Source organism: Hydra vulgaris, chromosome 15, assembly GCF_038396675.1.
Source record: "Hydra vulgaris chromosome 15, alternate assembly HydraT2T_AEP".
Lineage (NCBI taxonomy): Eukaryota > Metazoa > Cnidaria > Hydrozoa > Anthoathecata > Hydridae > Hydra > Hydra vulgaris.
Window position 1 is genome coordinate 56232501 of NC_088934.1, and position 127500 is coordinate 56360000.

The following is a 127500-nucleotide window of genomic DNA, read 5'->3' on the forward strand; positions in this document are numbered from 1 at the left end:
AGGACTTGTGATGTGGAAGGTATTGCTGTTCCAGACTGGACTTTCCTTCTCTTGGAAGGGTGAATGGTTTCTTTACTTGCCACTTGTCCTGTTGAGTACCCCACCTGTCCTTTACTTTCTTTTTGTAGGTGGTATAGACGTTTATCTTCCGAGGATAACCACTGGCCATTCACTTTCGTGATGTCAAATAATGCATTGAGAACATCATATTTTCCACGCTTGACACATTCATCATAGAACCTTCAGCACCTTCATAAGCTTTGCTCTTATCACTTGATCGGACACACGTGGAAAATTCAGTTTATTGTCCCACAATTTTGTAATTTCCTTAGAAATTTGGTCTATTCGTTCTTTTCTTCCTTTAACATATGCTCCGAGAAACTGGTATCTTCCTACGATCTGCAATTGAAGTGGTATTCTGGATTTTTCATCGAGTGAATGTTCTTCTACAGCCACGCTTCCTCTTCTTCTGTGTGACTCTTGAAATCTCACCAAATTTTTAGTCCAAGTCTTCTTGTTCTTTGTTACTGTGGTATGACTTTTCTTGTGAGACATCATATAATATTGTTACGACTTTACGGATAGCTGAGCGTAAATTATCCATTTAATAAAGTCGTTTAATTAATAAAATACTTTAACTGTATAGTAATCCAATTATAGTTCGATAATCCAGTCAATGTTGATAACAGTTCGATAATCCAGTCCGTATCCTAACGATAATGCTACAATTACTTATACTTCGTACACTTACAGCGTCTTTAGTTCGCTACAGTAGTTCCTTATTAGCTCAGTTACACGCAGAGTACTTCATAGAACTATTCACATTATCAACACTGAGCTCTGACAGCAGCTCGCTTATATAATTATTTAGAGCTTCCAGAATGTTCTACTAAGTTCTATAATCTTCTACAGTCTGTTACAGTCGTCTATATCACCGTGGTAACACAATGACGTCATCACATAACAATTCCAAGTATTTGCCGGCACACGGCCGTTTCGTTGCCATGGTAACGTGTGGCGTTATATTTATAAATTCATAACAAAATAATGAAATAAATAGAATTAAGCTGAGAATTAAGCTTAAGATTAAAACATCGGTCAAAAATGAATGTATAAAAATGGTAAATCAAATTTTTATTTTGGGGGTGACCTTTTTTTGTTGCAGAAAGCTATTTGGGCCTTTTTTCATGATTTTAGGTAAAAGTTCATCGGTTTATGATACAGGAAACATTTTATTTGAAAAAAAATTAAAAAGTCATATCCCTAATATACATATGTATATATATATATATAATTATTAAGAGATAATAAGATAAAAAAGGTCAAGAATAAATTTATTTTAGTGTGTTATATAATATATATATAATACATTTATGTGTATTTTATGTATAAAGTATATATAAAATACACACTTTGTATTATATATACTATTTATATATATATATATATATATATATATATAATATATATATATATATATTTATATATATATATATATATTTAATATGTATATTTTACATATATATTTATATATATATATATATATATATATATATTATGTATTTAAATATATATATATATATATATATATATGTAATTATATATATGTATATATATGTTATATATATTTGTTTATATATATATAATATACATATATGTATATATATATATATATATCATATATATATATATATATATATATATATATATATATATATATATATATATATATATATATATATATATATTTATATATATATATATATATATATATATATTATATATTATATATATGCATATTGTGTGTTAAATTTTAATGTTTTTGGTCCTTACTTGTTTTAATTATTGTCTCAATAACACTGATTGGAATATTCATTTTAATCTAAATCAATTTATTTTATTACATTATTATACAGTTTGTGAAAAAGTTTAAAAAGAAAACATATTACAATAATAATTAATGTGTAGTCTACATTGAATAACAAAAAACATTTTGCATTTTTTAAAATCGTCGCCCCCCTTTGTCCCTCGGAAGCAAGTTGAAAAAATGGATTTGAGGTAGCAAATTTGGGGGGAAAAATAGGAATAGCAGGCATGTTTATTTTCAAATAACATTTGGCAGGTGCATAGAAAATGTGTAAACTTAGGTAAAAGATATGGAAAGAAAAAAGAAAGAACATAATTGCCATGTTTGCAGAATGCTTGAAATAAAACAATATTTTTAACATCAATAAATCCATTTATAAAGTTAATTATTGTAATCAAAAGACAAAAATTATTGAAGTTTAACCTTTATAATTTTTAAAAAACATCTATGTTAATAATAAATTTAAAATATTGTGGCAACAATTCGTTTCTACCTCACTATCAAAAAGCAAACTTTAACGTGGCGCAGAATTTTAGCACATTTATCGGTTCCGTAAACCGCGATTTCCGCATACCTAATATCATGTCTTATGAAACTGTGCAGACTATGTGTAAACTATATCGGCAAAGACCCAATTAGCACAAAAAATATAAAGATTAGAAATGATCGGGCATTTTTCACTGAGGTAGAAGAAAACAGAGTGGACACCCACCCACCTAAAATTTGCATGAAATGCTACCCAAACTTGAGAAATATCGAACAGCGAGGAATAACCTCTAATTTCAGTTTAAATCAATGGCCACAAACTTGTTTCATTGAAAGATGTATATGTTTTTTGAAAAAATCTGATAGGAAGAAAAAAAAGCCGTGTGGAGACCACCGTTGAATGACAAAGCTGTTTGGACAAGGGAGTCAATTTTTAAAATAATGGAATGTTTTACTGGACTGTCTCGTTTATGCCATGACTCTATTGATGTAGCTGATAATCCACACAAAGATTTATGTGGATGCAACATTTGTAAAAGATTGTTACATAAACCTGTATTACTTAATATTTGTTAACATTTGTTTTGTGCAACATGCATTTTTCCAAACATAATTGGAAAATTAGAAACAGAAACTAAATACACAATATGTTGCTCTAATATAACTCTTGGCAGTATCTTGAAAGTAACGTCAATTCAAACTATACTTGACAATTTAGTAATAAAGTATTGTAATAATACATGCAACGAAAAATTTACTGCATAAAATATAAGCAATAAAGAAGAACATGAACAAACTTGCAAATTTTAGAAACAAATCACAATATAGTTCCCCATCGTCTAGCTCTTCATTGACCGTTACAGAGATATATAAATAAATGAGAATTGTGAAATTCCAAAAGAGCTAGACTATGCATTTGCTCAATTTGCTAAATTGAAAATGGCAAAAAACAAATCATATTCCCTTGAACTCCCTTCAGGTCGTCCGCGAGTAAGCTATTTTTAATTTTAAGTTAAAATATTCGGTATAAATAAATAATAGTTTAAAGAATAGTTTATAGCTGAATAATTGGTCTTTAATAGGCTATGCAGTTTAAAGTGACTCCAAAGATCTATAAAACTTCAAATAGTATAAGCCAGAAAACTGTTAGAAAGCGTCGAAATCAAATACAACAATCATTTATTGAAAATGCAGGACCAGCAAAAAAAGCAAAACTAAATCAAGCAGCACTTATGCTTAATTCTTTAAATAAAAATGATAAAATTAATATACTGAAAAAAGCAAACATCCCCCAAGTTCAGATAGGGTCAGAAGATATTATATCACTAAATGAAGATTGTGGTTTACCTTGGGAAAAGCTAAAAAAAAATGATTAGGAAAGTACTTTGAGACCCGAGGATGTTAATCCGGCCCTGCACACGCACATATATGTTTATTTATAGTTATCTTTATTTCAGATTTTTCCACACAAAAAATGTCAAACTACCATCACTTTCTCATCAGCAAATAGTTTCAAAATATTGGTCAGGTGATGATTTGATTATTGAAAACAAAGAATTTCTGTTTGAATTCAAAAATAAAGAAGGAACTTTTGAAATAAAAGATACTCCTTCAGCATATATTAATTTTGAAATAAAAGATACTCCTACAGCATATATTAATTACCATCGCATTTAATCAAGTTACTGGATGAATTAGAAAGGTAAGTTCAAAATAAATTTAAGTTTTCCTTAAACAGTTTGTATAAATTCTATCCTTTGTTTTATAAATAAACAATTTCCTTTTTATTATTGTAGATATAACCAACTAACATATGAAAACATAAATCCTAGTAAAATACATGTAAAGGTTGGTGGAGACCACAGAGGTGGTTCATTCAAAATGAGCTATCAGATGGCTAATGTTTCTAAACCTAATTCAAAGAATAATACAACAGTTTTCAATATATTTGAGGCCAAAGACTAGAGAGCAAACCTTAAAATTGGACTCTCAAGATGCATGTAATAATTAAATATTTCCAAAAATTATTTGCTCTTCGATTTATAAAAAAATTGTTTGAAGTAAAAAACATTTTAAATCAATTTTAATAAATTGTAATTTAAGGGAAAAAAGTTTGCGTGTGTTTATATTTGGTGATTATGTATTTCTGTGCGCTATCTATGGCATCACAGGAGCAACTGGTCAGCCTTAAGTTTTGTATTGACTAAGCTTGTATTCTAAATTAAATTATAAAAATGAAATTGCAAAAATTCTAAAAATTAATTAACTTATTTGTAATAAGAACATAAAAATTATGTAAAAACTATTTTATTTAACAGGTCGTCATTGCTGCTTATTATGTTAGATTACATCAAGTGAAATGCAATTGAATACTGAAGATCGGAATCGACAAATCAATTTAAGAACTTTTCAATCAATTTAAGAATGCTTCAAACTTTGAAATCAGATTATGAACAATTCAAAAATGACGGAGGCAACATTAAAAATGCAGAGAGATTCAATAATGTAATTGATGAGCCATTGTTTGATATACCAATGGAACAGGTGTGTATAAATTGTTGCCAAACTTTTAATGCATATAATATATATATATATATATATATATATATATATATATATATATATATATATATATGTATATATATATATATTTATTATATATATATATATATATATATAGATATATATATATATATACATATATATATATATATATATATATATATATATATATATATATATATATACATATATAAGTTATTAGAAATCACTTATTAATTTCAATTTTTTATACCATGTTTCGTCAATAAAGACTCTTAAAAAAAAAAAAAAAAAAAATTAAGTTCTAAATATATATATATATATATATATATATATATATATATATATATATATATATATATATATATATATATATATATATATATATATATATATATATATATATATATATATATATATATATATATATATATATATGGGTAGAATTCAATAAATACGGCTGCGTATAAACTTTTTTTAAAATATATATATATATTTTAATAATATATAATTATTTCGATATTTCGCTGATCTATCGTGATCAGCGTCATCAGGTAAACACAGCTTAAAAGAAAAATGGTCCAGTTCGGATGCAACTGAACATTCCAAAACATGCCATGGTAAGTTTGATTGGTTGCACCCCAAAACATTATCTGTAGCCCCAGAATATCGAACTCGGAAAATCAGAGAGTCACTCGAAATAAGCAAAACTAGGGTTCAACAGGAGTTGAGAAATGGTAATGTGGTTCTCAATCAGGATGACGGTGAGAACGTGACAACTAAAACCTGGGGGCCATTTTTTAATAACATCTGCTGACGTCAGTTATTTGAGAAAATTTTTTGTATTATATTTTGGCTATTTAGTGTTATCTTTTTAACGGTTTGTTTTTACTATAACGATTTTTTTGTAACTATTTTATTTATTATACCTGATGACGCTGATCACAATAGATCAGCGAAATATCGAAATAATTATACATTATTAAAAAAAATGAATATACTTTTAAAAAAGTTTATACGCAGCCGTATTTATTGAATTCTACCCATGTTTTAACGTATAACAAGAAAATGACTTTCAAAGATTATATATATATATATATATATATATATATATATATATATATATATATATATATATATATATATATATATATATATATATATATATTATATATATATATATATATATAAGGCCTTGTTACGAGATTTGGCTGGGTAACGAAAACGCGTAACGCATTTCTGAGGAACTCAACTTGGCAAATAATACAAAAATATATTCATATTCCAAAATATGCATGGAATAACAAAAACTTCATCGAAATATATAACCATAATCTCTCTATAGCTTTCAATAACTACACCTTCAACGAGGAAAGAATTGAATTAGAGGTAATAGAAACATGCAAAAAGATCAAAAATCCAGCTTTATTAGCAGTTAAGCAGTGCTTTGGAAAACACGAAACCGGTAAGTATTTAAAACCGTGGTAGACAACAAAACTTAAAAAAATGCAAAGAAAATCTTTTATTTAACTTTAAACAATAGCAAAAATCTTTATAAAATAAGTCACCCGAATGCATGGCATACAAAAGATACATCCTTGCACGTAAAAATTTTCAAAAAGCTGTTAATGCAGCCCATAACAAAAAGATCCATGAAAAAACGATAAATATTGGAAATATACGAACTACAAGTCCTCAGAAGTTCTGGGACATCATTCGCAAAATCAAAACTTAAGTAACAACTCCTTTATATACAATTAATAAATCGCAAAACATAAAATATATTGTTAAAGAGTTTAGAAAACATTTTCACTCTATACTTAATACACCGCTTATTACAAATAATGACCATAATCCTCATCAAATTCCATCTTTAAATAACGAGCCTAATTCATTAGTTATTACAGCAGCTGATATCATAAACTGCATATCACAACTAAATAGTAATACGTCCCCAGATAGCTGTGGGGTAAGTGCTGAACACCTTATACACTCTCATAATAACAATCTTTTTTTGTGGCTCGCTAGTTTTTATAATACCATTCTAACGTATGGAAAGGTTCCAAAATATATATCAACTTTAACTTGTTAACTTCCACTTGTTAAGTCATATAAAAAATCTTTACCAAACTACTAGAATATCTAATCTTGCATTTATGTCCTAATATAATATGTAGCCACTCCCATCAATTTAGTTTTAAAAAAAACAGTTCTACACTCCACGCAGAATTTTTATTGAGCGAAACCATTAAGCACTATAATAACAATAGCACGCCACTATATATGTGCAGTTTAGATGCAAATAAAGCGTTTGATACTTGCAACTGGGATTTGCTATTTGAGAAGCCCTACTTCCAAAAAAAATTACCTTTTATCTGTAGTACACACAATCTCATTGCTATATCTCTCTGGTACTGCTATGTATCCTATCAGGGAACTACCTTAAATCAATTTAGTCTGTCACAAGGGGTGCGTCAAGGGTCTATTGTATCGCCAAAATTATATAGCATTTATACTGAAAATATCTTAAATGAAATCGTCTCAGAAGGTAAAGTAGGTTCAACATTAAATGGTATTTATACTGGTGTCATTGCATACGCAGATGATGGAATTTTGCCAAGTCTTACAATCTCTGGTCTGCAAGAACTTATTGACAGGTTTCAAACATATGGAATATCGAACTTTACTAAGCTAAACACTGAAAAAACGGAATTTCTGATATTTGGTAAAAGTTCAATTCCGAACAACGTTGTTCAAGTTAACGAAAGCCATATATGTTTTTAAAATAAATTAAAACATTTGGGTTTCCAATGGGATAATGGTAAAAACAACTCGAAAATTGCAACATCTCAAAAAACAAATCTAAATCAACGTATAACTCAGTTTCAATTGGTTGCAATAGCTCTAATTGACAGTGGAATTCGTTTTTGCCAGCCGTCAACAATAGTTCATTTATACAACACTTTAGCAGTGCCAAAGCTTATATATGGCCTTGAACTTGAAACCGGTTTCGGTTCTTTCAACTTTTTCAAAATTATTGGAAAGACTAATTTTCTAGAATTTTTAAATATTTTGACCAATATAATATACTATATTCCAAACAGTTTGGCTTTTCTAAAATATTTTAATTGAGCACGCAGTTATTCAACTTGATAGGGAAATTTCAGAATCTTTCCAAAAAAAACAATATACGCTAGGAGTCTTTATTGATCTTTCGAAGGCTTTCGATACCGTTGACCATAAAATATTGCTTAAAAAGCTCGAATACTATTTAATCAAGAATAATATGCTAAAATGGTTTCGTAGTTACTTATTAAATAGATAGCAATTTGTTACCTATAATGATGGCCTTCAAAGTGACTATATCGAAATAACCTATGGTGTTCCACAAGGTTGTTTTCGAGGTCCTCTTATGTTTTTAATTTATATTAATGATTTAAGCAAAGCAGCTAATCTTTGGAGTATTATATTTGCTGATGATACGAATTTGTTCTTATCAAACAGTAATATTAATGAGCTGTTTTCTGATATGAACAAAGAACTTAAATGCGTATCTGAGTGGTTTAAATGTAACGAATTAACCTTAAACCTTGCTTATCGTGCACCTATTCTCTGGAACAAAATCATTTTACCTAATTTTGATTTATCAATTACCTTCCCAGTCTTTAAAAAGAAATTTAAAAAATTCACTCTTTTTAATGACAATATTTTGAAAAACTTGAAGACCTGAGATCAAGAACGTCCTAAGTCCAAAATAATTGAAAATTGAGATAATGTGCAATAATGTTGATGGACATGTTACGCATATTGTCTTATAATAACTTTTTATAAAATTAATGTCGGAAGCAGTGAAATTAGCTCTTTAAGAACAATAACGTCCTGAGATCAAAAACGTCCTTAGTCCAAAATAATCGAAAATGGAGATAATGTGCAATAATGTTGATTGACAAGTTAAGCATATTGCCTTATGATAAAAATTCATAAATAATAACTATTTAACTAGCCTAATATAATTTAATATAATTATTTATTGCCTAATAGTTAATAATTATTATTAATGTTGGAAGCAGTGAAATTAGCACTTTAAGAACGATAACGTCCAATGTGCACGAAACACTAACATAAACAAAACATCTAAAAAACGCATTCATTAGCTCAGATAAAAATATAACAAAGCGTTATACAAAAACCTAATGAAACTCCTCATTGCCAACCGTCTCGATGTACACTGCCAGTTTGCCAATTAAATCTTTCAAATGCAAATATTTGCAAAAACTAAACAAGTTTATTAGTGATGAGGCTAAATCGTTTTATCAGTCGTTACTTTCCATCCAAAATAGTGACAGTAATGACTTCAATGATGAGATTATTGAGTTGGATGAATAAACATTTTGATAGCCTAAACATTGTGAACAATAGTTTCTTAGCTGATATTGTGTTAATATTCTACCAGCTTTTATTACATTTTTTTATTCTACTTTATGTTACATTGCTATTGAGCTGATTAATATGTTTGTAGACATTTATTTCTTATTTTTCGTTCCCCCTTGACATATGAGATCAAGAACGTCCTAAGTACCGCATTGTTTATTAGCCTTCACTGAACAAGCTACAATGGTTTATCTTCTAAAAATACTTATCTTTTATCTCTCTAGACTCACTTAATTTAAATTAGTAATTTCCATTTGTATATTATTTTTGAATAACTTATAAAAATAAATTATTTTTTGTTTTTTTAATCTCCTGAAAAATGTTTATTTTTTGACTTGGGACGTTCTTGATCCCAGGTCTTTACTTTTAAAAATAAGAAATTTATATAAGCGCACTCTTTTGTTTTTTGTATTTTGTTATTTTTATTTGTTTATATTTATTAACGGCTTAAGTTAGATTTTATCATAATGTTTTATGGTTCTGGCGACAAGATCATTAAAACTTCTATCAGATACCAAGTTTTTATTTAAATTAGTCTATATATCACAGATTTTATTGTATTCCGAAAGCACATATCTCGGATTTTGTTGTATTACGAGAACATATGTCATGGATTTTATCGTATTACGAAAGTATATATCTCGGTTTTTATTGGACCACGAGAGCATATATTACGGATTTTATTATACTACGAAAGCATAAATCTCGGATTTTATTGTATTACGAGAACTTATATCACGGATTTTATTGTATTACGAAAGCATATATCTCGAATTTTATTGCACTACGAGAGCATATATCTCGGATTTTATTGTATTACGAAAGCATATATCACGGATTTTATTGTATTACGACTAATTAAATGTAAAACTGAAAAAAAAAAATTATGTATATATTAAAGCTAACAAGTTATTAAATGTAAGTTTGATACTAAAAAAACATGGTCAGTAATAAATGATATAATAGGGAAAAATAAAAATAAAACCTCTCTGCTACAAAAAAGAATCAATATCAAAAATACTGATATATTATGCCCTAAACAAATATCTGAGGAGTTTAATAAATATTTTACAAATGTAGGACTTAATCTTGCTAATAAAATTATACCAAACTCATCACCAACCTATAATTCTTTTAAAAATCTAAAACCATGAGACGAAAAAACATTGCATGACTTTGACTTAAAATTAAAAGAATTTGAAACCGCTTTAAAAAAGATTAAACCACCGGATTTGATGATATACTCAGTAATATACTTATTGCAAATAAAAAAAGTATTAGTAAACCGTTATTTTATATAGTAAAACTTTCTTTAGATCAAGGGGTATTTCCTGATACACTAAAATTAGCAAAAGAATTTCCGATTTATAAAAATGACGATCATTCACGTTTCCAACAACAGGCCTAAATCAGTGCTTTCCCTATTTTCGAAAATATTTGAACTTGTAATTTACAATAGAATCTTGGTCAATTTACTAAAATTTTTTTTATTCAAAATAATTTGGATTTTAGGAAAATTATTCAACTGAACATGCTTATATTTAATTAGTTGATCAAATAAATAATAACTTTAACGAAAACAAATTTACTTAAGGTATATTTATCGATCTGTCAAATGCTTTTGACACTGTTGATTATTGCATATTGTTAGAAAGTTGAAGCATTATGGAGTTTCTAATAAGGTCTACTATTGGATTAAAAGTTACCCCACGGATATAAAACAATATGTTCTTAATCAAAAATACGGAGTACTTAATATCCCGGGTGGAGTACCGCAAGGATCAATACTAGATCCTCCCTTATTCTTAGTTTATGTAAATGACTTAAATAATGCATCGGTAAAGTTAAACCCAATTATGTTTGCGGATGATACAAACGTGTTTCATTCCAACAATAGTATCAAACAACTTTATGCAGACATGAATTTTGAATTAAATAAAATAAATGACTGATTTATGGCAAATAAACTCTGATTAAATGTTGAAAAAACAAAGTATACCTTAATTCATAAAAAAATGCAAAAAACTTAGCAACGCTTTTAAATTAAAACCCTTTTTAAGAGTTTTATTACTTCTAATTAAAAGTAAAATTTAATTTACTATAAGACTTGAAAGTATAAATATTTTATGAAAAGATCAACAGTCAGTATTCACAGACCGAAGATTCTTTTTTTTTCAAAAATATCTTCTAAAAACCACCATTCTTTAATTATAAGCTCTTTCTTGGTCGGAATTCTAATAATTTTTGTAAAAATCGGTAGAAATGTTGTGTGTTGATAATTGTATTTAATTAACATATACTAGAACAGATAAGCTAGGATCTTTAGTAGAATAAGGTACTTTTTTAAAAAAAATTTATTAACATTAAGTTAACGCTGTTGAGCTGATATGATCTAAAGACTCAAAGATGGTTTTCTTGAGATTCACAATGAGGGGTAACAAAAAAGTTTTGAAAACTATATAAAAAAGAGAAAAGTTTCTTTAAACATTATGAATAATTGAAGCAAAAAATTATTATAACATCTAAAAAAAAAAAAAACAAGTTAACGCTGTTGAACGGATCTGATCTAAAAAACTCAAATATAATGTTATAACATCCAAAGTTATTGTTTGGACTTAATACGCTTACAAAATCTCACTAATTCTGAATAAAAAAATTCGAATAATTTTTAAACTGCCTTAACTACACTGATTATAGTAGAAATAAACGTAGTAAACGTAAAAATATTTCAGTCTACACCTCAATGCAACAAAGGCATGGTACACGTTTTTCCAAACAAAAATATAAGTTTTTTCAATTCCAATATATGTAAGTTTTTTTATCAAAAAGTATAAAATATTTGGTATGTATGGAAAGATTATTTTAACCACCATTATAATCATGTAAAATTAATGCGACTATAACAAATCGTCAAGCGTAGCTTTATTTAGAAAAGATGTAATTTTCAACATAAAGTACCTTAAGGCTTGGCTATAGATAAGTCTATCGATCTGATTTTTTCATAAAAGCACGTATTGGTGTTTGTTTTCCATGAATGTATCTTGACATTTATAATCAGACATTATTTGGGAGAATTATCCATGAAAAACCATTTTTTTATAAAAACTTAAGTTATTATTTTTAATACCACACCTAAATGAGAATGTTTAACAATAATGTCACGTTAGATTCAGATAAACTATTTTTCTACAAAAATCGTTTTTGCATAAATAATCTTAACTTTTAGCCCCATTCAAAAAACTGTTTTCTGTAATTTTGTATCATTTTTTGAAATACTCGGGACTTATTCGGCCATCTTTAAAAAATAATTACTTCCATTCGGAATTCGTAAACAATTAAAAATAGAGGCGGTAAACTTTAAAAACATATTACTTTCATTTTCAAACTCGTTTCGTTTTTACACCAGTAATTGACATTTGGTTTCTTTTATTTTTATAACAATAATTTTAAAGTACCGTGAACCCGGGTAACTTTGGCCAGCGGGGTAACTTTTACCATTTTCAAAAATTTTAATTAAACATCTGTAACTTTTAAACAGTTATGTTACGTTTTGCTATTTTTTTTTTTATTTGAAAATGCAATCTTTCTTGCTTAAATTTTGATCTGAAGATTGTTGCAAATACTCTTTACTATAAGTGAAAAAGAATGAAAACTACATCTTGGTAAAACACAATCAAAAACTGTAAAACAGTATGTTGTCTCGGCGAAGATAAAAATGTTAGCAAACAACTCAGTTTTTCTTTTGTTTTAAAGACAAACGTTCAAATAAAGTTAAGCTACGAGTTTTTGGCTCAAGTAAAAACATCCTGGTTTTTTTACAGGGTGGTCAAAGTTAGTTTATACTCTTTTAAGGTAACTTTGGCCAAGTAAATAATATTCATTTTAAAGCAGTATGATGATTACTTATTATAACTAGAATATTCTTTTGAAGCATGTTAAAATAATTTATTTTGAAAAACAGTTTTTAAAATTAATTATAATTTTATTAACTTTATAACAAAATTAAAATTTATAGACTCTTATTTTTAAATCAAATTGCAATTTAATAAAATTATATAATAGTCTAATAAATTATTACAATTCAGTTTGCTTGTGTTGTTTATATTTACTTTTGTTTAAAGCAAAATGCCTCTTAAATATAACAACCATAGTGTGTGGGTTCTTAAGTTTTATGAAAGTTAACAGTTAAACCATAGAATTCCATCAAAATTAAAAAAAAAGAATTGTGCAGCTATAAACAAACAACAATTAAAAATTTACTTTGACAATATTAGACTTGAACTTGAAGGAATTCCACCCTGTAACTTTTGGAATTATGATGAAACAACTTTGCGTGATGACCCTGGAAATAAAAAAGTTGTTATGAAACGTGGAACTAAGTACCCTGAGAGAATAATGAATAGCAGTAAAGCTTGTTTCTCTGTAATATTCTGTGGAAATGGTGTTGGAGAAATTCTTCCACCATACACAGTTTTTAAAAGCACACATATCATTTATGAATAAAACATGGTCCAAAAAATTCTCGCTTTTATAGAACCCAATCTGGCTGGTTTGATGAAGTTATTTTTGAGGACTGATGTTTTCGAACATTATTGCCATGCGTTAAGAAACAAACTGGGAAAAAAGTATTAATAGGTGACAATCTCTCTTCTCATTTAAGTCAAAAAGTTATTCCTTCTTGTGAAAAACATTACATTTGATTCATATGCCTTCTACTCAATTTAATGCTCAATTTATGATAAATTACTAAAGAGATGCCTATATTTAAAAAAAAAAAACAAACAGAGTTTAGGTTTAAAATTGTTTGTTTATTCTTTGGTTAAAAAATAATTATAAAAAAAATCAAATTACTTTAGCTAATATGTTTCTTTAATACTGTTTACATTTGTTTTTATTGTCCCATTTCTAATTTCTTGACATATTTTAGGTAACCTTTTTTAAATAAATGCTAACTGTAAGTTTAAATTACATTAAAAGTGTTTAATGATGTTTAATTTACCTCTAGTGTTAAAAAAACAATTTACTATGACAAAGTTACCCCGTTGCCGGGTAACTTTGACCACCTCATTATTTTCATTAAATCTTGAATTTGGTGAATACAATGAATACACCATTTTACTAATTAAATGACATTAGTAATGCACAACTTTGATCAAAATAATTTTAGGAAAATGTTCCTTTTTTTCAAAAAGTTAACTACTTTATCAAAATTGGTTAAAAGTTACCCTGGTTTATGGTAACATAAGTTACTTTTAACTTATTGTTATAAAAACAATTATATTTTTGAAGTCGATACAAATAGCTATTATGGCTTCAGTATTAAGATAAATACTTTTTGTTGTTAGCACAGCGCAAAATGAAACGTATATTAGGGGAGACTGGGGCTAGTTGGCTCAGTTTTTACTCTATGAGCTTTGTAGCCCTTACGGTACATTTTTTTGGAAATATTAAAGTGTAGTATTAAAGAGTATGAATTAGGGTTACTTATAAAATTTGCATTCATTTACAAAAAAAGGTCTTTCCGGGCCCTCAAAAAAAAAAATTTGCGTTAACTTACCCCACCACGGAGTAAGTTGGCGCAAACTATAAAAATGATTATTAATGTATTATTAAGTGCAAAATTAATAGAAATTTTTTTACTAATAATCTTTGCAACAATTTTATCCTAAAATTTAATAATACTTTTAGCTGGTACCAAATATTAGTCCGTATAAAAGCCAAAACAGTATCCCACTTTTTATCTGTGAAAAAAAAACTAAAACAAATTTTTTTTAAACTTTTTTGTAAGAATAAATTTTTTTAATATTGCTAAAAATTAAAAAAAAAAATAATAATAATTTTATAAAAATATATTTTTTTTTCCATAGTAAATGCTATGAGCCAACTTACCCCGTGAGAATTTTGCCAACTTACCCCGAAAGCTTTTTTTTCAATTAACAGTCTATAGATCCTGAAAAACGGCAACTTTGATAAAAAAAGTCTGACTGGATATAGTAAACCAATTGTGACTGGAACTTTTACAATAACTTTTTTTTCATACGAATAATTATTTTCTTTGTAAAGTAAAAAGGACGCAATGCTCTAAAAGTTACGTTTTTGTCCAAAAAATACATAAATCTCAATATCTCCCATGCGCATACGCGAATCCTGACAATACTTCAGTGAATGATGAAATTGTCAATAAGGAAGTTTCTGTCTAATTTTTTTCACTCTCTGATGAAAGGCTCTGAAGATAAACGCAGTTTGTCAACTTACCCCTGCAGCCAACTAACCTCGGTCTTCCCTACATAATTCATTTCAACTGCTTTTGAAAGTAGCATATTTTTTTAAATTATATACCAACACAAATGTATTAAAATGTAATTAGGTTTATAAATTTTATTTAATAAACTCTTCAAGATATCTTTATAGTTATACTGATATATCTCCTGCAAAATTGTTATAACAGACACTTCGGTTGTTTATAATATTTTGCCCTTATTTACTAAATCTTTGTTTGCATAAATTAAGTACCTATAAAAAAATTGTTCGGTTTGCCACAAACAACCAACCGGATTTGTTTAAAATTATCGGCTTTTTTTTACGAGTTTGTTTGTTCTATGCCTTAGTTGCTTTGAGACAACACTTAGTTTTAACTGTCGCGCGAAATTTCGCGTTGGAAGTTTTTGTCGTTGTATTGTTTGCAAACGCAACTGCCATTTAGCTTCTTTCTGATTTTTTTTAAAACCACAGCGACACTTGCAGAAGTTTTCTCTCCCTTTTTTTCTACAATTCCTTATGGCGGGTCAGGATATATATTATAATTATATTTTTTTACATGAAGCGAAAAACAAAGTTGAGCATAGTAAATAATTTACAAAAAATGCACAAATCACTAAGAACTATACCAGACAATAGAAAATAAAGACATTGTTAGTAACCAAAGTTTCCAAAGTTTACAATATTGAAAAAGTTTATTATGATTGGGCCCTGGTTTTGGTTTTATCTCACTTCTATTGTTTTTCGTAAAACAAGTTGAAGCCAATTTTGGCCTACCAAGATTGCGCCGGTTAGAACTGTTAGCGGTTTGAATCGTACAAAAATTCTGACCAAATAAAAAAAGTAAACTATTTTTAAGGAAAATAAGATGGCAAAATAAGGTTATTTGATTCCTAATTATGAAAATATTCTGCTGGTTTAAACTTTATAAATGCATTTTATAATTTATGTACCTTTTAGTTCTTAATTACCCAATGCTGAGTGCTAGAAGGTAATTAACACAATTGTATAGTTAGCAGCAACGTTGTCTACCTACAATCTTTAAAGAATCTTACTATCATAAATTTTGAAGGTAGAAACAATATTTTACAAATGCTGTATGAAGAATTAGCTGATGACTAAGAGTACACACAACTCAGAGGTTCCTTCTAGAATTATAAAGTCATTTTTTTATTTAACACATAAACTTTTAACTACTATATTTTTTTTGTTAACGCGAAGTTATTTTTTACAAATGCTGTATGAAGTATTAGCTGATGACTGTGAGTACACACAACTCAGAGGTTCCTTCTAGAATTATAAAGTCATTTTATTATTTAACACATAAACTTTCTAGACTCATTAATTAGTAAAAATATAAAACAAAAGTTATATTCCAAAGTAAAATATAACCTCTCAATGACTAAGATTCAAAGTCATTGTCTAACTCATAATTATTCATATAGTAATATAGTATAGTACACATATAGTGCATAATTAATCCTCAAAAGTTGAAGGATAGTTATTGACAGTTTATAACAACATATGTAAAAGTTTATTTTTGAATAACATACTTTATGCATATGTAAAAGTTTATTTTTAAATAACATTTTCATTTGGGTGAAATTTATTACATTTTATTAAAAATAAAATCTATAAAGGTTTGGTTAAGCCAAGCAAAAGTGTTATTTTCGTATGCAAAAAAACTAAAAGATGTTTCCAAAGGTTTCTTGCATCAAAACACAGTAACATGCCTAATAAAATAGGAATGAAAAGTGCAATTGCAAGTGCTGTTTTGAGATAAGTTGAATTATTAAAAGTATTCACTGAACTCATAATATGTTTGATTCGGCTATAACTGATAACCATTTATTTTCACTGATTAAAGTCATTTCAGAAAATTACTTAAAAATACTCTTACATCACCTACGCAAAGAAGTAACTAACAAATTGACTTGAAAAAAGTTAAGGAAGCAGTTGACTAAACTTATTTTATTCAAAAATTAATGAAAACATTTATTTTTATTTTACCATATATATATACAATAAACTTCCGATAACTCAAACCTTAAAAAAGTTACACTTACAGTATTTACTCGGACACTTAAAGGTTACGAGTTATCAGGAGTTATATATGCATACATATAATATACATACATATATATTAGTATATATATATATATATATATATATATATATATATATATATATATATATATATATATATATATATATATATACATATGCGTATATATATATATATATATATATATATATATACATATGCATATTATATATATATATATATATATATATATATATATATATATATATATATATATATATAAATTAGTAAAAATCATTTATCTAACTTTGATCTTCTACTTTAAGTTTCACCATTGCTGGATCATTAGGAAGAGTTACAAAATCTCAAAAAAATTTCAATTTATAGAAAAAAATGATTTACAGGAAGTTATAAATTATTATGAAAAAATTTTTAATTACTATATTTTTTTTGTTAACGCGAAGTTACAGAAAGTAATTATTAAATAATTTTCTTTGGAATGGGAATAGTTTAATTTGGTCATTTGTTTTTATAATTTTTTGAGAGGTGTTTATTTTTGTGCCTACATTTAGAAAATAATTCAAACTTTTTATTTAATAAATTTTCTTGATGTTGCTTGCTTTGTTGGCAAAAGCCAAAATATTAGGGTTCACGTTTATATTATTAATGTCTAGTTTTAATTGTTTTTGGAATTCATTATCGCGACGACGGTTTAATAATAATGCATAAAAAATCAGGGCCACAACTCGATAAAATTAGAGAAGATATTAATAAAGTTTTTAAAAATATTGGCTTCCAAATTAAAATAAACATAAATTTAAAAATAGTGAATTTTTTTGATGTCACATTTAACCTCTCAGAAAGTTCCTATAAGCCCTATAAAAAACCTAATGACGAATTATTGTATATTAATGCGAATTCGAACCATCCCCCTCAAATTCTAAAACAAATTCCAATTTCAATTAACAATAGGCTAAACCAGAACTCTTCTAATGAAAATATTTTTAACTCCTCTGAACGCGTTTACGAAGATGCCCTTAAAAAAAGTGGCTTTCAAAATTTCGAGCTAAAATTTGAAAAGAAAATTGCAAAAAAGCGTAATAGAAATAGAAACATAATTTGGTTCAACCCCTCGAACAGCAAAAATTTTTCAACAAATATAGGTAAAATTTTTCTAAAATTAGTAGACAAACATTTTCCTCCCTCTACTAAATTACATAAGATTTTTAACAGAAATACTATTAAAGTAAGTTATAGTCGTACAAAAAATGTAGAAAGAATTATAAAAGGCCACAACAACGCTTTAGTTAATAAAAATAAACATATAAAAGAAAAAAACACTGATTATTGTAATTGTAAACAAAAAATAGATTGCCCTTTAAATAAAAAATGCCTTACGAAAAATATAATTTACAAGTGCATTGTTTCCTCACAAAATAACCCTGATAAACAATATATTGGTTTAACCGAGAGGGAATGGAAAAAACGTTATGCCAACCACAAACAATCGTTTAAACACAAAAAGTATTCAAAAGAGACTTTGCTGTTAAAATATATTTGGGGTTTACAAGAAAAGAATAAAAACTTTAACTTACAATGGTGTATTCTAAAATCTGCCCCTGGCTATAATAACATTTCCAAAAAATGTATGCTATGTTTGCAAGAAAAATTTGAAATAATTACTCATTTAAATCAAGAAAATTTATTAAATAAAAAGTTTGAATTATTTTCTAAATGTAGGCACAAAAATAAATACCTCTCAAAAAATTATAAAAACAAATGACCAAATTAAACTATTCCCATTCCAAAGAAAATTATTTAATAATTACTTTCTGTAACTTCGCGTTAACAAAAAAAATATAGTAATTAAAAATTTTTTCATAATAATTTATAACAACCTGTAAAATATTTTTTTCTATAAATTGAAATTTTTTTGAGATTTTGTAACTCTTCCTGATGATCCAGCAATGGTGAAACTTAAAGTAGAAGATCAAAGTTAGATAAATGATTTTTAATAATTTATATATATATATATATATATATATATATATATATATATATATGTATATATATATATATATATATATATATATATATATATATATATATATATATATATATATATATATATGCATATGTATATATATATATATATATATATATATATATATATACGCATATGTATATATATATATATATATATATATATATATATATATATATACAAATATATATGTATGTATATTATATGTATGCATATATAACACCTGATAACTCGTAACCTTTAAGTGTCCGAGTAAATACTGTAAGTGTAACTTTTTTAAGGTTTGAGTTATCGGAAGTTTATTGTATATATATGGTAAAATAAAAATAAATGTTTTCATTAATTTTTGAATAAAATAAGTTTAGTCAACTGCTTCCTTAACTTTTTTCAAGTCAATTTGTTAGTTACTTCTTTGCGTAGGTGATGTAAGAGTATTTTTAAGTAATTTTCTGAAATGACTTTAATCAGTGAAAATAAATGGTTATCAGTTATAGCCGAATCAAACATATTATGAGTTCAGTGAATACTTTTAATAATTCAACTTATCTCAAAACAGCACTTGCAATTGCACTTTTCATTCCTATTTTATTAGGCATGTTACTGTGTTTTGATGCAAGAAACCTTTGGAAACATCTTTTAGTTTTTTTGCATACGAAAATAACACTTTTGCTTGGCTTAACCAAACCTCTATAGATTTTATTTTTAATAAAATGTAATAAATTTCACCCAAATGAAAATGTTATTTAAAAATAAACTTTTACATATGCATAAAGTATGTTATTTAAAAATAAACTTTTACATATGTTGTTATAAACTGTCAATAACTATCCTTCAACTTTTGAGGATTAATTATGCACTATATGTGTACTATACTATATTACTATATGAATAATTATGAGTTAGACAATGACTTTGAATCTTAGTCATTGAGAGGTTATATTTTACTTTGGAATATAACTTTTGTTTTATATTTTTACTAATTAATGAGTCTAGAAAGTTTATGTGTTAAATAATAAAATGACTTTATAATTCTAGAAGGAACCTCTGAGTTGTGTGTACTCACAGTCATCAGCTAATACTTCATACAGCATTTGTAAAAAATAACTTCGCGTTAACAAAAAAAATATAGTAGTTAAAAATTTTTTCATAATAATTTATAACTTCCTGTAAAATATTTTTTTCTATAAATTGAATTTTTTTTGAGATTTAGTAACTCTTCCTGATGATCCAGCAATGGTGAAACTTAAAGTAGAAGATAAAAGTTAGATAAGTGCTTTTTACTAATTTAATATTGCTCTGTTCTTTAAGAACATTGATCACTCTTTTTGCAAATACACTAATATAATTTACATATATATATATATATATATATATATATATATATATATATATATATATATATATATATATATATATATATATATATATATATACATATATATATATATATATATATATATATATATATATATATATATATATATATATATATATATATATATATATATATTTATATATATATATATGTATATATATATATATATGTGTGTGTATATATATATATATATATATATATATATATATATATATATGTATATATATATATATATATATATATATATATATAATATATATATATATATATATATATATATATATATATATATATTTATATATATATATATATATAGTAAAAATAAAAATAATTGATTTTCACAACTTTAAGTTTTATGCTGTTGCAATCATCAGGTGAAATCAAAACTAAAGATATTAGAGCCTATGAGAGTAAAAGTGAACCAAGTCCAATTTTTTTCAAATGACCCTTATGTATGTAAAACTGCTAAAAATTTGCTATATTTTTAGAGCAAAAATGGACCTAGTCCGTAACACATTTATTTCTTATTCAACAGAGGGCAGCACATTTTTACTCTAACAATAAATCACTAGGTATGGAGAGTAATAGTGGACCAAGTTCATTGATAGTGCTTTAATGTAAGAAATCAAGATTCAAGACCACATAAACTACACATTTTCTTAGAATTATTATTATTATATTAGAACAAGAATAACATTTGTACAGGTAAGATGCTTTAAATGAATATCTGATTATGGTTTTATATTAATATAGTGAAGTATACAGCACTTTCACACTTTATAAAGTGACAAAACTGAAATAGTTTGGTGAGCGATAATGTAAGATTGATTTAATTGCTCTCAGCAGGAATATAAATATTGATTTGTTAGACAGTAGATATAATGGTCTGTCACTACCAAAGTTACAGCCTTTTTAGAAAGGTCTATTTTGAGGCTTTAATAACATCTAGCTAGGGGAGCACTTGCACGCATGTTGTGTACATGTACATTATTCTTTCTAATAATATTCTGAATGTATGTAATATTTAAAAAATATTTATTGTAGAATAGTGTAAACATGCATTAACGAGCCGCACACATGGTGTCACTGGCATTGATAAAGTGCAAGAAGGTTCAGAGATCTCTAGCTACAGATATAACAATTGCAGATCCTAACTTAGCAGCAGATATACAGACAGAACGTTCTACATTATTAGCTGAACCTCCGATTGTAGCCGATAATTCACCGGTTGTAGCAGTTGAATCTCCGATTGTAACAACTGAATCTCCGATTGTAACAACTGAATCTCCGATTGTAACCGATCAACGCCCTCGAAAACGAAAACGTTGTGTAACGAACTGGAAGAAATATGTGATTAAGCGCTTACGAAATACAGGTAGCAAATATGTAAAGCATGGCGGAACGTTACAAAAAGCTAAGAAATTAAACGAACATTATTAAATAAATCACAGTTGCAAAAACAAATGTGCTGAAAATTTGACTTTAGAGCAGACTAAAACTCTGTTTGAAAATTTCTGGAAATTGGGAGATTTTGATGCACAAAATCTGTTTCTTGCTGGCTGCGTGAAACAATCAACAGTAGAACGTAGACGACCACGAGTAAGAAAAAACAAAATTACGAAAAATGAAAAAAAACATGCAAAGGATTTTGCACGAGTATACTCTGTGTTTGCAGATAATAAGCCCGTTACTGTTTGTAAACCATACTTCTTGGCGATATTTGACATAAGCAGCGGTCGACTAAATCGTGCGTTAGTCAACCAACGGGAGAATGGTGGTGTGTCAAGATGAACGAGGAAAATATAATCACAAGACACAACGCATTCATGAGGAACACATCACTCGCATTAAAGATCATATTTGCATGTTTCCCACATACGAAAGTCACTATACTAGAAAATCACTATACCAGTCACAGTGCATCTCGCCGCTTTCTACCTGCTCATTTGACGGTATCTACTATGTACGACATGTATAGAGAAAAATGCCTACAGGATTCAGTCGAACCCCAAAAAGAGTGGAAATTTCGGGACATTTTTAATCATGAATTTAACTTGACGTTCCATCAGCCACTAAAAGATACGTGCAAGATATGTGACATTTTTAAAACAGATGTTGAAATAGAAAAAACTGAACACAAAAAATCTCAACTAAAAGCAGCGCACGAGATTCATTTGCGCAAAGCAGAGAAGGCGCGTCAATCCTTAAAACTAGAAAAGGAAAATGAAGACAATAAACATGCATCTTTTTGTTTTGACCTGCAAAAGGTCATGTCATTGCCTTGCCTTACAACCAATGAAGTTTATTATTGCCGGCAATTATCAGTGTATAATCTAGGCATTCATGACCTTAAAAATGACAATGCAGTGATGAATGTATGGCATGAGGGAACAGCCTCACGAGGTGCAGGTGAGATCGTTTCATGCTTATTGGCATATTGTCAAAATCTGGCAAATAGGGATATTACGTCTATTACAACATTCAGCGACTCGTGCGGCGGCCAAAATTGTAATATAAAAATTGCACTGTTATGGATGCATTTGACGCAGACGACGAGTATTGAACTGGTGAATCATAAGTTTATGGTCTCTGGGCATTCTTATTTGCCTAACGATGCAGATTTTAGAATAATTGAGAGAGCAAAACCAAAATCCACAGAGATCTTCGTGCCAGAACAGTGGTACAAATTGATCGAGAACTGCTCTATGAAGAAGCGCTTCAGTGTTGCAAGATTAAGCACTGATAATTTCAAGAGTGTGGAGCCCTTATTAAAATTAATTACAAATTGGAAAGTGGATGAGAGTGATTAGAAGGTCAACTGGCTGGATATGCAATGGCTGCAACTTAGAAAGAACGAGCCATACAAACTGTTCTTTAAATACTCTTTAGATCATGATGCATCATTCAGTTTCATTTCGCTAGCGAAACGCGGACGTCAAACGAATCTTAGTGAAGTGAGTTTGGCTCCACTGTACTGTGGAACAACAAAACTGAGCAAAGAAAAATACTCAGATCTAATGAAACTGTTAAAGTATATTCCTCCCAACTATCATGACTTCTATCAAAAGTTGGAACATAGCGGTCACAACAAGGATGTACTAGAAAATGAACTGCTCGATGACAGCGGCGATGATGATCAGTAAATTCGTGTGGTTTTTATTGTACTGTTTGTAATAATGAGGACTATTTTTGACGATAATTAGTAAATAGTAATTGTGTTTTTTTACAACATAGTATGAATTTGTACTATTTGTCTTAATTTGAATTGCTATTGTAAACGAATAATATTAAATTTGTTCATGATTTTACACTAAAATGATTTAGCGATTTGTTGATTACGTTTAGAGAAAAAATTGACCAAGTCCATAACTATTATTATATTATTAATAAATATTCAAAACTTTATTTGTGCATTTCACATATCTTGTTGTCTAAGAAAAAAGATTTAAAATGATACTAGACATCAATAATATTACATATGGCTGATTTATAATATTTGCAAACACTAAGAACGCTTATTTCTAACAATATAGAAATATGGACTTGGTCCACTTTTACTCTTATGGGCTTATTTCACCTGATGATTACAACACATAGTTTTTAAATCTAGTGTATTTATGTAAACACTTACGGTCAGGTCAGGTTACCCTGCTTTTACGGTCAGGTTAGGTTATCCTACTTTTACGGTTAGGATCCCCCTGCCTTGGGGCTCTTGGTTGAGTAAAAGCTAGAAATAGTGTCTCGATAAAAATACTCATCTTAGGACGATGTTAAATGCATCCGTCTACTATCTTGTAGAAGACCTCCTAGGCAATGACTTAAGGGGTAAACATATTATAACTGTTGACCAGCCTCGAACCCCTTCTTCATCTACTAGGCTGGCACAGATGTATTTTAATAAATTGTTTCCAGTTTAGGATGTTGAATGCTGAATCTTCTTGATTCAATGCATGAGTTTTGCTTGTGTCTCTGTTTTTATGACTAGGCAACTCATTCTATTATCTCCAAATGAGGGTACAGCTCTAAAACTCAGTTTTATGGTTCTGAGGCCAAGTGGTAGTCAGGTTTCCCGAACTTTGTGGTTGCTCTCAATCAACAGATGAAAAATAATAAAGTATTAACAGTGCCATGTTGCGTATGGATGGTGTCCTTGTTTGTACTTTTGGTTTGCATTGCGGAGGCCACATTTGGAGCTCTTTGTTACGGCTTAGGGTTTATTAATAGTATTGAGGCAATTGCTTGAGCTATAAAACAGTATTTTGAGTACTATCTATGCTTTGAGTCAAGTTCTTCAATCTAATTTTAAAATGAATAAAATACCAAAAACTATAAAACACAAAAAACCATAATCATCACCAAATTCTCTAAACTTATCATTCACTGATATTCCTAATTTTCGAAGTAACTTTTCTTCTGTTGATTCTTATCTCTTGCAAAGTTCACCAAACCTACTTGATCTTTGTGAGACTAAATTAAGTTCAGCTGTCTCATCTTGCGATCTTAGTGTTGATGGTTATCTTCCTTTAATTCGTAAAGACTCCAATAGTCACATGCTTGGCCAGGGCATTTACATTCGTAAGAACTCACCCATTTGTCGAGAAACTAGATTTCAATCCACAGACTATTCTTTTATGTGCTTTCGTTTAGCACCACTTCCCTCTATCGCCTTTCTTTTTGTTCTATATTGCTCTCGCTCATCTCAAGGCTGCACTCTTTTTGATGTTATTTTTGATCAATTTGACCAAGCCCTCTCTCTTTATCCATTAGCTAATATTGTTGTTGTTGGTGACTTCAATGCTCATCACACCGAATGGCTTGGCTCTAGTGTCAGTGACTCTGCAGGCATTAAAGTCCTCAACTCTTGCCTTCCTCAATATCTAACTTAAGTAGTCAACTTTCCAACTCGCTTTCCAGACAACCCGAATCATTTAGCTTCTCAGTGTAGTCAGTGCTCAGTTTCTCTACATTCAACCCTAAGTGCATCTGATCACAGTTTGATCTCTCTAAAACTAATTTCTATTTGTTTTTCATCACCTAAATCCCCCTTATATCGAATTTCTAACAACCACAGTATAGCTGACTGGGATTCTTTCCATGATTTTCTTCGTGATGGCCCTTGAGTAGAAAACTTTTATCTTCCTTTCGACAAATATTCTTCTTACATAACTTCGTGGATTCAGGCTGGCATGGAATCTTTTGTTCCCTTTCAGCAGTTCCAGGTCAAGTCTCACTCTCCTCCATGGTTTTCCTTACACTCTGCTGCTGCAATTGCCAATCGAAACCGTTACTTACATATTTTTCGGCAAAATAACTCTTCAGAAAAGAGACATCTATTTATTACTGCTAGAAACCATTGTAAAACGATTTTGTCTAACGCCAAAGCCTACTATTCTCAGGTGATGAAATCTCGTATCTCATCTTAAAAATTAGGCTCTCGTGACTTCTGGAGAATATTTAATAGTATTAATAATAAGGGAAAATCTTTAATTCCATCTCTCTTGTATGGTTCAGACATTGTTACCTCACCTAAAGTTAAAGCTGAATTGTTTGCTAAAAACTTTTCATCAATATCATCACTTGATTCCACTAGTTGCGTTTTACCTGATATTGCCAACAAACAAGTTGATCGATTGCTTGACATTTGTATCACTTCAGCTTCTGTATCTAAAGTTATTTCCTGCCTAGACTCTTCTACAGCTCGTGGCCCGGACCAAATATCTGTTACAGTTTTGTAGAAATGTTCTCCGGAGCTGTGTCGCCTATACTCTCAAAACTATTCAACAAGTGCTTATCAGATTCTTGTTTTCCAGCCTGCTGGAAATCGGCGTCTGTTATCCCTATCTTCAAAAATTCTGGAAAGCGATCGGATTCGTCTAACTACCATCCCACTTGTCTTCCTCCTATCATAAGCAAGGTTTTTGAATCCATAATTCACAAACATATAATCTCTCATCTTGAATTTAATAACTTACCTTCTGACCATCAATATGGATTTCAATCTTCTACAGCTAATTTGCTAACTGTAATAATGATAGGTTTTATCGTGCATTAGACAAAGGTGGAGAGGTTAAGGCCATCGCTTATGTCATTTCAAAAGATTTTGATAAAGCCTGGCATGCTGGTCTTTTCCATAAGCATTCTTTTTTAGTGTATCTGGCAACATCTTTAAGATTATTGAATCCTTCTTTTCCAGTCGTAGCATAAAAATTGTCCTCGATGGACGGCACTCTTCCTCTTACTTTGCAACTTCAGGGGTTCCTCAAGGTTTTATCCTTGGCCCAATACTCTTTTTAAATCACATTAATGATTTTCCAGATATTCTCACATCTAAGGTGGCATTGTTTGCTGACGATACTACCATTTATTCTTGTCGTGGTAAGAAACCAACACTCTCTGATTGCTTGGAGGGGGCATTTGTGCTTGAAAAGGATCTCACTTCTGCTACAGTATGAGACTCACAGTGGCTAGTGAACTTAGGTACAGATAAAACTCAATTTTATTCAGCCAATCGTTATCGCAATAATTTAGATTTTCCTATATTTATGAACGGTGATGTACTCCTCATCTTCTAGAATTAACTCTTACTTCTATCTGGGATGGATCTTCTAATGATGGGCTTTCTCTTTTAGACAAGGTGCAAAAATACATAGTAAACATAGTTGAACCTGCTCTTGCAGCCAACCTCCAACCATTATTACATCGTCGTAATACTGCTTCTCATTCTCTTTACTACAAATACTATAATGGGCACTGCTCTAAAGAGCTAGCGTCTCTTGTGCCATCTACTAAAATTCTTTTTTGTGTTACTCGTCTCATTCATTTAAGTCTCATCCTTTTTCAGTGAATGTTGCTAAGTGCTCCAAAAACGCTTATTCGTCTAGTTTTTTTCCTCGAACATCAGCTCTTTGCAATTCGCTTCCTTCATCTTGCTTTCCTGATTCATATAACTTGCAATCCTTTAAGTCGTCCGTCAATCGTTATTTTGCTCTACAATCTTTACCTTTTCTCTTCCAATAACTTCCAACTTTAATTAGTGGTTGCTTGCAGCCTTGTTGGAAGAAAAGATGTTTAAAAACAAAAAAAAACAAAAACTTAAATAAATGTACTAGGTTATTATATTTATGTGTGTGTATATAGTTAGTATATTTATTTGCATTAAAAGAAAAATCTATTAAAATTAAACTAAAATGACTATGAATAACAAATTCTGGAAGGAAACTACGAGTTGTGTATAATCGCAGAGCTCAGCTAATAGTTCATGCAGTAGATGTACATTACCAGTATCTATTTAAAACACATTTTTTTAAAAACTGAGTTATATTAAACAGATGCTAAGCTGCCTACCGTGCAGTTACCTTATTAACCTTCCTGCACACATCATAAGATAAATAAAAACTAAAAGGTACACAAACTAGTAATTAAATTTTTTGGTATGATTTTATTTATCTTTTAATAATATATATATATATATACATATTCATAAAAACAAAAAAAAAATTATATATCGCTTATTATAAATTTTATTAAACCTAATATATATAATATACATATGTATATATATATATATATATATATATATATATATATATATATATATATATATATTATATATAAATATACATATATATATACACACACAGATATATATAAATATATATTTGTATAAAATCACTTTACAAAAATTTATTTTATCTTACACTGTGTTTCATCAACAAAGATTCATCAGAAATGCATTTTTGATGAATCTTTGTTGATAAAACACAGTGTAAAATGAAAAACATTTTTCTACTAATATATAATTGCTCTGTTCTTTTAAGAAAATTGAGCACTCTATTGTGTTGAATACATTTTAAAGTTGTTTAAATATATATATATATATATATATATATATATATATATATATATATATATATATATATATATATATATATATATATATATATATATATATACATATATATATATGTATATACACATACCTACTTTTACTTTTAAAAAATATATATTTTTTTAAAAAAATTGTATTTGTGTTTAAAATTATATTATTATCGATTACGCTTAAGGTTTTTTGATATTTCATAGGCTTCTTCTATAGCCGTTCGCAAACTACGCCGCCATTATGGCGTAAAATATTTTATACAAAGTTCTTATCTTAAAAATTTTCAAATACTTGTTATATAAAACAAGTTGAAACATAATTACAATAAGAATACGACAAATTGCAAAAATTAAATAAATACATACAGTAAGAAATATTACAAGATTTTTTAATTTTCCATTTAAAATACAAAAATATGTTTGTGTCTGTTAATTCAAGCAAACACTGTTTAACTATATTTTTAAAACAATTTATTGAAGTTATACTTTTCATATTTTCATTAAGAACTATGTTCCACAGACGAGGCCCTCAATATGAAATTGAGTAATCAGATGTTTTAAGTGTTGATTTAAATAATAGACAAATTAAATTTATGGATAGAGCACCTCGTTAAGTATTTATGATTAATTTTTAGAAATCGGTTATTAAAAGATTTTGGAAGCATGTCATTTTGATATTTAAACACGAATAACAAGTTTTGGAACACGTTTAACTCATAGACGTTAAGAGCTTTTATTTCCCGGAGTAACCGCTTGGAGTGGGCGTATTTATGCACATTACATTTAATTCGTCTGGCTTGTTTTTGCTTAATATATATTTTTTAATGCTGAACGGCAAGTACTTGTCCAAGTAATTTTACAATAGCTTATGTAGCTATGGATAAAAGAGTAGTATAAATCTATTGAACATTTTTTACTTAGTTGGTGTTTTGTTTTATGCATAATGCCTATAGTTTTAGAGATTTTGTTTTCAACTAGCATAATATGTTTTTTCTAATTAAGATGCTCATCAAATATTCCTAAAATTTTAAGTGATGAAACTCTGTTTACTATATTGTTATTTATTATTAGTTGAGAAATAGGATTGGAATGTTTTATTTCCAGGAGTTATATCTGCTGCTAATTTTTTTCCTATGTTTATAAAAAATTTGTAGAAGTTTTCAGCTATTTCTTTCTTATCGAATATTTGTTTTTTCAAGGTTAGCTTTAATCTATTTGGAAAAGTGGTGTTTTTTTGTAATTGTTTTTTCCCTGTAACTTCTTTATTTACTTCCCATGTCTTTTTACTATTTTCAATTTAATGTTCTAAGAAGTTAGAATAATAATTTTTTTTTTATTTGCTTTTTTATTCTTTCAAAACAATTTTTATACTTTTTGTATTTAATTTCATTTTTGTAAGTTTTACTTTTTAAAAAGTTTTCATATAATCTTCGTTTTTTTCTGGATGATTTTCTAAGACCATTTTTCATCCACGGATTATTAAAGTTTTTGCAATTAGTTGTTTTTTTAATTTATGGAAAGGATCTTTCGTGTTGTTTAGAAAACAACCGTAAAAATAAATTGTATGCATCATTAGCATCATTGCACTCAATTAAAAGATTCCAATCAATTTCTGTTAATAATTCTCGAAAATTTTACAATAGATTGGTTGTTAATTTGTCTTAGATATGTTGCGAATAAATTTTTAGATTCAGGAATTAAAGAGTAATTTATAAGAAAATTTGGAAAATGATTGCTGATATCGGTTTTTAATATTCCACTTTTGGTTGGGCAAGTCATGGCAATATTAGTGATAATGTTATCAACAATTGAAGAAGTATTGCGTGTTACACGCGTTGGTTTGTTAATTACAGGAATTAAACTGTTCTGAGGTAGAGTATTTACAAACCGTTTAGCGTAGGATCATTATTTATTTTTTGAATATCTATGTTAAAATCACCAATTAAGTAAATATGTTTTTTAATGACTTTTGGCAATATATTTTTTAAGTGTCTTTGAAACGCTTTAAAATTACCATTAGGTGGTCTGGTCTTCAAAATTACCATTAGGTGGTCTGTAAAGAGAAGTTATAAAAATATTTTAATTGTTAACGACTCACAATTAGCGTCATTGACACTGAGGTTTAGTAATTTTCTAAAAGTAAAAGCATTAAGAATAAAAGTACATACGCCCCCGCCAATGCCTTTTTTCCTGGGTTGGTGTATTGAATTATAACCTGATAGAAAATAATTAGAATTTAACTCATCGCCATTTTGACACCAAATTTCTGTTAGACAGATTACACTAAAATTGTAGTTTAAGTTTTTTAAAGTTATTTTTAGGGATTCAAAATTTTTATTCATACTCTTGATGTTCAAATTTAATAATGAAAAGTTAGATAATGAAGAGTTTAAATAACTTGAGGCATCACTCATATTAAAATAAACAGTAACTATTGAAAAGTTATTAAAATAATTCACGTCAGGGTCAAAGTCATTTGTTAAAAGTATTGTGTTTTCTCTAGTAGATATATCAAAAACATTCAAAATATTATTTTCCGCCATTTAAAAAAAAAATATGTGTATATGTAACCTTTAAAAACTCGTTTAAAATATATATAACTTTTTAATTTTAACTTGATTTATTTGAAGTAACAACTTTATCATACCTAAGATAAACATTTTCACCATTGGATCGCCTTTTCTTCACATCCGCCAATAGCTTTTTTCTTATATCCACAGTTTCACAGGAAAAGCCTTCGCTCACATACACGTTAGTTTCTTAAAGCTTATACGATTCTTTCAGAATTTTTATCTTATCTTTATACCTCAACAAATTAATAACAGTTATTCTGGAGCGTCCATTTCTTTTTAATCCTGTTCAATGAGCCCGCTCTACATCTATTCCTGTTAACCCAATTTTATTTGCAAAAAGCGATTAAATTTTTTCTTCTGTTTCATTCCAGCTTTCTTTTTCTGTTTCCAACAACCCTTCAATTCTCAGATTTTTTCTTCTGGATCTATCTTCAGATATTCTTTGCTTTTCCTTTTTTTAATATTTTCACTTAATGATGTTTTTTTTCTTGATTTTTCGTTTTCTCGTTCGTTGATACTGGCAATTTTTTTATCGAGCAGCTCCTCGTGGAAATTTAAGCTCACCTTAAAATCTTCTACATCATTAACTAATAACTTTATTTCGTTAGAATTATCATTAAATTTTTGTTTAACATTTTCTAGTCTTTTATTGAATATCTTGGTGTTTGCACTTAAAATGTCAATAACAATTTTTTCTTGCTGTTTCAATATAATCGCCATCTCATTTTTGTATTCTGAAGACATTTTTAAAATTTCAACAATTGTGACTGCCATATTTATTAAACTTTCCCATTGTTATTTTATTTTTTCTTCTTTTTTTTTGTAAATAAATATATGTTATTATAAAATTTGTTTAAAGATTTTTTTTCAGCCGTAAAAAAGACACGTCCGCTTACTTACGTGCGTATTGCGCATAATCAATACTCATAATATATATATATATATATATATATATATATATATATATATATATATATATATATATATATATATATATATATATATATATATATATATATATATTAGGGTGTCCCAAATTTTCACTTTTATTTTAATTTCAATGTGTGCGCAGTTTTTTCCCATTCTTTTATGTCCCCTGATGGTAAATATATATAAAAAAAACATTTTCGAAAATCAATTTTAGCTATATGTAAAATTCCATTTTTTGTTAAAAACCTAAATTTTACACATTTTCTTAGTAAAAAAACAAAAATGTTTAAAAAATATGTATTTTAGGAATAATAAACTATATATTTCTTAACTGAGATTTAGAAAGATCTTTATTAAGCTTCTTTTTATTGTCCCTTGCCACCATTATTAAATTAAATTTTGTTGCATAATGTCAGATTTGTATCTACCTACAAAGTCCTGAATAAGACGTATGTTCCTTTCTGCACAATCGTTAACGCAAGTCAAATTTTTAACAATTTTTTTGAATAAATCTAATGACTTCAAGGCTTTTTCCTTCCTCCACAGTTCTACTTCACCATCAGGGACTTCAGCAATTTTCAACAGAAGCCAACTTTCCGGACCTACTAATTCCCAAAGCTCAGTGGACTCTGATATGACGGGTAGCTTAGGTTTTCCAGTTTTGAACTTGTCAGGAACATCATACTGAACTAATCTGTCTAACATCTTTTCCTTCACTTCCTGCTCTACATCTTTTTCAGCCAGAGAAAGCAGCACCAACTGCTCAGTCAAGTACCAATTGTGTCTTTGCATACAAGCAACCAATGCTGAACCGAGATTGGGATATTTATCTTTGATGCTAAATGCATTTTTGAAAGCGGCAAGATCATTTGAGGGTAATTTTGCAACCAAATACGACTTTAGAAACCAAGGTGCATACCAGACAGATGTGAAGAATGCCGCTGTCTCTATCATATTTCTTTCCTTTTTGCTCATAATCATGGTGAGCTTATCTGTTATTCTCAAGGTCAGAATGTATAAAGCATCAGCCATAAACCTAAAGAATAAAATTTTGTTACCAAATAAATTTTGTATTTATATATTATTTATAATACTTACACAAAATTTATAATTTATCTATAAGGTTTTATTTTTTCAATATACTTTACCTGGCTTCATGGCAAGCTCCAGGTTGATGGAAAAAAAATCCAGATACTTCTCCTCCCAAATAGAAAACAAAAAGCTCACATAGTTTTCTGTAATCACTCATGACAAATGTTTTGAGGTAAGGGCTTCTTTTCTAAACTTCAGAGCTTTCTTAGCAATTTCATAAAGGGGTGACCCAGTCTGAAGCTGACTCCAATTAAACCTAACTAGGTCTAGCATCTTGTCCGCCTCTTTCTTGACTGAATACCAGCTTTTCTGGAGTTTGACATACAGCCCTTTTCTTGGGCCCTTCGTCTTCTTTCTAGTCAAAGCCTCCGTAAAGTGTTTTTCTAGCATATGTCTTCTACAGAGAAACCATAAAAGTGGAGTGTTAAGAATGGAGCTAAGGATAACAACAGCTCTAGAGTGTATTAGATGCCGTAGTGTTGCAGCAAACAGCAAATATTTGATCAACGATGTTGAAGTATTCTAGCAGATTCAAAATTGCTACAGCCTGGTCACTACCTTCGGAACTTGCTTTCTGAACAACACCTAGCAGTGCGTCATTTGTGTCATCCATATCAGGGGATATAACACTCACTGCTATTCTTTCTACAGAAACAGTTATTTTTAGATCTTCTTCAATCTGTTTCACCCGTTTTCCATCAAAATGAACACATAGCTTTTTTCCCTTCAGAGTAGTTATAACTTCTTGCCTGAGTTTATTTCCTACTGCCTCATTTTTTTGTAATCTTTTTCTATGAACTGTACTTCTTGATATAAGAATATCTTCTAGATTCACACCAGCCTTATTGCAAATAGCAGCTACTATGGAAGTTTGTGGTCGTATACCTACTCTGTATTGGGCGGAAACTGCAGCAGTACAGTCAACCAGATCTTCAGCACTTATACTTATCATTATCTTAAATTTAGTAGAATGACTGAGTCTATTAGGTAAATCTTTATCATCTAAAGAATCTAAACTTGGTTCCGATTCAGATTCATTTTCAGACGAATGCAAAGAAACCTCAAGTTCATTGGATTTTACTGCATTCATTGTGATTCTACCTTTACCTATTGCCTCCTCCATCCTCTTGAGCCTAATATTTTTATTTTCAACTGAATTTTGTAATACTTCATCAACTTTTTATCTGTAATATACATGTTTCGCTCTCCATTTGATCTAGATAAAACTAAATATCCTCATCTTTAGCATTCTCAGAACGAAAGCGAACCTGATTTACTTTTTGTTCAAAATTTGCTAATGAAATATCAAAGAGTGTATTACTCTCCTCTAAAACTCTGTCTGTATCTTAGAGAAGTTGCCATCACTAGATTTCCAGTTCAATGATTTGAGATAATACAAATTTATGTACTTATAATGGAGCTTCAGTATCTTATCCCTGACACTGGATCCACTGATGATAAAATCTTGAAACCATGCTTTCTGCCAAGTGTCTATTACAGCGGAGGCAACACATCTTTGTTCAGAAATCTTTACAGATCAGATCCCTGTTCTCATGTTTCTGAGGGCAGGCTACTATCAACTTAGTAGATTGAAATCTTATAGATCTAAAATAAAAATATATAAGTATTAATCATTATGTTATTTTTTTTTCTTACGTAATTTTTCTGCCTCATTGTGTCTCATTTTTAACACTTGTAGGGGAGGGGAAGTTATTAGATTAAATCTGTATTGCATAAAAAAAACCATTTAAAAATTTTATCATTGTTTTATAGTATATTAATATAACAATAATAATTATTTGTTTCACCTGGGAGATTTTAGAAACTAGATCTATCTAAGAATATTTCCAATGGTTGCCAGCTGGTTTATTGGAAGCCCATTGATTGTGTACTTTAAGAGAAAAAGTAGCCTCCTTGGATTTGTTGACAGGCTGTACTTTCTCTTCTCACTCTTCTTTTTTTTGTTTTTTTGAGCACGACCCATTTAAGTTATTGATTTTATTTTTAGTTTATCCCAAAACAATATTAAAAAAATTTAATTCTAATTTCGCCCCAAAAAATTACATTTTAACAATTTTCAAGTAAATAAATGTATATTGAAGATATTCATAACTATTACATAATTATATATGAAAAAATTAGTTCTTATTTCAGTAAAATAAGTTTCTAGTTATTACTATAAGCTGTTAAAATCAAAATAATAAACAAAAACCAGTTAAAACAAAACAGTATACAGAAAACACAAAGGTTGTTCAAGTAGTCATTATTATCAACATTTTCTGTGAATCAGGCTTCAATGAACCTTCTATAAAAAAAAAATGTCAGATGGATTGATTCTTATATAGTCTAAAATCATTGGTTTTCAAATCCTCTAGGGTAAGGGGCATTAAAAATCTAAAATTATTAGGTCCGCATCTAAAATAGTGTTATAAAATGTCAAATTTTATCAAAAATGAAGAAATTCAGATTTTAGATATAGCTGAAATTGACCTCAAAAAAAAATATGTATGTATACTCACATACCTACTTTTATTTTTAAATATTATGCTTTTTTTTAAAAAAAATGTGTTTGTGATTAAAATTATATCTTTATTGATTACACTTAAGGTTTTTTTGATTTTTCATATGGTACTTCTAGACCCGTTGGCAAACTACGCCGCCATCTTGGTAGGCCATATCTGGCTTCAAAAATATTCCCTAATGCGCTATCCACTTATTATTTTGAGATCAGTGGTGTATCTATTGTTTTTTAAGTAAGGTTAATTCTTCATCCAATAGCGTTAGACTTTTTCCGTATCGCTGCGCATATGTTCGAATTAAAAAAAAATTATATTAAAAGGTACGTTGTGTATCTATTTTAACGAATTGTTTTAATGTATAAAGTCATCATGCTTTAATAAAATGAAAGTTTATAGTTTTAAATTGGTATTATCTTGTATACAGATAGTACAAGAGGTGTTGCTTTGTGTATGGGCAAAATTGTTTTTAAAAAATGAAATAGATTGGCAACACAGGCGCTATGAGATGATAAACTCATTAGTCGATTAAGTTTTATCAGTTTACTAATATTTATATTTATTTTTATTATGTTTTCGTTCTTGTATGTAAATACAACACGTTTATATATAGGTATGAATGAAAGAAATTTTATATAAAAATATAATACGTTTATATTCAGGTATGGAAGTTAGAAATATTATATGTAAATATAATACGTTTATATATAGGTATGGTTGAAAGAAATATTCTTAAAAAAACGTTAATAGTTGTAGTGATACAGATTGAATGGAGATGAAACGCCTCTTCCTTTAGAAGATGTAAAAATAACATTTATACATCAAAAAATTTTTACAAGAGCGCTAGACGACAATTATTCGTATTTATTTATTGATTATAATATATTTGACTGTTATAATCCCTTTTCTTTTTGTTGTAATTTATTTTTATTATTGTAGTTTTTTCTTTTAGTGCAATCTTTTCTTGTATTTTTTTAAATCTTTCTCTTCAATCATTTGTTTTAATTAACTTTGTTGCTATCTATTGTTTTTGTTGTAATTTATAAACTATAATATATTTGACTGTTATAATGCCTTTACATTTTGCCGTAAAAAAAATTAAAATTGTTATCATATGGCTTTGCTTGTTTTAGTTTTGTATTAATTAATTTATAATAGTATATATTGTTTATATTTGATTGTATATAATATAAAACAATTTTGAAAAAGTGTGTGGAAAAGGTGGGATAAGTGTGGAATAGTAAAATTGCATACAACGACAACGGTAAGCAATAGTTTTAAATTTTTTTTTTACATTTTAATTATTTTTATATAGTTTATAATGTAACTATACATAACAAACTATATGTTATATATACGTGTTTTGCGCAAGCGTATGATTAATCTTTTAGTTATATAAAAAAATAGTCTAATTGATATTTAAATGTATTTATTTTAGGATTTACTGACATTCTTTGTAGTAAATTTAGTTTATGCAAAAAGATAACCTTTCTTTTTTGTAAAATCCATTATGTTTTGAACGTAATCAGATTTCTTGAAGGATTTTTATTATTAGCGCAAACAGTAAAAAATTAATAACGTATATTTGTATATATTTTTCTAAACTGAATAAAGTAAAATAAATAATTTGATGAACAAATGGAAAATAAATTTAAAAAAAAAAGAAAGAAAACGAAAAAAAAAAGGAAAAAGTATTTTTTAAATACGAATTTATATTTTTTGTATTTTTTTGTTTTTTACTGTTTAGCCGTTGCACAGTGGGCCAGAATTCACTTTTACTGGACAAAATTCATAACTTATTTCATATTAGGGCTATAGTGACTAAAATTAGGATGAGTAATAATATGATGTCTGCGCTTCTTATGAAGGTGTTATTTTTTTAATTCGTTGCTATGGATACCTAATTTTGGGTAGCAAAAACGTAGTTTTTTTTTCAGATATTTTTACAAGTGCTATGTTCACCAAATTTTACATAAGTACCAATATGAGGTCACGCTTTTTAAAAAAGTAAATATATTTTTTTATTTAGTTGCTATGGATACCTAATTTTGCTTAGCAACAGCTAAATTTTATTAGCTGTATATGTTTTATTTGTTCTATGTACACTATTTAGCACGTGTTTTAATATGAAATCCTCTCTTCGATCCTCACTCGCGGAAAGCAAAACTTTTTTCAGTTTAATATGATTAAGGTGTAAGACCCCTCAAAAATCATAAAAAAATCAAAAAAAATATTTTGTGTAATTTGGACACGAAATTTATCGCTGAACTCGAATTTGAAAACCATTTTTTAAAGTAAGATTTAGTTCATGAGATATAAATCAATTCCTTCGACTGGGTAAATTTGATCTGCCTAGCAACACGCATAGCAACGGGTATATAATCAGAATTGCAAGCTGTTTTTTTTGTTGTTGTTATTCAATAAACTTTTTTAACAATGGGTAAATCATGTAGAGTCAAACAAAGTACTCAAAGTAAAAAATCCAGAAAATTTCATGGAAATAGATACACTAAAACTTTGCCAATCGATTCAACTTTATCAGTTACTCCTGTTATTAGTTATGAAAATGATCATATTTCTTGTAACACTTCATCAAACTTATCTATATCCTCAAAAAAAATTGAGAAAATTGAGACAACTCAGCATAATAAAAATAAAACTGTTGGTTATCGAATTGTTGATATTGAAATTTTTTCTGGTGTTATCAATCAACTATGTTGCAAAAAATGTTTACAATCAAAATTAAATCTTTCAGAATGTTTTCCAAAAAAAAAAGGATTCAGCTCAATGTTAAATATTTGCTGCTCTAACTGCAATGAAAAAATTGAATTTTATACTTCAAAGACATGTTCTGGGAAAAAAATTTTTGATGTAAATAATAGAATAGTTTATTCAATGCGTGCATGTGGTCAAGGTTTTTCAGGATTAGAAAAATTTACATCTTTAATGAACATTCCTAAACCTATGACTAAAAATAATTATAACAAAATAATTAAATCTGTCTCTGATTGTGCTAAAATTGTCGCAAAAGAAACAATGATTGATGCTGTGAAAGAAATTTGTCAATTTTCTTCAAATATTGTTGACACTGCAGTATCAGTTGATGGTAGCTGGCAACGTCGTGGGTTTTCTTCATTAAATGGGGTTGTTACAGCAATATCAATGGACACAGGTAAAATTCTTGATTGTGAGCCAATGAGTCGATCATGCAAAGCATGTAGTCTAAAATTAAAACTTAAAGAAAGTAATCCTCGTGCATTTGAAGTTTGGAAGTCATCGCATGTATGTATATTAAATTATCGTGGCTCTGCTCCTGGCATGGAAGTAATTGGTGCGCAAAGAATATTTAGTCGTTCTATTTCACAAAATAAACTTAGGTATGTTAACTATTATGGTGATGGCGATTGTAAAAGCTATTCTTATGTTAAGGATAATTATCCTGGTATAACAGTGTGTAAGCTGGAGTGTGTTGGACATGTACAGAAACGAGTCGATAGTAAATTAAGAGCTTTGAAAAAAAACGTTAAAGGAATTGGAGGCAAAGGCAAATTAACGAATACTATAATTGACCGCCTACAAAACTACTATGGAATTGCTGTTAGGCAAAATGCCAATGATTTAGAAAGTATGAAAAAAACCATACTCGCAACATTGTTCCATGTTGCATCATCAGCTGAAAATAATTGGCATACTTATTGCCCTGATGGTATACATAGTTGGTGTCATTATAAACAGGACAAAGCTAATTCAACATCTACTTACAAGCCAGGTGCTGGTCTTCCAATCTCAGTCATCAGTCATCTAAAGCCTGTATATATCGATCTATCTGAAGAAGAACTCTTAAAAAAATGCCTTCATGGCAAGACGCAAAACCAGAATGAAAGTTTTAATGGAATGATATGGCAGCGCATACCTAAAACAAAATATGTATCGTTAACGCAGTTGGAGTTAGGTGTATATGATGCTGTTTCAAATTTTAATATTGGAAGAAAAGCAAGTATACTTTTATTTGAAAAACTGAATATGATTCCTGGTATATATACTCTTCAAGGCTGTTCAACCATGAACAAAAACCGTTTAATTTTCACAGAGTATCAAAATCGTTTAACATCTAAAAAGCGACGACAAGTTATTCGTGAATGCAAAAAAAAAAAAGATGACTCAGAGAATGATCAAGAAGGTTGTCTATATGATCCTGGTTCTTGTTCTTATAATTAACAGATTTTAAATTGAGTATTTGACATTTTTATTTGGTAAAATTGTTAATGTAATATTCAAATGCTTTTTTCTCAAATTGTCAATTTTTAACCTCCCGGCCATCCTATCTCATTAACCGTATGCCAGATTTGCATGAAATTTTCACCAAATGTTTATTGCATCTAGTTATACAATTGGAACTAAAAGTTTTACAATACTGTTAGGAGTTTTTGATTTATAGAAGATTTAGTTCACAAAAGTGCATTTTTTTAAATACGCCATTTTGAAAAACTCAGTATAGCCTAAATAGTTGGTTTTTTAGAAAAATTTTAGTTCAGTTTGTAGATTACTATGTTTTTAATCATATGTCAAAAAATCATATCCTATATGCTTTCGGTTACTGAGAATGGCCGGGGTGGCCTTAATATTTTTGGATGTCAGCCATTTTACTTGGTAACCATGACAACTAATAAATTTATTTTGCATCATTTAAAATCCTGTTATATAGTTGTTTCTCAGGATATATTTGGTTTTTTGTTAAAAAGATTTTTTTAATAAAAAATTTTTTGAGGGGTCTTATACCTTAACTAGTGTTATTACACGGGCTATTACACGTTGCTGGATAAACTTGGTTCCCTGTAAAAAAATTATACTCTAGCTTAGTTAATTAGTTTTTCTAATTAGGAGATTTTACAAGCGTCTACAGAATTTTTCAAATTTGTATGGGTATTATTGTACCCATGCATTCACGAAAATCTTTGACAATGTGGTAGCTCTATATTTAAAAATACAAAATAATTATGTACAATATAATTTAGGCGAAATTACAAAAAAAAAGAATGGCTTTTTTTTAAGAGTTGCACAACACCATCTAGAAAATTTTCTTTTTTAGGGTGCTTAGGTGATCGTAAAGCACTGATTACTGGATCGGATGAGCACATAAAACGCCGTAAAAGGTCTTCGTTTGTCTTTAAACGCGAACACTTCCTTGAAAAAAATTCACGTAACTTTTTAAAGTCTTTATTTCGTGCTTCTAAGGCCTCTTCACTCATCATCCCAATTGGCAACACCATCTTATCAACAACCTGCCACCCATGTATCAAGATTTTGTGCAAGCTCTGTGGCATGTAGTACCAGGAATAAAGTTGTATAAAAAGCTGTGCTGTTTCTAAGCAATAGTCTTTTAATTTATCAGCATCAATCATAAAACCAGATAACAAAGTGCACAGCACATCAACATTGCACAATTAAATGCACATCAACATTGATAATTGCTGTTGTTTGTTTAGCGTTTCTGAAGAAACGTCGGGCAGTATTGCTATTATTTGATGATTCAGAACCACCAGACCTAGGGATATCAATCACTAGCCCAACTTCATTTCTGAACCGAGATTGAATTAAATTCTTTTTAGCTTTAACTTTTTCTTTGTCTGCATCTGACCTTAATGCCCATTTATTCACTTCAGCTTTGTAGCCGACTTTAAACAAACACTCCATGCTACGAATCCATCCATGAAGTGTTAACAAGCCATACTTCAATCTGGTTGGAGTTAATGGCAAATTGCAAACAATATTAAGTTGATTCATTTGACTTGGCATTGAACCACAAACTGAGCAGCACTGACTTGAATTAGTAACTGTAGATAATGCAGGGGCTACTTTTCCATCTATCATGGTAACATCAACTTTGTGAAGAACAGTTAAGTTTTCATACTTAGGCACAGGAGTTGTAGTTAAGTTTCCAATAGCATTTTCAAGAAATTGATGCTCTGCATTCATTACATCAGTTGTCTCCTTTACAAACCTAAACCGCACAATTCGGCAGTACAATGTTGATGACGGATGTGGATTTCTCCAAACAATCTTCCCCACTTGACCAGAGAGTCCTATCAATTCAATGGTACAAAGTAGGTAAGACACAAACTTGCTTTTTGGAAAAAGCTTCTGTTTTCCAGCTCATCAGTAACTTGTGTATAAATGCTTTGCCCAGTTGACCCATCAAAACCTACTTTTGAGCGCAGAATTAGCCTATCAAAAACAAACGAATTGATAACATCATGTTGTACTTCCTACAACCACAGCACAGTATGATCTACCGATGCTTGGAAATTGATGCCTGCAGAGTAATCTGTTGCTGCCCATAATTCACGACTAGGCAAACATCTCTCTTTTGTCTCACGTACATGATTGTATGGTGGATATAAATTACTCTTTTTGCTTTTCGCATTGTTTCTTAAGCGTTGATATTGAGATTTTCTCATCTCATTATCTAACAAAAGAGCCAACGCTTCTTCAGATGTATTATCAGAATGATCTAGTTCAGCATCTTTGTTATCAGTCAACTTTATTGCTATTTGAGCATCTTTTCTTCTACCTTCTTTCCACAGGTGTGTGCTACTAGCAAACAACAGCTCACAAGAATTTGAAGCTGACAAAGTTGCAACTTTTCTTTTCTTTGTTTTTGAAGACGATTTTTAAAATGGTAGTGTAGGTCTGCCGAGTTGTTTATTTTTAATCTCCTTCATTAATGTGGTATTAAAATTATTTTCAACCCAAGCTAAATTCTTTCTAATAAACTTTGCATCGGTTCGTTTACTTCAAGTCCATCTTTTACCATATTCAGAAATGAATAAATGAAATTGACTCTCAAACTTTTTACCTTGAAACTTCAAATCATGTTCTTTAATAAAGTTGTATACAAGTATACTGTCTTCTTTTTTATGTATTGACAGACTGTCGAGTCTAATAAACTCGTGAATTTCGTTTCTTGTGACACTCATAAAACCTAAATAAAAACAGCAGTTCAACATCTAAAATGAGTAGCCCTAACCAAACCAATTAAAACAGATTATTAAATCCATTTGGTTTGACATGCGCTAAATTAATAAAAACAAAATTTGAAATTATTTTTCAGTACTACGCTTAGTATGAGTAAGATCGTATTATATGTTTTCCGCGTTTTTGAAAATTTTGAGCAAATAAAAGTTTTTGAGCGCAATTACAGATTTTTTGTCAGGTAAGAGATGTTCAAATGTGAAAGAAAACCAAAGTGGCGCCTAGTGGCAGCCATATTTATGAAATTATTAAAGAAAACATATATAAGCTGCAAAATATCTAAGTATAAAAGCAAGATGTAGCAATAAAAAAAAAACTTTGTCAAATAAAAGCAAAAGTCGTACAATAAAATATAAAATAATAAGCGTGTTTAAAGTTGCTGCAAATATATTAATTACATACCAATTTTAGTCAAACAACTTTTAAAATCCAGAAAATATATAGAGTTATATAATAATATTTTAAAAAGCGCAATATTTTATGTAAATGTTATTTATCTCCATCAGTTTTTTAAACAACATTTTTCTCTTTATAATTTTTTTTTTCTAATTTACATTCGCGTCTACTTCAACCTCATCAGAAGTATATTCATAAAAATTTTAAGTGTATATAAACGGTTTTAAATTGTTTTATAATATCTATATAATTGTTTAAAACCAATATGACATTAAAATTCTGACTTTGGTTTTTATACTTTTGTCCAGTCACTGGCCCACTGTGCGTTGTGCTGAAAGAAATCGATTCCCCTTAAAGATGGATTTCCACAAGACAAAAATTATCGCGCGAAGCGAATTTTTTTCGTCGATAAGCATGCGCAGATAACACATTTCTGTCAAAATTAACTGAAATGTTTTATCTGCGCACGCTTATCGACAAAAAAATTCGCTTCGCGCGTATATTTTCGCCTTGTGGAAATCCGCCTCAAGGTAAGGCTTTATAATATTGTTAATTTAAAGATAATGTTCAAGATTAGTAAAGAATTTTTTATATAGAAAGACTTTTTTGAAGAAAAAAAAAATTATACCACTTTTTACGCAAATACCACGTTCCAAACGCAACAGATGACACTAATATGTTGAAATTATATAACCATAAAATAAAGGCAGTAATTGTCTAATCATAAATGACAACTTTTTTGTTGTAAAAGCATATTTGCAGAGAACAGGAGGTCTTTACTAAACATTCAGTCATAAATTATGAGCCAGCGTATTAATTTAGCTCATATATTTATTTTAATTACCCGTTCTCTAATTGGCAAAATACATTATTAATACAAAAAAGTTGACAGAAAATGTCAGCAGTGTTACTACGGACATGGTAATTATATTTTAAAGTAATAATCTGATGTTCTTGATTATTACCCTGATCACTGCCATTGGGTCAATTTTTATATTGCTTAATATATGATAGTATTTGCTAATTCATATTGCACTCATGATGGTTTGAGTAAGTTTCAACAGCAGCTGCGAAATATGGTATTTCTCTGATAGAGTCACTGTTTCAATTGAGAAAATCAAATTTATCGGAGAAATTATTATTGAGGTATGATGGAGTTATATACATGTTTAAATTACTCCTATACTTCAACAGAAGTAGTGCAGTAGGCGAAGATGTGGATGTTGTCCTTGATTTTACCGCAAGTTTTGCATTTGTTATTTTTAACAATCTGTTGCCATGTGCTTTTGGCTAGGAAGGCTGTAAAAGGTAGCCTGTTGTGTAAAAATTGATAGAAGTTGTTTAGCGTAGGTCCGTATGCGTGGGAGGTAAAGATTTTTTTTCCAAGTTTGGGTCCATGGCATTGTTTTTTTTTTTTAACTGTTACAGAAATGTTCTGATGGCACGACTTTGCTTTCGTTTTTTAACACTTCTTAGTGTAAGTTTTTATTTTATTTTATTGGTATGTTAAACAGAGACCCATTTTTGCCTAATATTTCAACTGTTGTTTTGTAGTACTGATACGTTTTGTTGTCCCAGTGTTTTAAAAAATTGCTTTGTCTTAAAAAGTTCCAGCTTTGGTTTTGGTTCGTAATTTATATAAGTGAACTTGCCAACCAATACTTTGAAAATTAGTAATAACCGTGGGTTTGGTTCTCTCCACATACTTTCAGTTGAAAGAGCGTTTTGAGGAGAAGTGCAGGACTTTGCTCCTTCAGAAGATAAAGTTGCAAGATCACCGCTTTCGACAGGTAAAAAAAACTTGCCCGCTTTAAAATTGGTCTTTTGCAACAGATTTTTGAAAATGGCTCTATCCAGACGTTCTATTACCCATCCAGAAACTTGATTTTTTATTCTACTTTGCTTAGAATTACTAGCCAGTTGAAATTGGTAGTATTACTCAGACTGGTGTATAAAGTAACATCTAATATTTTGAAACCGGTTTTATTGTTCCACTCTATGTCGTCTAATTCTTACATTAGGATCAAAATCACCAAGAGTGAGACTCTTGGTTTTTGAGGCATTGATGACTGAAGCACTTGCTTTTTCAAACAGTTTTACTTTTTCAAAAATATATCGGGCAGATTTTACGTCCCCTGCAAAAAAGTTAAAATCGTTTGCGTACTGCTGTAGTTTAAGAAATTTCGGTGTTCCTGGCGAGCTCCGGCAGCAAAAAACATACAACAGAAAAGAGAGAGGGCTGCCTTGTCTGACTCCTCTTCCCGTTGGAACGAAGGCCGACAAAAAACCGCAATTCAAAACAGATGTCGAAACTTCTAAATATAGAGTGTTCATAAAAGATACAAAATTTATCCGAGATTAAATTTTTGGAGAATTTGCAGCAGAAACGTACGGTCGACTTTATCAAACGCCTTTTCATGGTCTATTGATAAAGTAAAACTAGGTAAAATTTTAAATTCTGCGTAATCTGTTAGATCACAGAATAAATGTAAATTTGAGAATATTATTCTACCTGGATTTCCGCAAGTTTGATTTGGTTCTACGACTTTCCCCATTACTTTTGCGAGTCTTAGGGCCAGCGCTTTTGTGGTTATTTTGTAGTCAGCACCGATTTCGTAAGGTCTCCTTATTTTGGAATTAGTGAAATATTTGGTTTTTTCATAGAGTGGCTGATTTCTGTGGTTTGTTTCTCTACAAAATGTCGTAAGTAAGTTCTTTAAAGTCTTTTTCTAAAATGTGACAAAAAGTTTTGTAAAATTCAACTCATAGGCCGGAGATTTACTGTTTTCAAGTGTATATAGGGCTTCTTTTAGTTCCATATTGGATAGGCATATATTTAAAAACTAATTTTCATTATCACTGTAACGTTTAGTGATGTGTGACTAGACATAGTGTTGATTATCTTTTTGGTGTTTTCGTTTTGGTGTAAATGTTTTTATAATATGAGTTTAGTATTTCCCCAGGTTCACTCGTCAATGTGCCGTCATACTTGCGAATTTTGGTAATTTACTTGTTCCGCTGTTGATTTTTTTCCTAATTATACAAAAATTTTGAATGTTTCTTCGATTAGTTTTTGCTTCATGCAAATTAACGCTCCGGGAAACTAGAACAAAAAAAAGCATCGCGTATTTCTTTGATGCTATATAAGTTCGGGTTCGCGTTTTGGTACTCCTGATGGATTTAGTTTTCAATTCTTATGATGTGTTTTTCGTTTAGCCCTAACAAAATGTTCGCAATCATCCCACCATTTTAAAATTGACTCGTAAGACCATTTTTTTATTTGCCAATTTTAAATTCAAATTTTTGTTCAAATTTTGGCAAATTTTCGTTGACATGGGAGATGTGAAAATAAAAACAGATTGCAGATGGTGTCATTGAATAAAAAATAAAAATCATAAGAAAATATAAAATGTGTGGCAAGACTTTAGTGAAGTAGAAAAACGAAGAATAGACGATAAGGGGGCATGGGGAGAAACAACTAACGCTCTATTCACTCTGAGTGTTGAACATATGCAACAAAGAGCAAATATTTGATATACTGATTTTAGAGACTGTTGATGTCTACAGGTGTGATGGTGTAGTGCATTAGTATGTACCGTTTGGTTGTTTCGTATGGTCTCGTTATGTTTTCGTTCGCTTTCAAATCGGGTGAATAGAAAGCAAAACACACTCTTTCATTGCGCTTATGGGCTACCACATCAGAACCAGACGTAAGACCTACAGAATGGATTTCAATTGATCGAATGCACACATTAGTCACCGTAGGCCACAAGCCATCACTCTTAGCCAAAAGAGCTACTGCCCCGTACTGGTGTGGAATGATGTGGTATGGAGTAAGATTTTAGATCCGAGCACATAGTCAGCGAGCGCTGATCCGACGTGCATTTAGCTTTCTGTTCGCAAAGACTTATGTTATTATTAGTATAATTTCATTTAGCAGACGTGTGTTTAGCTTTCTATTCACCCGATTTGAAAGTGAACGAAAACATAACGAGACCATAAAGACGACCAAACGGTACATACTAATGCACTACTCCATCACACCTGTAGACATCAACAGTCTCTAAAATCAGTATATCAAATATTTGTTCTTTGTTGCATAAGTTCAACACTCAGAGTGAATAGAGCGTTAGTTGTTTCTCCCCATACCCCCTTATTGTTTTATTTTCACATCTCCCATGTCTACGAAAATTTGCCAAAATTTGAACGAAAATTTGAACGAAAATTTGAACAAAAATTTGAACGAAAATTTGAACAAAAATTTGAATTTAAAATTCAGGTCTACGTAACTGAACGGCTCCGTTGGTCACTTTTTGCGATCTTTGTGTCGCATAAACAATTAAAAGTATTCTTTGTAGCTGGTGAGCCCCGACTTCTTTCAATGTACACTGCAACGACAAAACGGACATTAGGCTATCCCGCTGGATGTGGTTACGGCGCTCAATAACCTAATGGCTACGCTAACACTCACGCACACGTTCGTTCGGAAGCTCCACAATGCACGTGGGATCAGCGCTCGCTGATTTATTTTGTCAAAATAATTTCTGTTATACTTGGTTTCCATGAAAAATTATTATTATTATATTTTGTAATTTAGCTCTAATAAAATGTTTGCAGTCATCCCACCATTTTAAAATTGACTCGTAGGACCGTTTTTTTATTGGCCAATTTTAAATTCAAATTTTTGCTCAAATTTTTGTTCAAATTTTGGCCTATGCACCTCTATTTCCAAAAGGGAACAAATTAATTTCCAGTATCCTGGTTCTCTCCTAGTTTTAATAAAATAGATGGTTGTTATTAGGAACTCGTGGTAGGTAAGAGGGTTGTTGAGAATTTTGGTGTATGTTGTTTTATTGGCGAACTTATCAGGGCAGTAGATTCTATCGAGTCTACATTTTACTGTCTGATTTCGCCATGGGAGTTTTCTTTTGTTTTGGAATTTGAAACGAAAAAAATTATTACTCAATTTAAATGCAACTTCCGATAAAGATAACCAAAAATGTAAAAAAAACGTTTACGAGTTAATAAAAGAATTTTGATTTCGAAAAAGATCTTAACCATTCAAAATAATCAAAAAAAATCTCAAAGAAAAAGAAAAAAAAAAAAGAATAAAGAAAAATAAAAGTTATCTATTCAAAAAGAATTTGATTAAATCTAATTTTATTTAACTTGATTTTGTTGTATCTTGTTTTATTTAATTATTTTAATTTATTACTATTATACATTATATATTTATATATATATAATATATTTTTGTTAAATATATCACTGTTACTCTTTATTTTTTAATTTAGTATTAATATATTATTACTTTAATTTATTTTTGTTTTATGTTATTTCTGTTTTCGCTTATAATATATTTATAATATTAGATATAACATTAATACAGTTATATTTAATTTATAATTAGTTATATATTCTTATTTTTGGTTAGTGATACAATATATTTTTTTTTAACTATTTTTTTGTTATTATGCCTATTGTTTATTATAAGTTTGCTTATTAATACTGCTTAACTTACGGCAAATATTATTACTATTATAATTACTAATTATAGTGTTGCATCGTTATTATTTTTCATTTTTATTTTTGTTATTATTTTATTTTTATTTTCTTTTAAAACTTAAAAACTTCAAACTTTATATTTGGCAATTTTTTTTAGTTTATCATTACTTTATTTAAAACAAAATAAATTTAAAGAATATATATATGTATAAATATATATGTATAAAAAAAAAAAAAAAAAAAGAAATAAATACAAATTTAAATAAATAAGCAAAAAAAATATATGTTTTACTTTTAAGCAAACGAAAGAAAAGTTAAGAATTGAAAAAGAAGATATTAAAAATAAAATAGAATTTGAGATATGTCATAATCAAGTAACTGTTTTTTTAAAATAACTTTGAAAGTTTGATGTGAAATTAAAGTTTTACTTTCAATTGGAAGGAATGAGTTCCACAAATGTGGCCCTCGGTATGCTATTGAGAAATTAGACTGTTTTAATAAGGTTTTTGGTACCTGATAGTTATGCAATGAATGCTTTGTTTGATATTTATGATTTATAATAACAAAAAGGTCGTCAAAAATATTTGGCAGCATACGATATTTAAATCTAAACATGAATAAAAGAATACTGTAGATATTTAATTGATAAACATTAAGCACTCCAAGCTTTTTAAGCAGTGGATTGGCACTGGTGTATTTATTAGCATTTAATATAAGGCGGCTAGCTTGTTTTTGTTTATTTAAGATACGCTTTAATTTTGATGGATAATTGCTGGCCCACGCAATATTACAATAACTGATATAGCTATGGATAAACGAAAAGTAGATAAGTTTTAAACAGTTTTTATCCAACATATGTCTTGTCTTGTACATAATTCCAATACTCTTTGAAATTTTATTTTCTATTAAATTAATGTGGTCTTTCCAACTTATTTGTTCGTCAAGTCAAACGCCTAAAAATTTAATGCAGAATGTCCGTTGTAAATTAGTTTTTTCTATTGAAATATTTGGGAGTTTTAGGGGCAAATTTTCAGATTTGGAGGGTTTAGAAAAAAGAATATATTTGCTTTTAGTTTTATTTAGAGAGAGTTTGTTGGCTTTCAACCATTCATTGAGGTTGTCAAGCTCACGATTCATAGTGATAAAGATTGACTCTATGTTTGAGTGGGTATAAAAAACCTGAGTGTCGTCAGCAAAAAGATTGAAATTTAATACACTAGAAGATAAGTAAATATCATTTATATAGATAATAAATAATAAAGGCCCTAGAATAGATCCCCGTGGAACTCCGCAAGAAATGTTTTCTAGTTTCGTACAGGTTTTGTCATAAGATACACATTGTTTGCGATTATTAAGATAGGAAAAAAACCATTTATAATTATTATTTTTGACACCATAATTTCTGAGTTTGTAAAGAAGAATAGTATGGTCCACAGTATCGAAGGCCTTTGAGAGGTCAATAAAAACTCCAAGAGTATATTGGTTGTTTTCAAATCCGTTTAAAATTTCTTTAACAAATTTAATTACTGAATGTTCTGTCGAGTGCCCTTTTCTAAATCCGTACTGATTATTATTAAGCAATTTATGTTTTATAAAATAATTGTATAGCCTATTATGCATTATTCTCTCTAAAATTTTAGAAAAACATGGAAGTATTGAGATAGGTCTATAATTAGATAATTTAGAAATATCACCGTCTTTAAAAATTGGAACTACTCTTGCTAGTTTTAAGAGGTCAGGAAAAATACCATTATTAAATGAAAGATTAAAAATAATTAGTAAGGGTTTTTCAATAATATCTAAAAAAAGATTTATTTTACCTAACTTCTTTAAGTTATTTTTATTTTATTTTTTATTTTTATTTTTCTTCCTACTATTTTTACAGCAAGTTTATTATTTTTGTCTATTAATTATTATTTTTAATACAGCTGTATTTATTATTGTTATAATTATTATAAATAATGTTATTTTTGCTCTACTAATGATTAAAGTTATTATTGTTATTATTATTATTATTTTTTAAATTAATATTATTAACATAATTATTTAGTGTCACTCCTTGATCAGATTTCTGCACGAGTGACTTCTTCCTTATCAATTAATCATTTAAATTTATTCTTAATAGCGATATTTTATTATTTATAATAGTATAATATAGTCTTACTGTTATTTTATTATTGTTAGCAATTTATTACAAATTGCTATACTATTATTTTTATTATTGTTATAACTATTAATATATTATTGTAATTACATGATTGTAAAGTTTGAGGAAAATAAAATATATACATATATTTAAATTTGCAGAAAGTCACTTAACGAAAACTTTTCATTTAATACTGTGTTTCATTAATAAACACTAATTATAAATGAATGAATAAATTAATGAAACTTCAATTAATACCAATAAATTAAATGACAGGAAGCGGTAAATGTCTTAAGTGCAGTAAATTTTCACATATTTGTTGAATATGCTCACACTATTATAAAAAGAATTCTTTAGAATTGATTACTTCTGTTTTTTTTAAATTTTTATTTTTTATTTTTTTTAAGGGTGGGGGGTGGGGGTCTTTAATATAATTATTATTTGAGCTCACTTGTTTTTATAGTTTTTCAGGAGAAACTTATTTTCATGTCTGCATTAAGAAATTAATTCCTATGACTTGTTAATAAACATTCTTGGTTCGCATTGGTAATAATTTCCAATTTTTCTTGCAGGCATAGTAGGCATTTTTTAAAAACATTTTTATAGCAGGTGCTTTTTTTTGGATGGACCAACTCAGTATAAAATTTTCAATGTTTTTATCTTTTAATTCCCATATGTATTTTGACAGCATGGTGTTATTTGAATGCTTTTTATTTTTAAAGGATTGCTTATGATTAGCAAAACATTTTTTCCAGTCACCCGCTGTTAAGCCAATATATTGTTTATCAAATTATGCATAATAATTTATAATAGTTATAGATTAAATTTATGCTTATTTTGATTTGAAAGCCAATATTCTGAAAACTTTTTATAATATCTCTTCTAATTTTATCTAGCTGAGGACCAGATGGTTTAATAGTAACGCGTAAAAAAGTAATGCTCCTTTTTGTGAGCATTTCTCAAAGCGCTAAGTAAACAAAACTGCTCAATGAAACGTCACTGTAACAATTGAAGGTGGTTGCAAAAGGTTGTGCAAAACCGTTTAAAGATTAAACATAAACTTGCTATTATTACATCCTACAAAAACAGTTCAAAGTTCATCCCAAAAAGATATCAGTAATTTTGTACAAGCAAATATACTATTGCGAATATACAATTAAATCTCATAACAAATGATGGGCTTTCATTTAACACTGTTGTTAAATGTTAGAGTTTACAATAACTTGCCATATAGACAAAGGACAAAAAATACTTTCTTGTTAAATTTCCATTAAAAAATATTTTACTTGATCATGCTAACAACATTAACGCTTAATTAACAACTAAATTTAAAGACATAAAAGCTCACAACATTAGATTTAGCTTAAATGTTGCTGAATGTACTCCAAATTAAAGCCATTTTTATATGAACATTAATGTGCAAAAAAAGGAAGTCTTTATAATCTTGAACTTATACGTGTCGTTGTGAATAGGCCATTTGAAAAAGCTGACATAGAAAGCGAAAAATTGAGTGAATTTCAACTGGAAATCAAAAATGAAGTTGTTAGTACAACTACAGATGTTGCATCTATTATGGTTAAATTTTGCCATTTAATCAACGCACTAAATCACATCTGCTAGGCCTACGTAATCTATTTAGCCGAAGGGAATGTACGTTAAGTGAAACCAACTGAAGTTGTAGACCAAAACTATGTTTTTAAAATTAATGACAGTGAAGGTGATAATAACTGTGGCGATGACAGTAAAGAGCTTAATCAAAATATTGAACTAAGCTACATCGAATTTGAAATATTTCAGTAGTTTGAATATAGTTCAGTTGAGGCTTTTTTTTTGTAAAAGATTATTTTTTAATTTTAAAAAAGGTTCGAAAATTAAAAAAATTGTTTTAAAAATCACCTGTTAAAAATGACGGCAAATTGCAGAAACTTACAGAATTTGGACATGAACTTAAACCTATTTTATACTGTAAGGCACGTTGAATCTCATTATTTGATATGATTGAACGCTTTGATAAGTAGGTAAACGTGTTAAAATGTCTCTTATACAAGTGCAGTCTTTAATAACAATGTCAGACTCAGAGCTGCTTAATTTCTTAAAGATTTAGTAAAGACTTTAATGACTCTAAAATTAGGGGCCGAAGTAAATTGCCGTCAAGACTTATTTTTTTTGTTTTCAATTTTTCTGTTTCTATCTATATTATATGGCAAAAATTCGTTGCACATAATTAATAAGAACACAAAAAATCTAAGAGGATTGAAGATCATGTCATCAAAAACCGTTTAGCAAGCCAAATATTTTTTAAAAACATAAAATTAAAAGTAAATACTGCTTGAGAAAACAATATAAAACACCGTTTTATATTGTTTACATGAATCTTAAATATAAAGCACCGTTTAACAATACAATAAAAAATACATATTTGCTTATCAAGCTTTAAAAACCAGAACTCCAAGCAAAAGAAGTTCTTATTTTATTTCACCTTATCAAGTATTTAAACAAGCCAGGTTTCTATTATCTGATACTTTAAATGCTTTTGGAGTAAAGACAAATAAAATCAACAGTTATACTGTTAGCTTAAGATCTTTTATTTAGACTTTTACCTCAAGAAATCAAAGAAGGTTATAGAAGATACTAAAGTTGACTTTAAAATCTAAGTAGAAGAAAATTTTAATATGAAAACAAAGCTAAAAAAACCTATACAAAATGTTGAGCTAAAACAAAAACTAAATAAAAATGATCTCAGTATAGAATTTCTCAGTAAAGGATATTCTGTCCTTAGGTCAAAAAAAAAAATGTACTTCTAAATTAGAGACTTCATTTCAGTGTTTAAAAACTATCCAGCTTTTAGTGCCTGGGGACTGTTTGTTACCAAACTCACCTTGATTTTTTACCTGAGTATAGTTGATGCTTTAAAGTTGTATTAATTTAGCTTTAACCAAGTTTTGGTCTTTAAAACAGTTTCAATCCTATTTTAGTGAGCTTTGTAACCAGTTGTTGCACCAAAGAATAATTTAAATTTGATTCCTCAAGTTAAAGAACCGCAACCATAAATTTAGGAAATGTTTTGATTTATTTATAACAAGAAGAAAAACTGCACTAAAGCTGTTTAAAACGAAATAAAAATGGCTTTTGTTATTTATAGAATTCTATACTTTAAACTTTGAATATTTATTTAAAAGTAAGTTTAAACCAGTGGCTATCCGAACCGGAATGCTGTAGTGCAATTGCACCCCAGTATCTTGGCCTCTTTTAAACAGATACAATTACTTTCAAACATAACAATTGGTTATCTATGTTTCTTCTCAGTAACTTTTCGTATTAAAGTAAAAGTTTTAAAGTAAATATTAAAGTATTTTATTTTTAGTTTTCTTAACTAAATTGTGCAATAGGAAAGATTGATACCAAAATAACCTGGTGCTAAAAAGGGACGACTGAATAAGCGCAAATTTCATAAGTGCAAACTGGCATAATTGCGAATTGGCACAAATGCAAAGCTGTAACAAAAACTGGCACAAGTGCGAATTGGCATGAGTGCGCCAAAAGAATTTGAAATTATTGGCATAAGTGCAATGTGTCATAAGCGTGAATCAGTTGCAAAAACTAGCCTTAGTGCAAATCAGCTTAAATATGAACTGGGATAAGAGCGCCGAATAAACTTTCAAATATTGGCATAAGTGTGCACTGGCAAAAGTGCAAATTGGCATTAGAGAGATATACCAATTTGCACTTATGCCAATATTTTCAATTTTCTTCGGCGCACTTATGCCAATTCGCACATATGCTAATTTTTGTAACTTCGTCTCACTTATGCCAGTTTGCATTTATGTCAGGTCGTACTTATGCCAGTTTTTGCAACTGCTTTGCACTTACGCCAGCTCGCACTTATGCCAATTCTCACCTGTGCCAATTTTTGAAAAATTCTCTGGCCGATTCGCACATGTGCCAGTTTGCACTTATGCCGGTTTTTGCAACGCTTCGTACTTATGCCAGTTCGCACTTATGTCAATTCGCGCTTATTCAGCCTCCCGGTTGAAATTACCTGGGCCATATGCTATTTACCGAAATGTCTATTTAAGGCAGTAGCACTTGATTTAAGTTTTTATATTTATTTTTATATTTGTTTACATAGTAAAAGATTATAGTATTGCATTGAGATTCTAGATTTTGAACTTTTATAGATTTATCATAGTAAAAATAATTTTTCATGAACTAATGTACATTAGCTTTTTAATTAACATTAAATAAGCCCTGATGTTTTGAAATTTTAAAAATAGTTTTTACAATATATGATAAATCGATTTTTTAATTATATTTTTTATTGATGGAATGTACTGATGAGCAATTGTAATTGTGAAATGTCAAAGGGAACGGTAGTCAAAAAACAGTGACAGATCCAACTAAATAAGTTCCACGATGCAACTTAAAGATAAGGAAAACTTTATTTTTGTTTATAATAATTTATAATAGTAATAATATACTGTTAAATAACAAGGCCCAATTAAAATATACTTATAAATAGTTAGTCTGTCAGGTGCGATCTTTAGTATATTCTTTTCTTTTAATCAAAACTTAACAAAAAACTTAACATACTGCAATATAAAATTGAGCTTTCTAGTTTTCGAAAATGAAAGTCTATCAATAACCTTTTCAAGACTTATGATGATCTGTACCGTAAATTTAGAAGTATACGAGCAAATTACGGTAAATTAACATTGACTTTATAAAATGTTTGAAGATCAGTTGAAATTAATTTTTGGGCAGTTAGTTTGTTTTCGTTCAATTTGTGGATTTCAGATCCTATATCCTATAGCAACTTTAATGCACTTTTAAGTATAACATTGAAGTTTTCTTCATTTTATTGTCTTTTATTTGATATCTTTATACTATGTTTAAGAACAGTTTTTACATATTCCTTATCTAATGTTATTTTTTTTGAGGAGTCTCACTTATAGAGACTTCTTTTTAACACATTGGCTAATGATTATTGATAATTTCCAAATATCTTTTTGACTATAAATTAGAAAGATATTTGGCAAGTTTAAAAGTATATGTCCCGATTGTTGAAATAATTGGCCTAAAAGGTGATAGAGAATTTTATTGTCTCCTTATATACCTAAATTTTATTCCACCTGTGACTCTTTTTCTTTTGTTGAGGAATTAAAACAAGTTGATATAACTAACAAATATATAGTTTTCTATGATGTTGAAAGCTTATTTACTAATATTAAACTTAACGAAACTATAGATGTAGCTACTGATTTATAGTTTAAAGATGAAACGCGTTTAAAATAATTTTCTAAATCTCAGTTCAAAAAATTACTTCAAATTTCAACATCCGGTTCTCATTTCTGATTTAAGGGGAAATATTATGATCAATTGGATGGCGTTGCCATGGGTTGTCCTTTAGCGCCAATTTTAGCTAATATTTTTATTGGGTTTCACGAACAAAAATGGTTTAGTAATTGCTCTTCCTCCATACTGATTTTCTTTAAACGTTATGTGGATGATATTATCACTATTTTTAATTCAGAGTTTGAAGGTCAGGAATTTTTTACACATCTCAATAAACAACATAAAAACTTAAAATTTAAGATGGAAAAAGAAAAAGATAATCAAATTGCATTTTTAGATGTTCTTATCAATAAATCTTTTTCGCTTTCCACATCAGTTTTTCGCAAAAAAATATATACTGGTCTTTTACAAAAGTTTTCCAGTTTTGCTTCCTAATGTTATAAAGTTACTCTTATACGTTGTTTAATTGATAGAACGTATAAAATCAACAACACATGGCCAGGATTTGATAAAGACATAACAAATTTATCTGATGTTTTAGAAAATAAGCAATATCCACCTAGAATAATTGACACTGAAATTAAATTATTTGTTGATAAAAAGTTTAATCCATCCGTCATAAATATTATTGATAACCAAAATATAAGATATTATAAGCTTCCATTTATAGGATTTTACTCAAATTTTACTAATTCTAAAGTTAATAAAATCATTAAAAAATACAGTAAATATGCTATTATTAATTTAATTTTCGCTACCAATAAATTACAAAACAATTTATGTATAAAAGATTCACTTCCTTAGCTGCTCAAATCCAATTTTTACAAATTTTCTTGTGCTGGATGTAATGCCAGTTATATTGTAGAAATCTTCAGACAATTAACAATAAGGATTCATGAGTATCTTACAAGTGACAAACAATCTAATGTTTATAAGCATTTAATTTCATCTGTTAGTTGTGAAATTCTAATTAACTATAATTGTTTTAATACTTTGAATACTGCTTCTAACAAAAACGAATTGAAAATTAAAGAAGCGCTACATATTAAATGGGAAAATCCATCTTTAAATAAACAACTGTTCATTATAATATAAATTTGTCTATATAGTTTTTTTTATTTTTTTTAACTTATAATTTTATTTTTATTTTTTTGATCTTTACGGTATTGTAATTTGTATTATAATTTTTACTGGTTTATAACAATTCTATTTGTCTGTTAATAGTTCTCTGTAATAGCTTCAAATTATGATTTTATATTTATGTCTAGAGTTTTAAATTGTAATTTTATCTTTTAAAAATGTACTATGGTAACTAAGAAACATGTCAAGATTAAAAAAGATCGTGTTTTTCTTTGGATTATTTGTCTTTATATATTTATAATATATTTTATATACTTATAATATATATCATTTACATATATTGTAAGATAATAAATCTAAAAACCATATCAACTCTTTGAATACCAAGAGATTTAAAAAAAAAAAAATCTTAGATAAAACTGTTAAAGTCTTTTAACTGAATTATGTGCAAAGGTATATAAATTATAATTACAAAAAGCGGTTTGGAAATATTTGCAATTTCTTCAAAAATAAATTAACACTTTAGATATTTAAATAAATTGAAAAAAAGAAAATACACTTAAAGTTTACTGATAGACAAAAAACACGATCAGATTACGAATCTGCCATGAATACAGTTGATAAGAATGAAAAACTGTAACTAGTAAATTTGATAAATGTTTTCTAACAATGATTGTTAATTTTAAGTTAAAATGCTTATGCGCGAATATATGCTACATTAACGTAGTAAAGTTATAGTTTTTAAATTAGTTTATGTTTCTTATGACCAATGTGTAAGTTAAAGCGGCTATTTTAGTTTAAAAATTTGACTTCTTGACTTAACCCTACTATTATGTTGGGGTCCAAACGGACCCCACGAGTAGTTTGTTTTTGCATTATATATTTATGTCGCTAGTATTTTTTTTCAAAATTTTATGTATCTGTTAAATATCACAAAGTGCACAAAGACCAAAAAAATATTTTTTGAAAATTGCTTCCTTTTTTTAGTTATTTTCAAAATATACATCAATGATGTTGGGGTCCATATGGACCCCAACATAGTTTTCTTATAAACTTAACTAATTTTCATAACTTATGCCTTTAAAAACTGTTTTTATTTTTTTTATTTGTGACTCAACCTTTTTCTTTGATATTTTTAGATAAATTAGATAAATTTAGATTTCATAAAAAATATTAAAAATTATGGCTGAAAATAAAAAAAGAGTTTGTATTAGATACACTACTGAACAGGCTCAGGAACTATTGTTTGCATTGCTTGATAGAGATCCATCAAGTGAAGAAGAGCTAACATCTGATGATGATGATGATGATGATGAGGAAGAAGCTGAGCTGTCTGTTTTTGAAGTAACAACAGACAGCTCAGAATATACTGAGTCATCAGATGATGTTAATTTTCAAGTAGATACTCCTGCAATTTCAAAAGCAGAGAATAGATCAACACCAGTATTAGGAGCTAGAAGATGTAGAACTCGTGGTGGAGTTGGAGGCACTAGCAGCATTTATGGCTTAAATAGTCAAAGAAAAATAAGTTATGCAAATCAGGTGTTAAATAGAGGAAATATACATAATGATAGAGCTGAGGAAATAAGTCCAGGTAAAATTAATGGAATAGTTGAAACTGAAGTGTAAGTTTGTTGTACAACAAATGTTTATAAAGGCCCAAAAAGTAATGAAATATGGCAAAAACAAAGACTAAATAATTCTAAAAAATTTGCAGCACAAAATGTCATGAAATTAAAACCAGGATTAACACCATATGCAATACGTATGACAAATTCAATTAATATTGCTTTTCAACTTTTTTTTACCCCAAAGATCTTCAAGATAGTTCTAACTAATTCAAACAAAGAATGTGAAATTGTTTTTAAAGAAAAGTGGGCACCAATATCTGAGAATGAACTAAATGGGTTTCTTGGAATTTTATTTTTAGCAGGTGTTTACCGATCAGCAGGTGAAGCTACAGAGGAGCTATGGGACATTAGTGATGGCCGGCAGATTTTTCGTTGGGTAATGAGTCGTTTGCGTTTTCATACCATTTCAAGAGTTTTGAGATTTGACGACAAAGCAACTCGATTATTAAAACGCAACAATGACAAATTTGCACCTATTCGTGTGGTTTTTGACGTTTGGGTGCAAACACTTTCAAATAGTTTTAGACCATATGAAAATGTTACTGTTGATGAAGAGCTGGTTCCATTTCGTGGACGTTGTTCCTTTAGACAATATATAAAATCCAAACCAGCTAAATATGGCTTAAAGCTATGGTTATTGTGTGATTCTAGTACCAGCTATGTCTTGAATGCACAAATTTATACCGGTCGTATTCATGGGGAGGGACCAGAAAGAAATCAAGGACATCGAGTAGTACATGATTTAGTTGAAGTCATAAAAGGATCTGGAAGAAATGTTACAATGGACAACTTTTTCACATCAGTAACACTTGCAAAAGAACTTTTGGAGAAAAAATTAAGTCTAGTTGGAACGATGCGGAAAAAAAAAAAAGAAATTCCAACAGAATTTTTACCTGCTCGAACACGAGAAGTCTACTCTTCATTGTTTGGTCACCAAAAACAGTTAACTTTAGTCTCATATGTCCCAAAGAAAGGAAAGTCAGTCATTCTGCTGAGTAGCAATCATTGTGATGCAGAGTTATCGAATCGCCCTGACAAAAAACCACAGATAATTCTTGACTATAATTCAACAAAGCCACCCTTTGTTGAATTTTAGTCCAGTAGATACTCTTGATCAAATGGTGTCTACTTTTTCTACAAAGAGAATGACCCGCAGGTAATTATAAATAAAGCAGTACTCTAAATAAGTTTATGAAATCTATTATTTATTAGTCTATTTTTTATAATTCAGGTGGCCTAAGGTAATCTTTTACAACATCCTAGACATATCTGCTGTTAATGCTTTTGTAATTTGGATGCATTTAAATCCTACATGGAATAAACAGATGACGCATTGCAGAAGATTGTTTTTAAAAGCTCAGTAAATCTCTGGTAGCCAACCAACTCCATTCAAGACTGTTACTTTCAAATTTATCTTTAAAGTTACACGATTCTATGTGACAATTTTGTTACATTCTAAATGTAACAATTTTGTATGCTGTACACACAGCAAAATTCTTTGTGAACACTGTGCAAAGTAAACCATACATGCATTTATATATATATATAATTTTTTATATATATATAAATATATAAATATTTATATATATATAAACCATACATGCATTTATATATAAACATAATTATTTAGTTGGGTTCCGCATGGACCCCAACGTAACAAGTGCAAGTCAACTAGCGACGGCATAGGAGGGTTAAACTAATCCAGAGAATATATAAAAACTCTCTAAAACTGCTCAAACAATATTTACAAATAAATTTGTTCAAAACCATAAGCCACTGAAACGTGAAAAAATGTTCTGGAGCTTTTCATAATGGAGTAACACTTACACGATTCTTTTACCATTACACACTTTTTACATTTTACACTTACTATAATTAAATAAACAACACAGATCAATCTAAAAAAAAATTTTTTCTGATGCTGAGCAAACAATTTGTTTTTTGTATAGCATTTCTCATTTTGATTTCAAATATGAAACTCATTTTTCACCATCATGTCAGGTTGCTAAGAAATTCGGGTTTAAATCTTTAGTAATTGGAGTTAAGTCCCCAATATTGTCGAAAAAAAAGTTATTCAAAAGTATGTCAACCTGGGTCTCAAAAGAAGCCTATTTAGATTTTAGAAAATATAAATACTTTTTTTTTTAAATTATTAACAAAAAAATTATGTAAAAAATACTAAAGGCTCTTAAAAAAGTTTTAACAAAATGTTTCTCAGCCATTATACAAAAAGTATTAATTTTTATTACAAACAAATAACATTTTTAAAATCTCTCTGAAAATACGCTTCTTTTGAGACCCTGGTTGACATTTTTTTTGACAATTTTGGGGGCTTTACCCTAAATACTAAAGATTTAAACCCAAATATCTTTACAACTTGACGTGATGGTGAAAAATGAGTTGCATATTTAAAATCAAAATGAGAAATGCTATTCAAAAAACAAATTGTTTGCTTGGCACAAGAAAAAAAATGTTTTTTTGTTGACCTGTGCAATTTAATATTTTTATACTTTCTTGAAAATCATACTCTTTCAAGTTACAAAACCAAACAATTGTAAAAGTTTTATACCTTTTTCAAAAATTCATTTTTCGACTAGGAAAACGTTCGATTATTAATAATAATGTTAAAATGTCTTGCGCAGTCTTAAATTTGCTTGCTTACGCAGCAGCAAGTTTCACTTTTTTTTTATGACTGCAGTTTAGTACTAAACCAAGTTCTTTATATTATATTTTAGCACAACTTCATTTCAAAATTGAATGGAATCAAACCAAGGAAATTGCTGCGATCTTGATTTTTTTAAAGGTAACTTTTAATTTATGCGCCTAATATTTTCTATTCTAAGTTTCAATAACTATATTTTTTATAACTTACATAGTGTATACTGCAAAAATTTGGTTGAAAAAAATTAAACAAATTATTTCAACCAAATTTTTGTTTTGTAAAAACTTTTGTAAAAAATTACAAAAACATTAAAAGAATTTTTATAATTATTTATCTAGAAAATGAAATATTAGCATTTGCGGGCCATATTAGACCCGAAAATTCTTATATTAATTTATAACATACAACATATAAATTATACAAATATATTTATATATTTATATGTTATAAATTAATATGATCGTTTAATTAATTAACAATTGACAATTTTTATATCAATGTTAAATTTACTTCCAGAAGCTATTCTTTTTTCTAAGATTTTTTTATTATTTTTTTTTTTATTTATTTACACTTATGCCAATAAAAAAAATTTACAGTCATAACTTATAAAAAAATAATTACACAACCGGGGCTAGAAGAAGACAAATTAAGTCTAATCATTAAGCCCCGAAAAATGCGTTATTACTAGATAAAATATAGTTTAACAATAAAATATAGTTTCATTGTATATATCTCTGCTTTATTATTATAAAAGAAAATGTAAATATATCGCATAGCGTTTAAAATTTATAGTTTTTGAAAGAATAAGATTTAAGAACTGTTTTGTAAAATAAAAGAAGCAAAATTTATTAAAATATCAAGATGACAGAAAAATCATTTAAGAATTGGTTTAAAAAAACAAGAAGGTATGATTTTATGTAAAACAATTTTATTGTTAGAGCAATTTATAGTCTAACTTATTTAATTAAATTAATAGTTCTTTTTATTGCCTTTTTAGTAAAAGCAAATGAACAGTAAAAAATAAAAATAAAAGATTTTTTTTTTAAACATCTTTGCTTCCGACAAGGCTGCAACCAGCCACTAATTAGAATTGGAAGTTAATAAAAGAGAAAAAATAAAGATTGTGGAGCAAGATAACGATTGAAGGACGACTTAAAAGAATAAAAGTTATATGAATTAGGAAAGTAAGATGAAGGAAGCGAATTCCAAAGGAAAAAAACCAGACGAATAAGAGTTTTTGGAGCACTTAGGATCAGTCACAGAAAAAGGATGAGACTTAATTGAATGACGAGTAACACGAAATGACGAGTAACACGATGGCAAAAGAGACGCTAGCTCTTTAAAGCAGTGCTCATTCTAATATTTGTAGAAACGAGAAAGAGAAGCAACATTACGACGATGTGATAATGGTTGGAGTTTGGCTGCAAAAGCAGGTCCAACTATGTTTACAATGCGTTTTTGCACATTTTCTTTAAGAAAAAGGGCATCATTCAAATATCGGTCCCAGATATAGAAACAATATTCTATACAAGGCCGGATTTGAGATTCATAGAGATAGAGAATGGAATCTAGAGTAAGAAAGTGTTAAGCTCGATAAAGAGATGCCACATAAGCAGATGCTACTTTTGCAACGGATTTGATATATGGTTTTCAAGAAAAGATAAGAAATAAGAGTTAATCCTAGAAGATGAAGAGTGGATAACTTATCACTTTTCATCTTCATCAAGTACATTACGGTTCATAAATATAAGAAAATCTAATTAATGCGATAACAATTGGCTGAAAAAATTTGAGTTTTATCTGAATTGAAGTTCACCAGCCACTGTGAGCCTCAACCTAAAGCAGAAGTGAGATGCTTTTCAAGCTCAAAAATCCCCTTCAAGTAATACAAGAGTGTTGGCTTCTTATCATGACAAGAATAAATGGTAGTATCATCAACGAACAATGCCACCTTAGATGTGAGAATATCTGGAATATTATTAATGTAAATTAAAAAAAGTATAGGGCTATGGATAAAACCTTGGGGAACCGCTAAAGTTACAGAATGAGAAGAAGAGTGCTGTCCATCAAGGACAGCTTTTATAATAGGATCGGAAAAGAAGGATTCAATAACCTTAAAAATGTTACCAGATACACCGTAAGAAGAAAGCATATGGAGAAGATCAGCATGCCAAACAATATCAAAAGCTTTAGAAATGTCAAGAGCGATAGACTTAACCTCTCCACCTTCGTCTAATGCACGATAAAACCCATCGGTTATTACTGTTGGCAAATCGACTGTAGAACGAGAAATCTATATTTATGATCAGAAAGTAAGTTATTAGATTCAAGATGAGATTTAAGTGTTTGTTAATTAAAGATTCAAAAACCTTGCTTATGATAGGAAAAAGACTAATGGGAGGGTAGAGGACAAAACAGATTGCGCTCCAGATTTTTTGAAAGTAGGGGTAACAGATGCCGATTTCTAGCAGGCTGGAAAACAAGACTCTGATAAGCACTTGTTGAATAATTTTCAAAGTATAGAAAACAGCTCCAGATAACACTTCTGCAAGACTATAACAGGTATGTTGTCCGGGCCACAACCTGTAGAAGAGTCTAAGCAGGAAATCAATTTAGATACAGTCGCTGGAGTGATACGAATGTCAAGCAATGGATCAACCTGTTTGACAGCTATATCAGGTAGAACGCAATTAGTGGAATCAAGAGATGATATTGATTAAATGTTCTTAGTAATTAATTCAGCTTTGTCTTTAGGAGGGGTGACAAATTTCGAACCATACAAGAGAGGTGGAATTACAGATTTGCCCTTATTACTGATACTATTAAAGATTCTCCAAAAGTCACGAGAGCCTAATTTATGTGACGAAATACGAGATTTCATGACCTGAGAATAGCGGGTTTCGGCGTAAGAAAAAACCTTTTTACAACGGTTTCTAGCAGTAGTAAACAGATGTCTTATTTCTGGAGAACTGTTTTGCTGACAAATATGAAAGTTATGTTTTCGATCGGCAAATGCAGCAGCACAATGTGAGGAAAACCATTGAGAAGAGTGAGGCTTGATCCGGTATTGTCAATTGGAAATAAAAAATTTCATGCCAAACTGAATCAACGAAGTTTTGTAAGAAACACATTTGTCAACAGGAAGACGAAAGATTTCTAACAAAGGGCTATCACGAAGAAAATTACCTAAAGAGTCCTTTTCAGCTTTAAGGTAGTTGTAAGAGGTACGATGATAGGGTGATTCAGGTGATGAAGAATAATAAGATGATAATTTTATGGAAATCAAACTGTTCATCAGAAGCACCTAAGGGTGAGTTTGAAGAAATTAAGCTATGCTAGGATCAGAAACAAGACATAAGTTGAGTAGAGAAGGAAATGATTCAGGTTGTCTGGAAAGCGAGTTGGAAAGTTGACTACTTAAGTTAGATATTGAGGAAGGCAAGAGTTGAGGACTTTAATGCCTGCAGAGTCACTGACACTAGAGACAAGCCATTCAGTGTGATGAGCATTGAAGTCACCAACAACAACGATATTAGCTGATGGATAAAGAGAGAGGGCTTCGTCATTTTGATTAAAAATAACATCAAAAAGAGTGTAGTCTTGAGATGAGGGAGAGCAATATAGAATAAAGAGAAAAGAAATAGAGGGAAGTGGTGCTAAACGAAAGCACATAAAAGAATAGTCTGTGGATTGAAATCTAGTTTCTCGACAACTGGGTGAGTTCTTATGAATGTAAATGCCCAGGCCAAGCATGTGACTATTGTAGTCTTTACGAGGTAAAGGAAGATAACCATCAACACTAAGATCACAAGATAAGACAGCTAAACTCAAACTAGTCTCATAAAGAGCAAGTAGGTCTAGTGAATTTTGTAAGAGATAAGACTCAACAAAAGAAAAGTTACTTCGAAGACCACGAATATTAGTGAATGATAGGTTTTGAGAACTTGGTGATGAATGTGGTTTTTTGTGTTTTATAGTTTTTTGTACTTTATTCATTTTTAAATTTGATGAAGAACTCGAATCAAAGCATAAATAGTACTCAGTACACTGTTTAATAGCCTAAGCAATTGCCTTATTACTATTATTAAACCCTAAGCCGTAACAAAGGGCTCTAAATGTGGCCTTGGGAATGCACACCAAAAGTACAAGCAGACACACCATCCATGCGCAATATGGCACTGTTAATACTTTGATTTCTGCTGCTTTATAGGGTACGCCTTTTAAGGCATAGGCTAGGAGATGCCAACTCCGGCTTAAAACACCCCCTACCTTGGGGCTCTTGGTTGAGTAAAGGTTAGAGATGGTGTCTTGATAAAAATACTCATCTTAGGTATTTTTATCAAGACACCAACTGATTCCATCAATAGCTGAAAAAATTTTTCTGCTGTTGATGAACCAAGAGCCCCAAGGTAGGGGGTGTTTTAAGCTGGAGTTGGCATCTCCTAGCTTTTGCCTTAAAAAGGCGTATACTACAAAGCAGCAGGACATGAAGCAAATTGTACTGGGTTACATTTTACCAATAGCAGGATAACCCGACCCGACAGACAAAAGATAAATAAGTAATGCGAAAATAAAAATAAATTTCTCTAAAAAAGATTATCAATTAAAGTAATGAAAATATATATGTTGAATATTTATGTATTAATATTATACAGTAATTAATTAATTAATTAATTATTGATTACTAATTTAAATAAGCTTTATTAGAAGATTTTTAATTCATTTTCAGTTGACAAAAGTAATTGCTTAGGTTTTTGTTTTAAATTGGTTAAGAGAATAATTAGTTTTTAGTTAATTATTTAATATTATGTTTCACAACCTCGGTATACAATAGAGAAATTAGTAGCAGAAGTTATATAAATAAGCTATATAACTAAACAATTATTAATTTTAATGTTTTTGTAATCTAGCACCTACAAGACGAAAATTTAAAAAGCTTTAACTTAAGCATCTAAAAGAGGAAAACTTTCTGGAAGTTTTAACATTTTTGTTGACATTATGCTTGTTAGAACAAAACACTTCTCAGTATGGTTAGATTTAGGTCCTAAAAGCCTTTTTAAAATAGTTTATGTTTAAGATTTTTCATTAGACAATCTAATTAAGTTTCAATATTCTTTTCTGATAACAAAACATAAAGTTAATAACTCTATTTCAAACAAAGTGGTATTGATAAAATTTAAAACATGATTTTGTATACTATGGTTAATACTAGAAAAACTTTATTTTATTTTGAAAGATTGTTTTCGCTACAATTTTTTTACTTGATGTCCTTTAATTAATTAAATATTTAATAAAATAAATAATATATGTACAAAGTATAACGGTTACATAACGGTTAGAGAAAAATTTAGCGTTATGTTTACTGTTATGTTAGTAAAAAATATGTCTTAAGCGTAATTTTTAACATATTCTTTTGACTATGCGTTATGTTTTACCGATATTCTACCCGTTTTGTTAGTTTAATAACGTATAATATGACATCATAAAATCATTTGTGTAAAAGGATTTTATGCAAATTGTGTTAAACACCTAAGATGTTTTTCTGTAAACATATACATTAATCTGGAATGAACTGAGGTTGAAAGGAAACAAAAGAAAAAACTAGTTTTTGATAAAAAAAAATGTAACAGAAAACTTACTAAAGAAGGAACTATCAACATGCCCTTTTGATATCATATTTGAGCAATTAGAATTTGCAAAATCTGAATCAATTAAGATGACAAAAAAAATACCTTCATCTGTCTTGCTGGTATACTAGTGCAATATTGCTAAACAACAAGCTTAAAGAATTATTAATTGACATTGATGTTAAGCAACCACATATGAAATGATATGTGAAACATCGTAAAGTGAATCATCAACAACAAATATTCTGAGTTGTTTTTTTTCAAGACAAAACAGACCAATTATTAGGGGGCTTAGAGTATGTATTTATAGTTATGAAAGCATCAGTTCTTTTATATTGAACAATATTTATTTACATAATGAAAATATTAAGTAAATGTGGTGCTCGGTATGTAAAGTTTCAGAAATAACTTTTTGTGCGTGTAGCAGGTAGTGAGGAAAATAACAAGTAAATTGTAGATTTAATCATGTACTCCAACAAGTTGTTTAAAAAAATCAATAGTCAGGTTAACATATATGGTGGTTCAAATACTCAAACTATAAATCAACCAACATTTAAAATAAATAACAAGAAAGCAATGAACGTATAAGACTTAATGATATCAGAATCTTTGAATAGAGTTTTTCAAGAAGAACTTACACAATTAAATATTAAACCATTTTTGAATATTTCTTAAATATTTTAACATTTCTTTTTTGTTTATTTTATCTTTTAAAGTATAGATTTTAAATTATATGTATATATATATATATATATATATATATATATATATATATATATATATATATATATATATATATATATATATATATATATATATATATATATATATATATAGTCTTACCATACATCTCATTTTAACCGGGATTGTCCCGGTTTTAAACTATTTGTCCCAGTGTCCCAACGAGTTTGTTTTGCCCCGTTTTCTAGAAAAAAAAATTTTTTTCATTTTCTTTCCTAACAAAATCATGATTTTGAATTTTGAACAAAGCGGAGACTATGGAATTCATTATTTTTTGATACTAATACAAATACTAACAATTACTTTCTAGGTCTGCGTTTTATCATTAAAGTCTAATTTTGAATTATCTTAAATAAAGCTAACCTTTGACTCTATTAGTGTATGTGTATAAGATGCCGTGATCATTGTGCTCTCCTGAGACCACCTGGGTGAATTTTGATATACTCTACTTTTTTTTGTTGAAATAATAATATTGGGTTTATTATTATTTCAACAAAAATTATTGCGTTCCAAACGACGCTTGTATCACTTCCATGCTTGATAGTGAAAGTGGTGAGCACTTTCTCCTGCCTGCTCAGCATATACACCAAGACCAAACTAACTATGCTGAAGAAAAGAAACAAGATGACCTACTAAAAATATGAACTTTCCAGCTAATACTAAATCGGTTGTTAAACTTTTCTAGAAGATGAAGCTGCAGATTTTCCAAAGCTTGTTTTAAAATCTGAAACTGATTCAGCAATTGATTCTCCAATAAACATGCTAAAACCTTTTGTTTTGATAATTGAAAACTTTCTAATACAGCTAACAACAGGTTGGAGAATTACCATATTTGGTAATATAGAGGCTGCACTTATAAGGTTAACTTCTACATTATCTAATTTAATTAAAAGTCTCTGTGAATGGTTACCATCCAAACCAGTTTTGTAGTAACCTTACAAGATTATAAAATTCGACTTTAGCCACGAATCAAAATCAGGCCACGATGTAATTAATGTTTGTAAAAACATAGAAGCAATATCATTTTTTTCCGCTTTCAATTGAAGGTTTTTATTTTTCCGCTCTCAGGAGTACTTTCCCTTCACACCAGAGACATATATCCTTCCCGCTGTGAGTACTTAAACCAAATAAAGATTTACCACATTTTAGATCAGATGCTATGGAACATTTTACATCACTCAGAGCTAGTGGTTTCAATAGTTTGCTAAGATTACCATTATGTTCTGAAACATCTTCAATAAAAGTCAAAGCCAATGATTATTCTACACCGGAATCATCAAGACTTTCTGAAGTTTTATGTTTACATACTGGATCAAAAACATCTATAACGCATTTAAGAAAACCCTGTCCACCATCAATGGAAATCCTAGCAATAGTGAATACGGATTCAAACCTTTTTCATTAATCATACAAAGAGTTTAATCAGAAGTATCTTTTACAAATACCAAACTGCGACTTATCTTTTCATCCCCTGAAATGAATGATTCAGTTTTGATATCATAAAAACCTAATAATACTTTATTCAGCTCCTCTATCTGAGTTGAAATATTAGGTTCTAACATTTTCTTTCCCTATATTTTGTAGTATATGTTTACAAAGTAACTTAGTCTTTCTTTTATTCAGGTTTAGAGTCTTAGGAATTTATGATATAGTTCAACGAGATATGTTTTTAACGGATGTTCTGCTACATTTATTATCTGGTGTGCCAACAACAACAAGATGGTTGGTTCCAAAGATTTTTTAATGGAACTTGTCTCCTGATTTAATATTGTTTCTTTTAATTTTTATTTTTTAGAATCCCAGATGTAACTTCTCACTGGATATATTTCCAAGCCAACATAATTAGGCTTCAGCCAACATAATTAGGCTTTTAACAGCTTCACTCTTACAGTGAAAGTGAAAAATTGCTTTGCCTAAATAAAATATTAAAGTTGGAAAAACTCTGATATTATTATATTTGTTAAACATATAAGGATAATACAGTAATATTAGATAAGTCTATCATAGACATTGACATATGAATTGACTAGCATAGGCGAAATTGCTAAATTTAAATTATTTTTTTTTGTAACAATAATTGAAAAAGTAAACTAACTAAAATATTATATAACTTATATAGATTAAACAAATTTAAAATATTGTATAACTTATATTACAAGTTATGCAATATTTTAAATTTGTTTAAGAAAATCGTATCTATTGTAGAAAAGCTAGAGTGACATATTTTTTTGAATAATTTTATCAACGTAACTCGATTATTTGTTGGTAACTCAATTATTTGTTGTGATCTGTTCAGATATTTCACAAATATCAGTTATTGTTTGTTAATTTGAGGTATTTTCTCAATCCAATCATTTAATTTTGATATTTCACTTTATACAATGCATATGAATGATTTTGAATATGTAGTTGCACTGCGGGAACTACTTTAATAAGTTTATGTGATTCTTCTACAAAGGAAATAAAGCAACATGCACAAATTATACATTTTTCGTCGGCCATTTTATAGTTTTAATATAAGTTTCATTTGATCACTTTTAACCGTAATAATTATTATTTTTATCTGTGTTGCAACATTTTGTACCAATTTGAATAAATGATGTAATCATAAAATGACACAATTTATTTTTAACATTTTAATTAATTAAATCTATAATTTTTATGTTTACAAGTTAGTTTAGATTTTTTTTTAAATTATTTTAAAATACTATATTTAACCCAATAATATGAGTAAACAAAAAAATTTAGATTAAGTCAAAGTTTACCCTGAGGGTCTAAGGCACAGTGTGATTTTTTTGTTTGTTTAATTTGCCAGAAAGAAAGAACAAATTTAAAAACGAACTTCTTAAAGATTACCCATTTGTAAAAAAAATTTGTGGTGAGAATAACAAAGTGTTTTGTCGGCATTGTTTAACAGAATTTTCTATTGCACATGGTGGACAGGCAAATATAATAAGCCATATAAAGTGTGCCAAACACAAATCTGGAGTTTTGGCTGCGGCCGAAACTCCAGCTTTGTGTTTGGCACGCTTTATATGGCTTTATATGGCACACTTTAAATGTTCTTCATCTATTAATGGGCTTTTTAAAAATGATGGACCCAATAAAGTTGATTTAGTTATTGAAGCAAAGGAGGCTACTACCTGTGAAAGTAGGTATTATTTACCTTTCAGTGGTAAATAATACCTACTTTCACAGGTAGGTACTATTTACCACTGGAAAGTGTCTAAGTAAAACTTCTGGATTTTGAATCTGTTGATGGTGATTGAAATTGAAGCTCTTGTTGTTAAAATATATAAGTTATTTCATGTCTACCCACTTTGAGTAGCTGAGTTAAAGAAATTTTGTGATTTTGTTAATATGGAATATAAAAAAATAATCCAGCATAGAATTACTAGATTTCTTTCTCCGTTACCCGCAATTAAAAGAATTTTGAATACGTTTGAGGCACTGAAGTTATATTTTATTTCCAAGAAAACTGTCCACGTGCTTTGCAAGCATTTTTGAAAGTGAAACAGGTTAGCTATATTTCTGATTTGTGCAAGGACAGCTAAAAAATTTTAATAAAACTGTATTATTTTTGGGAAAAAGTCAATTAAATGTAACAGACAATATTTTGGAACTAAAAAAATTAAAATCTAATCTTGAGGAAAGTATGAATAATATTTCTGTCCCCACAAGGAGCAAAAGAGTGCGTAAAAAATTTAGTACCCAGGATGTTAATACATTTATGACAGAAGTGAATTCCTTTTAGAAACAATGTATCTCTTATATTGAACTGTGAGAAAATAGTTTTCGTGGGGCTGAAATATTAGCACGGAATGGACTTGATCACATATTGAAGTGGTAGAATGTTAAATAATCTACTGAAGCTATAAAAAATATTCATAGTTCAGATGATCAACAAAAAGTTAATATTGACAGTCTTTTTGATGAGATGTTAAGTACAAAAACATTTTTTTGAATCAAAAAAGAAAGAATAGAGTTCATTGAATGTCCAAATCACTTACGTTGACAAATGAATTCAATTATTCAAGCATTTTCAAGAAAAGTATATTGCTGTACCTAATCTGGTTAAAGTTATTTAATACATTTTGTTTTTGTGAAGAAAATCTGCACCTGTAGAACGTATTTTTTAAATTATGAAAAACATTTGGTCAGATGACCGAAGCCTTTGGGAGTCCACGTTATGTTCATTACTGTACTGCAAGTTGAACTTTGGCATAACATGCTCACTTTTTTATGAGAAAATTAAAAAAAATTACAACTTGTTTAAAAAAGTACATTCTACTGAAAAGTATAACTCATATAATAACAGTGAATAGTTTTTTTTCTCATATTTCTTTTGTTTGACTAAACAAACAATACAAAAATATTTTAGTGTTGTTTCTTTGCGTTAGATCCCTTCAGCTGCTAAACAACGGACCAATTAAGCTCTTTCTTTATATATACTTTCATGAAAGCTAGTTACAGGGTGCCTTGTTTTTAGAAGCTCAAAAATAATATTTCTCTCTTTTTCCTCACTCTCTGGTCGTTTATTTTAGCATTTTGCAACACCTTCCCCCCCCCCCTCTCCCTCTCCCTTCCCCTCCCACACACCAATACCTCAATCTAAACACCCCTAATTCTCTCCTATCCTCCTTTAAATTTTAAAGTTTAAAAAAAATTTACTATATATATATATATATATATATATATATATATATATATATATATATATATATATATATATATATATATATATATATATATATATATATATATATGTATGTATATATATGTTTATATATATATATATATACATATATATAAATATGGTTAATTTTTTTTTAAACTACAAAATTTATTAAAGTTAGCAAACATAACAGGTAATTACCCGTTAAATCAGGTTTTCAAACATAACGCTTAATTAACACCGATTTTGTATTTTATAACGGGTAATTACCGTATTGTTTAATGAATAATTTGTATGAGAAAAATATAATGGCAAACAGCGTTATATTTTTTTCATACTAATTATATGTTTAACATAACCGGAATTACCCGTTATTTTAAATGTATAATTTGTATGGAAAAAACATAACGCTAATTGCCGTTGTGTTTTTCTTATACCAATTATGCAATCCTAACTCTACCCTAACCCGTTATAAAACACGAAATCATGGTTATGTTTTTTTAAAACATATCAGGTATTTTTTTTGTAACGGTTATGTTTTTCTTATACCAATTATGTAATCCTAACTCTACCCTAACCCGTTATAAAACACAAAATCTAGGGTTATGTTTTTTTAAAACATAACGGGTATTTTTTTTACGGTGTAAAAAGCTCTTTTTAATATATATTTTTTTGAGTTTGTTTTGAATTTCGATTTTCATATAACAAAAAAAATTACAAGATAACCTTTAAGTTACATAAAGAGAGAATTTAAAAACAGACAGGGGCTCAAATAAAATAAAGTTTGAAATTCGCCTAATGTTTTTAAGTGATTTCTCAGAACCACTTTCGTGGGAAAACTTGCTAATAAGTAAAGAAAAACTAAAAATGCTTTCGGTTAAAAATGACCTGAAAAAAGTTTGCAAACAATTTCCACTAGATGTGGAAACATAAAGATTTTAATATTGCTTAAAAAAAGAACTATCAACTAATAAAATGTTTATGTTTTTGCTGCAATCTTTTTGGAAAAAATATTGAATTTAAGCCCAAGTCTTGCGCAGTATGATTGCAATGATTGCAATGCGTAATATTTCAGTAATTCTCTCTTTACATACAAAAATTTTTAAGCACATTTTTAACTTCATCACTTGGAAACAAATTTGTGCAACTCTAAAAACAAACACAAATATTGATAGGTTAAAATCACTAAAAATTTAATTCTATAAGGTTTTCTTATGGTACTATGCTTCGTTCAAGTTTGTTGTGGCAATTTAACATGGCATAAATACTTATCAAATCAATTTTACAAATAAACTGCACCTAGAAAAACACTTTACTCGTGAGAAAACATTACATGAGCTTAAAAATACGAATTTTTTAAACAATAGAAATGTTCGAGAGATCTTTGAAGAAATATAAATTTAGGCAATTTTCTAATCAGTGATAAGGAGGAGAAAAAAGATATTCTTCACTTTAGGTTTAGAAGATAAACCCCTTGGTTATCCTAAAGAGAAGTTAAGTTCGTTTTTGCAATAGTAGACAATGCAATTAGCGCAGTAAAAGAGCGATTCCCGTATTTGAAAGAAATCACAAAATCATTTGGTTTTTTTTATAGTATCAATACCCTCAAGATGAAAATTTCAAAAGAGCTAATGATTTTTTATATTAATTTAGAAAGAGCATTTTATTTACACGCAACATTATCCTGGAAAACTGCCATATTTGGAAAAAGATAATGACGCAAGAGCTCTTCGCTTAAAGAAAGACTTGTAGAACTTGTCACAATTTTGATAGAATAAAAAACAACTTTGAGCCTGTTTATATGGACAAAAGCTAGCCCGTTTGCCGAGCTAGCCTGGAAAACGAGCCAGTTTTAAAATTGAGCTTATATGATTTTTTGCCAAAAAAATAAAAATAAATCGAGGTCAGTCTGGCTTTTTCCAGCAATGGTGGTCTCTTTATCGGTAAAATAATAACTTTAAAGATGGCAGCTATCGACAAAAAAAACACATTTATTGTGTTTTTTTGTCGATAGCCGCTATCTTTAATTTTTTACACAAAAATTTGCATTTTAACAATATGTTTCACTGGTGTTTTAACACAAATAATGCTTCTTAAAAGCCTAATAGTATTATATAAGCTTCACAAATTAAACTTGATAATTTTTAATTAATATTATTTTACAAAAACGATCACAATCAATTCAAAAGATGAGACAAGCAAGTAAGAGGCGCCTTAAAAGAAAAAATTGTAGATGTTGGTTTAAAACTGGCAGAATTGATTTATGGTGGCATAATATAACAACTGGTGTAGTTCCCATTGTTATATGGAAAACAAATTTTAGGCTTTTACGGTTTCTTTTCATGAATTTGGTTTTAGAGTTAAGCCCTTATTTATCTCCTGACCCTTTTTCGCCTAACTTTAGAGCTCTTTCAGCAGATAAAAAAGTAGCTATTACTTTATATTACTTAAAAGATAGTGGATCTTTGGAAACGGCTGCAAATACTTATGGAATTGCAGTATGCACTGCTTCTGCCGTTATAACTTCAGTTAGTAAGGCAATATCAAAGTATCTATTTCTTCCAAGAAATAAAACTGAAATGCGAAGTAAAGTTTCAGAGTTTAAAATTAAATTTGAAATTACACAAGCCTTTGGATGCATCGATGGCACCCATTTCCCTATTCGTCGCTCATTAAATAACTCACAAGTTTTTTTTTTGTTATAAGCAATATTTTTCTTTTAGTGTTTTTTATTTAATTTGGTTATTTAGGTGCACCAAGAAGACCAAACGGTCTTGTCACAGAGCACCACGGAAATGCATTTAACTAAGACGTTCACCCCTCCTTCCTTACCGTGACACGAATATATGTCCAGAGTTCGTATCGAGCCTGGATTTCCTGCTTCTAATACAAGCGCTCTAACCACTGCGCCACGGCCACACTAGTATTCAAGCTGTATTTGATTACAAAGCCTATTTTATGGATGTTGAGTGCATGTGGCCAGATCGTGTACATGATACTAAAAAGTTTGCAAACTCAACAACAAATATGAAGTTAAGAAATGCTATTCTTCCTCAAACGTTTCAAAAACCAACAAAAAAAGCACAGATACCTAATTATCTTATTGGTGATCCAGCCTATCCATTTCTATCATTCTGTATGAAAGAATATGAATATTGTTCAAATAATGAAAAGGTAATTTTTAACAATATGCTTAGAGCAGCACAAAATCCCATTTAAGGCGCTTTTGGTCCCCTTAAAGCTAGATAGGGCATTTTAACAAGAAAGGTTGACCTTAAAATAGAGGCTGTAGTTTTGCATAACATATGTGAAAAAACAAATTCTTATGTTGACAACAACCTAGCCAAACCACAAACAGATCTCATTAAAAAAACTGAAAAAGAATACAAAAACGTTCCAAACCCAATATATTCTTTAAATGAAGCTGAAGGAGTAGTTATACGAAGAACTCTTACAAAATTGATAAATTAAACACCCAAACACACACACACACACAAACACATATATATATATATATATATATATATATATATATATATATATATATATATATATATATATAATAAATATATATATATATATATATATACATATATATGTATATATATGTATATATATATATATATATATATATATATATTATATATATATATATATATATATATATATATATATATAAATATATATATATATATATATATACATATATATGTATATATATGTATATATATACATATATATATATATATATATATATTATATATATATATATATATATATATATAATAAATATATATATATATACATATATATGTATATATATGTATATATATATATATATATATATATATATATATATATATATATATATATATATTTATTTACATTTTCAAAGATTATTTTACTATAATAAAAAACTCTGAAATGTATATTAAAAAATAGAAGTCTCTACAGAGAAATATTAACGGACAAAAATTATACATAATAAACCAATATATTTATTACAAAATAACTCGGTAAATAACCAATCAAAATAACTAACTGTCAAAAAAAAATATATATATAAATAAACTGACAGTAAAATTAAATAGATAAGTTTATAGTATAATGTAAAGCTTGTTTATTAAGTGAGGGATTTTCCCAATTAATGTGGAGGGCTTCTTTTATCTTTAATTTGTGTTTGGTTGGCGCTTTATCCAAAATCTCAAAAGAATCACAGTCAGCCAAATTTTTGCAAATTAGAGATAAATTTAAGTGTTTTAATATATAAGATTGTTTATCACTTTTAAGGTGCTCATTTATTCTAGTTGCCAAGTGTCTTGAGGTTTCTCCAATATAACTGGCATTACATCCAGCGCAAGAAAATTTGTAGACAGCATGAAATTTAAGCAGTTAAGGAAGTGACTTTTTTAAGCAAAAACAATTTTGTATTTTATTAGTAGTGAAAATTTATTTTTATTAGAACATCCTTGCAATATTTATGAACATTTTTCTGAAATTTTCCTTTTAATGTAATTAAAGTACATTCCAATGTATGGAAGCTTAAAGTATCTTATATTTAAGCTATTAACAATGTTAGACACAGATGGGTTCATTTTCTTATCAATATAGGATTTACTTTCATAGTCAATAATTTTTTGTGGAGATATATTATTTTGTAAAACTAATGATAGACTCTTAATATCTTAATCAAAACCAAACCAAGAACTATTAATTTTAAATGTACGATCAATCAAACACCGAACAAGTCCAAATTTGTAGCAAGAGGGAATAAAACTAAAAAAGTTTTGTAAAAGATCTGTATACGTTTTTTTGTGATAAACTGAAGTCGAAAACGAATTGAATTTTTTAATAAGTACATATAAAAAAGCAATCTGGTTATCTTCTTCTTTTTCCATAGTAAATTTCAGATTTTTTATGTTGTTTATTGAGGTATTTGAAAAATTCTTGAGCTTCGTATTTAGAATTAAAAATAGCAATTTTGTCATCCACATACCGTTTAAAAAAATAAACCCCTCAAACATCTAACTTAACCTAGGACAATGAAAAAAATTACTTAAATCATAAATAAAGTTTGAAATTATTACCAAATAGATTTTAAAAAACTATTAAGCAAATAATGTGAATTATTTTTTGGATTAAGAAATAAAAATCAGCCCTTTACTGATACTTGTGATAAATAATGCATAGTTTGATGTTATACAAATAAATGCAAATAAAACAAATAAAAAAAATAAAACGTAAATAAATGCTTGTACTGCTAAGTAATGAAGTGTTTGATAAAAGTATCAAACTCATTCAAAGTTTAATTAGAGAAAAATATTTTGTGAAAAAATTCTCCAACGCAATTAAAAGCTAAAAAAGTCATCTAATACGTTTTTCAAATAAAACAAAAAGATTTTTTAATTGCTAACATTTTTTGTTTTTACATCACTTTGTACTTGCATTAGTTTTACAAAATAATAAATTTCCACAAAAAGTTAGTGACTATGAAATTAAATCCTATATTGATAAGATAATGAACCAATCTGTGTCTAACATTGTTAATAGCTTAAATATAAGATACTTTAAGTTTACATACATTGGAATGTACTCTAATTACACTAAAAGGAAAATTTCAGAAAATTGTTCATAAATATTGCAAGGATGTTCTAATAAAATTAATTTTCACTACTAATAAAATACAAAATTTTTTTTGCTTAAAAGAGTCACTTCCTTAACTGCTTAAATTTCATGATGTCTACAAATTTTCTTGCGCTGGATGTATTGCCAGTTATATTGGAGAAACCTCAAGAAACTTGGCAACTAGAATAAATGAGCACCTTAAAGGTGACAAACAATCTCGTATATTTAAACACTTAAATTTACATCTTAATTGCAAAAATTTAGCTAACTGTGATTCTTTTGAGATTTTGGATAATGCTAGAGACTGGAATTACCGAAAAACGGTTCCTTCGGTAAATTTCGGATCCTAATTTGATAAGGAACCGATAACTTTGGCTCTTTTCGATTCCTTAATTTAGGCAAGATTCGAAATTTCGGTAAATTTCGATTCCTTATTTTAGGCAAGATTCGAAATTTCGGTAAATTTCGATTCCTTATTTTAAGAAAGAATCGAAATTACGGTAAATTTCGATTCCGATTCTGATAAAGAACCGATAACTTCGGTTCTTTTCGATTCCTAATTTTAAGCAATAATCGAAATTACCGTAAATTTTGGTTCCAATTTCGGTTCTTAGCGGGAAATATCGCAAAAAATCGAAAATGCTACAAAGAATCGAAATTGTTACTAAGAATTGAAAAACTTGAATTTTTTTAATTTCTATTTTCAAAAATACAGTTGAAATACAGTTGAAAAATACAGTTATTCTAAATCACTATCAGTGAGATCAGTGACACTGTCCTTGCTGCCCTTGCGACTACTACTAGCACTGCTATAAGCTACGCTAGTAGAACTATCACTAGCTTCAGTATTAAATAAATCTTTAGATGCATCATATATAGGGTTTTTTTTCATTGGTGATTTTTTCATTGGTGATTCAAGTACAAGTTTCCTTTTTTTAGCTCTTTGTAGTAGACTTTGAGACTGTGATTCATTTGGTTTCAAAAAACTTTTCATTTTTGTCTGTTTGGTTGATTGGGTTTGTGTAGATGGAGATGGTTGAGGTTGAGTCTGAGAAGGTGATGGTAGAGGTTGATCTTGAGAGGTGGATGGTAGAGGTTGAGACTGATAGCCTGGTTCACCAGGGCATTTTTTGTCCCAGGACCTTATTTTTGATTTGACTAGTGGAAAGTTTTCTTTTATGAACATTATTTTTTGAAGGGTCTCTGGCTTCATATTGTGTCTTTTATCACTAATAATATTTCCTCCTAATGAAAATAGCCTTTCTGAAGAGCATGAAGTCACTGGTGGACACAAGTACTTCCTTGCCATAGCAGCTAGTAATGGCAGTTCCTTTTGATTGACCTTCCACCATTCCAAAACCTTCACATCCTTAGCTGGCTTTTGCATAGACAAGTACCTTTTAAATTTCATCTAAAAACAAATTTGAATTTCAATTTACCGCAAAGAATCAAAAAAATATTTATAAGTATCGGAAATATTTATAAGAATCGAAATTATTATTAATAAAAATGAATATCTACCCTTAGAGGAGGCTCTGATGGTCCTGCCAAAGTTGGTGCATCATTTTCATCATTTTCCATGGCCATTCTCTCAAAATCATCCATATCCTCATCTAAGTTTGGCTGTGCAGAAGGTAATAAAGCCTCATAAGCCTCGTTGTATTCTCTGGTAGTTGGATGATTGTCTACCAGTTGGTCTATTATTCCATCTAAATTATCTTTGTTGCCCTTGATTAATGTGATAGAATAACCTCTATAAAATGGATCAAACACACTTGCAAGATTAAAGTCATTAACTTCAGTGCCTTTATCTGGAATCCTAGTTTCCAAGTATTTTATAAACCTGGTCATTGCATCTTTAGCAATTCTTGAACCTGGAAAAGAAAAAAATATATAATTAATCAAAATTGCATAATTTGTTGATAATTATTCGAAAGAATCGAAAGAATCGAAATTTGTTGATAATTATCGAAATTATTAGTAAGAATCGAAAGAATCACAAAAAAATATTTTTTACCTGAAGTATTTTGTGTAACTGTCCTATGGCACATAGTAATCAATGAAAAGAGGTGTTGCTGGATCTTGTGAACTGTAGGTGTTTTATCTGAGGACCAAATCTCTGAGTATTCTTGATATTTTGCCAAGAAAGGATGAAGTTCTGCAATTACTTGAAAATCTTCATCACTTGGTATAAGTATTGTCAAGTTTGCATTCAGGCTGTTATCTCTGACAGACTTCAAACCTTGCTTATTTCTTAACACTGACTTGAACAGCATTGCATTTGAATTCCATCTTGTTTGCACTGGTTGGATTAGCTTGATTGGATTACACCCTAGAGATTCACATTCTTGTTTGATTTCATACCAATCCTTAGTGCTTTGATGTGTCCTTTGAGCAAGTCTCTTGCACTTATCAACAATTACCTTAACCTCACCATTTTCTAATGTGTCTTTCAAACAATTGTTCAACATTTGATCGACACACACCAACTGCTTGTCCAATAAAGTTGATAAACTGACAGCTGCCTTCATGTTAGCTGCACCATCAGTCACGCATGTTCTTTCTAGGTCAGGCCTTGCCAAGACTTCATATTTTGAAATCATAGTGTCTAATCCTTTGGCAAGTAAAGGACCTGTTTTCCTATTTAAATGAGCCTGGCAGTCAAACCTGTACTTTTTCAACTCAAAATCAATGTTGATGTAATGGAGTGTGAGAGATTCAAAAGGATCACCATTTTTTGCAGTCCAACCATCTGATGTAAAAGCTACACTTTCACATTCTGGTACTTCTTCCTCAAGTTGATTGGTTATTGCCTTTTCAACATTATGATGAATCATGTCAAGCTTTGTTGTAGCAAGTGTTTTTGGTGTTTTTATGATTGCTTTTGGTGCCAAATAGTTCAAGAGCAACTTCATTCCTGGAGTTTCCACAATATTGAAAGGAAGATTTGACATGATGCAGGCCAGAGTGAGAACTGTATCAAAATCAAGCTGACAGCTGCTTTGTGAATCCCATTTAGTTATCTGAAATAATAAAAAAAATGTAAAATATCGAAAGGAATCGAAATTATCGAAATTACCGCAAGGAATCGAAATTACGTTAAACAAGACCTGACAACCTAATATATATGGGTAAGTTGTTACAGTTTCTAGAGACAGTGCTAATCACTCTATCTATTAAAACAAAGAAGTTTAAAGTTAAAAGCCTTTAAAGTTTTGAAACGTTTGAAAAACACGTGTTTACTAAATCTAGATGCACGTGTTAGGTGACAGATCAAATCAAAAACTTTAAACCTCAATAACTTTGTTAATATTGAGTTTAGAGCAAAAAGGACATTGATTTGGAATCATTAAATTGTTGTCTAGTGTGGAAATTTAACTTTTTATTAATTTATAGAGTTATTAAACTTTAAAGTGTATTATAAATTTTGAAAAGGGATCAAAAGTTTCTAATTGAATATAAAAATAGATTTCTAACATTAGTTTCATCAAAATCAAGCCCGAATTGGTAAATTGAGAAAAAAAATATTTTCTGCATGGCCCAAACGGCGCCCAAAAGATCCGAGTTTTTTTTGAAAAAATATTTTTTCTTAATTTACCAATTTGGGCTCGATTTTGATTCGAATATTTACAAATAAAAACGGTAAAATGTTATAAAAACGATTATTTAAGCTACTAAAAAATTACAATATTTTTCTCACCTTAACATACTCATCCAGAGTTACTTGAAGTTTTTCATGACCACCTTGCTGACTGGATGGTGGAGACTTTTTACTAAGGTTATCCACCCTTTTTTTACTAGTGGTTGTGGCTGGAAAGAAACCTCTCAACTTGAAGATCTATCAAGCTCCTTTTCAACTTCCTCCCTGTCAGCAGCCAGTTGCACTACCTTGTCATTCTTTGCCTTAAGATAAGCTTTGGCTTGAATGGGATGCTGAGATCTGTTTAAAGTAAGATTTAAATTAAATAATTATAGGGATAGGAATCGAAATTACCGAAATAATTGAAAATATTGAAAAGAATCGAAAAAATTGAAATAACTCCTATAGATGGCGCTATATTAAATTAAATGTAACAAACAGTATTACTGTTAGCTGTTACTGTATAATAAATAATAATCAGTGCTTATGTTTATTTAATTATTCAGAACTATTGTTATTTTTTTACTTTTTTATAAAGTAAATCTTTTACTTAATATTAACTTAAATTGCAAAATTTCTGAAAATATTAAAAAGAATCGAAATTACCGAAAAAATTGAAAAAACATTACTTACCCTAAATGTTTACTCATTCCTGATGTACTTCCATGGCAGCAAGTTAACACTGCTTGACATTGATTACAACTTGATTTATAAGTTTTCTTTTTGGTGACAGAATTCACTGTCACTTCTGGTAGTTTGGTAAAGTAATTCCAAATTGGATTATTAACTTCAGACATTGTTGTAAATTGTAATGTTGTTGTTGTTTGTAAGAGTTGTTTGTGAAACAATGAATTGTAACTGATTAGATTTTCACCAAACCCCACTATTTATACTGGTAAAGGGGAATCCCTTAGGGGAGGTAAATTAAATTTGAATGAATTTGAACTTAATTTCGCACGCCATTATTAAAACGTATTTTTAATAAAAACGATTCTTTACAATAAAAACGATTTTTTAATTAATAATTGAAATTTACCGTTTTTATTACAAAGAATCGAATTTACCGAAATAATTGAAAATATTGAAAAGAATCGAAAATATTGATTATAACGGAAGTATATTATTAAAAAAAAGGTGAGTAATCAATTTACGGTTCTTTTCGATTCCTATTCTGATAAAGAACCGATAACTTCGGTTCTTTGCGATTCCTTTTTTTATAAGGAACCGATAACTTCGGTTCTTTTCGATTCCTATTTTGATAAAGAACCGAAACCTTCGATTCCTTTCGATTCCACGAAAAATACCAAAGAACCGAAGAACCGTTTTTCGGGATCTTCAGTGTTTAGATAATGCCCCAACCAAACACAAGTAAAAGATAAAAGAAGCCCTCCACATTAAATGGGAAAATCCCTCACTTAATAAACAAGCTTTACATAATACTATAAACTTATCTATTAAATTTTACTGTCAGTTTACTTATATATATTTTTTTGACTGTTGGTTATTTTGATTGGTTATTTACCCAGTTATTTTGTAATAATATATTGGTTTATATATATAATTTTTTGTCCGTTAATATTTCTCTGTAAAGACTTCTATTTTTTAATATGAATTTTAGTATTTTTTATTATAGTAAATTAATCTTTGAAAATGTAAATAAATTTTACGAAACATGTCAAGAATAAAAAACATCGTAATGTTTTTAAAAATAAGTAATAGAAATAGAAACATAATTTGGTTCAATTCTCCGTACAGCAAAAATGTTACAACAAATATAAGTAAAATTTTTCTAAAATTAGTAGATAAACATTTTCCTCCCTATAATAAGTTACATAATATTTTTAACAGAAATACCATTAAAGTAAGTTATAGTTGAACAAAAAAATTAGAAAGAATTATAAAAGGCCACAACTTCGCGTTATTTAATAAAAATAAACATAAAAAAGAAAAAAATACTGATTATTGGAATTGTAAACAAAAAATAGATTGCCCTCTAAAATAACCTTGATAAACAATATATTGGCTTAACCGAGGGGGAATGGAGAAAACGTTATGCCAACTACAAATAATCGTTTATATACAAAAAATATTCAAAAGAGACTATGCTGTCAAAATATATTTGGGATTTAAAAGAAAAAAAGAAAAATTTTAATTTACAATTGTCTATTCTAAAATCTGCCCCTGCCCCTACTTATAATAACATTTCCAAAAAATGTATGCTATGTTTGCAAGAAAAATTTGAAATAATTACTCATTTAAATCAGAAAAATTTATTAAATAAAAAATCTGAATTATTTTCTAAATGTAGGCACGAAAATAAATACCTCTCAAAAAATTATAAAAACAAATGACCAAATCAAAATATTCCCATTCCAAAGAAATTTATTTAATAACTACTTTCTTAAACTTCCCGTTAACCAAAAAAATATAATAGTTAAAAAATATTTTTATAATAATTTTATAACGTCCTGTAAAATATTTTTTTCTCTTTATTGATTTTTTTTTGAGATTTTACTAACTCTACCTCTTCTGTTAAGTCTTGATCAATTGAAAAATGAGTTTCTTCAGTTTCAATAAAATCATATTTTTTAACACCAAATGTAAGTGGTTTAATATTGGCTAAACCAACCCACAAAGAGATGAGCTGGCCGTAAAACTCAAATATAATTTTACCCCTTTCACTTCGACTTTCACTCACAACTGCTTTCAAAAACTTTTGTTGGATTTCCTTCAATTTTTCTTGAACTCGTTTGATTCTTTGTTTATTACTTCTTTTGAGTCCTTTTTATTTAAAGTATAGATGGCAACAGGCCCATACAATACAATTCTTCATCTTTATTATAGATCTCTGCCATAGATAAGCAAACTTCTCTATATAAACCAACTTTATCGGCATCAAAGTCAAGGTTTTTATAAAGCATTCTTGCTTTATAGCTGATAGCACTATTTGTAAGGTTCTTTACCATATTGTGATCCCATTTGAAGTTTTTCTTTTTAGTTTATCAATAAAAACAGCCATTTTGAGTGAGAGTTGTCAGCAGTATAAATAAAACTGCAAAAAATAAAAAAATAAAAAATTAATTGTAAATTTTAAAAACAAAACAACTAAAATTATAAGTACACGGAAGTTGCCAGTTTTATTATTAAATTTATTATTTTTATATTTTATTATGATTAAACGGAAGCTTTCAAATTTGAAAAAAAATGCAAGAACTTGTACGCGTGCAAACAAATTTATTTAAGAAATTAACCAGCCCTTTTGCCGAGATCTCGGCAAAAGCAGTGAGATTTCGCTATTTGGGCTAGCTCGTTTATTCATATAAAGGCAAAACAAAATTAAGGTAAAATATTGATGACGTCGATATCTCAGCAAACGAGCCAGCCCCCTTTCCATATAAACAGGCCCTTAACGACTTAAAATTAAAGTTCTTTTAAAAAAGTTTTTAAAAATTAAGTCCAAAAAGGTATTGTTGGATTGAAAGAAAGAACTAAAAAATTCCAGTAAGTAAAATAAACAAACAAAATTTAAAACAAAACAGATGTCTTTACAGCGCCTCTTAGATATCTGCCGCCCAAAAAAAACTGTCCCTTTTGCGCCTTCCTTCCCTCAAAGCGCACAATGAGTCAGAAAGGTGGAAAAACGGCAAAAATTATACAACTATCATTTATAAACAATTGATAAATCACTATTATCGTATTTTGGGTCAAAAAATTCAAATTTGCTATTGAAAATAATTTTACGCGTACTTATGACGCGTACAACGCGGGTTTATGCGTCTGAGCATCATTTACGCGCGCAAAATATATGATTTAAATAAAAAAATCGGATTTTTTGATCTAAAATAGCATATAAAAGAATACCAATTAATTTTTAATGTAAACTTTTCTTGTGCCCAAAACTCATACAACACACACGTAAACGTGTTAAAGTCTTTTTAAGGACTGAAGTTCCCGAAAAACGGTTCTTCGGTTCTTCGGTTCTTTGGTATTTTTCGTGGAATCGAAAGGAATCGAAGGTTTCGGTTCTTTATCAAAATAGGAATCGAAAAGAACCGAAGTTATCGGTTCCTTATAAAAAAAGGAATCGCAAAGAACCGAAGTTATCGGTTCTTTATCAGAATAGGAATCGAAAAGAACCGTAAATTGATTACTCACCTTTTTTTTAATAATATACTTCCGTTATAATCAATATTTTCGATTCTTTTCAATATTTTCAATTATTTCGGTAAATTCGATTCTTTGTAATAAAAACGGTAAATTTCAATTATTAATTAAAAAATCGTTTTTATTGTAAAGAATCGTTTTTATTAAAAATACGTTTTAATAATGGCGTGCGAAATTAAGTTCAAATTCATTCAAATTTAATTTACCTCCCCTAAGGGATTCCCCTTTACCAGTATAAATAGTGGGGTTTGGTGAAAATCTAATCAGTTACAATTCATTGTTTCACAAACAACTCTTACAAACAACAACAACATTACAATTTACAACAATGTCTGAAGTTAATAATCCAATTTGGAATTACTTTACCAAACTACCAGAAGTGACAGTGAATTCTGTCACCAAAAAGAAAACTTATAAATCAAGTTGTAATCAATGTCAAGCAGTGTTAACTTGCTGCCATGGAAGTACATCAGGAATGAGTAAACATTTAGGGTAAGTAATGTTTTTTCAATTTTTTCGGTAATTTCGATTCTTTTTAATATTTTCAGAAATTTTGCAATTTAAGTTAATATTAAGTAAAAGATTTACTTTATAAAAAAGTAAAAAAATAACAATAGTTCTGAATAATTAAATAAACATAAGCACTGATTATTATTTATTATACAGTAACAGCTAACAGTAATACTGTTTGTTACATTTAATTTAATATAGCGCCATCTATAGGAGTTATTTCAATTTTTTCGATTCTTTTCAATATTTTCAATTATTTCGGTAATTTCGATTCCTATCCCTATAATTATTTAATTTAAATCTTACTTTAAACAGATCTCAGCATCCCATTCAAGCCAAAGCTTATCTTAAGGCAAAGAATGACAAGGTAGTGCAACTGGCTGCTGACAGGGAGGAAGTTGAAAAGGAGCTTGATAGATCTTCAAGTTGAGAGGTTTCTTTCCAGCCACAACCACTAGTAAAAAAAGGGTGGATAACCTTAGTAAAAAGTCTCCACCATCCAGTCAGCAAGGTGGTCATGAAAAACTTCAAGTAACTCTGGATGAGTATGTTAAGGTGAGAAAAATATTGTAATTTTTTAGTAGCTTAAATAATCGTTTTTATAACATTTTACCGTTTTTATTTGTAAATATTCGAATCAAAATCGAGCCCAAATTGGTAAATTAAGAAAAAATATTTTTTCAAAAAAAACTCGGATCTTTTGGGCGCCGTTTGGGCCATGCAGAAAATATTTTTTTTCTCAATTTACCAATTCGGGCTTGATTTTGATGAAACTAATGTTAGAAATCTATTTTTATATTCAATTAGAAACTTTTGATCCCTTTTCAAAATTTATAATACACTTTAAAGTTTAATAACTCTATAAATTAATAAAAAGTTAAATTTCCACACTAGACAACAATTTAATGATTCCAAATCAATGTCCTTTTTGCTCTAAACTCAATATTAACAAAGTTATTGAGGTTTAAAGTTTTTGATTTGATCTGTCACCTAACACGTGCATCTAGATTTAGTAAACACGTGTTTTTCAAACGTTTCAAAACTTTAAAGGCTTTTAACTTTAAACTTCTTTGTTTTAATAGATAGAGTGATTAGCACTGTCTCTAGAAACTGTAACAACTTACCCATATATATTAGGTTGTCAGGTCTTGTTTAACGTAATTTCGATTCCTTGCGGTAATTTCGATAATTTCGATTCCTTTCGATATTTTACATTTTTTTTATTATTTCAGATAACTAAATGGGATTCACAAAGCAGCTGTCAGCTTGATTTTGATACAGTTCTCACTCTGGCCTGCATCATGTCAAATCTTCCTTTCAATATTGTGGAAACTCCAGGAATGAAGTTGCTCTTGAACTATTTGGCACCAAAAGCAATCATAAAAACACCAAAAACACTTGCTACAACAAAGCTTGACATGATTCATCATAATGTTGAAAAGGCAATAACCAATCAACTTGAGGAAGAAGTACCAGAATGTGAAAGTGTAGCTTTTACATCAGATGGTTGGACTGCAAAAAATGGTGATCCTTTTGAATCTCTCACACTCCATTACATCAACATTGATTTTGAGTTGAAAAAGTACAGGTTTGACTGCCAGGCTCATTTAAATAGGAAAACAGGTCCTTTACTTGCCAAAGGATTAGACACTATGATTTCAAAATATGAAGTCTTGGCAAGGCCTGACCTAGAAAGAACATGCGTGACTGATGGTGCAGCTAACATGAAGGCAGCTGTCAGTTTATCAACTTTATTGGACAAGCAGTTGGTGTGTGTCGATCAAATGTTGAACAATTGTTTGAAAGACACATTAGAAAATGGTGAGGTTAAGGTAATTGTTGATAAGTGCAAGAGACTTGCTCAAAGGACACATCAAAGCACTAAGGATTGGTATGAAATCAAACAAGAATGTGAATCTCTAGGGTGTAATCCAATCAAGCTAATCCAACCAGTGCAAACAAGATGGAATTCAAATGCAATGCTGTTCAAGTCAGTGTTAAGAAATAAGCAAGGTTTGAAGTCTGTCAGAGATAACAGCCTGAATGCAAACTTGACAATACTTATACCAAGTGATGAAGATTTTCAAGTAATTGCAGAACTTCATCCTTTCTTGGCAAAATATCAAGAATACTCAGAGATTTGGTCCTCAGATAAAACACCTACAGTTCACAAGATCCAGCAACACCTCTTTTCATTGATTACTATGTGCCATAGGACAGTTACACAAAATACTTCAGGTAAAAAATATTTTTTTGTGATTCTTTCGATTCTTACTAATAATTTCGATAATTATCAACAAATTTCGATTCTTTCGATTCTTTCGAATAATTATCAACAAATTATGCAATTTTGATTAATTATATATTTTTTTCTTTTCCAGGTTCAAGAATTGCTAAAGATGCAATGACCAGGTTTATAAAATACTTGGAAACTAGGATTCCAGATAAAGGCACTGAAGTTAATGACTTTAATCTTGCAAGTGTGTTTGATCCATTTTATAGAGGTTATTCTATCACATTAATCAAGGGCAACAAAGATAATTTAGATGGAATAATAGACCAACTGGTAGACAATCATCCAACTACCAGAGAATACAACGAGGCTTATGAGGCTTTATTACCTTCTGCACAGCCAAACTTAGATGAGGATATGGATGATTTTGAGAGAATGGCCATGGAAAATGATGAAAATGATGCACCAACTTTGGCAGGACCATCAGAGCCTCCTCTAAGGGTAGATATTCATTTTTATTAATAATAATTTCGATTCTTATAAATATTTCCGATACTTATAAATATTTTTTTGATTCTTTGCGGTAAATTGAAATTCAAATTTGTTTTTAGATGAAATTTAAAAGGTACTTGTCTATGCAAAAGCCAGCTAAGGATGTGAAGGTTTTGGAATGGTGGAAGGTCAATCAAAAGGAACTGCCATTACTAGCTGCTATGGCAAGGAAGTACTTGTGTCCACCAGTGACTTCATGCTCTTCAGAAAGGCTATTTTCATTAGGAGGAAATATTATTAGTGATAAAAGACACAATATGAAGCCAGAGACCCTTCAAAAAATAATGTTCATAAAAGAAAACTTTCCACTAGTCAAATCAAAAATAAGGTCCTGGGACAAAAAATGCCCTGGTGAACCAGGCTATCAGTCTCAACCTCTACCATCCACCTCTCAAGATCAACCTCTACCATCACCTTCTCAGACTCAACCTCAACCATCTCCATCTACACAAACCCAATCAACCAAACAGACAAAAATGAAAAGTTTTTTGAAACCAAATGAATCACAGTCTCAAAGTCTACTACAAAGAGCTAAAAAAAGGAAACTTGTACTTGAATCACCAATGAAAAAATCACCAATGAAAAAAAACCCTATATATGATGCATCTAAAGATTTATTTAATACTGAAGCTAGTGATAGTTCTACTAGCGTAGCTTATAGCAGTGCTAGTAGTAGTCGCAAGGGCAGCAAGGACAGTGTCACTGATCTCACTGATAGTGATTTAGAATAACTGTATTTTTCAACTGTATTTCAACTGTATTTTTGAAAATAGAAATTAAAAAAATTCAAGTTTTTCAATTCTTAGTAACAATTTCGATTCTTTGTAGCATTTTCGATTTTTTGCGATATTTCCCGCTAAGAACCGAAATTGGAACCAAAATTTACGGTAATTTCGATTATTGCTTAAAATTAGGAATCGAAAAGAACCGAAGTTATCGGTTCTTTATCAGAATCGGAATCGAAATTTACCGTAATTTCGATTCTTTCTTAAAATAAGGAATCGAAATTTACCGAAATTTCGAATCTTGCCTAAAATAAGGAATCGAAAAGAGCCAAAGTTATCGGTTCCTTGTCAAATTAGGATCCGAAATTTACCGAAGGAACCGTTTTTCGGTAATTCTAGTCTCTAAGTCTTTAACTCGCAGAAAGACTGACTTAATTTAAAAAAATTAATATCTTCAAACCAAAACATTTACTTATTAAAAAGAAAAATTGTATTTAAAAAATATTTTTATTTTGTAATATTAAAATATATTAAATACAAAATAAATATAGAAAACAAAAAAAAGAAAACGTAATATTAATAAAAAAGCTTTATTTCATTATTACAGCATTAACAAAGATAAAACTTCATGGGTAAGTGTTTTTACATATTCAACCTTGTTTTTTTTGAAACAAATTTTTGATATTAAAGGATCACTTCTAATCAACAAGTATTGGAATTGGTTTTTTATAACATTCTTTTTAGATGTCTTGGCTGTATGTAATCTAGCTATGCGAACTTCCTCATTTAGAGTCTCTTGTGACTTATCAGAGTAGTAACCAGTTGGCAGTTGTAATGCCTCAGATATCTGCACACCATGTTCCAAGAGTTTATGAAAAGTTGGGAGGAATTGCATACCAGCAGTAGCTTTTGAGTATAAGAGCTGTAGTTTAATAGAAATACTGACCAAAACTTTCAGAGTTCAACTCATAACAGGAACATACTGATATTAGGATTGTCCTTAATCTAATAATTACATCTACTACCAATCCCGTTATATCAGCGAAAGTTTCAACATTTTTAAATTCTCTTCTGGTAGTGTTTTCATTGTTAGTGTTGCCAAAACCCTGTTTATGCATATCAACTATAAGGCATAGCTCCTCTCTAAACCTCTGTTGAATTTTCTTTTTCCTACTTTTTACTGATGCTTTTTCATCAGGGGACTTGACAAAGTATTTTTTAATGTCTAACTTATATCCTAAATGTAAAATACATTCAAAGGATCTGAGCCAGCAATTCAAAGTAGAAATATCCAAAGATAAAGCTTTTTCATTGATTGGTTTAGATCTGATCAATGCTGGGTTATTAAGTTCTCTGGGCTCAGCTTCCGCAACTTTGATCGGAATTTACATTTAAATATTATTAGAGTTTTCTTTAGATATATCATTTCAGCTTTGTCAATACTTTCATAGCTTAGACCCTCCAGTCTACAAAACTCACGTAGAAGAGCTTTAAGTAAATTATCATAATTAATTCCTAATTCTTGAATTATAGGAACTAAATGTATTCTTTTCATGCTGAATGTAAGCAATGAACTATTGTTAGTTATTTTATACCCAAGTTTTAATTTTAAAACATGCACTTTGCCATCAAATGTTGCATATTTTGGTTTTTGAGGTTTGATAATTAGCACCATCTGCTTGGGCATGAGTTTTTTTACTAGTAAGAACTAAATGCCTTATTTGTGTGATGAATGTAAGCAATGAACTATTTTATTCGTTTTTCTTAAAAACGGAAGAAAAAAAAATACAATAAAACGAAAAATTTAAAAGGTCTTATTTTAATTGGGGCAAGTTGGGGCAAATAATTTTTATTTTTTCTGCTTTTATATAAACCTAATAAGGGGAGAATATTAAAACTACCATGGAATCTAGTGGAATCTTTTATTTTTAAACTTAAATCAGAATTAAACTAATTTAAAAATATCAATTTAAAAAAATGAATTTATGACACATTTTTGAAATCTAAGTAATGAACATCTAAAATTAAAATCTGTTGTCAAAAATGGTGTTAATAGTTACCAAACATCTTAAACATATGACTTTAAGTTAAATTTTGAATTGTTTTTACCCATATCAGTCTTAAAAGAGTGACACTAATGCGAGACTTTTTTTTCGATAAATAAAATAACCAAGTCTCGGAAAGAGGCGTATAAATTGCTGAAATCTTAAAAATTATTCACAAAAAAGTTAATTATTGTCATTTAGTGGTATTTAGTTACATTATAATTTAATTAATTATTTTCTAGCAAAAGTTTTTTTATGGTGGTTTTTGCCGTTTTTTATGGAATTTGACTCACTTATCGGCGGCTATAAGAAAAAGGCAAACTTCAAAAAACATAAAAAGTACTTAAATAAATGACAATCAAATTTAATCTTACTTGTATTGTAATTTTTTATAGCAAATGAAACTTTTCAAACTTAGTATATTTTTTTCAACATAGTTAAAAAAAATAAAGTTTTTAAACATGTTTTTCCAAGCTTTGTTGCATCAAAACTAGGTTTTACAGAATATAAAAAAAATAAAGTTTTATGAAAAATTGAAAGTTTGAAATACGAATTAGTAGGAAATGTTTATTTATAGAAAGAAACTTAACCTCAAAAAATCAGTTTAAAAAACAATTTCGTGCAAAAATAAGTACTATTATATGTACTCTCTAGAGTAACAACAATTAATTTATGTTTTACATAACTTTTTTTTCATGTTTCCTAAGATCCTTGTATTAAGTTTTGTTTCATAGAATTATGCTTTGTAAACTTATAAAATCGTTATAATATCACATTTAACTTTATTTTAAAACTTTGTTTTTAAAAATTTATAATGTTCTATAATGTTTTTAATTGAATTGTTAATTAAATAAATGATATTAACATAAACTGAGATATTAAAATAAGCTTGCATACTAATAACTTTACATTTAATGTTAGGCGTTCAACGCAAAAAACTAATTCATGAAATTCATAGTTTTTTTTCACAAGATGCAAAAAAGTTGCCTTTAGTACTATATGGAATGTCAGGTGTCGGAAAGACAAAAACTGCCAGAAAATACAGTGAAATTTATTCTAGCTTCTTTAACAACATTGTCTGGATAGACGCAGCATGTGGAAAGTTACAAACTTCAATAAGAAACCGATGTCAAATATTAGGATTGGCTGTTCACGATTCGAAAGATGATTTTGATATAGAAGTAGTTGTTGAAAAAATTCACAACTATTACATTAATGGAAAAACTTTGTATATTTTTGATAACGTCGACGATGTAAGTGTTAAAAATTTTGAAATGTACATTTCAAAAAAACCGAACTCATTTGCTTTAATTACCTCCCAATGGAGAGGGTGGTCAAATAATGTAAATAAAATGTTTGTTGATGTTTTTTCTTATGAAGATGGATTCGCTTATGTAAAAAATAATATTAAGGAATGCACCGATGAAAACATAAAAAACTTAATTAAAGAGCTTGGTTATCACCCGTTTGCTATAACGCAGGCAATAAAATATATAAATATACATAAAATTTCGATAAAAAAATATTTAGATTTTTATAAACAGAAACCTTTAGATATATTAGACACTGATAACTTTCCTTCTGAAGTTAAATCAAAGTCAACAATAAAAGCAATTAATTTAGTTTTATTAAAATTAAAAGAAACTAACCTTATTCCATTAGAATTACTAAACTGTTTATCTCATTGCGATGGTCAAAATATAAGTAAAGAATTTATAATCCAAATCTTAAATCAAATGAAAATAAGCGATGAACATTTAATAAACAAAACCGTTGGTTTACTAATTAATTATTCGTTACTAAATTGTTTCGATGATAACAAATATTCAATGCACGAACTAACGCAGCTGACGTGTAAATGCTTTCAAAGTAAAAATTCAAGTATATATTCGTATCATGAACTAATCGAAAATTATTTTAAATTTGAGTTGAATGAAGTACAAGACCACTTTGAATACGGAAATCATTTCGTTTTACATTTTCTCTATATGTTTCGTACTGACGAAAAAAGAATGTCAAAAAACTTCAGTCTTATGCCATTTTCTATTAAAAAATTATTAGTATGTAAAGGCTTATTTGAAGAAGCAATCGAAATATTAAAAGCAATTGAAAGTATTAATACCGAAAATTATGGTGAAAGTAATGAACTCACGCTTGATACAAAAAATAATATTGCTAACTGTTTCTACGATATGGGAAAATACAACGAAGCTATAGAAATTTATTATTCTGTTGATAAAATACAAACTGAAGTTTTAGATATCAACCATCCAGAAACAATAAGAACAAAACATAATATTGCAATCTGTTTGAACGCTATGGGAAAGTATAACGAAGCTTTAGAAGTTTATTATTCTGTTGATAAAATACAAACTGAAATTTTAGGCATCAACCATCCAAAAACAATGGGAACAGAAAATAATATCGCAATATGTTTGAACGATATGGGAAAGTATAACGAAGCTTTAGAAATTTATTATTTTGTTGACAAAATACAAACTGAATATTTAGGTATCAACTATCCAGATACAATGTCAACAAAAAATAATATTGCAAACTGTTTAAGTCGTATGGGAAAATATAACGAAGCTTTAGAAATTTATTATACTGTTGATAAAATACGAACTAAAGTTTTAGGTATTAACCATCCAGATACAATGACAACAAAAAATAATATTGCAAGCTGTTTGTACGACATGGGAAAATTCAACGAAGCTTCAGAGATTCATTATTCTGTTGATAAAATACAAACTGAATTTTTAGGTATCAACCATCCAGAAACAATGGGAACAAAACATCATATCGCAATCTGTTTGAACGCCGTGGGAAAATATAACGAAGCATTAGAGATTTATTTTTCTGTTGATAAATTACAAACTGAAATTTTAGGTATTAACCATCGAGAAACAATGGGAACAAAAAATAATATCGCAATATGTTTGAACAATATGGGAAAATATAACGAAGCTTTAGAAATTTATTATTTTGTTGATAAAATACAAACTGAAATTTTAGGTATCAACCATCCAGAAACAATGGGAACAAAAAATAATATCGCAATCTGTTTTAACAATATGGGAAAATTTAACGAAGCTTTAGAAATTTATTTTTCTGTTGATAAAAAACAAACCAAAATATTAGGTATTAACCATCCGGATACAATGAGAACAAAACATAATATTGCAAACTGTTTGTACGCTATGGGAAAAGATAACGAAGCTTTAGAAATTTATTATTCTGTTGATAAAATACAAACTGAAATTTTAGGTATTAACCATCCAGATACAATGACAACAAAAAATAATATCGCAAACTGTTTGAACAATATGGGAAAATATAACGACGCATTTGAAATTTATTATTCTGTTAATGAAACACAAATTGAAGTTTTAGGTGTCAACCATCCAGAAGCAATGGGAACAAAACATAATGTCGGATTCTGTTTGAACGCTATGGGAAAATATAACGAAGCTTTAGAAATTTATTATTCTGTTGATAAAATGCAAACTGAAATTTTAGGTATCAACCACCCAGATACAACGAGAACAAAACATAATATCGCAAACTGTTTGAACGATATGGGAAAATATAACGAAGCTTTAGAAATTTTTTATTTTGTTGATAAAATACAAACTGAAATTTTAGGTATCAACCATCCATATACAATGACAACAAAAAATAATATTGCAAGCTGTTTGAACAATATGGGAAAATATAACGAAGCTTTAGAAATTTGTTATTCTGTTGATAAAATAGAAACTGAAACTTTAGGTATCAACCATCCAGATACAATGACAACAAAAAAAAATATTGCAAACTGTTTAAACTATATGGAAAAATATAACGAAGCTTTAGAAATTTATTACTCTGTTGATAAAATACAAACTGAAGTTTTAGGTATCAACCACCCAGATACAACGAGAACAAAACATAATATCGCAAACTGTTTGAACGATATGAGAAAATATAACGAAGCTTTAGAAATTTTTTATTCTGTTGATAAAATACAAACTGAAATTTTAGGTATCAACCATCCATATACAATGACAACAAAAAATAATATTGCAAGCTGTTTGAACAATATGGGAAAATATAACGAAGCTTTAGAAATTTGTTATTCTGTTGATAAAATAAGAACTGAAATTTTAGGTATCAACCATCCAGATACAATTAGAACAAAATATAACATCGCAAACTGTTTAAACAATTTGGAAAAATATAACGAAGCTTTAGAAATTTATTCTTCTGTTGATAAAATACAAACTGAAGTTTTAGGTATTAACCATCCATATACAATTACAACAAAATATAATATTGCGAACTGTTTGAAAAATAAAGAAAAGCAGCAATCAAGTTGTTTAATAATTTGATTTTCTTTAAGTGTACTTATAATTGACAGACATTTTTCTTTAAAAGTTTGAAAACTCCGTTTTTATTTCTTATAATTATTTTCTTTATTTTTTTTTATCATTCGTTTAGGGCATTTTTAAATAAGAAAAGTAAAGTTTTTTTACTTTATCATTTATTTATATGTTATAAATTACATGTATTATTGATTATAAATTAAAGGATGAAAATACTTTATGATTTTTACTAAATTGAGTTATTTACTCAAATAATTAAAGTATTTAAATTGGTTTAGTTCATTACTTTATTTATAAAAGTCTAAAGTGTTTTAAATGCAAAAATTTTGTTATTGCGATATATATATATGTATATATATATATATATATATATATATATATATATATATATATATTATATATATATATATATATACATATATTTATATATATATGTATATATGTATATATATATATATATATATATATATATATATATATATATATATATCTATATATATATATATATATATCTATATATATATATATATTATATATATATATATATATATATATATATATATATATATATATATATATATATGATCGTATTTTTACGTTTTCCGGGTAATCGAGTATTTATTTTTTTAATTACCAGTGTACCCGGGTATCCAGGTAAAGGAAAAAAAATTTACCCACACCATGTTGTGTTAATTAAATTTAAAATAAAATGCAACAATTTTAGTTTTAAATCTATTTTTTATTTAAAAAATAATACTTTAAAAATACAAGTTTGTCAACCGTTTCCATTTTCAACTGATTTCGGGTTTTTGTGACAAAAGCTGAAGCTACCGAAAACACTCTTTCACTTACTGTTGACGTTGGTTGTATTGTCAATAATGCTGTAAAAAGTTTTCTAATAGAGTCACCTCGTTTTGAACAATCTTTCTCCCACAACTTCATTTCTTTTTCCAATGTGGATTTTCTCTCATTATTTTCTTTCGGAACAGTCATAATTAATTCAATTGTTTTTTGGAGTTCATCATAATTTGAAACCAAACCATTATTTGAAATTATTTCTTCATTTTCAATTGTTAACTCCGTGTCCATCTGTGTGTTTGCAGGATTTTCATTGAACAGCCTTTTGAAGGTTTCTTTAGCCAATAAATGATTAGAACTTTTTTTTAAATAAGTATAATGGCAGGTAATCTCTGGTTTAGGATAACTTCCAGATTGTAAAAAACGCAAGAGTGATACAACATCCTCATTTTGTCTTTCTTCAATTCTTTTCTTCAAAGCAGTGAACATTTCGATGGCTAACTGCGTATTTGTTTCTTTTAGTTTGTTTAGCAAAAAAATGCATACTCCTTTAGCTTTTAAATGATTATTATTATCTTTACTGAGCTCTTTAACAGCAAGCTCAACCGGTTGTAAAACATGTGATATTTCTTCTAAAATTTTGATATTTTTTTGTGAACATTTTTGCTGACCTAGTTCCATTAGAGCCTTTTGTATACAATCGTATATTTTTATGAAACGATTTACAATTGGTATTATTGAGTTCCATCTTGTTTTGCAATCGAGTAGCAATCGTAACTTTTTGCCTTCTTGATCTGTTATATGCTTTTCAAGAACACTGCTTCGAACGGAAGAATATTTGAAAAATTTAATAATTTTTCGTGTATCATCAAGAATTTTGCCAATGTCTTCACGAAAGATTGGTAATTGTCTAACTAAATCATTTTAGAAATTTAAGTTACCTTCAAAAGCAAATGCATCAGCTACCTCATCATTTTGTTCGGTAGTTTCAACACAATCATCATCTGCTAAATTTTCATCATATTCTAAATTCTCATCATCTTGGAAATTTGTTTCAATTACCGCATCATCATTCGTAATTAAACTCCCACTTTTTTTATAAAATATATCAAGTACAGCAAGATGTATAGCATGGTTGTAGCATAACTGAGAAAATGGTAAAATATTTTTCCCATATTTTACCATGACTGATGCTCCATCATGTGTGGATCCGACGATATCATTATCCATTTCAATTCCATAATCTTTAAGTTTTGCTTTTACCAAATCGATAGTGGCATTTGAATCACAAAAACCTATTATTGCAGATAGACCCAAGACTACAGGTGGCTTTGTTGCTGAATGAAGAGTGATATTCATAAACCTTCTAACGTTTATATCACTCCATTCATCGACAGTAATACTGAATCTCTCTCCAGATTTTTTTTGCTCTAATAACGACGCCATTAATTCTTCTTTTTTTTCTTTATAAAAATCCATTATATATTTCATTACCGTTGTTTCACTTTTTGGCATTTTATAATTACGACTTGCTACGAAACCCCTAATGGCTTCAGATGAAGTAATTCCTTTGATGCTAAATCCATCTTTTGTCGCACATTTCGCCAATATTCCATTCAATGATTCTCGACTTATGAAATTTATTATTCCATTTCAAACTGATTTTGTGTTTTTCGAAGAAGGAGCATCAGTTTCATTTGTGTCGCCCAAATTTCTTTTTTGTAAAGATATGCTATGTAATTTTAAATGATTAATCATTCCAGTAGTATTAGATCCCGGACGTTGAATTATAGATTTGCATATGTTACAAACTGACTCCGATTTCTCTTTTTTTGTAAAATATTTCCATACCTCTGATTTTTTCGAAGACATTTCTGGGTATATGTAAATAAATCACTAAAATAAAAAATCACAACATAAAAATTGAAAATTGAAATTTATACGTATTTAAATTTATACGTATTTTGAAATTTATACGTATTTTGAAAAAAATATGAAATTTATACGTATTTATACGTAAATATGCATTTATTACTTGAAATTTAGTACATTTTACTCAAAACACTTCACTTACCAAAGGCAGCTATATATATAAGAAAATTAAGTATTTATTTTATTTATTTCACAAATTTTTTTTTAAATATTTCACTTTCTTGCAAATTTTACGTCGTGCAACTTCAAATTACAAATGTTATTTATTTTATGTAACTTAGTTAAAAAAAAACTTTTGAAACTTAGTTAATAATCAACAGTTGCTAAACAACTTTATTATAGAAGTAAAAGAAGGAAAAACGGTAGAATACCAATACTCGATTGAGTAATAGTTAAATGAATGTGCAATATTTACATTTTTTTGTTTAAATATTATACTCGATACTCGAAAAAAATATTCCAAGTAGTCGACTACTCGGAACTTGCTTATAAAGTATCAATTACTCGGGTTCTCGGGTAATCGATAATTGTAATTGGATTCCCTGATGTATATATATATATATATATATATATATATATATATATATATATATATATATATATATATATATATATATATATATATATATATATATATATATATATATATATATATATATGTAAATTGTGTTCGTGTATTTTACAAATAGAGCGCTCAATGCTCTTAAAGAAAAGAGCAATAATAAATTAGTAAAAAACACATATCTAACTTTTTTCCTCAACTTGAAAATTCACTATTGCACTTTAAGTTGAAGAAAAAAGTTAGATAAGTATTTTTTATTAATTTATTTATATATATATATATATATATATATATATATATATATATATATATATATATATATATATATATATAAATATAATATATATATATATGCATATATAAACTATATACATACATACATACATATATATATATATATATATATATATATATATATATATATATATATATATATATATATATATATATATATATATATATATATATATATATATATATATATAGTATATATATATATATATATATATATATATATATATATATATATATATATATATATATATATATATATGTATATATATATATATGTATATATATTTTTATATATATATATATATATATATATATAATATATATATATATATATATATATATATATATATATATATATGGGCAACTCCAGTTTTAACTTAGGGTAGAATAGGGCAATATTACCACTTTGTTATTTTGAGCATAATTAAAGATTTCTTATATGTGCGTGGTGAAATTAAAGTTGATTTGTATTTTTTGAGTCTACTTTATGTGGTGAAAACAAGAATAAGTACAATTAGCGTAAGTTTATTTGCAGAAACTAGCGGTTATCGTGTAATTTTTAACCCTTTAAAACAAAATGATTATGTATTTCTCCTTTATTTGTTTAAGGTTAAATAGAGAAACTATGTATTTTTGTTAATTCCAACATAATATATTTTGATCACGTTACTAAGATAATAAAAAAGTATTTTAAGTTTTTTATTTTTCTAAAAGCCAATTCTTTGACAAAAAAACAAGGTCTTATTTGTAAACTTCTGATTAGTAGTTTTTATTTTGTAATATTTTAATTGATCACGATCCTAGATCGTTGTTTTACGTGCAATCAATAGCTGTTTTTAACTCAGTCGCAAAAGGGTTTAACGTTGTTAAATTGTTTAAATAATATCATCACGAATAAATCTGTGGTGCGAAATTTTTGTGCTAAAATAATAAAATAATTTTTTCATAAAAAAAAATATGTTACTTAAAATTCTAATCTATTTTTGTTTGAAAAACAATGCATAGGAACATTTAGTTTTGACTTTATTTGATGATGCCATTTTTGTGTAATATGAGCATGCTCATTTTACCTTTTTCATTGAAATTACCTTCTTTAAAGTCCTAAAATAGCAGTGATTTTAATTTCTTTTTGAAAAAAAAAAACATCAAAAAATTATAATATTTTAACAATCCCAGCAAACATGTCAGCGTTGACTCAACGTTGAAAACCGGTCGCAAAAGATGTTGCGGAAACGTTGACAAAGTAATCGATTTTGCAAAGATATGTAACGTTGTTTAATAGACGTTGATTAAATGTTATTGCGTAACGTTGAAAATACGTTAGTAAATGGCGTTACAAAAATGTCGCAACTAAACGTTGAAAAAGCGTAACATAAAAAGCGTTGAATAAACGTCGCAACTTAACGTTAAAAAATCGTTACCTAAAAAGCGTCGAATAAACGCTGTTAAAGCAGTCTATTTTGCGGTTAGCAGACAATCCCATGGCTCAAAAGGAGGTGAATAATTTCGTTTGCCGTAGAGTTTTTCCCATTGCTCAAAAGTAGGTAGGCTTTTTCGGAAACCGTTGAGTTTATACATAAAAGTAAACAAAAATTGACACGTTGTTAAAGTAAATATTAGTATGGATCTTTATTCAGTTCTTTATGACGACAATTTAAGCCTGAACAGGTCTGAAGAAAGCTCTGAGGAAAGTGGAATTCTACGAGGTTATTTATTCCGTATGGATTAATTTGTTAAAAGTTGCATCAAGATTTGTAATTTGTGATTTAAATGCGTCACAATACAATAATTTGTGAGGAATTCAAATACCTCAATTCAACGATAATAATTTGTGGGGAATTCAAATACCTTAATTCAACTATTATAATACATCGCATCAAATTTATTCAATCATAAATAACTAAAATAAAAATGTTTAAGTTTGAAAAGAAAAATTTGACAACAACTCTAGATTAAAATTAAATTTTTACTTTAGAAATTGTTGAAGAGGATGGGAAAATCCCAGATATTGACTTTTTTGGCATTAAATTGCATTGATAATGGTTTGTATCTATTTTACTAAATAAGTATAAGAAAAAAAAGATTTCTTTTAATTTTGAAATCTTTTTAATGTGTTTATTATAAAAACAAAATTTTATTAAGTTTTACCTTTTTCTTTTTTTTTCTATAATATGTTATACTATCATCGTAGTGATTTCAGAACTGTTTTTAAAACTATTTGTAACCATTTGTTATAGGAGAAAAAACCAAACTTGTTTATTATTGTAAATCACACAAAAAGGCATTGCATTGTATAAAAAATTTTGAATTAAGAACAACAACACAATTTGTGGTGAATTATGCTAATAAAAATTTTGGTAACACAGGTTAGCTGATTGCCAAGTATTCTAATTTTTTGCAGGATTTTCTAATAAATTTTTTGCATTAAGTTGCTAACCCATTAATTCTTAAATTTAGAATAGCAGGGTGGCCACTGCTATTCTAAAATCCTCTAAAGTTCTTTTTTTTTAAAATCATCTAAAATCCACTATTATCCTCTAAAAAGTTAAAAACGTGATAAAATCTCCTCTTTAACCCCTCTTTTTTGTTTTTTCATTTCTTGATGGTTGCATAATATTCAAAATTCATGGTCTGCAAAACTCGTTAATGTCTGAAATGAGGATTGGGCTGTAAAAAATCTTTAAAAACTTTTAGCAAATCAATGTCATCTAACATAAAAAATAACGTTGTTGACCCCTGTCCAAACCCCAGTTATGTGGAAACACGGACATTAAACTTATAAAAAAAATCCTCTAAAATCCTCTATTTTTATTCAAAATTTTGTAGTTTTGCAAAAAAAAATTCTCTAAATTAAATGCAAAATCTACCACTAAAATCCTCTAATATCCTCTTTTTCTTATAAAAATTTTATGTGGCCACCCTGTAAATACAATTACAGCAAATAATAGTGTACTTTGGGAAAATTCCTTATTCAGGAATGCCTTACATTGTTATTTCTAATGAAGTTTTAGATTGTCACCATGGGTTTGACAGAAATGTTTAAAAAATATATGATTAGAAAAAAATAAAAATAGAAAAAATTTGCTTATAATGGTGCTGTTTATGATGACACTCTATTGAATGACATTGTGTGCCTTATTGATTAATCCTAGTGGCGGTCCTATTTCCATGTCTATCACTCTTTCATCTTTGTCCTTTATTTAAAAGTCTAGTTTGTTTGCTTTCCATCCTTAGTTTGAAACGTTGGTTCGGGCACTGGTGGAGAAAATATTAAAAATAAATTTTGTTTAACTTTATTTAGTAAATCACTAGACTTGCGTCTGAATTATCACCTCCCCCCTAGTAAATCATTAAAGTTGCTTATGAATTATACTCTGCCCCTAGTAAATCATTCAATATGAGATGTATGTTAATGGTGTTGAATGACAATGATAGAATTGATATAACTGTTATTATTATGTAGCTATATATCATCTGTACTGCAATTGAAATTTCTAGAGCTTTTGATATATAAGTTGTAGGATTATTTTTTTAATTTAGGAACATTGGAAAAAGGTTACTGTCAATCTTACTTTAATTAGTATATTTGTTGTCCAAAATATAGTAATTTTAATTTAAATATATAGTAATGTTAATTCATATATATTTTTTTAAGTTTAAACTTCAACTTTTTTATTTTTGCTATTTCTATTGTTTTATTTTTGCTATTTCTATTGTTTTATTTTATAAACTGGTATTATAAATTATATATATTTGTTAAAAGGATTATATTTTATTCGAATTTAAAAATGTCTTTGTATTATTCTTTTTTTTCCTTTTTTTTAGTTTGTACTTGAGGTTCTGCCCTTCTTCATTATTTTAATTTAATTTCTCTACTGTTGAAATATGGTTTAAATTTAGTAAATTTTCATGATTTAAAATTTACTTTATTGATCATTTGCCAACAGTTTAGGTTGTAAAATTCAGTTTAACATAAGGTAAGAATAACTTTGTTTTCTGGTAATACCACTAAATGTTTTTTTGTGATTATCTATATGTTAGTTTTTGTTTAACTTTATTTTTGTGTAACTGTATTTGTCATGGCTTTTCATGGCTTGTAATGATATTGTTCATAACTGTGCTTGTCATGGCAACAATAAATTTTTTTTTTAATTGTGAAACGCTGTTAAATGTTTTGGAAAATTTATATCATGCAAGAAAAAAAGATGAAGGCTTACTAGTTAGAACAGAAAGTGCTCATGATTATGTAACCAAAAATCATTATATAACAGTTGATAAGCTTATTGTTAAAAAAAAGCCTTCACCTCATATAGGTAAGAAAATTGATTTATTAAGCTCAGCATCTAACATCAAAATTGATTGCATTGCTTCTGAAGCACCAATACAAGAATGTATTATTACAGATGATCCAATTACAGGGGATGCAACATTTCTACATTTCTACTAACAACATTTTGACATTTCTACTAACATCAAATTCTACAACATTTGAAAATGAATCCTCTTTAAACAACACTAAATGTGCACTACCAAGCTTTCCATTACTTGCAACTGAGGATGTCGAAGATATCTTAATCAAATTTTATCAGATAGTGTTATACATCATTTCCAAAACTTAATAAAAAAATGTCATTTATCATAAAATGAGCTTGAAGATCCAATTTGGGGACAAAAAAAAATTTTTAAAGCACTAGGTTCACATCATTTGTTCAAATCAATTATAATGGGCATTACCATTGGCTTGCTCTCAGCATATATGATTGTAAATATGGAGAAATATATGTACTTGACAGTAACTTTCTAGGAAATATATTAATAGATACACAGAATCTATGATCAAAGCAAATGTTTTACCAGTGCAGCAGCAAGAAGGATATGGTAGATTGTGGTTTGTTTTTGCTGGCTTTTGTTAAATTTATTTTATCAAACAACAAAAATCCTGTTGAAAATATTTGGTTTGACCAAAAGCAATTTAGAAGTCATGTTTTCTTATGCTTGAAGAAAAATGTAATGAGATCTTTTCCACTTTTAAATTTTGCAAGTCGTGGATGCCATTCAAATGAGTTTATATTAAAAATCTTCTGTTCTTGCAGGATGGTTTTGACACCACCATATCAAGTTATTTAGTTATCAAGTATCAAGTTATTTAGTTATCAAGTTAATAAGTTGTTATACCTATTTTCCTACATAAATATCATTTATATGATGATACCTGCCTAAACCTTTTGCTTTAGCTAATGCAGTATGATATAATCAGTAACTGTAGATCAAAATGAATCCTTATCTATAAACAAGTAAATTATAATATTCTCTTATGTTATGATATGCTTATTAAATTTGAATATATTTTTTAACTTTGTAGTATGTATTTATGTAATATATATATATATATATATATATATATATATATATATATATATATATATATATATATATATATATATATATATATATATAATATTTTTTTTTAATATTTTTTTTTACTGCTGTGATTTTGAGGGAAATACATTCTTGTGTACAGAATGCTATTATGGGGTTAAAACTATAGTTTTATTTTTATTATTATAAAAATATATTATAATTATAGTAAAATTAATTGATATTCAAAATACTGTTAATTTTATATCAAAGTAACAAGATGTTGTGATCAAAATTTATGCTGAGGAATTGTTAAGCCACTTTTTAAAAACGCTTATTTTCATAGCCACATATTATTAAAAACATGTTAGCATATGAAATTTTATTCCACATTTCTGAAATATTTTATACTCTATTAAATCCTATCACTATCACTCTGCACATACATGATACAAGTAAACTTCTTGTGAGAGCCTTGTTTGAAAAAGATTTGAAGTGACAATATTTTACTTAATCTTAATGTGAATAAAAATATGTTATTTTTATTTTTAAGAATATGTTATTAAAAAAGCGTTTAAAAACATATAAAAAACATGTTGAAATTTTTACTTCATAGATATAGGGTGTTATGTACTTTACCTAATAGGGTGTTATCTACTTGACCTAATCGGTGGTCAACCGATGAAATTACCACTAGATAAACCATTTTTTGTAAATAAAGTAGAATTAAAATAATTGAGCTGGTATATATATCAAAATTGGCAATGTATAAATATACAAACATTTTTATATGTAAACCAAAATGATATTTACAGTTTGCAATGTTTAATCAAAAAAAGAAAGGATCTTCTGAAAATAATTAATTGAAGGTGATAAGTCAATTAACCTTGTAGATTAAACCAGAATTAATGACATTGATTATCGAAAATATGAACCAACAAAGTTATAAAAGAGTGTTAAGATTTTCTGTCCATTTTTGATCATTGTAGGCTCTAACAACAAAACCTTTAATATTATTCATTGTAAATAGATCAAATGAGGCTTCCGATTTACTAAAATATGAGATTGCAGTTAGGGTTCCATCGTCAGATTTCATAAATTCTTTGCACCGAAGCAGTTAATAAAGTGAAGAATTTAGTAAGTTGTGTTAAAGGACACTGTGGTAGCTAAAAGAGCTGCAGCACCAGTCATTGCCAAAAAGGAAACTTCACCCATGGAACAGTTTGTCTTTGTAGACCTAAGGGAATAGGTGGCCACCCTATTTCAGTTCTATCAGGTAACATTGTATTAGATATTTAAAGTTTTAGCTTCACATTTTAAGTCTATAATAATGTAAAATCTCTTAACTATTTCCAACATTCACCGTCAAGAGCAAGAAGGCTTTTTAAAGAAGAACCAGAACTGAGAGCAAAAGGTCAGGTTTATTTGTAACACAACACAGAGCTGTCCAACTCTGGCGCGAAAAAGCTGGTTTCATCTCTAAATCAAGTTGTTCCAAGTCGGATTGATGAGATGAACTTGCTCTCTAAGTTTAATCAGTTGAGCAAAAATCTTGAAAGTCATTTTACCAAAACTTGGATCAAAGTTGCAACTAACAAGGACACAAATCAGGTGGATAAACTTGTCATTCACTGAAAAGACTTGAAAGTTCATTTGTCACTGAAAAGACTTGAAAGTTCACTTATCAGCAAGTTCTTGAAACTAGAACCCTCTGTAATAACTACATTATGAAACTGGGAGTGGATGGTGGTGGTGGTTTTCTAAAACTAAGCTTTGTAATCATTGGAAAAGATTCAGCATCACAATCTTCGCTATCAAAACGACTTCTCACCCAATCTCTGGCCATAGATTCTGGTGTTAAGCATCAGCTACTGATTGCCATTTCTGCAGATCTCCAGGAAAACTATAGCAATATCAAGGAAGTTATCAATCAAAATATCTTGATAAATGCGGATCTCTAAGAGAAATCCACATTTTGCATCAAGCAAAAGAAATTTTGATCAAGCAGAAGAAATTTTTAGGTATTGAATGTGGCTAGTGCTAACATCAAGAAAGCAAGTTCATTCTGCTATTGTTTCGCAGTGGAAGCTATTAAAGTTCCACCATTTATATGGAATCATCAGACTGTAATAGTCTTAAGAGAAGGAAGAAATGTGTTATGTAAGGGCAAGGGAGTGCTAAATAAACTAAAATATTTGGACAGGTGTCAAGTATTGAGGTGGTGTTTAAGAGGAGAGTATTATTCAGTGATTAAGTAAGAGTTAAGCAAGTATTGTTCAAGTTAGATTTAAGTAAGTGTTGTTTCAGTGTGCTGTAAGTTTGTGTAAATTATTGTGCTTTGTGTTTGTAGTGTTCTAAAAGTCTTATATGTCATTTAATGTCTTAATTTGTATTAATCTGCATGTTTGTAAAGACTTTGATTTTAAACCATAGCCATATTAAACATGCATAATATTTGAAGTTATTCTTTTACTATTTAAAATAAAAATGGTATACTATAAATATCCGTTTTATATTAAATTTATTTTATTCAAGTGATGGTACTTGTTTTGTTTTTTAGTTTATATTTATTTTTATTTTAAACAATTTATTGAAATTATTCGATTTAGCTTTTGTTTATATTTAAATTATGTTTATATAGTGCGGTGCAGCTGTTCGTTTTATATTTAGCTTACATATAATTAATATATATTAAACTATGTATAACTAACATGCTTTAATGGAAATATTAGTCATTTTACATACTTTTTTTTGGTTTTTATTTATACAGTACTGTCCAATTCGTTTAGTCTAAAATTAGTTTGTATAATATGAACGCTTAAGACCTGTAATAAATTTGATACATGGAAAGAGTAGGTATAGTTTTTTTTTAAGAAATTCATTCATCAAAAACAGATATTAAAGCAATTTTCTTTCCTCTAAATAAGAAGACGAAACATTACAAACTTTGATGAACACAGCCCCTGCAAGGAATAGCAAGTCTGTAAACAAAATTTTGTATACTTCATTCACTGACAGAACCATTTGAAAATGGTGAACATAAAAAATCTCTATAAGCACAAAAAGAATATATATATTTTTAAATTTCTGTAACCGCAAAAACTTTAACTTCTACAAAAATATTTTTTAATTTATTTAGCTAATAGCTTATGTTTATTTAGCTAATAGCTTATGTTAATGTTTCTTGTTAAAAGAAATGTGCTAAAATATTTTTTGGCTTTGATAAGTACTCAAGTGCTAAAAATATGTTTATGGAGCTGGACCTGCCTACTCTTGATACTTTACTGCTTAACTGCAGACATAGTTTTAAAAGTCAGCTTGTTGACTGCACCAGTAATAATTTAACTGCGTACAAATTAAACAGAATTGTTAATTGACTTTTATTTGTTTTGTTTTACTATGGACATTGTATTGTACTTGTTGTCAGAAATAAATGAATTATTATTATTATTAAACATCAAACAATTTTTAAATCATATATTTTTTTAACTTTATACCACAAAAAAAAAATTTATTGTTGCCATGACAAGCACAGTTATGAACAATATCATTACAAGCCATGAAAAGCCATGACAAATACAGTTACACAAAAATAAAGTTAAACAAAAACTAACATATAGATAATCACAAAAAAACATTTAGTGGTATTACCAGAAAACAAAGTTATTCTTACCTTATGTTAAACTGAATTTTACAACCTAAACTGTTGGCAAATGATCAATAAAGTAAATTTTAAATCATGAAAATTTACTAAATTTAAACCATATTTCAACAGTAGAGAAATTAAATTAAAATAATGAAGAAGGGCAGAACCTCAAGTACAAACTAAAAAAAAGGAAAAAAAAGAATAATACAAAGACATTTTTAAATTCGAATAAAATATAATCCTTTTAACAAATATATATAATTTATAATACCAGTTTATAAAATAAAACAATAGAAATAGCAAAAATAAAACAATAGAAATAGCAAAAATAAAAAAGTTGAAGTTTAAACTTAAAAAAATATATATGAATTAACATTACTATATATTTAAATTAAAATTACTATATTTTGGACAACAAATATACTAATTAAAGTAAGATTGACAGTAACCTTTTTCCAATGTTCCTAAATTAAAAAAATAATCCTACAACTTATATATCAAAAGCTCTAGAAATTTCAATTGCAGTACAGATGATATATAGCTACATAATAATAACAGTTATATCAATTCTATCATTGTCATTCAACACCATTAACATACATCTCATATTGAATGATTTACTAGGGGCAGAGTATAATTCATAAGCAACTTTAATGATTTACTAGGGGGGAGGTGATAATTCAGACGCAAGTCTAGTGATTTACTAAATAAAGTTAAACAAAATTTATTTTTAATATTTTCTCCACCAGTGCCCGAACCAACGTTTCAAACTAAGGATGGAAAGCAAACAAACTAGACTTTTAAATAAAGGACAAAGATGAAAGAGTGATAGACATGGAAATAGGACCGCCACTAGGATTAATCAATAAGGCACACAATGTCATTCAATAGAGTGTCATCATAAACAGCACCATTATAAGCAAATTTTTTCTATTTTTATTTTTTTCTAATCATATATTTTTTAAACATTTCTGTCAAACCCATGGTGACAATCTAAAACTTCATTAGAAATAACAATGTAAGGCATTCCTGAATAAGGAATTTTCCCAAAGTACACTATTATTTGCTGTAATTGTATTTACAGGGTGGCCACATAAAATTTTTATAAGAAAAAGAGGATATTAGAGGATTTTAGTGGTAGATTTTGCATTTAATTTAGAGAATTTTTTTTTGCAAAACTACAAAATTTTGAATAAAAATAGAGGATTTTAGAGGATTTTTTTTATAAGTTTAATGTCCGTGTTTCCACATAACTGGGGTTTGGACAGGGGTCAACAACGTTATTTTTTATGTTAGATGACATTGATTTGCTAAAAGTTTTTAAAGATTTTTTACAGCCCAATCCTCATTTCAGACATTAACGAGTTTTGCAGACCATGAATTTTGAATATTATGCAACCATCAAGAAATGAAAAAACAAAAAAGAGGGGTTAAAGAGGAGATTTTATCACGTTTTTAACTTTTTAGAGGATAATAGTGGATTTTAGATGATTTTAAAAAAAAAGAACTTTAGAGGATTTTAGAATAGCAGTGGCCACCCTGCTATTCTAAATTTAAGAATTAATGGGTTAGCAACTTAATGCAAAAAATTTATTAGAAAATCCTGCAAAAAATTAGAATACTTGGCAATCAGCTAACCTGTGTTACCAAAATTTTTATTAGCATAATTCACCACAAATTGTGTTGTTGTTCTTAATTCAAAATTTTTTATACAATGCAATGCCTTTTTGTGTGATTTACAATAATAAACAAGTTTGGTTTTTTCTCCTATAACAAATGGTTACAAATAGTTTTAAAAACAGTTCTGAAATCACTACGATGATAGTATAACATATTATAGAAAAAAAAAGAAAAAGGTAAAACTTAATAAAATTTTGTTTTTATAATAAACACATTAAAAAGATTTCAAAATTAAAAGAAATCTTTTTTTTCTTATACTTATTTAGTAAAATAGATACAAACCATTATCAATGCAATTTAATGCCAAAAAAGTCAATATCTGGGATTTTCCCATCCTCTTCAACAATTTCTAAAGTAAAAATTTAATTTTAATCTAGAGTTGTTGTCAAATTTTTCTTTTCAAACTTAAACATTTTTATTTTAGTTATTTATGATTGAATAAATTTGATGCGATGTATTATAATAGTTGAATTAAGGTATTTGAATTCCCCACAAATTATTATCGTTGAATTGAGGTATTTGAATTCCTCACAAATTATTGTATTGTGACGCATTTAAATCACAAATTACAAATCTTGATGCAACTTTTAACAAATTAATCCATACGGAATAAATAACCTCGTAGAATTCCACTTTCCTCAGAGCTTTCTTCAGACCTGTTCAGGCTTAAATTGTCGTCATAAAGAACTGAATAAAGATCCATACTAATATTTACTTTAACAACGTGTCAATTTTTGTTTACTTTTATGTACAAACTCAACGGTTTCCGAAAAAGCCTACCTACTTTTGAGCAATGGGAAAAACTCTACGGCAAACGAAATTATTCACCTCCTTTTGAGCCATGGGATCGTCTGCTAACCCTATTGTGCAAGGATTTGTAACGTTGTTAGTAAAACGTCAATTTAACGTGACTCAAAGACGTCGAGTAAAGGTTGAAATATAACGTTGAATCAACGCTTAAATGTGCTGTAGAAAATATCGCAATATATTATTTAACGTAATAAAACGTGGCTATAATATATATTGATTTGACAAATAAAACTCAATTGTATGTTGAACTCTGCTCTAGCAATATTTCCAAAATCGTTTTTTAATACAAACAGTAATATACAATGATAAATATAAAAAAGCTTAAAATATACAATTTATAGATATAGGGGAACCTGTTGTACCTTTGACCACGTTGTACCTTTGGTCACTATACTCTGTTGGCTTACTATTATTATTTAAAAAAAACGGGAAGTGTCATTTGAAATAGTAGTCCATGACAACTCTTCTTATCGTAAAACATTATACTTGGGATAGATGGTATTGATCCACAAGCAATTATAAGTTTTGACTCTTAAAAAGTAAATATTTGTGTTAATCTTATTCTGATTTTAAAACTGTGATAAATTGTTGTTTGATTCATCTACGACATTATAAACATTACCCAACATCTTTTTTTTGTTATGGAAAATTTTGGATGATTATGTCTGACCGTAAATGGGGATTAAGACAATAACTGTTAAAGAAACCCATCTCGTGTACCTTTAACCAGTCAAGGACGTTGTACCTTTGACCAATAAAAACTGCTTCCTCGGTAATTTGCGGACTTTAAGAGGGCAAGATTATAAAATTTATAATCTACCTTATTAGGCGTCGTCTGTGCTTTATTGCTTTTTAATGCAAAATTGTTTCTAGTATTATGATGATGAAATAATTCCATTGAATTTTAATGCAATTCACTATTTATTCTTGAACCACTACTACACTTAGAATAATCAATTTTGTTAATTTAGTTAGTTGGACAGCTGAAGCAATATTACTGTCAAGTTCATTTTATTACCTAGTTTCTGCTCAGCTATAGGGAATTAAATGTATCGAAATAGTTAATTAATTTTGTTAATATATTTTAGTTTTAAAATGCCAAGGAGCAAGATTGGTGTTTTTCGCAAAAAGATTTCCGAAATGGATATGCTAAATGCAGTGAATTTTGTGCTTCAACAAAAAATGAGTTTAAGTGAAGCTGCAAGACATTGCAACATTAAAAAGTCAACTTTAATATATCAGTTGAAGCAGTTTAAAAAATCCGGTAGTTGCGAATATTTATATTCACATACCAAACCAAAAAAAGTATTCTCAACTGAAGAAGAATTAATTTTGGTAAACTACTTGGCAGATGCTGCAATTATGCATTATGGACTTACATTAAAGCAGATAAGATCCTTTGCATATGAGTATGCTTTAGCAAATCATAAAAAAATTGAAACTTCATGGATGAAAAATAAATGTGCAGGTGAACAATGGCTGCGAGATTTTCGCAAAAGATATAATAACAAGCTATCTCTACGTAAACCACAACCTACAAGTCTTGGTAGATCTTCTGCATTCAATAAAGAAACTGTAAGAATTGTATATAAAAATTACAAAAATGTTTTAGAACGTTATCATTTTGACCCATCAAATATTTGGAACTGTGATAAAACAGGAATTACCACAGTCCACGTACCACCAAAAATTCTAGCTCCAAAAGGTAAAAAACAAATAGGGAGCATAACTAGTGCTGAACGAGGCAACAATGTAACAATGATTGCAGCCATTAATGCTACTGGAAATAGCATCCCACCATTACTTGTATTTCCACGTGCTAAATTCAAAGACTACATGTTAAATAATTGTCCTCCTGGAAGTGTAGGAGCAGCTAATAAGTCTGGATGGTCAAATGAAGTCATTTTTGTGCAATTTCTTGAACATTTTATTAGTAATGTGCGACCGTCAATTAAAAAACCTGTTCTTTTATTAATGGATAATCATGAGAGTCATGTAAACATTTCTGTTATTGAGTGAGCAAAAAAATCAGGTATAGTTTTAATGACATTTCATCCTCACACAACCCATAAAATGCAACCTCTTGATCGTGGTGTTTTTGGACCATTTAAAACTTTTTATAACAATGCCATGAATAACTGGATGATATCACCAGGCAATGCTGGTAAACCAGTCACAATTTATGATATATCTTACCTTGTTGGTCAAGCTTATCCTCATGCTTTTGTACCAAATAATGTTATAAACAGTTTTAAATGTACTGGATTTTATCCATTTAATGAAAATATTTTTACTGATATTGACTTTTTAGCTGCAAATGTTACTGATAGGCCAATAGTGAATACTGAAGCTTGCCTTTCTAATGAGATTATTGATGTTAAAACTGCTCCATCCAGTGTGCCATCAACGTCATTTATTGTTTTAGGGGAAATCCCTACTGTGAGTTTACCATCAAGATCAATTGTTTCACCTGAGATAATACGACCTCATCCTAAAGCCAAATTAAGAAAAACAAATACTTCAAAAAGACGTAATAGAAAATCATGTATTTTAACTGATACCCCTGAAATTAAAGTTATTCTAGATTCAAAATCTAATAACCAACAATTTAAAAAGACCTCTTCAAGCAAAAGAAAAAAAATGGCAAAGCAGATTATTTTTAGTCAGTCTGACATATGTTTAAATGATGAAAGCTCTAATGAAATTGATTTTGGAGTAAATATACTTGATAATGAAAGTGAAATTGTTTCTGGAGATTTTTTAATTGTCAAGTTGGCTGGAAAGAAATGCTCTAGATTTTATGTAGCAGAAGTTTTAGAAGTTGTTGGTATAGTTTACAAAATTAAGTATCTTAAGAAATCAGGAGACTTTTGTAACAAGTTTATAAGAGAAGATGACAATCTTTATGATTTGGAACTTAAGGATATTATTATGAAACTTCCACCACCAAGTATTGGTCATGGTTCATCTAAGCGTCAGTATCTTATGTTTGATGTTGATCTGACTATTTGCAATAGTTAATATATTTTACTCTTTTATCATTGTATTTTTTGTTGTCATCATTAAGATATTTTCTATAAAAAGCATTATGATCATATGTAAATGAATATAGACCGCCAGCTAACATAAGTTATAAAAATATATTTTTGCTCTTTACTTATCTAAAATAATAAAAATAACTGTATATATTAGAAAATATGTTTTGTACAATTAAATCGCGTTTAAAGTTTTGGACCTTAATCCTAATTATTTCATGTAAGTAGCATCTAACTAAAGAAAATATGTGACTTTATCTAAATAGTTATAATAACTGATTTTATTGAAAAAAATTAGTAATACTGAGTATCGTAACTTTAATACACAAGTCTTTGCAAGATTGTAAGGATTGATTTTTCTAGTTTTTTTTTAGACAATTAGGATTGATTACAAAATAATTAGATTTTTTTTATTGATATAAGATGGACCAAAAGTTTCTATTTTGGAGTAAATATACTTGATAATGAAAGTGAAATTGTTTCTGGAGATTTTTTAATTGTCAAGTTGGCTGGAAAGAAATGCTCTAGATTTTATGTAGCAGAAGTTTTAGAAGTTGTTGGTATAGTTTACAAAATTAAGTATCTTAAGAAATCAGGAGACTTTTGTAACAAGTTTATAAGAGAAGATGACAATCTTTATGATTTGGAACTTAAGGATATTATTATGAAACTTCCACCACCAAGTATTGGTCATGGTTCATCTAAGCGTCAGTATCTTATGTTTGATGTTGATCTGACTATTTGCAATAGTTAATATATTTTACTCTTTTATCATTGTACTTTTTGTTGTCATCATTAAGATATTTTCTATAAAAAGCATTATGATCAAATGTAAATGAATATAGACCGCCAGCTAACATAAGTTATAAAAATATATTTTTGCTCTTTACTTATCTAAAATAATAAAAATAACTGTATATATTAGAAAATATGTTTTGTACAATTAAATCGCGTTTAAAGTTTTGGACCTTAATCCTAATTATTTCATGTAAGTAGCATCTAACTAAAGAAAATATGTGACTTAATCTAAATAGTTATAATAACTGATTTTATTGAAAAAAATTAGTAATACTGAGTATCGTAACTTTAATACACAAGTCTTTGCAAGATTGTAAGGATTGATTTTTCTAGTTTTTTTTTAGACAATTAGGATTGATTACAAAATAATTAGATTTTTTTTATTGATATAAGATGGACCAAAAGTTTCTATATAATATATAACAAGCTAAAATATTAAAAAGGGTTCAAACATTGCATGATTTTTTAATAATAACATTTTGGTCAAAGGAACAACGCGCATCGGTCAAAGGTACAACGTACGTGTTGTACCTTTGACCAATAGACTTCTTTTTTTAAAGCGCGGGAAAAAGATACTTCTTGGTCAAATGAAAAAAAAGTTCTAAGTATAATTTTTGGGCAAAATATAAGAGAATATTATAAAGTTTGAATGGTTTGGATTTACTCAATAGGCTACGCAAAAAACGCCTTAAAGCAAAAAGTGGTCAAAGGTACAACAGGTTCCCCTATATATAAAAATATAAATATTTTCTTTAAGATTTATGTGTATGAGTGTTTGAATATATATTTATGCAAAATATAAAAACACAATTGACAGGATATCGTATCGATAGGCCAGGAAATCATTGAGATACAAAATCTAAATCAAAAAATAAAACTTGTACCATTAGTAGTCTGAAAGCAAATGTAAAAAATTTTTTATTGAATTAGTATGATCATTATTAAATTTAAAAAGTAAATATAAATATATACATATAACCTATTTATTTATAAAATTTATCTTTATATATAAAATATATAGATAATTAAATTATATATATATATAAATTTTATATATATATATATATATATATATATATATATATATATATATATATATATATATATATATATATATATATATATATATATATATATATATATATATATAAATTATACATATTTATATATAAATTATACATATTTATATATAGATTATATATATATATATATATATAAATAAATTATAAATATATATATAAATTATATATATATATATATATACAAATTATATATATATATATATATATATATATATATATATATATATATATATATAAATTATATTTATATATATATATATATATATATAAATTATACGTATATATAAATTATATATTTATATATATATGTATAAATATATAAATTATATATATATATATATAATTTATATGTAAGTTATATATAAATATATAAATAATATATATGTATATATACATATATATATATAAATATACAGTAAACTCGCAGTTAATTGAAATGGCCTTATTAGAATTTTCTGCTTATTCGAAGCAATTTTTATTTCCTGTGAATTTTCTTTAACAAACTCATGCAATAGCCATTATGCAGAAATGAAGTTATTCAAACATGCAGTTATTAGAAATTTTGGTTATTCAAAACAATTTTTTGCTCCCCTTGACAATAAAAAAACACATTTAAGGAACAAAAAAAAAATAAAACATCGATTATTTTTTTAATAAATTGTAAAATATTTATTGTTTAAGAAGGATAAAATTTAAGAAACACCTCATTCTAAGGGTCTTAATCTTTTTTTACTTTCTACTTTTATTAAAATTTGAAAGTAACTTAAAGTAGGTCACCTTAAAGATCATTCTCAGTTATTCGAATTTTGGGTTATTTGAAGTAAATTCTTAGACCCCTTGGAGGTTTGATTAACAAAGAGTTTACTGTATATAATAAAACTTGCTAACTAACAGTTTTTCTGTCTAAAATAAATGTGACCAAAGTAAGAAACATCTACATTTTTATTATGAAATATGTTTTGTCAATAACTATTCACTAAAAAGGATTAATATCAAAAATGTTTTGTTAAAGTTATTAACAATAAGCATTTGAAATTATATTTTTTGGAATATATTTTTAGAAAAAGTAAAACTACTAATAATAATGGTTTGTCATCAAAATTATTTATTGGACATCAGATCTCGGGTCACTTGTGATCGCAAAAAGGGCCTACCCTACAAGCAATGTGATGAAAAATATCAAATATCAGTAAGTGGTGTTAGGAAGATGTGTATAAAATATGAAACAACTGGTTCTGCTGAAAATCAGAAAAGACTTGGTCGCCCTATTAAAACATCAAGAAGAACCATTATCTTAATTGCACTGATAGAAAAAAATTCAACAATAACCTCAAAACAGATTGTTGAAAATCCTTATTTAAATGTTTCCTGTCAAACTGCACAGAAAAGACTTAATTTAAGTGGTTTAATAATTTAGGTAGTTTAAATAAACTTTCTTCAGAAAATTAAGCCCCTCAATAGTCATATAAACAAAAAAAAACTTTTAGCACTTGCAAAACTGCATATTAACAAAAGTGAGGCATTTTGGAACTTAGTGTTATGGTCTGATGAGAATAAATGTCAAATATTTGGCTTTAAAAAACGTTAAAGAGTTTGGCACAGACCTTGTGATGCACTTATAGATAGAAATCTTACAAAAACAGTTAAGCATGGAGGTGGCTCGCCTATGGCTTGGGGATGTTTTGATTCAAATGGTGTGGGACAACTGGTTAATGTTGAATGTTTAATGACAGGGAAGTTGTATGTTAATTGGCTTTCAAAAATTTTATGTCAATCCGTTAAAGAATTGATTGCAATTATTTTTTCAAAATGACAACAACCTTAAACACACATGCAAAGTGGCAAAACAGTTGGTCAAAAAAAAGTAAAGCTAACATCCTTAAATGGCCGCCAAAGACCGGACCTTAACTCTGTTGAAAATATATGGGCAATTTGAAAATCTAAATACCTCCTTCAAAACGAACAAATATAAAATAACTTTAAGAGGCTTTTATTGAAATTTGGAATTCAATTGATGCTGAACTCACATCAAGGCTTGTAAAAAGCATGCCAAGAGGTTTAGAAGCAGTCATAAAAGCAAAAGGTAGCCCAACAAACTAATAAAATGAAAATCAGACTAAATATTCTTGCATTTGTAATAAAATTTATTGACAAAACATTATACTTCATAATAAAAATTTTGATGTTTCTTACTTTAGTCACATTAACTTTGGACAGAAAAATTGTAAGATAGCTCATTTCATTTAATAGATACTTTAACAATGATTCAAAAAAAGTATAAATATTTTTTTTCTTCTTTACAATCAAATTTAAAAAAAACCATAAAACTTTTGCAGTTTTATATATATATATATATATATATATATATATATATATATATATATATATATATATATATATATATAGATAGATATATATATATATATATGTATAGATATAGATATATATATATGTATAGATATAGATATATATATATGTAAATATATATATATATATATATATATATATATATATATATATATATATATATATATATATATATATATATATATATATATATATATATATATAATTTTATTAAAGTCAAATTTTAGAACTAAAAATAGACACAATTCCATACATAAATTAACTAAACTAAGCTTACTTCCATGGGTGCAACTATAAGCCAACAATATAAATCATACAATGTACTTCGTTCATAAGATGGAAAACAGTTAAAACCATATCATTCCTCTATCTTTGATCTACCAGAACTTTACTAAATAAACTTACACCTAAAATAAAATTATCACAAGTCAAAAAAATTTAGACATAATTATTAAAAACAGTTATGACCAATAGTTAATATTAAATTTTATTCAGTCTTTACCATATAAAAAACAAAGAAAAGTTAAATCCAAAGAGAAACATAAACCATTCACCAACATAAATACTTACATTCTTTTTCGGAGTCCTCTGTAGCCGTAAAATTAAATCCTTTGTCTACATCTTTATCTAACAATAGATACTAATTAGTAATTATTTAGTAAAACAAATATAAACAAAAATGTAAAAACTAAAATGTAGAATCAATGTAAACAGATTACGATATATATTTAGGCAATCATAATACAATAAACAGATTCAAAATATTACTTATCCTAAAATAAAAATAAGAAATAAGTTTATTTGACATAGTATTTCACCATGAATATAAAACAATAATAGTTTTTTTATTCATATAAAACAACTAAAATAGCAATGAGTACTGTAAAATTTAATGACCTCCAGTTACTTTAATTCTTTTAACTCTAAGCTTGTTCCATAAAAAATCAATTGGAAAATTATTATGGGCAACTTTCATTGAATGAACACCAGTTGACAAAAATAACCAACCATCTTTATCCCAAAAACATGGAACAACTGCCTCTGCCTCAACCTATTTTTAAAATAAACAACTAAAGCCCAAGATTGTGAAGTCTTTGTAATAGATCATCTAAAAATAAGGCATCATTTGTTTTATTTACATATATATATATGTTTATATATATATATATATATATATATATATATATATGTTTATATATATATATATATATATATATATATATATATATATATATATATATATATTTATATATATATATATATATATATATATATATATATATATATATATATATATATATAGATACATATATATATTTATATATACATATATGTTTATATTATACATGTATATATATTTTATATACATTTTATGTACGTATATATATATATGAAATATATACATTTTATATACATATATATATAAGCGTATATATATATATATATATATACAAATACATATAATATATATGTAAATATACATATATAAACATATATATGTATATTTATACATGTACATATAAACATATATATATATATATATATATATATATATATATATATATATATATATATATATATATATATATATATATATATATATATATATATATATATATATACATATGAGTTTTATGTAGGGGAGAATTACACACGCTAACATTTTGAGCCTGTATAATTGACCCGCTTCAAAAATTCGCAAAATTATTCTCACGCTTAAACTAAAATTTGTTTAAAAAATGTCTTCAAATGATTGTGAAGCTTCTTATGCAGAAAAAGAAGTGGAAAAGTTAAAGCTTTCACCAGGTTCTTTTTTAAATTTATTTATAAAATAAGTTGTTCTCTTTTGTGAGTTTCGCAATGAATGAAACGAATGAAAAAACTTTTGAATCGAATTTAAAAAAAAAAATAAACTTGTCAGAACACAAACTTTTTCAAATGTGTAAGTCTCCCTATAATAAATTTGTTGCTTGTGAAACAAAGTCTTCCCTTTGTAAAGTTTTTTTTAAAATGTGTAAGTCTCCCCTTAATGAAATTATTATTTGTGAGACAAATTTTCCATTTGTGAAGTTTCTTTAAGTCTGTAATTCTCCCCCTTTTTTGAATTAATTATTGTGAGAAGTATTTTTAAGTATATAAGTCTCCCTATAATTAAATTATTACATGTGAGAAAATATCTTCTATTTCTGAAATTCTTTATATGCGTAAGTCTCCCTAAAATGAAATTGTTACTTGTGAAACAAAGTCTTCTCTTTGTAAAGTATTTTTTAATGTGTAAGTCTCCCCTTAATGAAATTATTACTTATGAGGCACAATTTTCCCTCTGTGAAGTTTCTTAAGTGTGTCATTCTCCCCCTCGTTAAATTATTAATTGTGAGAAGTATTTTTTAATGTGTAAGTCTCCCCTTAATGAAATTATTACTTATGAGGCACAATTTTCCCTCTGTGAAGTTTCTTAAGTGTGTCATTCTCCCCCTCGTTAAATTATTAATTGTGAGAAGTTTTTTTTAGTGTGTAAGTCTACCCTTAATAAAATTATTACTTATGAGGCACAATTTTTCCTTTGTGAAGTTTTTTCAAATGCGTAATCCTCCCCTTCATTGAGTTATTTATTGTGAGAAGTTTTTTTAAGTGTGTAAGTCTCCTTATAGTTAAATTATAAATGTGAAATGATATCTTCTATTTTTGTAATTTTTTTAAATGCATAAGTCTCCCTATAAATTATAGTATAATGAAATTATTACTTGTGAAACAAAGTCTTCCATTGGTAAAGTTTTTTTTTTTTAATATGTAAGTCTCCCCTTAATAAAATTATTATTTGTGAGAAACTTTTTTTCCTTTTTTCCCAATTTTTCCCAATTTTCCCTTTGTAAAGTTTTTTGAAGTGTGTAAGTCTCCCCTTAAAAAAATTATTACCTAAAAACTTTACGAAGGGAAGACTTTTTTTCACAAGTAACAATTACATTATTACTCCCTATAATGAAGTTGTTCCTAGTGAAACAAAGTCTTTCCTTTGTAAAGTTTTTTTTTTTAAGTCTTCCCTTAATGAATGTTTTTGTGTAAGTCTCCCCTTAAGGAAATTATTATTTTTAAGATACAATTTTCCTTTTTTTTAAAGTGTGTAATTCTCCCCATTATTGTATTATTTATTGTGAGAAGTTTTTTTAAGTGTGTAAGTCTCCCCTTAATGAAATTATTACTTGTGAGATGATATCTTCTATTTCTGAAGTTTTTTCAAATGTGTAAGTCTACCTTTAATAAAATTTTTACTTTTGAGACACAGTTTTCTCATTATGAGTAAGGAAAAAGTGTTCCCTACAAGATTTTTTCAAAACGGTCTCATTATTTTCTATTGTTAGTTTTTTCCTGTTTTGCTTCCCTTTTTTTGTAAATTTGTTTTCAATTTTCAATTTCAAGTTTTTCAATTGGGGAAAGTCTTCCATTTGTAAACTATTACAAAATGTAAAAGTCTCCTTTTATTGATATTATTTTATTCACAAGCAAGTCTTTTTATTTCTATATTGTTCTAGTGTATCAGTGCGAATTTTGTTATAAATAATTATACAAAATAAACTTAAAAAAAGTTTTTTCGAAAGAGTAACTCTTTTCGTGATAATTTGATTTGGATAAGTTAGTTTTCTTCTAATATATTTTTTATCGTGTTTGGGAAAGTTTTGAATTTTAATTTAATTATAATTTATACATTTTATAGAGATTTCATTATTTTTTGAATTTGTGATATATCCTTATTTTGTGCTTCAATGTTTGTTTCTAAAATATTTTATAATATTTATTTTTTATATAGCATCTTTGTTCAATCCCTTAACTAGTTTATCTGATGCTCAGTTGTGCCTTATGAAAACTCCTAGGTGAAATACTTGTCAAATATCTTAAATACTGACTTTTAACTTTAATTTAACAAAAAAGTTTGATTTTTAGTTTTACATGCTCCACTTGTATGAGATCATTTTCAAGAAAAGATAGTTTAAAAAGGCATACACTGCTGATGCATAAGGCCATATTCGCTGACAACCAGTGCAGAGATAAAAGAACTCCTTGTTATTATAAAAACTGTAACCAAGTTTTTTTTCAAAAAATAAAATTGATTAAACACGTAGAGGAGTATCATAAAGGCAAATTTTCTACAGAAACCTATGAGTTTTCCTCAGAATCCGAGTTCTTAACATGGAAAGAAAAAGAGGAGATTGATAATTATGTATTTTTCAGTAAACAAACTGGAAGTAAACAAAGCAGCAAAGAGACAAAAACAAGTTATTTTATTTGTCAAGTTGATGGTCATTCAAAACCACATCGCTCTGCAAAAGAACCTCCAAGAAAAACAAATAAAAGATACTTCAGAGGTAGTGTTAAATCAGAAGCTTTCTGTCCTGCTAGAATGATTGTTAACATGAAGAAAAATGGAACCACAAATGTGTGTTTCATTAAAACTCACAATCATACTATTTCTATTACTAATACTATGTACCAGCCAATCCCAGATAATGTAAAAAATAACATTTCTGCTAAATTATCTATTGGCGTACCAGTAAATCAGGTCTATCATGATCTTAGAGAGAGTTTTGGAGAACGCGAAAATAGGGTTAATGGAAATAATATTGTTCTTACTAAATCCAATCTCCTTACAAAAAAGAACATTTCTGATATTAACCGAGTCATAAAAAAAGGATGTCAGCTTGACCCAGATGATAGCACTTCAACTTATTTACTTATTCAAAAATTAATGTGTGAAGAGTTTAATAGCATTCTTGTATATAAAACACAAGGGCATTCTGCTATTATTGGGCCTAAAGTGTATGATGATATTGATATCAACAAGGATTTATTTGTTATTGCTATACAAACTAAGCAGCAACTGGCAATGTTTGAAAAGCATGGGGCAGAAATTGTTTGTATTGATTCTACGCATAGCACTAATCAGTATGCCTTTCCACTGGTAACTTTGCTTGTCCACGATGATTTTAAAAGGGGCTATCCAGTAGCTTTTTTTATTTCTAATCATTCTGATGAACAAACTATAACTCCATTTTTAGAGGAAATAAAGAAGCGATGTACTAATCCAGTCAGAGTTAATGCAGTTATGACAGATGATGATTGCTCTAGCTGGAATGCTTTTTCTAAAGTCTTTGGAGATACGCATCACTTGCTATGTAAATGGCATGTAAAACGCGCCTGGCGTAGTAAACTTCGTTTAGTTGGTACTGCTCATTTACAAGAAGAAATTTACCAGATTCTAGAAACAATGATAGATGAAAAAGATCCAATAGTTTTTACATCAATTATTAATGGTTTTGTCAAGACATATGAAAAGATATGTCCTAATTTTATAAATTACTTTGTAACATACTATGCTTCTCGACATGAAAAATGGGCTTCTTTTCGGAACTTTCAACATGCAGATACTGACACAAATATGTTGCTTGAATCATTCCATAACAAATTGAAAACAGTTTATATGGATAGACGACCAAATAAAAGGTTAGATAATCTGATCAAAGTGCTTTTGAAAATCAAGGAAGATGATTATTGAAGACACAAAAGAGACAACATTTATCTAGGAACTCTATCTCTCCCTAAAAAGTTTAAAAAACGTCATGAAAAAGGAATGCTGATTTCAGATGATTGTGTTCTTAAATGTTCATCAAATGAGTACACTGTGAAAAGTCAATCAAAAGACATAATGTATAAAGTTGACATTTTACAAGATACATGTAAAGAAAGTTCATGTTCACACTTATGTATAAATCCTGCCTGTATTGGCTTGTGTGAGCATTTATACCAGTGTAATTGCAGTGACAACTTTAACCTTTGTAAACATATTCACAAGCTCCAATCATTTCTTCTGAAAATTAAAAAAAACAACATAAAAGAACCATCATTAGCTGTTGTTTCAGAAGATGTTCAGATGATGAAAAAACCACAAGTATTTGATAATGAGGCAGAGCGGTTTAAAAAAAATGTTGATGAGTTATGTTCTTTAGTAAATAATCCCATGATAATAAGTCTTCAACTTCCATCTATAAACAGACAATTAGAAGATATGATTAGACAAGCCAAAGCCATTAAAGGCATAAACTCAATTGACATACCCATGAAGGCAACATTACAAACTCAACCCTTGAATTTTGCACCAAATAAGAAGTTAGATAAACAATGGCAGCCTAATAAGTTTAGAAAAACAAGAAAAGATAAGAGGAAAAGAAACATAAGACCATACCATTATCCTGAACAACACCAAAAAAAGGAAATAGTTTTAAAAATGTTTCAGAAAAATGTTGATATAATACACAATAAAGAAATTACAATAATATGTGATGACATTAAAACTAGTGACTTTACTAGTACTCTTGTTATGTAACTGCTCCTGCAAGGATGCTTTATGTCCATGTCCTATGGTTCGTAGTTCATTTTATTATATTTATTTTATATTTTCACTTTTAATTTTTTGACATATTTAATGAATATATGACTAAAATATAAATATTGAATGATATAATGGTAACATGATGCAAAATACCAAATGCATAAATTCTAACTTAAATGTAAAAAGTTGATAAATTAGCAATTTTTTTTTAAATATATATATAAAAAATAATTCATTTAAATAATTATTTTTAGACATGGTTCTCACCAACTTTCTTTTATTTCTCTCTTGACACTTGAAAACATAATTTCTTCAGACTTATTGCAAAAATTCCAAAAAAATAATATTCAATTTCAAAAAGGCTGGCTTCAAGATGAAGTCATTGGAAGCTTCCTGCATTGTTTAGAAAAAAGGTTTTCATTTATGAAATATTGTGGGCCAACAGAAGCATTAGCATTAAGCTATTCACGAAGTATAAAGCTCTTATGGAAAGATGTTGACACTGAAAAAATAGATCAAGTCTTTATTCCCTTTAATCCAACTAATTCACATTGGATTTTAATACATCTGAAAGTGAAAACGGAAGAAATAACTGTTATTGATCCACTAGCTTCAAATATTTTGTTAAATAATATTTCACATAAGAAGTCAATTGCAGTTGCCAAAGAAATTTACAAGCGTAAATTCAACATATTAAACCCTAATGTTATTTCAACACAAAGTCATTGTTTACAAAATGATAGTTACAACTGTGGTGTTTATGTATGCTACTATGCATTACAGTTATGTGAAGGTAGAGTTTATAATGTTGCATATTTATGTGACATATCTAGCAGTTATTTGGGGATATATCAGTTTTATTTCGAAGGATTACATTCTTGTAAGGAAATCATTTATTCCCTAAATGTCCATCCTAAATTTATAACGGAAAATATTGTTTAATTCCTGGTGCAATCATGATAAATATTCAATTCAAAATTTTACAGGTTTAGAAAGTTATAAAATATTTAAAAATGTATAAAAAGTCTATTAAGGATTTTATGTCTTAGTTTTCCTTCTCGGTAAGTTACATTTACTGTAGCTAACTAGCCTCTCACCTCCCCCATATGAAGCAGGTTGTACTGGATAACATATTATCAAAAGCAGGTTGGCCTGACAATTATGTGTGTGTGTGTGTGTGTGTGTGTGTGTGTGTGTATATATATATATATATTTATATATATAATTACCAGGCCGAATTTTATGTATACTACATAAAGAATTATAAGGCTAATAAAAAAAAAAGGATAAAAATAAGTAAACTTTTCATTATGTTCAATTTTTGTCAATAGCAAAAATATAAAATTTTTACTTTATAATAAAATTAGTAGAATAAATATGTTTTGTTGAATAAATGTTTTATTTCATTCTCTAATATCTTTTTTTTGTGTTAAAAATTAGAATGTTTAATTTTTATATCATAACCATTAATTAGTCTAATTCATAAACGCAACAAAGTTAATTTTATTTTAGAAAAAAGTCTTAATTGGCCATTTAATGAAGTTCAATTCCGTAAATACACTTATGACACTTTATGTGGTGGATGTTTGAAGAACCTCGAAAGTGGTTTTGAAAAGTTGTATGATGTTTGCAGAGTAAGTGAATCATTTGTTACATTATGGAAATAAAATATTATTTTCTTTATTATATTTATTTTTTTTCTTTCCCTAAACTGATAATCTAAACCTATATATATATATCTATATATATATATATATATTATATATATCTATATATATATATATATATATATATATATATATATATATATATATATATATATATATATACATATATATATATATATATATATATGTATATATATATATATATATATATATATATATATGTATATATATATATATATATATATATATAAATATACATTATAAAAAAATATAATATAGTCATTATATTTTTTTATAATGTAACCTTCTGTAAATGCACTAAGCCTTGGTTCTTGGAGTTACATTCAAATTTAGGTTTATCCATATTTTAAAATTTAGATATCTATGTTCTTATATGTATATAGTATGT

General features: G+C 28.2%; 6 protein-coding genes across 7 annotated transcripts; 5 read left to right on the top strand and 1 right to left on the bottom strand.

The window, feature by feature from the left end:
* Positions 1-36378: 36378 nt before the first annotated feature.
* Positions 36379-96914, top strand: LOC136092388 (nephrocystin-3-like). The gene is made up of 3 exons (XM_065820525.1): positions 36379-37299; positions 61853-61920; positions 93238-96914. The coding sequence occupies exons 2-3, from the start codon at positions 61875-61877 to the stop codon at positions 96684-96686; spliced, it is 3495 nt and encodes a 1164-aa protein (XP_065676597.1). The 5' UTR covers positions 36379-37299; positions 61853-61874; the 3' UTR covers positions 96687-96914.
* LOC136092097 (piggyBac transposable element-derived protein 4-like) lies at positions 59215-60213 on the top strand. Its single transcript, XM_065819816.1, has one exon. It carries the CDS (start codon positions 59215-59217, stop codon positions 60211-60213), a length of 999 nt encoding a protein of 332 aa, XP_065675888.1.
* Positions 79856-82858, bottom strand: LOC136091539 (uncharacterized). Of its 2 annotated transcripts, none has more exons than XM_065819211.1 (4): positions 82721-82858; positions 82148-82387; positions 80465-81470; positions 79856-80321 (listed from the first exon to the last, which is right to left on the bottom strand). In XM_065819211.1, exons 3-4 carry the CDS (start codon positions 81399-81401, stop codon positions 79948-79950), a joined length of 1311 nt encoding a protein of 436 aa, XP_065675283.1. In that variant the 5' UTR covers positions 81402-81470; positions 82148-82387; positions 82721-82858; the 3' UTR covers positions 79856-79947. The 2 variants fall into 2 exon arrangements, with proteins under 2 accessions (XP_065675283.1, XP_065675284.1); XM_065819212.1 differs by having other exon boundaries at positions 80465-81620.
* LOC136092389 (uncharacterized) lies at positions 86606-89552 on the top strand. Its single transcript, XM_065820526.1, has 4 exons — positions 86606-86743; positions 87077-87316; positions 87994-88999; positions 89143-89552. Exons 3-4 carry the CDS (start codon positions 88063-88065, stop codon positions 89514-89516), a joined length of 1311 nt encoding a protein of 436 aa, XP_065676598.1. The 5' UTR covers positions 86606-86743; positions 87077-87316; positions 87994-88062; the 3' UTR covers positions 89517-89552.
* Positions 96915-112855: 15941 nt separating the features above from the next.
* LOC136092098 (uncharacterized) lies at positions 112856-113779 on the top strand. The gene has a single exon (XM_065819817.1). It carries the CDS (start codon positions 112856-112858, stop codon positions 113777-113779), a length of 924 nt encoding a protein of 307 aa, XP_065675889.1.
* Positions 113780-120781: 7002 nt separating this feature from the next.
* Positions 120782-124590, top strand: LOC136092099 (uncharacterized). The gene is made up of 4 exons (XM_065819818.1): positions 120782-120848; positions 122755-122805; positions 122848-122911; positions 122982-124590. The coding sequence occupies exons 1-4, from the start codon at positions 120782-120784 to the stop codon at positions 124588-124590; spliced, it is 1791 nt and encodes a 596-aa protein (XP_065675890.1).
* Positions 124591-127500: the final 2910 nt, after the last annotated feature.

Excerpts from the sequence above, each read along its gene's own strand:
- LOC136092097 (XM_065819816.1), top strand. The coding sequence starts at position 59,215 with ATGAAATTAAAACCAGGATTAACACCATATGCAATACGTATGACAAAT.
- LOC136092388 (XM_065820525.1), top strand. The coding sequence starts at position 61,875 with ATGGAATCAAACCAAGGAAATTGCTGCGATCTTGATTTTTTTAAAG. Across the intron at positions 61,921-93,237 it reads CGATCTTGATTTTTTTAAAG|GCGTTCAACGCAAAAAACTA; the intron begins GTAACTTTTAAT and ends ATTTAATGTTAG.
- LOC136091539 (XM_065819211.1), bottom strand. The coding sequence starts at position 81,401 with ATGTCAAATCTTCCTTTCAATATTGTGGAAACTCCAGGAATGAAGTTG. Across the intron at positions 80,322-80,464 it reads AGTTACACAAAATACTTCAG|GTTCAAGAATTGCTAAAGAT; the intron begins GTAAAAAATATT and ends TTTCTTTTCCAG.
- LOC136092389 (XM_065820526.1), top strand. The coding sequence starts at position 88,063 with ATGTCAAATCTTCCTTTCAATATTGTGGAAACTCCAGGAATGAAGTTG. Across the intron at positions 89,000-89,142 it reads AGTTACACAAAATACTTCAG|GTTCAAGAATTGCTAAAGAT; the intron begins GTAAAAAATATT and ends TTTCTTTTCCAG.
- LOC136092098 (XM_065819817.1), top strand. The coding sequence starts at position 112,856 with ATGCCAAGGAGCAAGATTGGTGTTTTTCGCAAAAAGATTTCCGAAATG.
- LOC136092099 (XM_065819818.1), top strand. The coding sequence starts at position 120,782 with ATGTCTTCAAATGATTGTGAAGCTTCTTATGCAGAAAAAGAAGTGGAA. Across the intron at positions 120,849-122,754 it reads AAAGTTAAAGCTTTCACCAG|AGATTTCATTATTTTTTGAA; the intron begins GTTCTTTTTTAA and ends TACATTTTATAG. Across the intron at positions 122,806-122,847 it reads TCCTTATTTTGTGCTTCAAT|CATCTTTGTTCAATCCCTTA; the intron begins GTTTGTTTCTAA and ends TTTTTTATATAG.